A 144179-nucleotide genomic window follows, 5' to 3' on the forward strand; every position below is an offset into this window, starting at 1 on the left:
AAGCTATATAAGCACCTTGTAACCTAAGTTATATAGGCATCAGTTACAAACACTGTCCTATGCTCTAACATCTGTGAAGTTTCCAGGTTCTTTCAGGTGTTTACAACACTTGGGCCAAAGAAAAGAGGGATCACACATTAAAGGGCTAAATTACATTCATCTCACTGTACAACTGGTTCTGTGCAAAGTGTGAGGGTTTCAAGTGTTTATGACTCTCCTGCACAGGAACAAAAAGCAACGGCCTGTCAAACTGTGAGGAGGGCAACACTTAGAGCTGAAGTACTACAAACAGTTAAACTCAAGAGGTCAGGAGATACCAGTAAAATGAACTTTATTTCAAAGCTCTTTAAAAAGCTTCACAATAACACTAACAGAATTAGCATTTCCTTCATATTATGTACCCCACATGAAAAATGTATTGTTTAGCAAGAGATGAAACGTAAGCGTTTCTGCATGCTACTAACACATTTCACCATCTCATTACCTGATAAGTACTTTGGACTGCAACAATCAAAAAACCTCAGACAGAAGGATTTCTTCTGCAAAGTCCTTATGAAGGGGACAGACACTGGCTCTTTCTGACATACCCAATTAGATGTCCAGACAAAAGAAAACTACCTTGGCATCTACAAATGCCTACGAGTGATTCGATTATGACCTTTTAAAGGAGCAGTACATTTCAAAACAAGGGCTTCTTTTCATCTTTAGTGATGCAACTGGTTAAATACTGCACAGAAGCTTAGTATGAACTCACAATTCCACAGGAATCTGAAAGTTACCAAGGCAATTTTCCTTTTAGGATAGTCATGACCAACACTTTTACTATTCTTCCTCCCACAACATAACATATTCCCAGACAAGTCTTAAGAAAAAAAATATAAATAGTTTCCAAAACAATGCATTCCCACCCCCATCACATATGACAGCCAAAACATCTTCTGTCATGGGATGAAATAATTTGCTGCAAGTGCAGTGGCTTAGTCCAGGTCCATGTTAATGGTGTTTTGATCACTTGGATGACATTCGCCGTTTTGCTGAGGCATTTCAGAATTTTTTTCATCTCCCATGTCTTCAGTTTTATACTCACTCTGCTCACTTAATGGGTTTTCCTCCTTAGGAGAGTCAACCTTTGGTTTTGGTTGTGTCACAACAGGCTCACAGACATTGTTTAACTCCTAGAAAAGATGGAAAAGATGTGGGCAGAATGTGTATTAAGAAGCCACCAGCTTCACTAGTGTGAAAAATCCTGTGTCCAAAAGACTGCTTGAAATTGGCTTCTGCATTTGTTCTCCTGAGTCCAGACTGACAAGTACTTACTGTACTCTGAAACAAATTAATTGGTGTACTTTCTGATGTTAAGTGGGCAAAGTTCAACTAAGTATTTTGGATTTCACATTGGTTTTTTCCAATACTATTTTGTCTCTCAGTAAAACACTGAAAAACAACCTGAGTTTTTAAGGTGACTGAAAGACAAAATATCAATGAGCTCCACAGAATTGTATACAGTACACTAGAGGTCCTCTGCTTGCTGCTGATCTCCTCCTTTCCATATTTTCTACCTTTCAAGAACACTAGAGCACCAAGATGAAACTGGGGAAGACAAAAGGCACAGATACCAGTCTACTTTTAGCACCAACCCCTAAAGATAGTTTTTTATGGTACTTACCTGTAGCTTTGCCTTAATTTCACTTGAATGCACAGCTGGATCCTGATCTAAGCTCTTCTTAGCCTGGGCACTCACAGCATTATTCATCCACTCTACCACTTCACTAACACACTTCTCTACTTTCATCATTTCCATCTCATCGATATGGATGTATTTCTCATCCTGTCCAAATACAAACATTTTGTATCACTTAATAATGTAGTGAAGTTATGCCAACAGGTCTACCTCAATTATTTATAACTTCCAGTGGTACAAACAAATAGAAGTTAGCCACATGGGAGATCCATTACAGCAAGAGGCAACAGGAAATACAGATGTCAACATAAAGCTTCCTTTACCCAAATGAACAAGAAATCTGGTTCAAAGAGGGCATAGAAGCTTCACAAAAAGGTCATGCAATAAAATATAACATTCTTAACAAAGCTGATTAAAAAAATATTGCCTCCTGTTCTGGAGGAGCTACCTGCACTCCAGACAGTTCAGACACTGAGATTCTGATGTACAGGGAAAGGACCAGTTTTCAACTTTAGCATTCCCTACACCGCCACAGTTACACAATTAACTACTATCAAGAGAAGGACCTACCCAGCAACACAACCAATGAATCCATATTTAGAATTCTTAAATAAAACCAAGTATTTAAATATACTATTTATAATGATGCTAGTTATTTCACAAATAACATTATTAATGATATCACTTAATTTTGTAATCTGTAGCTGTGAAGACATAATTATTTCTGATATTAAGTCTCAGATTGACTTAATCTGAGTGTTGTGAGCCATCCTGTTAAAATTCTTTAAGCTGAAATTCAAGGAGCAAATTTTCAGACTGGAAAGCTTATCAAGAACATAATCTACAAATACCAATGAAAAAAAACCAAACACAAAAACCCCACAAAAAAACCAAGCCCCAAATACCCACATATAACAAAAACATGTTTTTTACTTTATCTTCAACTAGGTTTTACACTAATGCTTCTCACCACACAATAATTCTTGTCCCTGAAAGAGGAGCACATTTCTAAAAAACAGCCAGATCAGTTTTTTAAAGGTCAAGAATCAGACCACAAGTCTAAACTCTTTATAAGAACACCCTCTTCAGCCTGAAAACATCCAGATGTATCAAGCAACTGAAGATATGACACACTGCATGAGATTTTTTGAGTACTGGGAAACATTTGTGGTGTTAAATTTGTGACCTATATAGCAGTAGTTCACAGCTCATCTGAAAGTGCATTTGAAGCCCTCCAGCCAGTGAGCCTCACCGAAGCACTGCGGTTAAAAAAAGGCCACTTACTTTATTCCTGAATTCCCCAGCTATTGTAGCATAGTACTGGAGCCTGTGTCCCAATTCTTGTAATAGCCTTGGTCGTTCCTCTGCTTCCTGAAAGCGCATTTCAATTGGAGTACCTAATTTCTAGAAAAAGCAATTCCTACATGTTTATGTGATTCATTAACATTCATTAATGTTGTTTACCACAGTCTTTTGAAAATTTTGCTTTTTGGGCATATTAAAAGGCCTACCTTTAAATTCTCTAATTTTTCTACATACACTTGCTTTGCTTCATCCTCACCCTCTTCATACAGCCAGCCTTCAGTCTCTGCTAGGAGGGCAGAGAATCCCTGCAGATCCTGTGTGTCAATATAATTCAACACATCAAACATCAAAATACACACCAATCAACCATGTTTGTCTTGAAGTAACACAACAGAGGTAAATATACACATTAATCCTTAGCCTCCTGTATAAAAATTTAATTTCTACTGCAGCTTTTGCCTAATTTACTTACTTAAACCATGCCAGCTTCTGGACTAAGAAATATATCTACAACAAAGGTAGTGTTTATAGACTTTTGTATTTGATTAGGCCAATGCTTGGGGTGTAACTCTAATTCATGGTTTTGGCTACACATAAAGCAACACAGCTTCCCCTTCCAGTCACTAGCTCCAATTGGAAACAAAACTGTACTTCATTTGTGACAAAGCTTTCTTTCAGAGATATGTATTTGTTACGCCTAAGCTTAATTCTGGGTTAGTTGCTGCCATCATTCAAATGAAGTTCTGGTTTTGCAGCTGTGTCCAGGGTGGCTTTGAGCAAGTTTAACCATGATATACAAAACAGATACTTGGTATCAGTATTTTCAGAGAAGTTACTGAAACCATAACCTACCTTTTCACAAACAAATTTTTCATATGGTCCAGACAACTTGTCCCTGAACTCATATACATATTCCTCCACTGCATTCTTTGCATCATTTCTTTCTTTCTCCAGTTTATCTTGCATAATCATCTTTCCCTGTATACCACAGAAAATATTTTAATTAAAAAATAACAATGTTCAAACAGCATTCTAGGAAGCACAGCTCCCGTAAAATCTCCCAGAGGCCTCGGTTCACCTAACTGTTGAAATTCTCATTATTATGCAGTAGACTCATCTGAAGAAATGGGTTGCACTTCTCTGGATTACAACAGTTTAAATGAATCTGTGATGTCATTCCACGGATCAGTGCTCTGATACTAATTGCTATAAAGGACACTTCAATCTTTCAGACAAACATTTGTCAGTTATGTGTTAGAAGGCAGACAGTATGTTAGCTCATTGTTAATTGAGCCCACACTCCAGGGTGACAGTACAAGAGCAGAGGCTGCCTTGAAAAGCAGGTGAATGGTTAATAACTGCACACAAGAAAGCAGTCTAAACCACACTAACTCACCTCTGTTTCAATATACATATTGAGGAGATCTTTTCCTAACTGCCAAACCAAGTTAGCTTCAATGGGTAGTTCCACATTCTTCACTTTTATCTTGGGTTTTTTAGCTTCTGGGGGCTGATCACCTTTCTTCTCATTTGTCTGAGTTAGAAAGAAGAAAAATAAGATAATTTTCCTGACTTCTTTCTGATGAAGTACTACTATGATGAAAGACACATTAAGAGGAAGAACACACAAAGGTTTTCCCATGTTCTTTTAAAATCTTCAAAATATGCTCAGGAGGCACTTTCTTTTTGGGGATTCCACTTCCTATCCTAGTCTCCTTACAATCTGTTTCCAGCCAGTAAGCACTGAGCTGCAGCAAGGACATTCCTCAGATATATGCTGTGTTTGCAGGTTTTCCAGAAGTGTCCATATGTAATGTAGCAGTTCACTAATGATGCTGACAGGGCTTAAGATTTTTAACTCAAAGCATTTTTCATCTCGTACAGATGAAAAAATGAAATCACTAGCAATAACATGCAGACAAATGTTTCACACTGATTGTCTCCTTTTCAGTTTATGAATTCCTGATCCCAGCTTCCCTCAGCAGGTCTAATAAGCTTGGCCTCTAACTGCTGCTTAAATTGAAATGTCTGCAACCCAAATAAACGAGTTGTACAACACTGCAAGAAGATATGGAAGTGGTAGAGAAAGGCTTCTTACAGGAATTCTTTTGCAAACTCTGTACAGAAATCATCACAAGATATAGATATTATTTTTCACTATAGTAAAGATGTGAAAATGAAAAAGGTTCCAACATCAAGTTCCTTACTTTTCCTGAAATATATTACCATTTTAAAGCCATTATATAGGATAACATTTTCAACAGAGTTAAAGGGTCACTCACTTTCTTGACATCTGGGATTTTGTTTTCTTCAGAGGGAGGTTCTGATGAAGGGGGAGACTGTGACGTTTGCTGACCATCAGTTTGTACCTGGGACTGTGTTCCAGCCTCACTGTTCTCTTGCTGGATATTTTTCTGAAATGAAAGCCCAGGCACAAAGGATGTAGAAGGCATGTGCACTTGCATTTAAGTATAGGGCACTTCACTTCTGACGCACATACGGTACAAAGTGCCCTACAAAGCATTCTGTGCACACGCAGAAACACACACGCTTCAGCTATGGAGATACAGACTAGGTGCAAGTTTAGAAGGAGTTCATGAAAATGTCACCAGTGCCAGGCTTGCTGCACTGTACTTGTGTGCGTGTGTGCACATACTACCACTTTCTCTTACAAAAAGGGGCTTTTAATTTATTGAGTCAATGTTTACTTTTTCCCCCTCAAAACTATTAAAAGATCAAGTAGACTATAGCAATGTGCATTATTCCCCAGTGCTCCCCTCTCCTTCAATGCTGTAGAAAACAATTTAGTTTTCCCTTTCACAAAAAGTTTCAAAAAACTTTACTGATACAAAGGATTACATACAAATTCTTTCAACACAAAGTGTATAGATGATTAACTATCCAAATCCAGTTTTCCTCCTTGGAACGGCTGGATAACTATGGCAGCTGTAAGCAACCCCACCCTAAAACAACCCGCCACTATTTGGCACTTCACACAATAACTGACTTTGAAGTCCACACACTTTCAAGACAGCAAAAATTGTCTCCTGTTCTTGTAAAGACAATTTCCTGACAGCTACACACATCTTAAAATTAATCTCCTTTTGCTTCCCCAGAGGAAGGTATTTTTCTTCCAGAGTATATAAGAGCAGAACACACTTTCATCAATCAGTAAGGACATTCACACACAAGAAAGGTCAACTTACATCACTGAAGTTTTCAATAGGCCTCTGGTCCTGAGCTTCCACTTCAGTCTCAACACTGACATCTTCACACTCTTCACTTTTAACTGGTTCTACCATAGATGCAGTGGACACACTGAAAATGCCATGAGTATTGACACGGACTTTCACTTTGACTTTAGACTTCTCTCCATCTTTCTGGGCTGCCACATTCTGGATAACATACCTACCTAAAACCAAAAGAATCAAAACTCACACAGTGGAATTAAGTAGGTAATATTACAGAGCCAGGAAAACATCTCCCTTTTTCATAGACAAACTGTTTTCTAAATATTTGATGAAGCCTCCATGCTAACCTCATGGACCCTCAAATTAAATCAGTACTACCAGAAGAAAAAAGCCCAGCAAAACCGAAGTACACTGCTTTTCAGCCAACTTCATCTTATAAATCAAAGAGTAGGTTCTCCTGACACCATCAATAAATACAAAACTGGCGCTCTCTGTGTTACTAGTGGGCTGAAAGAAACCTACTGAAGGGCTTAGTCTAATGCCAATATTAAGTGGTGCCTTTCTAATACAAGTTAGTGCCCAACATAGAAACAATATTCCTAGAGCTTTCCTTACAGCTTCTAACACCCATGCAAGTCTGCCATTACCTTTTATTCTAGGGCAGAACCTAATTGTTCTGTAACTACTGTAATATTTGAAACAAGAATTGTGAAACTAATAGGCAGACAATTAGTTCAACAGTAAATGAAGAATCAGATGTCCTTGACATTAACCGCAGACATTTTTCCTTATGCATGGATTACCAAAAGAGTGACCTGGAGACTAGAATGCTCACTTAGCCACAGAGCACAAGTTCCCCAATTTCACAGGCCAAATATACTCATTTGCACACACCACTCCTTCAGTAGCAGATCTAGATCACAAATGCACAAGCTTTTACCTGCCTGCCTCACAGGATATGGAATGTAATCCTCTGTCTTGTAAATCCAATAATAGTGGAGTTGTGTGACCTGTTCTCTCTTTGGCCAATCTCATTAGAACTACTACTTCACTCATTAGTCATACCAATAATTCTGTTCTGAGCAAAGAATTAATTGGCAACTGACTTGAAACAATTCTGATCTTCAGTTGTGTTCTTACCAGTTTTCATCACAGCAGATAAACAGTTTCTCATTGGTCAAAGTCAAATTAATTGAACACTGACAAACCACACCATCAGTCTTTATGGTAAGAGTTAACCATAAAAGAAGTCTGATGTTTCTGTAACTACAGAATACAGTCAGAGAATCACAGAATGGCCTGGGTTGGAAGCAACCTTAAAGACTGCGTTCCAAACCCCCTGCCTTTCATTAGACCAGGTTGCTCAGGACCTCATCCAACCTGGTCTTGAATACATCCAAGGATGGGACATCCACAGCTTCTCTAGGAAACCTATTCCAGTGCCCCACCACCCTCACAGCAAAGAATTTGCTTCTAATATCTAATCTAAACCAGCTTTCTTGCAGTTTTTAAAGCTATTCCCCTTTGTACTGTCACTACTTGTGCTTGTAGTAAGTCCCTTTCCATTGTGCTGGTTTTTCAAAATACATGGCATGCAAACAAACAACATTTAATTGCATGTTTAGAACTCAAGAACAATTATTTAATTGGCCTGTCTTTACCATCAGTCTTTTTCTAACTAACCATGTTGTAAGCTCTGTGTAACTATCAGCATTGTCAAGCGCTGCAATTTGCCAAAAAGTATGAAAGAACTGCTTAGAAATGTTACATAAACAAATCTATACTGTAGTCTTGCAGCTGCCACCATTTCAGACTGCTTTGACTACAAGTTACTCAGCATTATGTCAATCCCAGAAGGTATAGGTAAAAACAACAACTAGTTACTCAAGACATGCTTTTTTATGTATAGGAGATATTATTCAATTATTCCTAGCTTGCTTCAGTGATAAGCATAAAAGAAGATTTAAAAAGCTATCTTTAGTAGTGATAACCACATTTCAGTTGTAGGCATTGATTTGTTTCCCCTTATTTCTTTGTTTAGCCACAGCAACATCATAAGCAAGAAAAATAAAAAATACCAATTCAGTTGCCTCAGGAATGGGAAAATTCTGAGTCCTTCAGAGACAAAAACCTGAATCATAACCATACTGCACAACAACAATTACTCTTTCATTTCAAATTGTTCTATTGGAGACAACACTATTTCCAGGACAATTACTTACCAATTTTTGATTCAGGATATGGGACTCCATTGGGATCAGAATAAAAAGCTTCTAGCTCAAATGGACCTTTCCTATAGAATGTAAGTACCTTAGAAAAGGGTGCTGCATGATTTCTGCTGAAGACCTCATGAACTCTGTAATTAAGGGAAAAGTATCACTTTTAGTAATGTATTTGAGCTGGAAGGTTTTGATATAGGGTCAGAACTCTATTTAGAGGAACATCATGTTTTGAAATATTTACCCTTCTGAACAATTCCAATAAAGACACTTGACTACTGTACTGCAAAGGAAAAGGATTTACTGTTCTCTACTGTAATGAGAACTTGTCCTATTCCACTATTTGAGCTTGGAATAGTGTATTTTGAATCATAATTTGCACCTCTCCTTAGTCTCAAAGGGATAATTATAGCCCTGTTAATTCCTTGCTCATTTATGTTCCATGGCTCAGCTGAGAACCCTGACACCAGATTATTATTCATTCCTCAACATGACAGAAAAACAATCAGCTTTACTTCGTGTTCTGCGGCATGTCCGCTATTATGCCAGCCTGATCCTAATTTCCACGTTTTGTCTCCTAACTGTGGAAGATCTCATCCAATAACCTAGATGTGAGAAAGTGAGAGCTTTACCTAGAACATGAACCCACAGGCTGCTCTCCTAAGTGACAGAACAATTAGGCCCTGCACCTCCACAGAAAACAGGAAGAAAAAAAGGCTGAACTACAAAGAATATGAAAAAAGTATCAACAGATCCCTCTTAAACTATGATTTTTCCACAGGTTGAACTTGGAGCTCTTTACATCCTAAAAAGCAATTGCATTTCCCGCAGGCATGGCACAATTAGTAACAGATGTCAGTCATAAGAGACTGCAGCAAGAAATTACTCTTACAAATGTTCAATTTTTCCTAGGTGTTAAATTCCTCCTGCAGTCAGATAAATAGCATCCATATAAGTTCACAATATTTCCATAGTACCTAACATTACTAATAAATCAAGAATCTTAGGTGTTGGGAACACCTTGCATAAAAAAAAACAAGAAGCCAGAAGGCAAAGTGCAATCAGGACCCAAGCACTGATCTAATTTTATATTCCTAATCCTGACAACCAGATAAAGGCAAGACAAGATACTAGTTGGTAGCTCTTTCACTTACTTTTAAAAAAAATCTTTATACTTTTACAAATGAGGAATTACAGTTCAAATTTCAACCTTTGTCTTTACAATCTTCCCTGTCAACCATCCCTAGTACATGGCCTATGGGTTTTCTGCATGAGAACGCCAAAATCCTAGTTTAAATGCAAGCAAGAACATGACTCCTGAACTATGAAGGTCAAAAGCTTAATGGAATGGTAGTCTGAGCTACCTACCCTTCAGTGTCCTCTGCTTCTGTGTTCCACAGCAGAGATATTGGAAAAGGTGTAGCATCTGTCACAGAAAATTCTCTCACTTTAAAAGCTGGAGAAAGAATGGCACACTGAAAAAATAATAAAAAAACAAACAAAAAAGCTTGCATTAAAGCTGGTTAACTCCTCTACTCCACTAGTCAAGACAGCAAAAAATTTTCAAACAAGTAGAACTGTATAGATTTTATTAGGCAGAACTATTTCAATACTCAATTTCAATGCAGTATGAGAAGAGAAATCTCACACACAAATGTTTACGTGCTGTGTTAGCAGGCCTTTTGCAGCTTGTGAGTAAAGGTAACACTAAGGAAATAGCAGGACTATAAAAAAAGGAAATGCTGTAGTGCTTAGTCCTAAAAGAAGTGTTTATCTAAAGGGCCCTGCTTCTTTCCCTGAACACAACTGACTGCTGGCAATGGGAAGCTGTCAGTGTGATGGAGTAAAGAAACAAGTCAAAGAGAAGAGGGTGAAATAAGACAAGAAGTTAAAGGAGAAAAGGAGGAACACAGAATGAGTGGCTTGCTTGTAAAACCTAGCTGGAAACAATAAAAATGGGAGGGAGACAGAATAAAGCCTGTTTCACATTGATGGCAAGCTGGAGACCAGGAAAGTCCAACTTGCAGTAGTTTGGGCTCTCCACAGATACTCCTTATACCTTGTTGAGTAAAAGTATCTTTCACCTTGAAAACAAATTTCTGGCATTAAAGAGCCCTAGATCGTGTTCTTCTGAAGAGCAGAGTAGGCTGCTTACAGAATGCACCCTGCAATAAAATACTGCAATAGAGTACTGCACCAGGGAGGAGTACTCTGGACTTTTTAAACAGTACAGTCCCATAAAAAGACCTAATGAAGACGTATGTTCCCTTGAGTACTTCAAAATGGACCACTTCTACAATTTTCCATAACTGCTTGACTAATTCTTCATAGAAGAAATACATCTTTTAATTTCATCAAGTGTTGCCAGTACTGTACCTGCAGAGCACAGCCCCTAGCAATGGCTTCATCTGCATTCAGTGTTGTACTGACATCCTTGCCAAAGAATTTAGCAATTCTCTCTTTGACAGCAGGAATACGGGTTGCTCCTCCCACAATCTCTACAGCATTTACATCTTCCACTTTCAGCTGTGTTTGTTCCATTAATGAAAGTAGAGGCATCTCTATCCTTTGCAGCAGGTCAGCACACAATTCTTCAAATTGTGACCTAAGAAAAAAAATTGAATTAACTAAAGAATGACTACCCTACAAGAACCTTGCCTGGTATTTGTTTCCAAACTGATGCTGACCAGGTTGGTTAACTACATTGCAAAGAGACCTAAAGCTAAACTCCTGTGAGTAGGCCAAAGTGGCAACCATAGACAAGGTAGTACACAAACAGCTGCTTTCAAATTTTCCTAAGCCTATCAATCTAGTTAAATAAGATAAAGGTTTTGTTTGGGCAGCTGTTAATGTATTTGTCTCAGAGCAGAGGTTACAGATAAGAAATCAGAAAACACTGACACTTCCTTCATAATGAAAAACTGCTGCCTACATACTGGAAGAAAAAGAACCCACCACTCTTAGCAGTAGCTACAGAACTAACAAATGAAGCCATGCCTGTGAACATGTGCAAGAGAGAGATTTCATTTACACTTGGACCATAATCAAGTCATCACCCATAAGCACTGCTTCTGCCCTCCATTTCTCTACCAATAACCACAGTACACTAAGAACAGAAAAAAAGAAATAAAGCTTAAATTGTTGCATCTTAAGAGAGTATGGGATTTAGGTTACCTAAAACATGCAGAAGGTCAAAATATGCAACAAACCCTCTGGTTTGCAAGCATCAATGCATGGTTTTAAGAACATATTCTACAAAAAGAATCTAAACTACTTATGCATGCTTTACTGCACTGAAACATTACTCAAGTAGCTGAACATCACGTTTCCCACTCTTAGCTACTCTAGCATTACAAAATGCCACAGCTATTCATCACTTACACTTAATTTCAGCACATTAAGTTTCTTTCAAACACTGAAAGAAACACTTGTTTAAAAAAATGGCCACTAAAGCAAATGCCTGTCTTGTACAGAACTCACCTGTTCATTTTTCCAGATACATCAGTATCATTCATGAAACACTCAATATTTAGGGGAATGTCTGTGCTATTTGAACTCATTAGTTTCTTCAGTTTCTCACATTCCTGATACAGACGAAGAAGAGCTCGAACTTTGGTTTTTGGATCTAGTTTGTACTTTGACTTTATTTCTGCACAAAAGTAATCTACCAGCTTTCCATCAAAGTTTCTCCCACCAAGGAAAGGGTCAAATGCTGTCCCAAGTACCTGGTTTGAAAGAACACAATTACTAGGTTTGACATTAATAAAATCAAAGGGAATAGCAGTCTTCCAATATCAGCAAGTCCTTGCTTCAAAATAATGTTGGTGACAGGTCAGCCTACCTTCCAATGCACAACCACATTAGCTAAAAATTGATCTTCAGTTTTACAGAGGAAATAAGACTAAATAGCTAAGTGACAATCCTAAATATTCTAAATTTTCATCCATACACATATTCATTTAGATAAAGCAAAATAAGTTATAGCACTTGTATTATATACCTTACATTTGTGTATGGCAAGAAATTTACTTGATTGAAACAACTCTAATGAAATTAAGGACACTGATGAAAACCTTCACCTTTGACTAGTTGGCACTTTCCATGCATTAAATTATTTCAGAATTAAAAAAATAATGCAGATTGGCAGGCTATTTAATTCTGATTGCTTATAGACCCTTTTACTTCCATTTAATCTTACTACCTTCAGTTTACTCTTGTTGAATGCACAGGCTGATACTTGAAATGCAGAATGTCCCATATCAACAAACACAACTATCCGTGGCTTCTCCTCAGGAGCTGGAAGGTCTTGTTTATAAATTCCGTAATTCAGCGCCACTGCAAAAGAAGTGTCAGGTATTATCCACACAATCTCTAGTTTCCAGCGGCATACCCCAACATCCCTGTGAACATTAAGCTATAAGATCAAAAGCATAAAGACAAATCCAGACATACACTTGTGCAAGATATACTATCTTCATGGAAGCTTTATTCCAGTAATCTAATCCTGTAGGACCTGAAAAGCAGAACATACTCCCTTAGTCATGCATATGCTCCCGAAACTTTTGTTTGGTTTTTTAGGCTTGGTTTTTTTTTTTTTTGCCTTGAAGAGTAATCAAAAACATAGAACATCTTAACAACAAAACCCAAACCGAGTTTTGTATTTACAGTGAGTATCTTCCAAGCTGGGAAGTTTTGTCTGAGAGTCGTATAAATGGTCAGCAGAGCCATGTGTCTGTTTAAAACCCTGACTATACTGAAAAAAAAGCCTTGGAAGTCATGAGGTGTTGATGTTTAATCAAGGAACTTCCTTTAGGACTGTCTAACTCCTGCAACTGTGCATCTGGGCAGTACACCAAATGAACAAGTAGTCCAGGCATACGTAGTGACTCCTAAATAAGTGCTCAGGGAGATAATCATCAATGGAGCTTGATCTCATCTACCCCTTCACACAGAAGACATTAAACCAAGAAAAGAACAGCAAGTTCTTCAAATATTTATCTTATAATTGCCTTTTCAAGTCAGTCCTTTTTCCAAAGTACTTAAATGCACCCTCTATCCCACCTGTCAATTGCAGAAACTGCTATTTTATCCTATTTACCTGCTGTCATGTCATTCATTAATCTAAGACAATTTAGACCAACAATCTGAGCTGCATCCAGAAGAGATCTCCTTTCAGCATCTGTGAAAAATGATGGAACCTGAAGAAAGTAGGTGAGAACACAAAGTTATTTCCAGAAAATGAGACATTGCACCACTTATTTGAAAGTATTAATTTAAAAATTGTATCTATTCCTCCTCTTTGAAGAGGATACTTAGTGCAAGCTTCTAAAGTGCAATTACCGTACTGAATTGACACTTTAGATATTCTATTCAGAGATGGAATTAAACCAGCATCAGCTAGTTTACATGAGCACACACTAGCAAGAAACAAATGAGTAATTTGTATACAAATGCTAATAACAGTAAGTGCTGGCCCAAAATACGAAACTGGGTATTATGAAGACAGTGACATGGAATACCTTAATCAGAACTAGCAGGTAGACTCCCGTCCACACAAGGAAAGAGGGAAGTAAAAACATACAGCAATACTACAGATGTCAGAGATGCAAAGAAATAAGGGATAACAAATGAAGAGAATCTATTTTGGCAGAAATTACTTTGGGCAAGAAATGCTAAGAAATTCTGAAGGAACATGCTGCTGAAAATTTTCTACAGATCTCTCGCACTGGCATTGGACACTGCCTTCAGATGTCCCCCTTCAGGGACACATGAAGAACTAGCTTTCCAGGTTCAACTGGAGAATCAACATTTCTAATAATAACAGAGCTAAATATTCCTAGATGCAACATGAGACAGACTTGTTCAGAGTCATTGAGAACAGAGAGGCAGGTGTTATTTTATACTTGGAGCTTTGCAATGGAATGACTGATCTTGATCTGAAGTCATTTTCTGTGCAGTCATAACAGTGAAAGACACAAAAAAGTTTGCTGAAAGGATGAAGATAAACAGGACAGAAACAAAAATATTCAGCTGAAAAAGGGCAAATCTTCATAAACAAAGGAAATTGTTCAAAGCTGTTATCAAATTGTTTTAAATCCAAAAAAACCCCACAAATGTATATATTTACTTCAATGAGTAATTATTATGCTTGTCATGAAAGCAAGCTGTTCCAGAAGGATATATACCTGGAACAGCTATATATCCAGAAACATTTTGGCTCCAAAGGTCCAGACATTTCCAAGAGAATGAGTTCATGAAGTCAGGGTCTGGAATATGGCAGCAGCCCTGGGATTTCTTTAAGTCAAAAGCTCTATAGCTAGTTTGGATTAATCCCTTTGTAAGTGCTTAGCAGAGTTCTTTTTCACTCTGCATGAATAGAAACAAAATGCCCTCAATAGCTGAAGTTAAAAGACATAATGTTCCTGTACACTACAATTACTTACAGAAATAACACAGTCTGTTACTGGCTTTTTCAGGTTACTCTCTGCAGTCTCCTTCAATTTAGTCAGCAGCATAGCTGAAATCTGTTCCACACTGAAGATGTGCTCCTCATCCATGTACATGACCTGGATAGAATAGGTAAAATAATTCCATTAGTTCAACTGAAGAAAATTACATACATTTAATGTTCTTTGATACACTGCTGGCTAATACTCTATGAATCATGACATGCTTCATTATTTCATTATAGAACTTCAGTTTACAATTTAATTTCCCAGCTGACTGTTTATAGAAGCAATAATTCCATTCTGTCTTAAAACATCAAGAACTGTATCAACTCCATAGATTAAGGAAATGGCCAAAAGTGACACAAGTTTAAAATGTGGCATGCCATTAAGTAAAAATAGCCATCATTTTTCAAACTGATGCCGAATGCAAAAAAATGTACAGAAGTACTTGCTGTGAATTTTTCCTCAGCATTTTTATCCTTCTGCTCAAGTATGTGAGACGTCTCTGAAAGGAAGAACTGTGCAACAACAATTCACCTAGGCCCATGAAAAAACTAAAAGCTTAAGATAAAGCTTAGCAAAAAGGTTTTTTTATTGCTCTCTTAGCAAAAATCATTCTTGAAGCACCATTTTTATCATGCAATAGAATATATGTCAATGATGAAGTGAAGTAACATGTTACAGCTGATGCTTGAAAGTAACACTTCACTTTTATTCACTGAGTATGATTTGGGGAAAAATTAGGCATTTTGATTTTAACAGAAAAAATGTTTTCTGAACCTCCCAGTCTTATTGAATTTTACTGAATCAATTATTAAAACTTATTAACCATACTTAAATAGAAATAAATACTAATTTGTTCTACAAGCAGCCTAAGAAAAACAAAAGCAAAAATACCAAGTAGTAGTGCTCCCCCAACACTAGACTCTCATATAGTACAAGACTCCTACACACACATTAAAGGAAACCGATAATTTCTGTCTGAATTTATCTGTTAACCTCACAAATCACAAACAGCAAAAGAAAAATCATCTTCCCTTTTTTTCCGTGATCTATGCACTACTTAGGACTGGTCTATACTGAAGTTATGAGGAATCAGTTCATGCTTAAGTCTTCAACAGTGAAGCAACACTGATTGTTATGCCAGCAAGGCTTCATTATCAGTAATTGCACATATTTCTGTAAATGGACACAATGTTATTAACAGCACCTAGTCTATGAAAAGCTGACATTGTATCAGTGAAGTCCTTGAAATGTAAGCAAGAGCCACACCTGTAACATTGTAGGAGCTGGTTTTGAACACCTCTTTACAAGTAAATGACTCCAGACAGTCCACTAAAGACACACTTGCCACTCATTTAAGGCAATCACTCCAAAGAAGAGTTCTGAGTATTTTCTAAAGCGTTTGTAAAACACCTAATAAGTCTGCTGCAATGCATTCCACACTAGTGACAGAAAGTCATACTTTGAAGTGAAACCATACGACCTTGTAATTATCTTAGCAGTTTTTCTGCCAGTGTGTTTGAGCTAAATGTGCAATTTGCCAACAGGGAAACTTGCATTTCAGCAATTATTTGTAAATGAACCTTAATTTGAAGGTTAACATCCACTATTTAAAGATAAAGCTGTCTATTTATAGAAGAGCTCTTCTTTAACAGAAAGATTAAAACAACCTACCTTTAGGGTAATTAAAAGAAACCCATATTTTCATTACTAGGTGCTGAAACGCAAGACTTCAGATTTAGCTATACAACCCAGAAAGATATACTGCAGATTTACCTTCACTCCAACTCCACCATTCTTCATGGGAACCAAATCATAGCTCAACTTTTCTTTTTCCTTCTGAACAAAAGGATCATTAAATGCACGGCCATGGAATCTCTTGAAGTTTGATACAGTGTTGTGGGCATGAGTAATTTGCTGTAAAGAAATACAGGATAGTTAGAAATCCACTCTTAAATCAGGCTGAAATGTTCAGTGCTGTTCTGAATGGCCCCAAGCACAGGTCAAGTTTTCAGACAACCACTCACTCCCTTGTCACAGCTTTATTTAACACTGGTAATTACTGTCTGGTACTTTTTATCAGCTCATTAATAAGTTAAGACACAGACTTCCAGACCATTACTTAAGGATTATAAAACTATCTATCTCTGAAACCTTGAGACAACTGGGTGAACAATAACATGATCAACAAAGTCTATTACTTTAGTCAACTAATTTAGAATCATATAACTGTTTAAGTTGGAAAAGGGCTTTCAGATCAAGTCCAGTTATTTACCTAACACAGCCAAGTCCACCAATGTTCCCAAAAGCCACATCCACACACCTTTTACATACCTCCCAGAACAGCGACTCCACCACTTCCCTGGGCAGCCAGTTCAGATGTTTGCAAACCATTCCATGAAAAAATCTTTTCCTAACAGCCAATCTAAACTTACCCTGGTGCAACTTTGTGCTCCTTTTAGGTTATTATAGATAGTGATAAGGGCACACCTGAGCTTCCTCTTCTCGAGGCTAAACACCCTCCAGCTCCCTCAGCTGCTCCTCCTCAGACTTGCACTCCAGACCCTTCCCCAGCTCCATTGTCCTTTTCTGGATTCACTCCAGCACCTCAGCATCCTTCTTGTAGTGAGGAGCCCAGAACTGAACCCAGGATCTGAGGCGTGGCCACACCAGTGCGAAGTACAGGGGCACAATCCCTGCCCTGGTCCTGCCAGCCACACTACTGCTGATAAAGGCAAAGACACCATTGGCCCTCTTGGACACACACTGGCTCATGTTCAACCACTGTCAAACAGCACTCCCAGGTCTTTTTCCACCAGGCAGCTTCCCAGCCACTCTGCCCCCACCCTCCAGTGTTACATGAGGTTGCTGCAATTCAAGTGCAGGACACTGCACTCATTGAACCTCATACAGTGGCCCTCAACCCCACAATCCAGCCTGTCTACATCCTTTTGTAGAGCCATCCTGCCCTCCAGCAGATCAACACTCCAGCCCAACATGGCTTCACCTCCAAACCAACTGAAGGTGCACTCGATCCCCTTTTCCAGATCACTGATTAAAATACCAGATAGGGCTGGCCCCCAGTACTGAGCCTTGGGGAACATCATTGGTGATAGGCTGCCAGCTAGATTTAACTCCATTCATCATAACACTCTGGGCCTGGCTATCCAGCCAGTTTTTAACCAGTTAGGAGTAACACCCCAGTTGTGCCAGTCATCCCCCCATGTTGCCACAATGGCAACTGTGTCAGAGTTTTACTGTTGTACAGTGGTGTCCAGCTCCTCCTCTTTACTGCCTGTGTTGCAGGCATTGATGCCTGCAGGCATGCACTTCAGCTGGGCTATTGATCCTGCCCTTTTTTGCAGAGGAGAAGCCCTAGTTCCTATGTGACCATTCTCAGGAGCTTCCACAGTTTTTAAACACATCAATAATAACCCTTGTGTCACTGCTGCTGCATGGATCTCCATCCCATCTCCACCAAGGCAGCAGAGTGAATGACCTCACCAGAGCACTCTATCTCAAACAGTGCGGTGGAACGCCCCAGGCTTATCTCTAGCAAATTTGGTTGTACGTCTTCCCCCTCCAATTCTGGCTTAAAGTTATCAGTGATCCCTGCTAGCTCCTGCGCAAAGATCCTTTGCCCTCTCTGAGACAGGTGTACCCTGCCTGTTGCTAGCAGTCCTGCTGTCATGTAACTAACCCATGATCAAAACCCCCAAACTCTGCCAGTGGCACCAGGTTCAGGTATTGGTCTGCTGGCTCTTCCTGTTTCCTCCTTCATTTCCTGCAACTGGAAGGATAGAGAACACATGATAGCACTTTTTGTGCTCCTGATCTCTTAAGCAGTCATTCCAAGGCCCTGAAATCTCTCCTGATTGCCCTTGGACTTCCTAGTGCAACCTCATCACTGCCAACCTGAGAAACCAATAATGGGTAATTATCTGACAGCCATACATGGGTAGGAACTTGGACCTCAGAGAAAAAGCAGACTTTCCTAAGAAGTGGTTCCTGTCAGCATATTGGCCCTTCTGCTCCCTTCCAAAGGCAATCTCCTATGGCAATTTCCTGTCTCTTTTCTTCAGGGAAGCAGTCTTGGCATAGGCCAACCTAATCTTGGTGACAGATTCCTCCCTATCACTTCAAGTCACTGTTTTTCAGCAGGTGGAGGAGAGAGAAAGGAATCCTCTGTCTGTCCTGTGTGCCTCCCAGGCATGCCCCAGGGAAGGCAGGGTGCAATTCCACTATATCATCTCTCTCTCACACTCCCTGATAGTCCTCAACCTACTCACCTCCCGCCAGAGTTCTGTCACTACGTGGAAGAGTACCTGGGCACATTCCCACATCTGTGCTCACAGGTGCCACCCACTACTGGTATTGAGAGCACTCACCCTGCAGGTGCCACCCAGTACTGGCAGCGTGCTCCCACCAGAGCTGTCTGGGCAGCTGTGCCAGCCGTGCCGGGTGTGGAGCTGAGCGAGGCCGTGGCTTTCTGCCAGGTGGATAGCACTGCTCCCTGGCTGGGCTGGCACTGCCTCAGCACCCTTCCTGCACACTGCTGTGCCACACCCTGCTCACCAGTGCTCCCTAAGGGCTTCTTTTATATTTGGGGGAAACTGCTGTTGTTGCTCCTTGCCCCACCTAGGTCCCATCAGCCACTGCCACTCAAGCTGCGGTTTCTGGCAGCTCTTGTCTGCCTGTGACACTCCCCCAGTTCAGGAAATCCCCCTGTGCACTGCACTGGAGCACTCTGACTGTGCTGGCAACCAGAGCCACTCACCTTTCACCTCTTGCATCGCATTTCTGTCACCATCGCATTTCTTGGGTGACAGAACTTAGACTAAATTCAAATGTTTAAAGATTGCAACTACACGTGAAGCTGCCTTCTCTGTTTGTAAGCTGGCCCTCCGACCCAAGCCACACCACCTCCACCTCAAACATCATTACATTAAGCACAAGCAAGGGCTTTCCTGGTTACTAAGTATCAAGCTTAAGTGTCCCCATACATTTCAATACTTACTTTTTCCTCCTTGAGCTACTTTGAAATCACATCATTTCCTTGTTCACACTCACCTAGCAGCAGCTCAAATTCCTGCACTAGACCAAAGAAGAATACAGTGCATAGACAACTTGGAACTTTTTTTCTAACATCAGCTTGAACTATGTGCTAAACTACAATACAAGCTCCCCAGAGCAAGCAAGTGACATAAAGAAGCATTCATTATCAGAAATGCAAAGCACAACAGAAACCAGACAACTAGAGGAGCCTAAGAGATAACTCAAGTATTTCAGAATAGACTTAATTCTATTTTATTAGACAAAAATTATATTAGTGTGTTATTATCTACGGGATAGATTTCTGCAGGCACCAACAGACTGCATGATAGCAACTCAAAAGCTGAGCATACAAAGGAATATTTCTAGCATTCATTACCCTCAAAGAAAAGCATCAATTCCTGGTTGCATAAAAAATTTTCCACCATGAAAGAGAAGAATTTGAGCTGCATCTTGTACTAAAAAACTACTCAACTAGGACAGCTCTCCTACAGAAAAGCTCCCTGACAAAAAAAAGGAGGCCATACTCCTACTAACAAACAGTAACTTTCAGACAGCTGCGTCTGTGGAAAGATATCACACTTGGACTGCCTGCTGAGAATCATCCTTGGTTTATTCTAATCACCAAACAGTGCTCAGCAATTAATAGCACAAGCACAAGTTAACACAGGCCAAAAATCATGCCAGGAACTATTCCAGTACTTAAATGTGATGGAGTAGTTAGGTTCCTGTGTTGAAGATTGTTGCCCAGCATGGTTTTATTTATTTGTATAGCCACAACTTCAGAGTGCTTGAATGCTACGTATTTCAGAGCTGTATGGCTGAAGACCGTAGCAGCAGGAATTATTACCATGTAGTGGGTAGAGAAGCACAAACACTCTGGCAGCTTTTATAGCCTAATTTAGAATTAACCTCAAAGCCTTTTCTAAGAGAACAATCTTAAGATATTTTTAGAGTAATTGTATGCCATTAGGTCTGTAGCATGTTTTAATATCTTCCTGCTTAGTCACAATTAAGAAAGCTGAGAATTATGATCTGTTAACTAACGTACTGTTCTCATCTCCAGTGCTGCCACTCTTACCTAAAGGTTACAGAAATTCGCTGAAAATTTGCTCCAGCAGCAATTTCTCAATTATTAAAGAGAGCACCTTTGAGTATTTTGAGGTCTCTCACAAAATCACACTGTAGAAATCACCAGTCAAAAAGCTCTTTTTATTTTGTGGGATTTTTTTGGGGTTTTTTTTGCTTCTTATTTTTCAAATGAAAACAATCATTGTACTCCTTAATTTAAGTAGCTACTACACCCTAAGACACCAAAAATGTAACTCTCAGTAGTCCATGTCAGGAAGTTTTCACATTTCCATGTCAGGAAGCACAATTCACATCTTAGGCCATCAGCCAAACTGGACCATTTACAACTACAGAAATAAATGATCTGTCATCTTTTATCATTTTAGGTATCACGTTCTTTTTTCCTGGCAAAAATATTTAGCTTCAGCTTCTAGGAGAGCCAAGCATGAAACACTCAATCAGTAACATCATACAGGTTAGTCTGAAGGTAACTAAAGTCACAGGTGTTCATCACTGCCAATACACACTTGTAAATGCAACCTAAGAGAGAACCGGCCCCACTTTCAGCTTACTTCATGTTTTCCACAGCACATCCACTGGAACAATCTAACAATACTGAAACATGCTTGAGAAAACATTGGGTTTAGATCGTTTCCCACTTTGAGTAACAATTCATTTTTGCACACTAATGAATCATACTAGTTTCTGACTTGTAACAATGCCAGCAGTCAAGTCAGCAATGCTGAAATGAAATTTAGGAAAAAAAAAACCACAAACACATGTATTTACTTTATTACCCCAAATGCTAACCCGTAACTGAATGTGTATGTGCTTGTTAACATGTGAAGTATTCGTACTGCCTCGGCTATTCAAAATTAAGAGTGCAATGCCAGTGGAATAAAGTCTCCTTTAGTGCTCTCTCCATGGAAACCCACTGCAGTCCTTTTGCTACATGAGAGAGATGCACAGGCCAGCGGAGGCTGCATGCTTGATCTTCCAGCAGCAGTTATGTAACAAGGTACAATACCTAAGGATTTATTTAATCATTACAGTTTGTCATTCTGAGACTTGTTGGAATTCAGTTCTCCTTCTAAACCGAAAATACTACTTTAACAAAGAAAACACTCAATCTTTCAAAGCACCTCTATCAAAAAAAAACCCAAACAAACAAAGAATCACAAAAATACCCAAAATAAGGACTTGCACCTTCAAAACCAGAGGCATTTAATTTACAGCAAATCCAAAGGTAGTAAAAAGTACCCTAAATAGCTTTAAGAATCTGAGCCAAACCTCTCCCCTTACATCTAATTTTAAGAAACTATATACAGAATTTAAAATGTTTTCCTTCAAGTATAAGGAAAATCCTGTATACAATAATTAGGAAAAGGAACCCAGAATTCTTAACTTGTCAGAATATGAACATATTCAACTGGAAAGTATTACATTAATGAAAGAGAGAGCAGAAGCATTCTAGCAAAAACATCCCACATTTCTCCAAAGAAAGCATGGCAGCATAGTGCAGCATTTCTAAAATAAAAGGCTCAACAAGAAACTGAGGCTGTTTGGCTTTAAATACACACAGCCAACTCTTTTTACACACACCGGTACTTCAACAGTTTGCAGCAGGAAATGACCTACCTGGTTTTTAGCCGCAACACCAATAGCTCTGCTTTTGGATCCAAATGAAACCACCGACCTGGAAAGAACAACAGGCTAATTAACTCAGTCTTGACAACAAACACGACTGAGAAATGTCATGGATTCCTTTTCTCTTACTGCAGATAAAACACCTAAGCCTTTCCGTCAAAGTGCCCTTCTTTGAGTTTACAGTAAAAAAAACTACAAGAAGACTTTTATCCGTCTTAAAGCCCTGGCTCGAATCCAGGACTTTTCACAATGGCTTATCCAAACGGTAAAACAGGATGATCGCAATTCAGAGCTCACAGCCGGACTACACCCTACCCGTCTGTGCATGGCCGCTCCTAACTTGTCAACTAACTCCCGCTTGGAGCCAGAGGCTTTCTATATCTAACCTCTGACTAAAGGCGAGCTGCCCTGGAGCAGCTGGCGGAGCCCATCCCACGCAGCAGGAGCGGGAGCGTGCTCGCCCGTGTCCCAGTTAACCCGGGCCGCCCCCACGGGGATCCTCCTGGCCGCCCCCGCGCTCCCAGCCCGCCGCACCTCCACCCGAGCGGGCTCCGCGCAGCCCGGCAGCCCCCAGCACTGCTCGCGGGACGCGCTCCGGCTCCGGGGCAGGGAAAGGGTCCGGACTGGGGCAACAGAAAGGGTCGGGACCCGGGAGCGGGACACCGGGGAGCAAAGCGGGTGGAGAGCGGGGCACAGAGCGGGTCAGGGTCGGGGGCAAAGGATGGCGGTGGGTACAGCGGGACCCAGCGGCTGAGGGAACCGGGGCGGGAAGGGGAGCACGGGGGCACACAGCGGGTCGGAGGGACACACAGCGGGCTGCCGCCTGACCCTACCACCCTGTACCCACCCCCGGCAGCCCACGGAGGCGGCGAGTGCCGGGGAATGCGCTGGCCCCGCACAGCGGGGACCCCCCCCCCCCCCCACACGCCCCGCCGCGAAACTTCCAGCAGCTTCCCCACGGCGGGCGCTCCGCCGGGCACAGACCGGCCCCCGCCCGCTCGCCCCCCCCTCCACCCCATCCACTCACGGCGTGCACCGGTCGCTGAACTCGTTGGCGACGGTCTCGATGCCGCCGGCCCGCGCCACAGCGATGTAGCAGCTCTGGAAGCCCAAATCAAAGCCCACCACGGCCATGGCTCCGGCGCCAGAGGGAGGCCCCCGCTCTGCCCGGCTCGCTCCCGGTGCTGCTGCGGCCGCCGGTCCCCGTAGCGCGCGCGGGCGGGCGGGCGGGGAGGGGACGCAGCGGCGCCGCCGCCGCTTTAAATATGACAATGAGGCGAAGTTTCCAGAAACTGCGGCAGCCACTCTCCGGCTCCACGTGCGGCTTCCGCTTCCGCCCTCGGCCGCCTTCTCGAACAATTCCCGCCAATCGGCGGGGCCGGGCGCCGTGACGTATGCCGTTCCCACGGCGACCGCGGACGCCGCCGGCCCCGCGAGGGGCGGGGTCAGGCGCGCGGGGCGGGGCCAGGGCGCGGAGGAGGCGGCGGGGGCCGGGAAAGGGCGGGGGCCGGGAAAGGGCGGGGGCTCGGCGGCCTGGAGTGTGCGGGAGAGGGGCGGAGGAGCCGCTCTCCGTGTGCATGCCCCCGCTTTAATGCCCCGGGCAGCCTCTCTAGCGCTCTTTGTCGCCTTGTTGTAGGTATCTCCCTCCTGCGCTGGCAATCCTACGCACCGCCGGCTCTCTGCAGAGGGCTTTTGTCTCGGTGTGCCACAATCCACTGGAACATAAATGTTCTGTTGCCTCCTAGCAGTCCAGCTCTAGCTTTTTGTACAAGACGCCATCCCTCCTAGAAGAAGCCTTAACCTTCTGCATTCCGTATGGGGGTGTGGTGGTTGCACAGCCCCTGATTTCGGTTGTCAGCAGTACATCCATCCCGGAACCAATTCGGTTGGAAAAGACCTCTGCGATCATCGAGTCCAGCCTGTGACTGAACCATAACAACCAGACCTTGGTACTGAGTATCTCATTCAGTCTTTTCTTAAAAAACCTCCAGGCCAGTGACTCCACCACCTCCCTGGGCAGCCCATTCCAGTATCTAATTGCCCTTTCTGTGAAGAAATTCCTCCTAATATCCAGACTCATACTCCCCCAGGCCCAGCTTAAAACTATGTACTCTCTGCATGTTAGGTGCTGCTTTTCAGGTCCTAGCTGTTACAAAGGGCAGGGAGAGGTGATAGCATTCATTGTCCTGAGTGTCTCTGCATGGAAGAGGCAAGATATTTCCACCCCCACCCCCAGCACCCCTTTCTAGGAACTGTGATTCAGCAATTTCTGATAAAGCTTTGCTTCAGTTTTGAGTAACATTCAGCTCTGCTGGATTTTGACCCCTCTTGGGGGTGTATGGGGAGGATTTGGTCTCCTAAAATAGTGTTTGCCTGTTTTAGAGGAGACACAGGGCTGAAAAATCCATGAGACCAGCGTGACTAGCTAAAGATGCAGCTTCCAACTTCAGAATGAGCTGATAGGTTGGCCTGATAGATGTGTGTGTGTGAGCTGATGAAGTTTCATGTCCTTACTTGACATGGTAAATATTCATGGTAATGTATTTCCAGCTTTGAATGAGGAGACAGACTTCATCAAAGTATTTAGCTGCTTAAATATCCTGATACAGAAATGCTTAAAGTACTTAAGCGGCCTTCATGAACATCCAAAGTCCTTGTATCCTGGATAACACTTCTGTAGAACTTGAATGTTAAAAACCAGTCTTTTAATTTATCAGCTCACCTGTATGTCAGCTGTCACCCTGCCTGACAAGAACTGGTGTACCTAGCATTTTCAGTGATTATTTAGGAAGTCCTGTTCTGGCAAATTATGCACATGCAGCATATCTGGTGGTTTAAGTGTTGCCATAGATGATAAAAGTAGATACCAAACATTCTTTCTGCTTTTTCTCTTTTGTTACAAACTGTTTATCCTTGAATAGAAAAAGAAGAAAACTTGACTATTTGCCCAGATTTGCAGCTGCTCTCCAAAGGGAGGAAAAGATCAGCAGCGAATTTGGAAGTTACTCTGCTGGCACCATCTCTGATGGTGCAGTGCAGTGGCTGAATTATGGCTTCAATGAACTGGATTCCCAGTATAGGAATAAAGTTTATTTTTACTCAGCCTAGAGCAGAAGCACATATTGGTAGTGACTCGCTATGCGTTCCCACTATGGAACTGTAAGTGGTGTTGAGGAGGAGTGCAGGGGAGATGAGAACTGTCGAGGGAGGTAAAATTGGTAAGGTGCTGCTAGAGACGGTTCCTACATCTGGGCCTGGGGCAGCTGAGGCCATGGTGAGGGCCATTCTGAAAGGATAGGCCAGTGCTGCGTGCTGCCAGCAAATCTGTAGGCTGGAAACCCTGTGGCTATGGGCACAGCCCGCTGCCAGCAGGAAGTGCTTTGTGCAGGGATAAGTTTGAATGTTATGATGTGAATAAGAACCCCCTGTTTTTCATCACCAATGAGAGCCAAGAAACACAAGATCAAAGAGGCATCAAGAAATGACACGACATTGGCTGGCTGAGGTTAACACACTGGTGGGGCCTGGCAGTGAGAACACTGTCTGTCTGTCTAGACTGATGCTCTGGGTAAAGCCAGCAGGATGGAAATCCTTAAAACCCTGATTTACCAAGGGCTGTAGAAATGAGATTATAAACTTTATTTCAAAAGTCTAAGGAAAGATTCTGAAAAGTCTGGGTTCTTTCTTCCAGCAATGTGGAGACTGTGTGTGTCTTCCTTCTAAACTAGAGACAGGAAAGGTTACATATAGACAGGCCATCCTCTTGTAGGGGTGGGTGGGGAAACACTGTAACCTCTGCTGGTGTTTGTTAGTGTTGGAAAGCTGGCGAGCTCCAGAATTCAGGATAACCAGCAGGCTGCCCTTCTTTTTGGGTGTCACATCAGCCTTTACTGGATGTCCATGTGGACAGTAATGCTGGCCTGATGTGAAGGTTCTGTTCATGTCCTCCTTGGTCATGTAGTCTGTGATCTTAATGCTGTTGGGAAGGGGAGAGGAGAGTTCTGCTACTCCTGCTTTCTCATTGTTCAGTGGGGCATTTGGCTCTTTGGTGGGTGCTCTGTTTTACCCTTTGTGGTTTTGGAATGCATCAACTATTGTAGTTTGTTACCAGAATATAATGACTGAGCCGTGTTTTTCAAAATTTTAAGGTTGCCTTGCACATTTAGGATGAGTGTTGCTAAGTTTACCCAAATATCCTCTCTGCTTTGGTGTTTAACTTATGATAAATAAAGAGAGAGTTTGGTGACAAAAAGGTGCCTCTGGTGGATTTTTCTACTCCCCTCAGTATGTGCAGGGAGTTTAGTTCTCTAACTGCTCTTACTGTGGCAGTTAATGGCTTCTGTAAACATGCCCACATTCTGACCTGGAGAAAAGATCAATCTGACCTTCTTCAGTGCTAGCAATGCTTTAAAATGGTTGCTGATCAGGCCTTTAAAATTATTTTCATATTTGATACTGTGGCCTCTACCAGAGCATTGATAAGGGTGTTCAGAAACTGAATTTAACTTGGGAACAGGAGTTATCTCATCTGTTAAACCAGTCCTAATGTTGGTAAGCTGCCATGGGGAGCAGAGATAGAATGACATTAGTGTCTATACAGGGAATGTTACCATTATAAAATATGACCTCAGTCAGCTAGAGGATGGGCTAATGTCCCTGGGGAAGGCCAAGCATAGGCACTTATTCCAAATTAACATAGGAATCAATTGAGTACTTGAAATTTCTGCTGTGTTGCCAGAGGTCCAAACAGAGATCTACAGGACCTCTGCTGGGACAGTAGAGGTGGCATTCTTTGTACATAATCTTCATATTTTAATAGAAACAGAGAACAGGAAAGCCCATCCCAGTACAGGCAAGCAACATGGAAATGTTGCACTCCAAGTAAACAGGTCTCTGTCATTTATCTGGGGACTTCATATATGTTCTCACTTTCCATTTGGGGATTGAGCTGCATTCCAGCCCATGCTATTGTTCTAATCTGTTTGGAAGTTGCCTGTGCCAGCTTTACTGCAGCTGCCTCTCTGCAAATGTGAGCAGTTGGCTCTTGTGATAGCACATGCTGGTCAATCAAAGCTTCTGCTCTGTTTCTGTCTCTCATCATTTGAGAAGGTCTTTAATGCAACCTAATGAGATTAGGGTTCATTTGTTCTTGGGTTCCCAGCTAAGTTTTAAAAGGGTAAAGAGCATTTCAGGTCATTGCTTATTCTGAAGAAGGACTGCCATTGCTACCAAGCTGTGGTTCTCTGGAAATATGAATTAGTTAACTAGACACCTCCAGTAGTCTCACCCTTGCGGTACAATCTGGTACTTCAGCTCTTGCTTTACACTGATTTTCATACCGCTGTGTTACCACTGTATGGTATTTATTTTCATGTATATAAACACTTTGTAAATCAAGTGAAAAAGAGGATTGTGTCAAGGAAAATTATATGAGTTGCCAAAAGTCTATCCAACTATGTGAGACTAACACATGATGCCTGTATTTTCACTTACATTTTTTTGTCTGTTCTGTATAGGAAGTGGTAATGATAATTTCTACAGTATTATCTTTGCTAATACCTCCATTCACATTCTTATCCTGGTGAAAGAGAGGAAGATTGAAGAGGATATGTCACCAATGTGGTAGTGTAGGTAGCCTGTAGCATAGCAATCTATGAGCACTGCTTTCTGAGTGTTTGAAATCTAAGCTGAGCTGTTCAGAGCATCCCTACTGAGGGGAATATCCCCTTTGAACAAAATGCACAGGCTCTTGGGTAAGGCAGATAAACTTAACTTGATAGAATTTTGCATGCTTCCTGATAAGAGCTTCAGCACTTGGCAAATTCTGATGAGGCTCTTTGTGGCTCTGGCCACATGTCAGCACTTGTACACACAGCACAGCATGGATGCAAATCCCAGAGTAACCAACAGGGTGATGGCTTTAGCTTCCTCACACTCTGAATAAGACTCTTAACCCAAAGAAACCTTCTTAATCTGAATGCAAGGATGTCCTTTTCTTGTGACTTTTTTCATTTTCATGCCTATTAATAGATCTGTGTTCTTATAAAATGTGAGTTAAAGTGGAGCACACTTTATTTTCGAGGTTGACATTAATTCCTCAAAACCTGTAACTGTGAATGTTTGCTTTGATGGCTGGGAAACTGCTGTTACTCTCTGATGTTGATTAAGCATTATTTGTATTTAGAAAAGCACAAATGAAGACTGAAATTAATGCAAAGATGGAGAAGGTAAGTTAAATCTTACAGTGCCAAAGTTATTGTGAAATTCTTAGTTTTATTCCCTTGGATGTACAGATATTTTCATCCTTTCGCCTAAACAACTGGATTGTCCCACTGGAAAATGTTACGATTTTAGGAAAAAGAACATTTACTCTTTATTTACTTTATTTACCTTGTATTTAATAAAATTAACACAGCAAGGTAGGTATACCATAAATGCTTTAAGATCCAAAATTATGGAGATTGGGCACATTCAAATAGTACTCAACCTGGAGTGGTCATGAATCTCAAATACTCTGAGTGATTATATGTTTATAATTCCCTCATACACTTTTCTCCTGTTGCTTAGACACAAGACGTGTTTTAAATAAGAAAGTCAGACAATATGATTATGGTTGAAAACAAAATTAATACAGGTGACCAGCTGAACATCTCTGATTGGAAGAAGGAGAGAGATGGACGTTTTTAAAGTAAATATGGAACTAGACTGTATAAACTCTCTGAGGCCTAAGTGCAATTAATAAAATAAATGTACTTGTAAAAGCTGAAAGATTGCAAATCCTCTTTAGAGAGTCTGGATTAAAAAAAAAGTCAGTGGGGTTTTGACTGGTTTTTGTATATGAAATGAAAGGAACTGAATGTTATTTTTAAGTAGGGAAATGCAAAGGGATGAAAATGAAAATAAGGGATGAGGGGAATGGAGATAAATAAGCTAAGTTATTATTACTTGATCTGATAGCAAACCATCTGGCAATATGCTGCCAAATCATTATGTATCATTTTTATGACTCAGTGCTAATTAGATGTGCACGGATTATGCAGACTTCTTGTGCTTTCAACATTGATAGAATGTTTTAAAAATATCACTTACATTATTAGTTTGACATGTACTTGTTATGAATTTCTGACAGTAATCCAAGCCATTTTTTTCACTAGAAAGTATCCAAAGCACTTCAAAGACTGTTCAGATTTTGACTTATTTAAAAAATAGAAACAAAACAAAAAAGCCCAATATAATATCAGGATCTTCTGTCCAGACACTAAGAAATTAATTTCTTTTGCTTTTCCAGTAACTTCAGAAAATCTACTGACTGAGTGGTTAGGCCTGGACAGCATGAAAAGTTAACTAAGTACATAAATATATATACACTACAGGTTAGAGTGAACATGCTTAGAAAGATCGAGTAATAAAGCGTCTTTTGGAAGGGTGTGTGCATTGCACCATGTCTATACGTACACAAATCAAACACTTTTTTTCCTAAAAAGAAATGTAGGTATGCAATTTCCCCACTTTCATTCTCATAAAGTCAACAACTGCCACAAATTGAGGACTATAAAATTTTCCTTTGAGTGTGTACAGTACCTCTATTGCTATACTTAGAACCTATTAGCTATTAAAAGTATATGTCTATCTTAAATATGTTGCAACATAAACCTGTTAATAAAATGTATTCTGAGAATTGAAAACTTTACACTGTTTTCATTTGAAAGCTATAAAAATCTATAGAATGGAAGATGAAAAACTGAGAGTTAAAAATGAACAGGCTGAGTGATTAATAGATAAAATTGTTTTCTTTTCAAGGAATGTGTCAAAGGTGGTGCATCTAAAACTACAGAATTTTTTAAGGAAAAAAATCAATATGCTTGACAAAGAAATATTACATGCATTTTGAAAAGTAAAGGCCTCTGAAGGGAGCTTGTTTATTTGTCATGAACATAAGACTTGGTTATGAATATAGTGAAAATAAGGCAGAACAAACCCATACTTGCATAATGAACTAGCAAGTGCAGAGAAAGAAGTAATATTTGAAAAAATATCAGAACATTCTAGAATAGGGAAATAGTTAACACAATAATACTTTTTTTGATGTGAAATATGCATGAGTTGGCACGTGTAGTTTGGTATTTACATTTATAGATGATTTGGAAGAGTTGAAGATAGTCCAAAGAGCTGGCAGAATGCTTTATAGCATAGAACACATGATCTGCAAAGTGGTATAAATAAACATTTATTGACTTAGAATTACACAAGAAAGAGGTATATGCTCATTAAAGCATTTTTCTTAATTTTAGAAGAGGTCACATAATGTTCCTCTAGTAGAGGGATGAGGGCAAAATTCCAAACAGAACTGGGATGTACAATTTTAACAGTAACTGTCATTAATGATTTCCTGCTGAAGTTTTCCAATACTATAAACTCTTTATATATAGTTACAGGTGCCTTTCTAAAAAGTTACTATCCTGTGAACACAGGCTAGATACATCCATTTATTAAAACTGCATTATTATGCAAGAATTTTCATTTTAGTCGTGTAATGGTAAAGTCCTTGCACTGCTTGAAACATGCTGAAACTGTTCTCTGTGAGAGGCCCCAGCTGAGAGGGCTCAAAAAGTAAGAAAATGAAATAATGCGGACCTTAGGAAAATGTTGGTAGAAGTGTTTTGACAGCTTGAATGGATTTACCTGGGCTATGCTAATATTCATTTTACAGAGAATTCAAGCTGAAATGAAAAAAATATTTGCCTGCTTGGAAATTTACCACATCTGTTAATCGTACACCTGAGCCAAGCCTTCACATACAGTTATGATTACTAATAACATTACACACAGCTTGTTGAGTTTGGGTTTTTTTTGTTCTTGGATCAATAAAGAAAACCCAATTTATGTATAACTTCTGGACATTGGGTGGCACCATTGCCTCATGTAAGCCTTTACAGTGTTGGCTCTGCTCCTTCTTTCCTTTGGCATAACTATATAAGGCAAGTCAGAAGGCAGAACTGGTTGCCTTCTTTCTTCTCTCTCTCTTTTTTTTTTTTCCTTTTTAGTTTGATTTTAAGTAATCATCTTGCTTTAAATAGTAACGGATTTTTAACCCAGAACTGATGTGATGCAGTTTAGGGAAGTGGTGTTTTGATTTCAATTGCTGAAATGGAAAGATATTCTGTACAGCCAAGCTGCTTTCGTATGCACATGCACCAGCCAGCCTGTGATGAAGCTGTACACTAATGCAAAAAGCAGAAATAGCACCTGTGTGGTTTATTGTCTTTCATAAAATTCAGTTTAAAACAATTTTTAAATTCAGAGCTGATTTGTGTCTGTAGCAGGGCCGATATATCAGAAACCACTATGTGCTTCTTAAGGTCAAGAATCCTCTAGGTTTACTTTTAAGTTGTATTTTAGGCCTTTTTAATTGGACCTTGATCTCCTTCCTGGCAGGGACAAAAGCTTTGCTCCCAATAAGGAGACTGTTATAAAAATTTACAACAAATACACTTTTACTTAAACTGGTATGAATTTTTTTTCCCAGGGTTCATTAAATGTATTGTACAAAGTACTCAGTAGATAGATAACTAACAGAATTTTGGCTGCACATTAATTAAACCATCAGAGACTGTATTTTGAAAATTTTCTGACCAGTTACACAGCAGTGACTACTGTGGAAGTAGTTCAGTAATGAGCCAGTAGAAAGAAATGCGGTTTTTCCATTAATTTTTACTTTGTGCATGTCATGGTCATTTTCTTCGGCTTAGTTGTGTTTTCTGTAGAGCCGTGTAAAAACTTGGTACTGCTGTCATAACCAGTGCGCCATACTGCTCGGTCACAAAGCACCTTTTCCAGACTCTTAACTGAGTGGTTTTGATTTAGGACTGTGTATTTTGAGGGTTTGGACAATGTTTTCCTAGATGATGTTGCCATCAAACTCTGAAACCTCTTTTGACTTTCGTAGTTTCCCTGTGTCATGTTGACTTGATGTTGTTGTACTTGAATGGTTCTGTAGCAGATGTGTCATCCTGTGCTTTTTTTGATCCAGTTGTCTTTGACTTCCTGTATCAAAAGCAGAATGAAGGAGTCCTAAGGGAGCCATTGTGGGTGGACATAATCTAAAACTGCTTTCAGGCTAAGACAGGCTGTGATGAGTGCAGTTGCTCTGAAGTGACACCAGGCTGCAATGGCTCCTAAGGGCCACTCCATAACTGAAAACTTCTGAGTGAGAAGTGCTCTGGTTCCTACTGTCAGTTTTGATCACTCATCTGGTTAACTAGCCCTTGTTTCCCCTTATGTCACTGAAAAGGACAAGGTAGATGTCCACCTTTGAGTGAAGACAATCAGAATGCAGAAGTCCTTTTCAGACAATTAAATCTATTTTTATTGCATAGAAGATATTTCATGTGGCTTTGTTCATATCGAGGGATGGTTGTTAGGTGACTTATGAATAAGCAAGGACGGTTGGCAAGCTCAGACTTGAATCATTTTACTTTTAATAATGACTGATATAATGACTTTAAACTGCTGTTTTGCCTTGCAGGCGGCCTCAACAGGCAGCAAATACCAACTTCTGTTGTTGGTAGTGAGAGTGAGTTTACATATCCAAAGTTAACTGTTTTTGTCTGCAGATGAGTGTCAGGTAGGTGCTGTCTTTTTCTGTTCTTCTCCCTACCACCTCAGAAGAAGAGAATAATTAAGCTGGGAAAGAAGATTTGAGGCCATCTGGTCCAACACCCAGCTCAAAGCTACTTCTAAAGTGGCACAATTTTCCAACTCTGCTTGTTCAGTGGCATGATTCCTGTGCCCATCTGAGCTGGTTCAAAAGAAAGAAAAGCTGAAGAAACCAGCTGTTATGCACCTACCACTGTTTAGAGCGTTCACCTCTAAATATACAGCCCCTTTGCTTCTTGAGATTACGGGCATTAAAAGCTGTAAGACAAGACATACCCCAAAATCTTTGTGTCACCATCTTATTGGACGGATTTTTCCAGTGTCTAAAGCCTCATTAAGATGTTTCATGCTGGCTGAACATCTCTGGATATTACTGTGAGTGCTTGTCTCTTCCCTTCTCAGGGATTCTTTTTCTTGTATTTTTTTTTGGCTGCCAAATTGGGATGTCATAACAAGGTTTGAGATGGTTTCTGAACTGTCAGGGTTTACAGGTCAGCCATAACAAGGCAAAACAAAGTATATGGAAGTTATTTGTGAGGCATGGGACATCTTGAGGCACAAATCCCAGGAGATGATGCAGGTTAATCAATGCTTGAGGGATCATGATATTTACAGCTCAACAAACCAGCAGAAATGCTAAAGACAAATACATAGGACATTATTTAACTACCCACTTCAGTGTTTCTTGAACAGTTTGCCTCATTCTTTTTCCCTGCCACTATGATGTAGTACATGGCTGAGAAAAGTGGGTGATCCTTTACACCACTGTTTCTTTTTCTTGTAAGAATTAAAAGCTGGGGAAAGAAGCTAATGTAGCCAATAAGCTGTTTAAAACTTACGGAAGTATTTTGTTCATGTGTTCTTTTGCTCAGTTAAATCCCTTATTATTCATCTATATTTTGACTTTCAGTTGACAAGGTAATATTTCCCCTAATTTATTGAGAGATAGTATCAGGTAGTTTAGGACGGATGTTTTGTATTTTTAAATTTCAGCAGGGAAAATATGAAGAGCTCAGATGTGCTTGGTAGAGGCAGTTATGTGTCAGATGGAAGCAGCAGGAGACCAAACAGGAGAGAGCAGCAAGTCTGACAGTTCTCTAGGCAAGCTGTTCATTTGACCAAGGGAGTGGGCAACATGCCCTTGGCTTACAATCAAGACTGAAAAGCTTCAGTCCTCTACACTTGCCTATAGAATTTTCTCCTTGACTTGTGTGCAGTATGGTAGACAGGAGCATCTGATAATCTCATCACCTGAACTCCAGGGACCTGTGTTAAGTTCCACGGCTTGATAGATCTTTTTCTTATCTGTAGCTTGGTCTGTAATAGTTCAAAGATGTTGAAATTCCTGTGTCCTGCCCCCTCCCTTTAGTGCATATATTCTGCCTCTTGGACAATCCTAAATGAGCACCAGAAGATATGCTGCAGATGGTATTTTTTCTCTTTCTCTGCCAGAAGACAGAGGAGCTGGCTGGCAGAGACAGTGAAGCAATCATTACCACCCCATAGGAAAGGAATTTGATCCATCTTTACAAACTTGTAAGAATCTGTGACTGATTGCTTCACAGCCAGTGTTTTTCCAAATCCTTTCTAGAGAGTGTGTGATCTAATAACAGCAGTCTCTATCATGAAAAACTGCTTGGTTGAACTCTGTTCCCAGGATTCTTCGCTGCAGCCGCACACCAGTTCTCTATAAAGCTTTGATTGAACGCTCCATGACTTAGCTCAAATGGAGTCCTCCAATTTTAATTAAAAACAAGCATTTCCCAGGTTAACCCAGGAAGAAGAGAGACTAAACTCAGACTACACTGTGGACTAAACTCAGACTACACCACAGGGGTTGACTGGAGGGCTGAGTTCCTTCAGTGATTTGGTTGTCAGGTTTACAGCATGCACGTGCCCGTGCTGCAATGTTATCGGTTCTCCCAAGCAAGATGGGGCAAGTCCCAAGACTTGAGTCATGTTTGGAGTGGAGGGGGCTTTCCCTGCTGCTGCAGGTTTCTCCCAAGGAGAGCTGTATAGAGTGGTCCAAAGAGGACAAGTGTGTGTAGTTCAGATCTGAGTGCTGCAGAATATCAGAGCTCCCCTGCTCAAGCCCACTGCCTAGTGTTTGACACTGTAGGTGTATTCCCAGGGTGTCCTTTTTACAGGGTACATAATAATGGATTGGAACTGGCATTGAGTAACTGCCTTGAGTAGCTGAAAGCTGAGAATCTCTGTTTCCAAATGCATGTTGTAATTTAAGAAGTAACTGTGCGGTTCCGAACTCATTTGGATTGGTTTTGCTCATTTCTACAGGATTAGACACCACTGAAAGTTATGCCCCTCCTTATGTAACTTCCTGGGTAGGACAGAGGGGAGGGGTCCAATTGCAGAAGGCTGAGGAAGAGCTGGAACAGAACTTGTGATTTGCAGGGCTGCCTCTGACAGAGAGGTTTTCTGCCCAACCTATTGAAAGAAACTACAGGAACTCTCATTCCTGGATGAAACCTTTGTCAGATGGCTAAAAGAACAAAGTAGTTGCAGTCAAGTTCCCTAACTCAGTAACTGCTGTTGTGTCTGGTTCATAATTTCTCTGTTTCCCCGTATTATAGTCCTTCTATAGACAGAGATGACAGAGTCTGGAGGCACTGCTGCAGTGCCTGCACAAAGATCAAGCTACCTTTGAGCCACATGCCATCCTTTGCATTTGATATGCATCTATCTATCTATCTATCTATCTATCTATCTATCTATCTATCTAATCTGGCAGCATTTATTTGTATTTGCAGCCTCCCCTTTCTAATCTCAGAGGTGGGACAGCAACGGTGCTACATTTGTATTATTTAGGAATCTAAAATATATGTAATGCTATAAAGAAAGGAGGCTTGCTGGTGTTCTAAACGTCTGTGTTCCTTAAAAGAAAGTTAATTATTTTCAACTTTCCTGGGATGGCAGTTCTCAGTGGGGTAGTTAGAATAACAAACAAACACAATCTGAGTGTGTAAGCAGAGTAGAATGCAAGAAAAAGCTTTGTTTCATACTTCCTCCTCACACACCTAAATATAAGATTTAAAACACTTAAGTGCTATTTTTCTTGACAGTTGGAGAACACCATGTTTCATGGTAGAGTTCCATATTTCTTGGGGGTTGTTACAATGAAATTTTTCTTATATTTGTGACAAGCCAAAACACTTATTACATCAAAGCAAAAGGCTGTTGTTTTGTTTTTTTTTTTCCTTACAGACTCGCTGCATGGGGAAACATTGGAGCATGGGTATATCTTAAACATTTTGAAAGTGAAAAGTCTTGTAATTATCCCAGATGTTGTGGGCATGATCCTTGTGATGCAAGTTCTTAAAGAAAGCAGCACAAAACAGAGAAATGGAAGAAAGGGTGGAAAATGCTGCTGAAACTTTTAAGGAAAACCAAGCAAATGCAGATATACATGTAAAGCAAAAGGTTTCACATATTTTGTATTGTTGTAGTTCTAGAAATGGAAGTATAACATCATGCTTATTTCTTATTTTTTTCCTGCTAATGATGAGTATGCCCATAAAATCAGTAATAGTATGCAAATTTCTACTTAGTTGGCATCAGAATTATTATTCTTGAGGCCAGTAACTTATTTAGTGAGACAGAATGTCAGCAACAAGCTGACAAGGCAAATAACAAGTTGTTGTTCATGCCTGTGCCTCATTTTCCTTTCTCTTGTGATATCAGGGGGTGTGTGTTTAGAAAATACATAAAGCAGGCTGAGTACTCCAAAGAAGTCTGGCTGACATGTTCCTATTGCGATAGTTTTAAAGAAAAGTGTGAGGTCTGCTACCAAGTTACTGTGATATAGATGTGCTTGCCTGAGCTTGCAGTGGGAGTGAGCGTTTATCACTGTGAAAAGGTTTGCATTCATCTTCACTATCACTTCCCTGGCATATTTAGGTATTCTGTTGTAACCACTTGACCTTGAGGAAAAGAATGCCATAGATCTAAAAGTTGCAGTGTTTTGAAGAAAGATCCAAGTTGGGTCCCGAGCTGTTTGGCCTTGCTGGATTAAAAATACTTCATAGCTGACTTGGACTCTGCACCATTTTTCTCCAGTGAGGTCAGTGCATATTGAATGGTTGGGTTGCTAGGAGGGATCTGTGTGAAAAGTATTTGATGGGAAAATGTGTAGAAATAGATCTGGCTGGAACTCATGTTTATATGTAGCCAGCATGAAAGGAATTGTTATATATGGGCACCAGGTATTACACTTAAAATCATGTTTAAGAGCAAAGAGGAAGCACACCTTATATGTTATATGCCAAGAATTTTTTGTTTCTTGCTACTATAGTTGAAATGTGAAATTCTAATAATTATTAATAAAGATCTAATTGTTACAGAAAAAAAAAAAGAATACCATTGCACTGAAAATTTTCTACACACTGCTGAGTTTCTAGCCCTATCACTGCTTGCCTTTCTGAGGCTTCTCTGGGTCTGAAGGACAGCAGTTTAATTCTGGGGTGTATGGGGGGACTTATAGTAAGTTGTTAACATGTGGAGGGCTTCACTGGACAAATCTGACATTCCTGTTGATGGTTTCCTCTTCCTTGAGCCAGGATTCATGGTGGGTCATTTTTTGTTTGCTAACAAGGTTTCACACTCTTGTTCTTCATTGATGTGTGGTTCTGTTATATCCAAATTTACTGTCTGTATTGTGACATATAAGCATGTTAGAATCCACTTTGTCCTCTGTGTTACCCCTAAACCCAGTTTTGTGCAGCTCCAGGTCTGCATTTTTTTAGTCTAATAGGGTGAGTCATTTTAGCTGTGGAGTCTCCAGTGCCAAGGCTGTGCTCCAGGTCACATGCCTGGAGCATGCGTTCGCACTCCTGGTCACACAGGTAGTTTAGGAAAGGCTAAATGCAGGTGCCACATGCTCTCCTGGGTAAGGGTTTCTGAGGGTTGGTCTAGAGATTAATTACGTCCCTTGCTTTGGTGGATCAGGCTGCTGTTGGAGCGCTGGGTAACATTTCATAGAATAACAGAACCAATGAGGTTGGAAAAGACCTCTGAGATCATCGAGTCCAACCCACGACTGAACGCCACCGTGCCAACCCCACCAGGGCACTGAGTGCCACATGCAGTCTTTCCTTAAGCACCTCCAAAGTCGGTGACTCCACCACCTCCCTGGCAGCCCGCTCCAACGGCTGGTTAGGAAGAGTTAATGGCTGATGACAGCTGTGCTTACTGGGATTACTTCGGGCAGGATGCTCGCTCCCGGTCCCCGGGGGCGGCGGGTGTCCCGTGACGAGCGCCCCGGGAGCGCGGGGAGCCGCGGGAGCGCTGCCTCTCCCGCTGCTGCCGCCAGAGGGCGCCGCGGCCGCCGAGCGCCTCCCCCCGCTGCCGGCGCTGGCGGCCGGTCCTGCCGGGAGGAGGGAAGGGGAAGGCAGCAGCAGGAGGAGGAGGAGGAGGAGAAGGGCGGGCAGGCAGGCAGGCGGCGAACGCGGCACCGCCACCAGCCGGAGGCCGCTCGCCCGCGCTCCTGCGGCAGAGGCGGGCAGCCGGGCGCACCGTGCCCTTCGCCTCCTCCCCGCGCCGTGCGGCTCAGCGGCCCCCGCCAAGATGTCTCGGGAGCCCGGCTGCAGCCGCTGGCTCCTCTTCGCTGCCTGCGCCCACCTCGTCTTCCTTCTCCCGCCGCTCCGCGCCCGGGGTGAGTGGCGGGGGCCGGGCCGGGACGCCATGGCGAGGTGAAGGGAGGAGACCCGGGACGCTCGGCCCCTCCGAGGAGGTGATGACAGGGAGGAGGGCACGGAGAGCCGGAGAGCGGCGCCGGAGCCGCCGCCGCTTCCCGGCCGCTGTGTCCCGCCTCGCACGGGAGGCGGGCGGGGGAGCCCAGGTGCCCCTGTTCCCGAAGTTTGTTGGCCATCCGGGCTGGAGCGCGGCCGGGCGGCGGGGGCAGCGCCGGGAGCGCCTCCCACTCCCGGGGCGGGCTGCGGGGCCAGGGGTGCGGGCAGGGACGGTCCGCACCGGGGAAACCGCCCCGGGGATCCGGAACGGCTTCGTGGAGCAGCGAGCCCAGCGCGGAGCACTCGTGCTTGAGTCAGGGCAGCGCCGCACTGACGGAGTGTTCTGCTCGGGGCAGGGGGAAAGGTAAAACCGCCCGCCCAAAATGCCAGCCGAGAGGAAGAAAATATATTACTGTGGTTTAGAGATGTTTTTCGTGTGTCTAGTCAGCTGGGAGAAGATGAAAGGAGAAGGATTATTAGAATGTCAGCGACTGGGTTGCTACAGGCTCCTGGAGTTGGGCAGAGGCAGAAGTAAATGTTTACATCTGTTCTCTTTCTCATAATTTCTATTCCTGAATATTTCCATCTCTTTCAGCATAGGCTTGTCGGTTTGTTTTGAGCCTTTGGATTTGATTCTCTTCCACTGCTATGGCATGTGCATCAAAATCGTGCAGGGGGAAACTGGTACTAAGAAGTCACGTTTCCAGCAAAGCAAAACTGTGCTATTTTGGTTTTCCTTCTGCTAAACACTATTCCTTTCACAGACACAGCTTAGTTTTTGGAAGAGTCCTAATACTCTACAGCTCTTCCTAAAGCTGCATTTCATTCTTTCCAGGATGAGTAGTTTTGCTCCAGTAAGATACTATAGCACTTCTAACGGCAAACAGATTGTAATCACAGTGAGAGAATAGCAGATTCAGTTTTTCCCATATCTGTATTTATTGTACATGCATAGATACCTACCTACATGCAGGTAGAAAGCAGAAATGGAAACACTTGTGTTCTTGTTTAGTAGGTCTTGATTAATCCTTGTATGGGATTTATTCACCAGAAGCTTTCTCAGTATCATGGTTTTCTTTTGTTTTTTGATACCTGTTTATGTTACAGAGTCTGTTCTTTCCCAAATAACCCATGCTTTTGGGATGGCCTGGGTAGTAAATTTGTTCTTCGAAAACAGAAATAATTTGAATTGCCTTCCACAGAGGCAGACAGCTTGTCTGTCAGTAGTTAGGTAATTTCATAAATTCCAGCTTGCAAGTGGCAGCTTACAGAATGGGAAAATGTGTTCAGATGGTTTTGTATGGTGTAACTTCTAGGCAATCAGAAGGGATCATGATGATGCTTTTTCTTCTACTGTTTTTCTTTGCTTGCCTTTTATAAAGATAGTGGTGTACACAGCACTTATTTAGCCATTCCAGTGGTTCAAAGTGGTGATTTCAGCTGCCTTCTTCCCATATGTGCCGTTTGTGTAAAGAAATATAAGTAGTTGCTTTTATTTTATGAAAAGCTTCAGATGCTTTAAATTTGCTTGCGTCAGCCTCTCCTCTTCCTCCTCCCCCTGCTCTCTCCCCATTTTGTGCTGATGGATCTGTAATACATTCTTATCTGGCTAGACCAGAGTCTTTGATGCTGATAGGGTGGCAACAGTGAAGAAATATTATAAAAGCTTGCATATATATACACAAAACTCATTTATAGTGCTCACAGGCTGTCTCATAATGGAAGATCCCATCTCTTTGACTGACAATATCAGTGCAGATTTTCTCTGGAATCATGTCAATCCATAGAATCTTATGTTCTTTGAAAACTTGTAAGGGGGAAGAAACCCAACCAAAACAAAAATAGGCCTTTCATTAAATTATTATTAGAAGTGTAAAGAAATTATGTTTTAAGTGTTTTTTTCTACTGCATACAACATAATCACTGGCTGTCATTATTTGAAGTGGTTATTATCAATCACAGTTTTGCCATTCATTAAGTCATAGAATTGTTACTTTTTTGTAGCTCGTTGAAATTGACCCACAGCTCAGTGAGGTGGTTGGTATGACACTGGGGTCAGTCAACCTTGAATCAGACTGTGGAAGAGGAATATAACAGAAGTATTGCTTTTCTGTCTCAGGTGGATTAGTCTGTGAAAACAAAGAGTTAACTCCTCAGTTTTAACATCCTTGGCACTTCAAGGACAATAATTTCAAACATTTGGAAGTTGTTTATGCATGAAAGAGTATTACCAAAGAAAGGATTGCTTCTACATTAAAAATGTGAAATTAAATAATCCTATATATTTATACAGTGTATTGTGTTTTAATGCTGCAATGTTTACATCCATTTTTCTATCCTGCACATATTCTTGCAGTTCAGTTGCTGAACAATGAAAGTAATTGCTGAGTTTTACTTTCTAGTGTTATAAGCAAGTCTACTTACTTATCAAAATTTTAATGGAAATAATAGAACACTTGACAAAAATAAATAGGAATTGAAGGACTTGAACTGAATAGGAATTTTTATATAACATGTCCAACTTTTGAATGGATCCAAAAATGTTGTCTAGCTTTTCCAGTGGATTTTAGTCATGCTCTCAAAAGACATAAAGATAAGATTGGTGATAATATAGAATTTTATAAAGTATTTCTAAAATTTCTTTCCTTTTGTTATCCTCATTTAGCAAAAGGAGGGGAGGACTGGTGATGGACACATTCTGCTTTTGTCTGCTTGTGCCAGATGACGTGATGTTAATGCACACCGTGTGTTAGCAACCTTCAGAGTTGTTAACACAATGCATTAAATAATGAAGTGACAAATACAGGATTACAGTTGCATTTAAGATGGTGCCTTGCTGGTTTTTTTCTGCTTTGGGTAGCTTTGTTTGTGAGAAACTGTACAGTTAATCGCCCTGGTGTTTTGGTTACTGTGGTATTATCTACAGGGCTTGATCTCCAGCTAGTAAGTTTCTTCTTGCAATGTATTTTCTCTGTGCTCTGTGGCAAGTCCAACTGAGCTATGCTTACCTTGTATTAGAAAACACAAAAAGGACTAGGGGAAATTCTGGATTTTTCAAAGGTACCTCTAGCTCTAGAGATTGATATGTGCTTTAGGAAGTTATACTGAAAGAAATCCATTACAATTGTCTGAATTAATAATGATGTTTGGGCATGAAAAGTTACTGTTTTGTTATAATAGCATCTGATAGCTCCTAGACATAGGTCATTCTTCTTTGTGCATGTCTGCCTTGCACACAACAAAAATATATCCTTCACACAGAGAATTTATAGTTTCTGCCAGTGTTGTACAAGTGACCTGGCCATGAGCTGCATCTGGAGTTAGAATTTTTCTATCAGTGGTCTGCTCCTGGGAACATCTTTTTCAGAAACCTCCTGGAAGTGAATTGCATGTGAATGAATTAATCTTGGAGTTGTCCATTTGTGCCAAGGCACTGTATTTTCTACCTACCCTGTGGCCCCTTTGTTGATATGTTGTAGGCCAGATAAATTTACCATGTTCTTTTCCTGCTGGCCTTTTCCCAGTAAATCCTTAGAAGAAGATATTTCCGTGCTGAGAGATCCAGTTGTTTAGCCAGAAGAGTCTTGGCCACAGCTGATTGCTGAAGACTGCTTTATCAAATTAGATGTGCATAACAGATTTGCTAATCAGGTGGAAGAGTGTTGCTAAGAGAAATTCATACAGTCTCTGTGCGTGAAAAACTTCACTACTGTTGGGTGAAGACTCTTGAGGCTTTTTTGGTGGTGTCTTCAGGGGTCTGTTAGTCTGTTTTGTGAACAGTTCTTCAGTAGTTTAAAAATAGTCTGAACTGTTCTTGTCTTATTAAAATGTATTAGCTGGAAAAAGTCTTCCTGATATATTTAATGTGAAAGATACCAAGTCATTTTAATGTGTTTAATTGTTGAAAAAGGAGGGGAAGCTGCCTTAGTGAAATCACAGGCAGTAAGAATAATGATATAGCAAGAGACTTTAGCATTCATTGCATGTATTGGTTTGTTCTATAAATTATATGTGTGAGTGTTGAAATTGCACTGTGTGCAATTCACACCCCTGTGAATTCACATCCCTGTGTGACAGGGTCAGAGCTGGTTGATTTTCAAGGCTCTTCTCCTACAATAATGGTCCATCCCCACATGCAGGAAGGCAGGCAAAGGTGGCAGGAGGCCCACATGCACAAACAGGAGCTCCTGACAAAGCTCAAACATAAAAAAGGAAGCACACAAGAGATGGAAATACAGTCAGGTAACATGGAGACGCTGTCTGAGAGTGCAGGTATGCCGCTAGGAAAGCAAGGGCCCACCTGGAGTTCAATCTGGTGAGAGATTCAACGTGTGAAAGGTAAGAAAAAGGGCTCCTGCGGGTGTATCAGCAAAAGGGAGACTAGGGAAAATAATAATAGGCCTTCTTATGAATGGAGGACAGGATTAAAAGGACATGAAAGAGGGCAAGGAACTTGGAACCTTCTTTGCCTTGATCGATATTATTAGGACTCAGCTTCCGAAAAGCCAGGCTCCTGAAACTCATGAGAAAGTCTGGAGCAAAGAAGAGTTACTCTCCCTGGAGGAGGACTGGTTTAGGGAACATTTAAACAAACTGAAGTCCACAGGACCTGATGGCTGGCACATACAAGCACTGGCAGAGTTTGATGTCAGTGCAAGACTTGATAATTGTTGAAAGGTGATGGTGACTGGGGGAGATTCCTCAAGACTAGAAGAATATCACCCAGGTCTTCTAGGAGGGCAAGGATAAGTTGGCTAGTGGTACCTCAGTCCCTGGGAAGATGCTGGAGCAAATAACCCTCAGTTATCACTTCCAAACAAGGAAGGACAAGACAAACGTGGGAAGGACAAGAGGGTGATTGGAAGAAGTCACCATGTTTTTATGAATGGGCACTCATGGGCACAACCCAAAGGACTTCCGTGATGGAGTGACTGCCTTCATGAATGTGGGGAAAGCAGTGGATGTTCATCTCAACTTCAGCAAGGAGTTTGAATTCAATCCAGTCTCCTGTAATGTCATAACTGCTGGAAGTATGGACTATGTCTGTGGACAGTGAAGTGGGTAGAAAGCTGTCTGACTTGGTGGGATCTGATGAGCGGCATGGTGGCTCCAGTAGTGTTTAACCTTTCATTAACAACAATGGGATGTGCACCTTCAGGGAATTTGCAGAGGATACAAAATGAGCAGGGGGAGTTGATGCACCAGCTGGTTGTGCTGCCATTCAGAGGGAGCTCAGCAGGCTGGAGAAGTGGGCAGACAGAAAACTTGGGAAACTGAGTTCAGTGGAGGGAAATACGAAGTCCAGCCCCTGACAAGGAGGCACCCCATGGGGTCTGGGAAACAGCTTTGCAGAGAGGGACTGGTGAGTCGTGGCGTGCAGCAAACTGATCACGCGCCAGCAGTGTGCCATTGTGGCAAAGATGGCCAGCAGCCCCCTGAGCTGCAGGGGGAAGAGTGTGGGCAGCAGGCAAGGGAGGTGACCCCTCCTGTCTGCTCAGCACTGGTGTGACATACCTGGGGTGCTGCATCCGAGTCTGGGCTCTCCAGTACAAGAGAGACATACTGAAGTGAGTCCAGCAAAGGACCATGAGCATCATTAATAGATTGGAACCCCTGACAGACAAGCAGAGGCTGAAGGAGCTGGGGCTGTTTAGCTTGGAGAAAAGAAGGTTCAGGGAGAAGCTCCAACATGTAAATACCTGATGGGATGCAATAAAGAAGACAGAGCCAGACTCTGGCACTTAACAGGACACGAGTCAGTTTACACAAATTGAAATACAGGAAATTCTGTTTGAACATAATTACTTCTTTCTTTGGTTTTTGTTTATTTTGTTGTTTGGTTTTTTTTTTTAATCTAAGAATGAACACTGGAAGAGGTTGCTCAGAGATTTTATGGAGTCTGTTCTAGGAAATAATCAAAACCTAACTAGACAAGGTCCTGAGGATCCAGTTCTGGGGGGTTGAACTAAATGACCATTAGGGATCTTTCCAACTTCAACAAATCTGTGGTTCTGTAATACCAGGATGAGTAGGTTGTTTAATTAATTCCCTGAAGAGCTTTATCTGTGCTCTCAAAGATGTGGTGTGAAATAGGTGATCTGATTGTTGTTTGATTTGTTTCAAGGATCATGTGTGTTAATATTTTATAAAGCTTAGGAGCAGTGTGGCATGGGTTATTGAATGAACTGTGGTGACAGAGGCAGCATCTCTTGCCAGTCACAGTTGTCTTAGGTTTCCTGTGTCGTTCCTCAGTTGCATAATAAAAACTGAAAATTATGCTTGGGAATAAGCTGAATTTATGAGGTGACACTTCTTCAGGTTAGTACTACATAATTAATACATTTCCTGGAATAAGGATGTTACGTGTTGATCTTGCAATTAGGATTGTGTCAAGAAGAAGGTGTGGATCTGGTTTCTGTAGGGGAAGCTATTCCTTGTCTGAATCTGTAAATACTGCTATATTGGGAGAAAAGGAGGGAAATGACCTTAAGATTTGCTCAATTGGTTAGAGTCTGGTGCTTATAACATGGATTCAATCCCTGTACTGACCACTCATTTAAGAGTTGTGGGTCCCTTCCAACTCAAAATATTCTGTGATTCTGATTTATGACCACCGTGACTCTGCTGTGTTAGAATGATTGTTGGGATGTCTGGATCTAGCCGTGTGATTTGAGATGCAGGTTAATCAGCACCTGAGATGTCGCTGTGAACCTCAGCTCCTGGACACTTGATGAAATTTGATCTCCAGCTGGAAAAGCGTAAGGATGTAGGTGTTCAGGGATGGGGCACACTAGACCCAGGACAATCTTGTCTTGCCATCTTATATTGTTGTAGTGCATCAGAGGAATGATAAAGGCTAACAATCCTCTCCTAAGTCAATTTCAAGCAATAAATAATTTAAATATGTCATGAGACAATCCACTTGAATCTGTTTTCCGCTCCAGTTTTTAAGAAAACCGTCGATTTGACCATGAAGAATAGTATCTTGAATTCCTTCCAAATTGTAACAATTTGCTTTCATTTGCATCTCTTTAGTGCTTTTAAGAAAAGGATTTCTTAAGAAGAATCTTAGCAAGGCTTGCTTATGTTAAATGGAACTACTTTTACAAATGAGCAGGCTGATACAAATTAATTGACTACATCAACAGCAAAAAAAGTAGCACAAGAACCCATTTTATAATTATTTTTTCTAATACAAACCAGAAGTGTATGCAGAGGGTGGTGTCACTATAAATAGTTTAAGATAATGCTATTTCTGTGCAGATTAGTTCTGTGGGGTCTCTGTTCTTTTTGTAAACATTTATTTGGGTCTCATACATTTACAAGTTTGATTGTTGTTTAAAGGTGGCATTCAAAGCCTGTGATGGGCATCTTCACTTTTGATAGAAATTTCTGTCAGCCACTGTAAGTTTCTGTGGTTCCAAGACAAGCTTTGGTAATCCAAACTTTAACCTAAAAACAGTGCACTGCAGGTCTCCAGTGTGGTAGCACATTGGGCTGTTACCAAGTGAGCTACTGGACTGAAGAGATTTTCTTTTTTAAGGAATTTATTTGCCTTGAAGCCAAGAAAAATTGGCTTCATATCAGAGTGATTTTTTTCAGTGATGGTGAGGGACTTGTCAGGCAGCAAATGTATAAATTCTATAAGAGCAGACTCTCATGTTCACAAAGATTATTACAAATACAGTATCAGTTAATGTGAAAAATCTTCCTAAATGATAGGGGGAAGGGGGGGGGGGCGGGTTTGAGGTTTTTTCGCTGCAGAACTTCTTCAGTTGTGAAAGTGAGCTCCTGTAATATGAAAGAAGTCTGTTTTTTCTTTCAGCGTTTGCTGTAAGTGTAGTTTCTGAAGGTGCAGAAGATGAGACTGAACTACCAGTGCTGCAGGTAATAAATTTTAGTTGCTAGAGCAGGGACATTTTACAGACATTATGAAATAAACTGGAATAGACCTGAGCAAAAAGCCTAATATCTGTGGCATTTATTATTTTAATTATTGACTTCAGTAGTACCAAATTTCATGTGATGTCTTTCTGTTCTGTGTCATATAAGTCATTAGTGCTATTGCTGTTGAGAAAAGTTTTTGAGTATATAACCTTTATTAATTCATAGTTTTTGAGTATATAAACTTTATTAATTCAAACTATTTCATTTTCCTTTCTTCTTGGTTTTGTTAAATATAGACTACATTGAGAGGGAAATGGCTGCGTCTCTGCCAAATTAGCATTACTACATATTACCACTCAGGTCACGGCTCAAGCAAAGCTCATGTATGAAATTTCAGATTAACCAGATGAGGAGAACTAATGGTCAGAGCTAGCCCTAGCTTTAAATAGCATCCTGAGTGTTAGGTGTGTTTGCATGCATGTCCTTTGACAGACTTCTGACTACCATTTTTGTATGAGTACATATTTGTAATAGATATTTGTGTATGTATAAAAGAAATTTAAGGGAGGAAAATAAAAGAACTGGAATGAATCAATGGTTAGAATCTATAGCTGCCATTTAGATCTAGTGATCTGACATCAAATACAATAGCAGTATAGTCAGAAGCATGTATTTCTAAATAATTTTTTGTTTTGATGGTGATTGCTCTAACTACAGTATTTTTTTAAAGTGAAAAATATCCCTATTGCAAACTGCTGGTGTGCCTCAGTGTCTGGGAGACTCGGTCATGTCATTCTGTTGTCATTACTAATAGGTTGCTGTTTGTTAAATTCCATTACTATCTCAATCCAGCTGTTACCTTCTTATATAGGATATAAGAAGGCTTTCCTATTATTTTAGAGTTTCAAAGCCTTCCCTCAGATGAGGTCAGAGGTGCTTCCTAGAACTCATCAGGCCAAAATACCTTTTTTTTCCCTTAAAAAAAAAAACATTAACAGGACTATAACAGGCAATAATTGTTTTGTGTTTCAATAAAAGTAATTTTAAATATGGCTTATTCTTCACACAGTGTACCACAATACACAGGTTTTTGTTTGCATGGAAAGTCAATCTTCCTGTGTTTTTTCTGGTACGGGTTAGCTTTGAATGTTAACTTACTGTGCTAGATAATGACAGTGTTGTGTATAGATATCAAAATAAATTAATCTTATAATACATCTTTTAAACTTTATCGACCCAGGCAGCAGGAAAAGGATCATAAGAATGGATGCAGTTGCAGTAATTTTTGGAAAGGTTTTACAGATGGCTACTAGGGAAGTTGGAGCTTATTCATTTCAGTGTAAAAGTCAGAGGAAAGATCATCTGATGCGAGTAGAGCTAAAAGGATTACATACATCTGATATTTAAAAGAAGGAAGGGTGCTAAGTATTTAGAAATAGAACTTGTCTCAAGGGTAGGAAAACTATGTATGAGCTTATTACTGAGGATATGTATGGCATTTCTATCTGAAAGTCTTAAAACACTGGAACCAAGATAAATCCTACAACGTTCTTATGCAATTAGTAAAGATGAGTTTGATTTTCATGTGGACAAACCAAAGCACTGGGGTGCTGACACCTGGGATAAATTGTGTAACAAATGAAGGCTCTGTTTTCCTTCCTACAATTTTCTAGGCAGTGCAGAGATACGTGATGTTTGTGATACCTGAGTAAATTCCAGTGGAGTCATGTTATGTGCAACAACCTTTTGATATTTGTCTTGACATAAATTACATTGGAGTCTTCCTTTAAGAATTGTGTTTTCATAGAAATTTGATAGTAGATTAAATTAATAGAGTGTGTTGAGGTTTTTTTTCCACACAGGTGCATTTTTATTGTAGAGCTCCATATTCCAAACCTAGTACTCAGGAGATACATAATAAAGAAAAAAGATGCTGTTAGTAATAATTTAAAGAGCTCTGGTATAAATTGAGTCATGGAAAAGCATTTTCTCTTTTCTTACTCTTACTGTATTTTCTGAGTAATAGCATGCAAGCATATAGGATATTTCTTGCAATTCTTGATGATGAATAACATTTTACTTTATTTTTCATATTAGTTTTTGAGTTAAAACCTCTATGTATACATTTATAATCTGATGAGTGCTTTGACTCCCAGTGTATTTCTGTAGAAAAATTTGAGGCTTTGTGTATATTCTTACTTGTTTTTTTCTTTCTTTCTTCTAGAACTCTGAAAAAAGCAGAACAATTAATAAAATAGGCAGAGGTAAGTAGAGTATCAAGCTGTTTCACAAATACTTTTTTTTTCTTTTTCTTTTCTTGGTTCATGTAGTCTTATCAAACAGAAAATTCTAAATATTTGGTTGTACTTGCAGTTCTTGTGGTTTAGTTTTCTGTGAACGTGTGCACTTGCACTGTGAAAAGGATGAATTGCTTTTTGTAGTGCACTGTAATTTAAAATAAAATTTTATGATACTTAGCTGTTCTTGTAACAATTTAAGATGAAACTGAATTTTACCATTCTGCTAGGCTCTAACTGTAGTTGTAATAACTAGGGTTATTATAAATTGCTTGTAACAAATTATAATAACTTTGTAATATCTAGAAGCAAGTATTTAGGAAGCACGTCAAACATTAATAGGTAAAATAGTGGTAAAACAACTTCTTGCTGCTGGACAGGTGATAAATAATGAAAATAAAATTCTGCAAGGTTCTGCCTTCTCTGAAGACCAGTCTGATGTCCTTCAGGCAAAAAGTTAACAGACCTGACTTGCGTTCTCTGCACTGTAACTGTGGGCTTTTCCCTCTGCTAAACCCTCAGGGCTTGGCTCTGCTTGTTCTAAAAGGACTCAGCTTAATTATGTCTGTCTTCTGGCATTTCCTAATGTAATATTTGTCAATGCTGTGAGGGTGTGAGGAGCACTGGAGGAAGTGAAGGTTTTGTGGTGTCTTTCCTATTACTACTGTTAAAAAAATGTAGTGGCTTAGATGGACTGCTGGTCTGATGCAATACATAATTTTTTTTGCCTCTTCCTAATGAACTTATTTTGGTTTGGGGTTTGGTTTTTTTTGTTTTGATTTTTGATTTTTTTTTTGGTTTTTTTTGTTGTTGTTGTTTTAGGTCTTTAAACCCATTTGTATAGGTGAAATGTAAGGGTTTGAAACAGAATGTAGTTCTTGATGGTTCTTAGTTCCTGTGATATTTCATTCTTCTCTTTTGAACTATTATATACAGATCAGTAGCACCTTTGGAAATTAATTTTATAAGAGAGTGTTCTTTCTCTTGCTTCATTGGGTGTTTCTCAGCTTGAGAAACAATTGAAGTGTTCAATATTGTAACTATTTTCTGTTGACATTTTCATACACTGAATATATCTTTTATTAACGACTTTAAACTACCTATAGCAAAGGAAACGATTTCCATTTGATTTAATCATCAAAGTAGATGTTATCTCACTCCTAGGAAGTAAGCTATTCTGGAATATCCCAGGTGTTGTTAAATGTACCATAAGTGAAACTAAGTGTAGTTCAAATGCTTCCATATCTGTAAATGTACTGGTACTAAAACAGCAATTACTAAAAACAAGGTAGTGTTTGCTTTTTGTCTCTGTCGGTGTTTTTGGTGTTGTGCACGTAGATTTAGCCCTTTGACTCTATTAGCATCAACAAAGTGTAGTTTCAGTTTTCACACTGATTTTAATTTTTGCACAGGAAATCTAGAAAAGATCTGGCTAGGTAGCAATCAGCTGCTATTCAGGAGTTTTTATTATGCATGGGATTTTAAACAGTTTGTGTGGTGATTCAGAGCATGAACACTGTTGATTCCTACACTGTGTGGGAAAAATATGAAATGAATACTGATATCCAGACCAATGCTTATTCCATCTCGGTAATATATCTCCAGAAACCTCACACAATTTGACAATTGTTTTGATGAATAAGCTAATAAATTGAGGGAAAATAATATTGAGGGGAAAGTAGAAAAACATCTAACTGCAGCTTTGAGCTGTCACAGGTCTAAATTAACAAATAACTTTTTAGAGCAACAAAGCAATGTAATCAATAACAGTCTTCTCATAACCTTAGTGCAGATATTTGTGGTTAATGCTCTTTCTGTTCACAATGTTTTCCTTGTGATCCTTCTTCATGGGCTCAGTTTTACTCTTCCTCCTTGCAATTACTTCTTTCCTTCTTTGGACTTTCTTTCCTTCTTCCTTTTTTTCTTTTTTTTCTTTTTTTTTTTTGTGTGAACTTTGTTCCTTCTCCACAATTTTCAACATTCTGTACAGATCTCATGGACATTAGTTTCTTTCCTTGTGGCAGTGTCTCAAATTATTATATTCTGAGTTTCCTGGTACACTTTCTACATAGTATCTGTGAAGTTCAGCCTTTTGTGGCCAAACAGTCCTCCTCATTGATTGATGCTTAGTTAATGGTCTTGAGTGGGTTAAACAGCATAGATCAAACTTGCTAAGAGTTCTGGAAAAGGCATCTGTCCTCTTCCTTTTGTCATCTCATCCTCTGTTGTTGTGCACTGTGCTCTGCTTCTGAATGGGATCATATCTTCCTGTTGTCTAAAATTTCCAAGTATTGAGGGATTATTCTATCTCCTATTATCAAGAAAATTTGGCTACTTGCTTCATCATCTACTTGTATTTCACAATAGGCACTTTTATAATCCATAAATGTTTGCAAAGCTATTTCACTATTTTCTTTTAAATTTCTCTCAGTCTTCTCTCCTGTTTAAAGTTTTTAGTTATGATGCCTTTAAACACTGTGAAGACACATGTGAGATATTGGTGCTGTCAGATAAGAGTATCAGCTCAGTGTTCTTGTGTGTGTGTCTCTCCACCTGATGTTTGGTTTTGGGTAGGGTTTTGAACTCTTTGCTTGGGAAGCAGCTTTTCTGTTTCATGTTCGTGAATTTCCTGGTGAGGGGAGATGCTGGTCTGTGACAAACACCTTTTAACCCTGGTGACAAGGAGTGCTGGTGCATTGGAGAAAAAGCAACCTCATGAATGTGGCTGCTGTTAACTGCTGCACATCTTCTAGTCATGCCATGCTCTTTTTAAATGAATCTGGTAAAGGGCTGGTTTGGATTTTCGTGTGTGTGTTAAAAAATGCCTTTTTGCTATTTTATGAAATATTTATATAATTACAGGAATAGCTTACTGTGTAATAGATTCCTACATACACCTGGGTTCTCACTAGCTTTGGAGCAAATCAGAAAATAATTTCTTTTATCTTTAAATCTTCTTATTTTCTTGTTTACAGAATTAAAAGGAATTGTATTTGTCATCCAGAGTCAAAGTAATTCTTTTCATTCCAAGAGAGCAGAAGATCTAAAAAGAGATGTTTTGAAACAGGCTGTAGATCTTGGAAAGGTATGTTGAGATAATATTGAGTGCACCTTGTTATATATCCTGTTGCTGCATTTTACTAAAAATATTGGGGTTTGTTGTGCCTTTTTTCAAATCCATTCTATTTCTTTTCTAATTGCTTTTTATGTGCTTATAAGAAAACTATTTCAGTGGTTATTTACTGATTGTACACTGCGATTTATCACTACTTTAATTTCAACTATCACCCTTTTTGTGTAATGGCTGTTATTGTTTGGATGGCATTTGATGCAAAAGTGATAAGAAAGACTTGGAAGAAGGCAGTTTTTCAATATGACTGTAGTGTGTTTGCAAAGAAAAAAAAAGATGCATTATTTATGAAGTGAAAAACATAACAATTTAATTATTAGTTAGAATAATTTTAGGTGAGTATTTTAATAGAGCTAGTGAATGTGCTGTAATACAGATTTTGTCAGAATTCCATTGCACAGTTGTGACATGGTGGCAGTAGAATGGAAATGTGCGTGGACAGTGAATTCATAAGGCAGGATTCCCCCTTCCTGCAGCAGCAGTCCTCCACACCTCTCCTGCCCCTGTGATGCAGTGATGCAGTACCTGCCCTAACTATTCCTTGTTCCTCTGCCACCCCTCTGCAGATTGAGCAGAGCCACTCCTCTGCAGACTGAGCACTGTCCCCTTGACCTGCTGGTGGATCACACTGACCTGAGAGCTGCATGTTGTACTTTACATTCTAACAGGAAATTTGATTTGTAAAGCATAAGCCTAGAGAGAAGAGGTTTTTAAGAAACTGACACTGAAAGTTCAGTGTGCATAAACAATTCTTTATTTTCTTTGTGTTTTATAAAATTAAGAAAAAATTAAGAGTGGCATACATCCCCTCATATGAAGTAGCTTGCTGTGAGGTTACTTGACCTATTTTTCATTTCCACTTTCTCTGTTGTAAAGGAAAAACAAATCTGATGTAAATTGTCTTATGTGCATTAGTCTTGTAGTGCCTAAATCAGATTGCTGCATGTTTTAGGCTTCATTTATCCAAGCTTATCAAACCTGTTGTAATTAAATCCATTCTAAATGCAATTTTTAATCCCTTAATGAAATCAGTCATGTGAACAGCCTTTGTTCTGCAGAGTTCTGCTCTATCAGAGTCCTCCTTGGAATTGAGACAAGTGCTCAGATACAATGTGTGCTGAGAGGATTATGGTGTCAGTTGTTAAACCCAAGGATTTTAGTTGAGTTCTGTAATTGATGTTGCAGAATATGAGTAATAAAAAGTTCAGTAAGTAGAAGTACAAATGGTTTCAGTGAGGCTGGAATGTAAGCATGTTCTGTGGGAAAGAGGTGAAATAATTTTGTAATCAGAGTTTTACCTGAAATTGACCTGGCTTCTAAAAACCTTTATTGCCTCTTTTACATCCTGAAATGGTGATGCTTTTCCAGTATTAATAGTTACCTCTTGAACAGCGGTCATGGTGTCTTAAGAGAAGCAGTGATGGAAATCCCACCAATAATCTCATATCTGAAATTTGGGAAAAGGGGAAAGCCATCAGTGTATAGGAAAGAAATAACAGGCATAATCAGCAGGCTCTTAGTACATCTTGATTGTTTTGGTCAACTCACAATGCCACTGTGAGACACTCCCCAGAAATGCTGATTATGGACATGGGGCAGATCATCTTTGCAATCAATCCTGCATATCAACATTTGAAGTTGGCATTTTTCACTGCAAAGAATACATATGAAATTATTAGTTTCAGGCAAGAAAAGTGAAATCCTTGTGTTTTCAAAGAGAACTGCTGTATAAAAAGAAAAGACTGAATCATCAGGTTCACTCCTCTGTTGTTACAGGCCCAAGCAACAGATGTTTAGTCCTTAAGGTTTCATTAGTTATTTTCTGCTAGTCTAAAATGGGAAATGGAATCCAACTGCTAGATTTGTGTTACTTCATTAAACTAACACATATGTCTCGCTTCAAAATGGATTAAGTAACTGACATTAATCTTAACAAGTGATTTGTCCATTTATTTTCTTTTATGGAGTACTTAAAACACTTTCTTTAAAGTGAAACCAATCTGTAATTCCGGTCACCAGTAGATGTCAGTATTTTGTTCTTGGTTAAAAACATTTTCCATAGTGATTTACTGAATATTAGTCAAAACTCTTCAGTTAGAATTTGGCAATGGCAAAAATTCCCTACAGTTTCTACCAATCTTCTTAATTTTCTGAGATTATGGAACATTTAACCTAATTTAACCTTTAAATTAGACCTTCGTAAGAAGCACCAAATAAGAATAAAGAAGCTGTTGGGAGTGTAAAATAGTAATATTTGGGACTATGCCGTTTCTGTCTGAAAAAGTCAAAATCAGGATTACTTTTTGGCTATTACTTTCAAAATGAGAAAACAGGTAAAATAAAGTCTTTGAAAAATTACCAGTTTAGGTACTGCAGTCAGTGTTTTTTAATTACCTGTGATTGTGTTTAGAAGACAAAAGTCTAGATATTTCCCTATGAAAACTGGTCTAGTAGAGTAGGAGATTTTTTTTGCTTTGGGTCCTTGAGGGTTCTTGCATTGAAAACACCCTTGGCCAATTCAAAAAACTGTAATTTTTCCTTAGAAGTCTAAAGATCAAATTGGGTCCTATTAATAATGTCGTGGTTATAGGATCTAGTGGAAGAACTTTTTTTTAAAGACAACTGAGTTATTTTTTAAATGATTTGTATATTGGATAAAATAGACATAATTTGCTTGAGACTTTTCAAAATTAATGTCATCAGTTCAATGCAATCAGTAATATACCTCTTGCTTCAATTTTCAGTTATTTGCTCAAATTCAGGATTCTAGTATGAAAGGCCTGTTTACTTCTCTCCCTCCTGTAATAGCTTCCTGCTTCATGGAAGCCACTTTCCAGCTGAGACTGATCAGGCAATTCATTTTTTGATCCTGCAGTTTTAACAAGGTTTAACAGATTATATTTAAGTGAAATGCTGAGCTACATTCTGACCTGCCCCTCCATCTCTGTGTCTACAGTAGTTTGTCTTTAGGGCAAGGTTTTTCACCATACCAAGATCAACCCTATTTTTTAAATTAAAACAGGTATGTTTTAATATCAAAATTTCTCAGTATTACTAAATTGATTCCCTTTGGTTTTTTGTGTGATATAATAGCGTGCCCTTTATTTCCTTCCTAGCAACAACTTTCTTTTTTTTTATTTTCTACAAGGATTTATTCATTCTTGTGTTTGCAACATCATCCACAACTTTACTATTTACATTTATTTTCCAAATCTGTCCATAAAACTACACTTTCATTATGTGGGGAGAGATTGCAGTATAAAACCCTAATAAGAGTGTGCATTTAAGTGGTCAATGTATGAAGTTCCTATTTCTATTTTTTATCCACATTAGCGCCTGTGTTTGTTTTATGTTGTGTTACTTATTCTACTTGCATACCTTGCCTCTATCAGTGTGCTCTTGGTCACTTGTCCTTGTTTTTCTTTGTAATGCTTCATTCCTTTTAGGATTTGCATTTTAAAGTGCAGCTGTTCATTCTGGGGCTTCAGTATTTGGGTGCTCCTATTGTGAAATGCTTCTAAACTGTGGAAAGGTGAGGTGCTTTCAAAATAAAACGTTTTGAAAGTGGTCCAGGAAAAGTGTACAAAAGATACTGCTTAGTGTGGAAAATCTATTTCAGAGCTGTCTTAAATCTCTTCAAGGTCAGCTTGCAGGGCTTTACACATTTGAGTGACTTTTGTTTTATCTTTGCTTTCCTCCAGCTATTCTCCTAGCTTTTTGTTTTAATTGTTTGATCTTTGACTTTCTAATATGCCCTTGCTTCTCATTCTGCAGAGGTACTGGCATCCTTTTGACAATCGCTAGGCTTTGTTATCAGCAGAATTGATGCCTTGCTCATTAGCTGTTGAAACTGTAAAAGTTACCTACACTTTGTGCTGGAAGGTGAACAGGATCGTTTTCCTCTAATGGATGCTCCGCAGATTTGAAGGAATTTGTAGCAGTTGGATAATTCTGCACTAATGAGATCGTTTAAATGTTTTAGTAGTGATGAGTGGGCTGCCCTCAGCCCTGCCTTGCACATCATAGATCATTTTTGTATCACTGCTTTTACCAATCAAATGTGTGGTAACTTCCTTCGCTTTCTTAATGCAGAAAATAGGACCTGTCACCTCACAGAGATGTCTTGACATGTCAGGGCAAAATATAAACAAGAAATTCAGAAGTTTAAAGTGCTTTAGGCTAAGTGTCTCTCTCAGCCTCTTCAGCAGCAATTCCTGCATACTTCATAGGATTTGAGCAAACCCATTTTACTAAGGTATTTCTTTTCTTAGTAAAGGATAAGAGATTGCTATAAAGAATAAGAGATTGCTTCCATCTGCACTGCTGTTGGCTATATTAAAATTGCTCAGTCATCTTTGAATAGAAATGCTCAAGTATACATGAGACTAGAATTACAAAATCATCAGATTAAAATCATTACCTGGTGGCAGTTGTTTTGTTCTTGTAAATTCTGAGCATCTATACTGGTACTTGAAATACATTCACCAAATTTCTTGCCTTGTGGAAGCTTTTTTCTCCTCTACTGTTCCTTCTCTTCATCCCTAGTTAAAACAGGTACATTAGATTTACTTAGCCAGAGCCTGTTGTGGGGCTCCCCCCTGTATCACACTGATTTAGCTTGGGAGATAATGGTCTCAATCTTGCTGTCAGTGAAAGATGCTTCAGGCTTTCCATGAATATAAATCTACTTGTACTGCTAATCTTGCTGATATTTAAAGAAGCATCTGAACCCCATAAATTGCTTAATTTCATTGCTTGAATCATAGAATCGTCAAGGTTGAAAAATATATCCAAATCATCAAGTCTTTGACTGAATCCCACCACACGCACTAAACCGTATTAGGAAGGGCCACATCTGCTCAATTTTTGGAGCGCTTCCAGGGATAGTGACTCCACCACTGCCCTGGGAGGCTTGTTCCAATGCTTAATCACTCTTTCAGTGAAGAAATCTGGCCCAATATCCAACCTGGAGTGGTTTTATGCACTAGTTGCAATTGACAAAGATTTTGCTTTTAAGTAAAAACTCACTTTACACATTAATGTTATTAACTACAATACTAAAATCCTATCTTAAATCCATTCTAAACAAAGACCTTACTCAGACCAGGCAACATAATTATAGTGGTTCATCTTTAATATTGGCTTTCATGAATAATAGCTATGTAGTGTTTAATACATGTCTCTCTTTTGTATGATTGCATTTATTTAGAATTCTTGTAAACTGTGAGCTGTGGAGAAAGTATTCCTTGCTGCTTTTTATTCGCTGAAATGAAGAGCAAACAAATGGCACTTTACTGCAATATATGTTGTTGTCATCCTAGGCTACCGTCTTATTATACACATCTGTGGTAGCATTTATAATAAGCACTCAAAACTTTTCCAGATTTTTTCCGCACCTTTTTATTTATCTTGTTACAAAATAAGGTCTGATTTGTCAATTTGCACACAGTACTTGCTCTTGATTTGTGAAAGCAGGGTAATGGTATGGCCTTTCACTGAACTCCCTGCAATTACACGTAATATATTATGAAAACTCAGTTCTTTTTTAAAATTATAACCAGGCATCTGAGAGTAGAACAGAAGTAGAAATTCTCTCTAATGGAAAATACTACATTATACTTTATTGCTTTGGGCTTCCTGAGGAGCAAAGATTATTGGAAACCATTATTATAATCATGGGTTTTGTTGTTGTGGGAGTTTTTTACACCTTATTGTGGCTTTTCAGTACTTAAGGGGGGCTTATAAAGAAAGAGGGGAACAGACTTTTTAGAGGGCCTGTAATAATAAGGAAAGGGTAAAATTTTTAAACTAAAGGAGAGTAGATTGAGACTCAGCATAAGGAAGAAATTTTTTACAGTGATGTCGGTGAAAAACTGACAGTTTGCCAGAGAGGTGGTTGATATCCCATCCCTGGAAACATTTAAGATCATTTTGGTTGGGGTTCTGATCAACCAGGTGTAGCTGAAGGTGTCCCCGCTCACTGGATGGGCCTGGACTGGAGCTTTAAATGTTTCTTCCAACTCAAAACTGTTCTAGGACTCTCTGAATGAAGCCTAAAGGAAGAAATTGAGCAAGAAATTAAAAGGACTGGACAACTTTTGAGAAGCTCCTAAATAACAGATGTGTTAAACAGAACCAAAGTTCTTTTACAGTGGTAATGTATAATAGTACTTTAAATCATCCGTGAGTTTTATTTGAATGGGATTATTGAAATAATATTTTGTCTTAGATTCTTGGAAATGAGGCTCTGATAAAATTGATATTTATGTCTTTAAAACATGAAAAATAATTTAAATGTGTGTTGTAATTTTCAATATTTAAGGAAATTGTTAGAATATATACAAGATGAAGTGTTTGGTATAATGTTTGAAAGTGGAAGTTCCCAGTAAATTATCTGACCTGCTGGGCTTAGAGGTGGGAGATTTGCTATTACTTTTTTTTACTATTGCTATTGGTATTACTTTCTTTTAGAAATCCTTCAGGATGTCTGCAGAATTGGCATGTTTTTGAAAATAAAGCTGTAGGGAGACTTCAGTATGTATTCCAGAGCTCTGCTTTGTCAAAGTAGTCATAACAGATGACTGTAAGAGCTTGGCTTATTTAACCTCCCAAGGGAAGGCTGAGAAGGTAGGCTAGCTCTGAATGTGTCTTAGGATTGATTACTGAAAAGAAGACAATAGAGTAGGGAAAAATGTTGTTACGTGCTTGTAGGGTAAGTAGAGATAGGAAGACATTTCTGAGTCTGGAGCTGTGCAGTTCAGCAGCAGTGCTCAGGGTTTAAGGTCCCCACTCTTGCCCTCGCCTCTGGGCTTCATGAGGCAGTTTAATGAGCTCACAAAGCACAGAGATAATAAATGCAAGACACCTACAGATATGAGCAAACTGGACTCATTAAGAGCAAATTCCTGTACACTACTTTATTTTTCTCTAGTGCATTGCAAGATGGCTTTTTGATCTGCTCAGGTGACTCAGTAATACAACAATGAGCAGATTGCCGCCGTGTTTTGCGTTTCACCGCAGTTCTGGATCTGTTTCTATGTCTTACTTGCAAAATCATGTCACACAGGACTTACAACTAATAGTGCTGAGCAAGACCTAGTGTGAGTTGTGTTCTAATAAAGCGTGTTCTCACAAAAGAATACACTTAGGGCAAGGTTTGGTTATGCTTAGATGAAATTCAGTGAGCTACTTTGTAGGAAAACAGAACAAATGCAGTTCTGCTAGAGGATCATAGAGGATGTGACCTAGCCTGGAAATCCCATTTTAGCTGGCGTGGATCTCTGCCATCCTGGGTGCATACAAAAGCCCATTTTGGCCTCATAGTCTATGAAACCGTAGCATTTTCATTTGTTTTTACCCTGTATGGTTTTGTTCTCTATAAATTGCACATTTCTCATATAGGATTTGGTAGATTGATATGAAATTCCATGTAGTGCAGAAAGAATACAGATACTTGTTTCAGTTTAACAAATCTTTTACTTAGTTCTTAATTCTTTTATTCTGAATTACCTTTTCTTTATTGGATATGCTATTCCTCCAAGTTTTTTTCATGTTAATGAAGAGAACTTTCAATATTTAGATTCAAAAATATTCAAATCATCAATCTCTTGATGATTTGGTGTGTAATTGATTGTGTCATTAGCATCTTCATACTTCAATTTGCATAAAAAATACTAGATGATTTTAAGGTACAAATGAGGCCATGTGAATCTGTGTCTTTAGAATTGGCTTGAAAATGTGGGTCACATTTTTCATTTGTGTAAAGTTTGCCATTGTCATCTGTGACAGGTATTGCTGATCTCACTGCGCTGATAGAGTAGGTGGCATTTGGAGTAAAAATGTCTCATACTGTATTTTAGACCACAAGCAATTCCATTTTTTGGTTTTGCCCTTTAGTCAGCTCAGTTGTGTAAGTGGGGAGAGTAGTTTCTCAGTCTTCAAAAAGTGATTAAAGTAGATTATTTTGATTATAAGGTACTTTTCTTGTGTCATGTAGAATGTTGGTATGTGTGAAAACACATGTTTTGTAACTGTGGAAACAAGAATAACCAGTGAATGCAGTACATGCCATGGATGCATTTGTAGGAGAGTTTTATGAGCTAGACACAGTGTGCAAGTTACATTTCATTATCTTGACTGCACGTGCCCTTCCACTCCTCAAAGCTGACACCAGATACATTTTGCAAAAAAGCAAAAGATGGAAGATGGAATAAATAAAATGAATAGGTCAGACCAGTTCCACTAGGTTCAGAGTAAAAATGAGAAAGGAAAAGCAACAGAAATCCTCCTGCACTTTTGAAAGTGGCTGTTTTAGATCTATAGAGTGTGTTTTAAGCATCTCTTTTATTAAATTAGAATTAATGCATGGTTGGAGGTGACTAGAAGGAAAAGATCTTACAGGACATGTATTTTCATGTTTTAGAGGAAGTTGGGTAGAGAAAGAGAGGAGGTTTATGAGAAAGTCAAAGAGAAACAATACCTTGTAGGAGTATTGGATTAGCTCAAGAGAGAGTGCTTTTTCTTTATCATCACTCCTTTACCCTGCACAAAGGAAATAGACTATAATGGTACAGCTACTTAGATTATGTAATTTACTTCATATCTTTTGCATGGGTAAATGCTGCTTTTATCTAAAATTAATCCAGTTTCAGCCTTCAGTGTGATAGAGACACTGAGTATATTATTATTAACTACTATTTGCTTTGTCTATTGTACATGAAATACATGGCTTCCTACAAATACTAGCAGGTTTTGTATGTGTGTAAAAATAAATGTTCTTTAAATGTTTGTAAAGACAGAGGTCTACCCTCTTATCTTCCTATCAGCAGCCCCTTAAGTAAGCATAATTTTGTAGTTTTACCATAAACTTATACTAAAAATAAAAACAAATAAATAAATCTAAGTAAATAAAACCAATAAAGATAAAACTATATCCAAGTAAATTTTACCATTTTCACATTTTTTGAAATACAAAGTGTTGAGAATACTATGACTAAGATTTGCCACTTCCACTAAAAGCTTTGAACTTTTGGGTTTTCGGTAAATTGAATATAAGCAGAAACATATTTGTTAGGTTAGTTTGAACTGGAACCATAAATCAGAAATGCTGATTTTTGAGATGCAGGTGAATATCTTATTACAAATTGCAGTTTTTATCATTGTTTCTTTTCAATTTGGGTCATTCCAACAGCATAAGTCCTTATTTTTGTATAAGGTTAATGCACTCCTGAGAGACACAGTTATTCCTTAGAGCAGTAGAAATGTTTTCTTTAGTACATGGAATTTGAAGGTTTTATGTATTTCTAGATGCTGTGCTTAACTGCCCTTAAAAAGGATTTAAAGTAAATTTGTCTGAGTCAGCAAATAGTGTAAACTTTACGTTAGAGCTTTTCTTAAAAAAGAAATTATTTTTGTGTTTACGTGTGAATTTTATGTTAATGGCATCATTCACAAAAAGGATTGATCTAGCAGGAATGTTTGGCACATGCAGGCTGTAAGTGGAAAAGGATTAGGGCCTGGAGAGAGAGGTACACCCCAACAACTCATGGTCCTCTCTCTGCTTGTGGGAACACAGACTTTTAAATACAGACGCACAAAGCCTCCTGCCCAGGAGTTAGAAATGGAATTTAAGGAGCAGACAGGACAGACTGCAGTGATCAGAGCAGGCCATGGCCAGACAAGTGTCCTGCCCAGCAAATTGTTACAAGTGACCACCTTCCTTTTTTCCCTGTACTTACTAATGATATTTTTTTTCCTTGTCCTGGTTTCAGGTAGGATAGGGGAGGAGGGGGGTTGGGTGAGCAGCTGCGTGTGCTTTATTTACAGCTGGGCTTAAACCACTCCTCAAACACCCTCTTTTGCTGACCTTGTGCTCTTTCATAAGTATCTCATGAGAAGTTTTGTGCCAACCCAAAGTGCTGTTCCCCTGATTGCTGGGGTGAGTCGCGTGCTCCCGTGGGCAGTGACCCCCTGTCAGACTGTCAGGTGAGCAGGGAGCCTCTCCCTTCTCTTTAGCTGGTGTCACACCTGCACAGAATGATGCTGCAGTGGGGGATTGGACTCGCTGATGGGGTAAGGTACTTCCTGTGTATCGAGGGATGTATCTGTATCCAGCTTCCCACATGTATTACAAATTGTGCACTTTGGTTTATCAGAAGGCTGTGTTTAAATGGTGTTTTCTTGGAAACTACCCCAGAATTCTAGCTTATCTGCTAGACACTGGGATCTGCAACATCAAAGAGGTTTCAAGTAACAAAAGAGCAAAGGAATTTTTGAGTATTTTCCTTTGTAGGAAAGTTTCTTTGATCTTTCAGGAAGAAAAAAATGCTAACTCCTCGTTTTGATTTTTCTGTAAATCCATCGGTTTTTGTCATGATGTTAGTGTGACAAGTCAAAGCTCAGCTCAAAGTAAAGAGTGTTGGAACTCTCACTTAAGCTGTGTGTTACATGTTTGTCCAATGGAAGCCTTTGTAAAACCCTTCATTATTTATGAGTATTTCTTCATGGGATTTCATAGCATGGCTAGGAGATTACTATGATCTATTGACTACATGGGTTCTTATGCCAAGCATTGAATTTGAAGTCTGTTAGCTTTATACCTAAAAGACAATTAAGAAATTATGGGTTGGAAGAAGCACTATCCTTAACTTGCAGTTCACCTTGTTTCATACCATCCTAAGTCATCGATTCTTCAGGGCTACTTGCCAGTCAAAACCTACTAACTAACTAACTGGAAAACTAACTAGTTGTTCCAGAATAATTTTTAAAGATTGATTGATGTTTAGAAAGAAAGTACAGATAATTCAAGTTTAATGGGAATATTTTTATTTTTCTTAAAGGAATTGCCTACGGTTCTGCTTATTCATCAGATTGACAGGCATGAAGGTGCATGGACAATACTGCCGTTAATGACAGAGTAAGTGTAATGAATGCCAGTTATTTTCAGAAGTTTTTGTAACCAAGAATATATATATTAGTTACTCAGATCTTTTTTTTCAGAAGCAAAATTTTTTTGATGGGAGTTGCAACTTTATATTTTAACTTTCTTACTGTACTTCTTTTTTTGTTTTATAAAACAATTTTCTGATAAACTTAATTAAATCAGAGAAGCCTATTTAAAATAAAAGAACAACAATAATAGAATTTAACTGAGCAACAATCTTCTTCAAATCATGATGCATTTTAAAATTATTAGAGAAGTAAACTAGTCTAAAGAAACAGCATTTTTAAATGTGTATTTTTCTATTTGGTCCTCACTTTTTATAGTGTAAGGTGTGAGGTATTACAGAAATTTTGATCTTTCAGATTACTTGACTGAATGAAGTGGAATAAATTTAAAAAAAAATAGATGATAATACTTGTTTGGAATTTTTTTGCTTATAGAGTTTGTAAGAGGCTGTATGTCTCTGTAGTGAGAAGTTTTAGGTTTCAGCATCTTTTTAGATGCTTATATGGCAAATTTTCATATTAGTTATGATCAGAAAAGACAGGTAGTCTCAAATATCTTTTCTTCTTAGCTTATGCAGATGGCTCCAAGGAGGACATGCTGCATTTACATGGTAGTATCTTGCAAACTGTCAGGAAATTGTTTTAGTAATCCTGAAGCTCCATGATACTGAAGACTATCTTTTGCCTGAAGCTTGCATTTGAAATCTGCAGCCTACTGAGGTCTAATTTAGTTAGTATAATTTATTAGATGTATTCAGGGTGAGGTTTTTATGTCAGAGTGGTTGCAGGACAGGGTAGTTTTCCTTCTGCTTTCCATTATTTTGTGTATAGAAAAATGTAAATAGTGCTTGTATAGCAGCTGTCTGTGAGATATTTGTAAACTGTGAAAAATAGCAGAAGAGATTTGAACTAAATTGAAAACTGGAAGATGATGTTCAAGCTATCAATCATCTTTCTTTTCTTCCCTGCTTAGCTCCTGTTTCAATGACCTTGTGGTTCTTCTGAATTATTTATGTCGTGGTGACAGGGTTTGCAGATACAGCTCTTATAAGATAGCAAAACTAACAGAAAAAATACAAATGCTCATTTGTGTGAGAAAGCAGAAGAAGATTCATTAGAAATCAGAAGAGAAATCTTAAGTAGAGGATTTCCATCTTGAGATTTTTGGAATGTGAGTTTCCTTGTATGTACAGTTTCACTTAGTACTTTTGGCAAATGAAGACATGGAGTAGTTTAGAAGTATGTTGATGTTTTGAAGCTTGTATTGCTTTGTTTTCTCAATGGACAAAAGAGGAAGAAGGGAGTTCAGCCCATTCTGCTGCAGATGAGGATGCTTTTAATTGTGATATATGATGTATCTGTAGCCGAAAATTGCTTCCAAAGGATAGATTTCTCAGTCCTGTAGCTGTCAGCATTTTTAAGGAGGTCTCTGAGCAGTTGTGAAAATTCTTAATTTTTAGTTCTTGGGCACAGGTTAAGTTGGACAAAATACTTAATTTCAGAGGATACAATCAGTGGATGTCTTATGACACAGTATCCCTACTGTTCCCAGACAACCTGCTGCATTTCATCTCAGTAACCATGTTCATTCAACAGAAAAGAAATCCATTAAAAAAAAATTATCCAAAACAGGATCTTACCTGGGTTACCTCCAAGGTCTTCTTGCACTCTGAATTCCAAAGTTTTGTGCTCTGAGGTCTCCATAAGACTCTCTTGGAGAGCTTAAGTATTTAGCCTTGGAAGTTTTTCCCAAAAGACCATACAAAGGAAACTGGCAAATAAATATAGTAGTTGTGGTTTTGTTTTTTTTTTTTCCATTAGGATGTTATTAATTAAGATGGCTCTGCTTTGATGAGTAGTGCAAGAATTAAGGCTAGAAGAACAGAGGAACAAGGAATGTCATTTTTCTGAAGGAGTCAGGAATCCTGCATTGAGATTATTGCTGTCTTTGAGGGGTCCCTTCAGTCTGTACCGTTTCACTGTAGTGGAAAAGCTAATGAAATTTTTAGGTTGGGAATGATCAGTGTCCAACAGCTATGAGAAAACCTGTCATTAGGCATTTTGATGATGGTTGCAGTGTTGTTAGATTTAAGATGGTCAATGGTGGGGCCTCTTGGAAGAAGGGGAAGGTAAATGAAACTGCTGTCTATGGACTTCTAAATTCATAGGTGGCTATTAGACCTGTACATTTCTGAATGGAAATCCTTTATGTATCTCTGTTCCCTTCTTTCTAGCATAACTGGTGCTTTATAAGTAGATACCAGCAGAGTCAGTATCTTTATCCATTCACAGTAGTCCTTTGATGTGTAATTTTAAATCATTAATAACATTTTTCAGTTCTGTGTAAACGATGAATTGATGGCAAATTATTTCTATTTGAGGAATGTGCCTTGAATTTGCCATTTTTGTTCATAAGCTATCTTATTAGTAAAATGTTTCTTTCTTTGTTTAGCTTCTCTGTTACCTATGGTAGGAACTCCTCATGGATTTTCTTCTGTGAAGAAGATACAAGAATACAGGTCATAAAACTGGTAGAAACACTCAGAAGATTTGACAAGTCTAAGGTGAAATAAAAATTTAGATATTTGACTTTCTTTTTGAATGTGATTGAGTGTGTTTTGCCAAATGTTGGAAAAGATGTGTCCAAACACCTTAAAACAGGGGCATAGATTTCTGTTGCTGAGGCTGAGAGCGAGGTATTTAACATGAAGCAGTACAAGCACCTGTATAGCTGTTAAAATTGAGCAGAGAACCATTTTTACTGTGAATAACCTGAAAATTATGTACCATAAATAAAAAGATTATTAAAAGTCTGTTTTGCAGCCCCTTCTACCCATTTTCCTGTCTGTTATCAATTCTGATTATCATCAGACTGAATGACTGATGCTACTTTGTCTCTGATGTAAAATAGTAGGGTTTTTTTTCCTTGCATTCTGTTTCTGATCTGTCTTGGTGATTAATATTCTGTAACTGTTGGAAAAAAAACAACACCAAAAGACTTGCAGAACAAAATAGAAGTACAGTCACCAAGGAGCAAAGCAAATTTGGCAATGCAACTGACATGAAAGGTGTTAATATTTAGAATTTTCAGTGTTTGGAAAAAAAACAACAAACTACCTTGGTGTCAGTCCTTTGCCTGTAGTAAAAGAAGCCAAAATCTCCTGTGTGAAACATGTTTTGCTTCTTTAGTGTAATTCTGCTTCAAGACTCACTTTAGCATACTTACTTCTTTTTCAGGCTTATGGCCATGTGTTTTCTCACAGTTCTTTTCTAAAATGGTAATAATAATAAAAAATTCAGAGGTCTTACCTTTTGAAACACTTGGTCTTCAGAATGGAGGACAGAATATATTGAGACCTTTGGAATATAATTTTTTTTTTGTTTCAGAAACATCTACTTGTAATAGATATTCTCAGAATAGAAACATGAATGTTTTTGTTCTAGTTGCTGCCCTTTTGGCAGTTTCACTCTCTCCTTTGCATTACTTACAGGTTCTAATAGAATAACAAATTATGTTCCAACCCACAACAAAAGGAAAATAAACCACTTTGCTTTTGTACGTAGTAATTGTCGTCTTAGCATAACAGTCCATCCCTGATTCCTTATGTACAGTAGTAGTCCATCAGATACAAAATTTAAGGTGATTTATATCAGAGCTCCTTCAATATTCATTTTAAAGTCTCAGAAAAATGCATAATAATAAAAATTTGGTATACAGGTTGCCCAGAGAGATTGTGGAATGTATTCAAAACATGACTGGACAGAGTCCTGGGCAGCCTGCATTGGGTGATCCTGCTTGATTCCTGGGGAATTGGACTAGAGGATCTCAAGAGGCCTCTTCCCACCTCAGCCATTCCATGACTCTGAGATTCAGTGTTCTTTGAACAGGTGGAAGCCAAGGCATGTTCTGGAGTTTGAAAGTGCAGCCTGTATTTGATTTCAGAGAACAATCTTTAGTTTAATTTCTCACCAAGAACAGTTTTTGTCCAGATTGTTAATTGTGAACAATGTGCTTCCCTTGTTTTTGTTTTCAGGTTTGCTTTATTCAGCATGAATGCAGTCGTCATCTTCACTAAAAGGATGCTGTAGATGAACAAAATTGTTTCCTATATTCCTTTACAGGAGTGGTTTTTAGGTAAAGCATTATATGACGAAGAATCTACAATAATTCACCATTATGCCTTTGCTGAAAATCCTACAGTCTTTAAATTTCCGGATTTTGCTGCTGGTTGGGCGCTTAGCATTCCACTTGTTAACAAGTAAGAATCTAATTTTGAGTTGCTTCCCATTTATTTGCCATTATTCTACACGTTCCAAGTATAATTATTATAAACACTTCAAAATTAAACAAGAGTGCAGAAATAGATTTCTGTATCATTGCTGTGCCTGTGATTTGTTTTGCTTCACTCTGCCTACGTCAAGTAGCTAATAGTTGTCCAGTACTAATTGTTTAACTAGTTCAATTCCATATTGTAATTTTAAGAATGTATTCTCCTCCCGAACAGTGGTTTTATTTTTGGGTAGGAGAGTGGCTGCATTGCCCTCTAGAAGTGTTTCTCATGCTGTACAGACAAACTGTATATTTATTTCAGCTTAGACTCTTAGATGCTTTAAAATGAGATTTGAAAAGTTCATGGATTTCAGAAGTTGAATGTGTCTTACCCATAGCAAGGATCGATGTCCTTATGAATTAAAAGTCCTTAAACACTGTGCTTTGAAATACACAGAAAGAGAATATTGTCTGTCGTTTGAGATGCTGATCAATACTGAGCTTCAAATGCACTGCTGCTTTTAATCTGTTGCAAATTTTATGCCAGACTCTCTACCTTCTCCAGATGAGAACTTTCTTCTTGTGTAGGAAGAATGTATCAAAGTGTGTGTGTTGAAAATTAATGTTAACATCATAACGCTGTCAGATTTTTTTTTAAAAAAGGATTTATATTATATTTATAAGTTGCTTCTTGAGGCAATAAATACAGAAATGTGATTTATTATTATTTTTCCCCTTATATAAGATGGTCAGTAGTACCAGCCACACTTTCCTGCATGCGCTAGTGATTGTTTTTTTTTAATATGTTTGATTAAATTTCCTCTAATTGCATAGGCTTGCAAAGAAGCTGAAGAGTGAACCACTCAAATCAGACTTTACGATAGATTTAAAGCATGAGGTAAGCAGTGGTGTGATGAAAGAAAAAATTGTCTCAAAGTTATATATTTGAATGGTGTTAAATCATAATGGAAAAAAGAGATTATTCTTAAACATTGCTAAGAAGTTTGACTGCAATGGCATGTTAGATTTCTTTTCCTTCCTTTAGAATATTGGAATACTTTAGAACTATATTTTAAGCATAGAAAAATGTATTGATAAGCTTGCATTCATAAAAGAATGCATACATAGTTGTATACATTAGGATAACTTCTAAGGATTGCTCTGTAAGGAAGGAGAGGGACTTCCAATCCATGAACCATAAGCTGAGGTGAGTAGTAGCTCAATTCTAGCCAGCCTCACTTTCTGAATCAGCCTCTCAGAGTTAAATATGGTGGGGTTTGCATTAAATACTCTGAGGAATCTACCTTTGTGTGAACAAGCAGTGCTGCAACTTGCAGCTTGGAAGTCTGGAAAGACTCCTTTTTGTCTCTGGAATGCAACACTTTCAAAAGGTTGGCAGAAGGTATTTCAGACAGTGAGTGAACTGACTGAAAGGAACATGAGAAGGAGGCTCTGAAAGACTATCTGTGCTACTTTTTTGGAGGCCTTTTTTATTTTTTCTGCATTTAAAATGTTTGTGCTGTCCAGGGTTTTGTACTGTCACCAAAGTGAACTTCTGAACTTGAGGTGGAAGAGGAGGATGTATCTAGAATAAGCTTCTGGCCTGAAATAAGAATATGAATAAGATTAGGGTAAAGAATGTGAAGAAGCAGGGAGGAAGAACAGGATTTAGATTTTGGCCTGAAATTATGAGTGACGCTGAAGTAGTTTTAATTATTTTAACACTCCTGAAAAGCATCTGTAAATTGTTGTTCTGGTCCAGAAAAAAAACCAACAAACCACCTTTACAGAAAACTACTGCTGCTTTTTCAGATCTCGTAATGGTCATAAACCTCCTCATTTACAATATAAAGCTATGGTATGTTTATAGAGTATAGATATGTAGCATATTGAAATAAATTTGGTTTTATGCAAAACCATTCATTTATACAGTTTCCCCTCACTTTCCCAAAAACAGTTGAATCCCTCTTAGCTTTCATTTTGCTGTGAGAAACAAGACAAGAAACTGGTTTTTTCGTCTTGGTAATTTTTCTCAATGCAAGACCTTGGGCTTCACAATGTCATTTTATTTTAACTTTATTTTTAAGACAAAATCATTCATATATTCCCAGTATTCCAGTCTACCTCAGCATTAAAAAATTATCTAAACCTATTGTCATAAAAAAAGATCATTAAGAGCCACTTCTTTATGTGCCACAGATTGCTTAGTAAAAAACAGTTGATCATTCAACCAACAATATTGCTTCCATCCACTTATTATTCTGTCAGCAGGCCTTTGCATATGTTTTATTTCAAATTTATTGCCATTGATAACCTACTTCAGCCCTGGAGTTATTCTTTCTGCACAGTCTCATGTCTCCCTAGAGACAGTTTCACTCCCTCTCATTTATTTAATAAATCACCATCTTCTCTGTCTTAAATAATTTTTTGTCTACGCTCTTCTTGTGTGAATTGAGATTGACAGCAAATCAAAGAATATAATCTGTTGTTTTTTATGACTGTATAATGTTTAAGTTTATAAGAAATATTTTCGTTTGAAGGACTCCTAATAACATATACCTCTAGTCTTTGGTATTTTATTGTGCTTTGCATCCTTTTTATTATTTCTTTTTTGTTTGTGTCACTTTATTACTTTCCAAGTCCCTATTCCTTATATCCATATCATTTATATCAGTTTTGTGTCTTGCAGATGTGGTAAAGTGTTTTTGTTGTGCTGCTGCTCATTTGTAGGTTGTTGCTTAGACTTTTTGTAACTGTACAATATATGGCATGTTCCCTGATGCCTATTCAGAGCTGGAATTGAATAACGGAATTTTTTTGTACATCTAGCATTAGGTCTGAACTAGGACTACTACTGTTTTTGTCTTCTTATTGTAAATATGTTTCCATTGTTTTTAGTAACCTTGTGTCACTGCTACAACCCAAAAGGGCCCTCTAACCTCACCTCTGAAATAAAATAGCTTCACACCATTCTAAGGCTTTCTATTGAAATTTCATTTGTCAGTGGGAAATTTTAGCACACTGTGAATTTTCATAAATACTTAATCATAAACTACAATTGTCAAATACTCCTTGTTTTCTAGGAGCATTGCTTCTTTATTGGTTTATGTGATAGATATTAATTCTGAATATCTGAATTGTGAACTAATACAGGGTCAATTGGTTAAAAGACCCAGGAGCATGGGTACTGTTCTCTATCCTTCCACTTGGAGGGAGTGACAGGAAGAGCCAGCAAGCAATACCTGGCTCTGAGCATGGTGCCACTGGCAGAAAACGAATTAGTTAATCAGCTCAGGGACAAATCTGCTACACCATCCCATCTCTTTCACTTTTCTTGTTAATATGATTTCTTTGTATGCTCTGAAAAATTTTATTTAGTTTAATTACTGATATAGATGTTTCCAATTTTGATAGATTGCCCTGTACATTTGGCAGAAAGGGGAAGGACCACATCTTACTCCAGTGCCTGAGTTCTGCACAGATGATGTAAATTCATATAAGGTTGATCACTGTGCAACAACTTTCAGTAATTTTCTGCCACTTTGTGTAAGTACAATATTTTAAATACCATTTGGTCAGTAAAAGTAAAACTCTTACTAAAACATATAATATTTGAGTTCAAAAATCTCAAAACTTGAGAAAACATTTTTAAGTAAGCTAAAAAAGAACCCAACAAAATAGTTTGTTCTGACATTTATCTAGGATGTATTTTGGATATGCTTTCAGGCTTCTGTGGCACAGAGTATTTCCTGGCAGCTAATACTGTGTATGCTTTAATGAGTCTTTATACCACAATGTTTAGTTGGCACATGATTTATAAATTATTTATCCTTACACTCCTTACACAGTGAGATACTGAAGTATAGATGATCTTTTTTTTTGTTTTTTTCCACACAGATGGGAATCTAAAATTTGTCGAGGCTAAAGATTAAATGTAATATAGTATTTGGTGCCTTAAAGTCTCTTTCACCTCTAGGAGAATACATTTATTGTATTATGAGTTAAGTGTAGCTAGTGGCCCAAAACGTGTTCCATGCTTCCAGGAGAGCAAAATTTTAGGTGCCAAATAGACTAACAAATCAAAGTGGTCACATGGTTTATTACAGTTGAGGAATCTTTGAAGTCAAAGATTTCTAGTGTGTAGCATTTAAGCTGGTTTTTCCAAGTGTGATACAATTTGTGTTCTCATAGTGACTGATTTCACAGAAATTAAGAAAACATTATTTTTCAGATTAATCATTCTTAGTTCAACAAGTTTTTGTACTCATGGTCTTTTCCTAATGATAGGTGGTTTAGTTCTTGTTAGAGTACTACATCAGTGGAAAAAAATTTCCAATAATGTTATTTCAGGAATTTTAAACAACCAATGCCTTTTTTTTTCAAGAGATAAAAATTTACTTCCTGGTGTGTCACAAGAACACTATTCTGATTGATAGGCTATACAATGAAAAGCTATTTACTGTTTTATTATATGTATGGACAAACATATCCTATGAAATACTACAGGCATAGCCTGCACTTAAAAGAGTATTTTTTGTTTCGTTCATATAGGGAGAGCCAGTGAATAAGGAAGATGTTTTTGTTGCTGTAAAAACATGTCGAAAATTTCATGGTGACAGAAGTAAGTTGTTGGCTGGTCAAGGTAGTAGTTCAATGCTATATAGTTAATAAAATGAATGTTTAGAAAGCAAGCTGATATATGCTGTCTCTGCAGCTCTTGGGACTAAATGTATGCAAAATTGACTCAGAAACAGGAAAGTTCTGGAATTTTAAACAGCTTATCCTTCAGGTGGAATCTTTTTGCTGTTCAGAGTCCTCAGGAGTGCTGTTAAACATTTAAGATTAAAAATTGTTTCATCATTAGTCACTGTTGGCAAAAAACCTGGAATTGAATACCTAAATTAAAACATGCATAGGATTCGCTCATATTGTTGTAAATTGGAACTATTGGAATATGAATTAATACAGCAGCTATTAATATCCTTCAGTGAGTTTCCCCAGATAATTGCTGCACTTCTTTGTGCCAGCTGTGACAATTGTGCAGCTCTTTGGTGGCTGACTTAGAAATTTGAACAAGCTGAAAGGTCCCTCATCTCCTCCTTCCTTTTGTCCTGCCCTTCTCTCCAGTAAAAGATTGAGCAGCTTATGCTGTCATGTTGCTTCTAGCTGTTCCATGTGCATGTGTACTTTATAATGCTTGGAGTGGGAAAATCTGTCCCTTCCAGAAATCTGGTCATATGTAGTACTTTGTCCAACCACTGGCCCAGATCAAGAGTGTGTGAAACACTAATAGCATGTTTCATCTGGAAGTTCATCTGAAAATTGTAGAGTTACACAAGTAGCAATAGTCACCGTGCTAGAAACAGCAAACAAAAAAACCCTAGCGCAGCCCAACAAGGTACTCACAGTGAGCATTAACTTCCTCCTCAGAGGCACAGAAAACAGACACAGAGACTCTCAGCTTCTGCTAACACATAGTAATGCTCAGCTAAGTTGAGGGAGATCAAGTCTCAACAAAGCTTGGAAGGAAAAATTCCAAATCCAGCTATTGAACAGAAGACATTCCACCTACTTGATGCCACCTACCAGTCTGCTTTTAGATAGTTTGCTTTTAGACATTTTGTTACTAAGGAAGAGATTAGTTTCCAGGAATTTGCTTGAATTTTGTGTGCTCGTTAATACTCCAGGTGCATAATACTCTCTCCATTAGGCTTAGATAGTTTATAAGCATAATTTAAAGGGATTATAATTGGCAAACAAATTGAAAATCAAGTAATTGGTTAGTAGTTGTACCAAATTTTGAGAGGTTTTTGCCATACTTCTTGTCAGAGGACAGGATGAAAGTAAGAGCTCTTTTCTTAACTAAGTCTAGTTAAAAACAGGTGGGAATTCTTCATAATAAGATTTATGGAATTATTTTCTTAATGCTACTGCACCTGATGAAAGCACATTTGTAGTGTTTTAGTCATGTAGTTGTTAGGTTATCTTTAAAGTAGCTTTTGACAGAACAAAATTGACTGTCCTGTAATTGGAGTTCACTGAAGAGTTCTCCTTCCTGGATCCATGTTTATTTTTTAACATCAAAATTTTAAAAAAGAAAAAAAAAAACCAACCTAGAAAGTCAGAAAGAAACATAAGGCCTCAAAAAGATAGCATAAACATCCTTCAAGAAACACCTGTTGAAGACTGAGGAAAATTCTTGAACTTTCCTCACAGCTTCCAGTGTTATGCAATAGAGGATAATCTTACTCCAGATTTTGAAAGATTAATGGATGCCAGCTTCAGAGAGCTCTTTTTACCTGGTAAGTCATTCTTTATTGTATGCCAAAAACTACATTATTGCAGCACTAAGGCTTGGAAATTGATGTGCTTTTAAAAGCAGCTAAATTTTACCTCTGAATTTACTTCAGATACAACTCTTCTTCTTGCACTTACCATCTCTAGTTATAAAGGAAATTTTCAAGACTGCAAACATGCATCAGGGTTCTAGAAATGGCAGAAATGAAATGTCATTAAGAGCTTAGAGCTGACCTTTAAATATCTCTAGTTGTATTCAAACTTTGTTCTGATCAGTGGTATTAATACAGATTGATAAATATTTGCATCATCATCTAGTCAAAAATTTCAAGTAGTTTTCTTTGGAAGATAAAATTTGCCAGAAATGACAAAGTATTGGGGGATTAAATTTACGATTGACGTTAATCTGCATGGTGGCACTTCCATCAAGACAAACAAGGGAAAGAGAAGGACAATTTAGCCAACAGCCCCCTTGCTAGAGCTCTTAACAGACGAGACTCAAGTCCTTGCTTCAGTAAACTTCATTTATAGAAAGAAGGGGGGACTCCACCAAAGGCATTGAGAAACTCAGTCTGTTGTTGCAAATATATCTGTGTGTTAAAGGACCCTGCTGAGTTTCAGGTCCTTGTTTGGAGAAAGATAAAACAACCTTCACAGGTGCATCTGTTCTGCCAGGGGAAATTCAGATGTTCTTGTGTATCTGTGATTCTTCTGTTCTGAAGCCTTAATTTCTGAAACCTTCCTGGTTTTGTTCTGCTGAGAAACATTTTTAATAAAACTTTTCAATAAAATAAGAAAATAATTTCCCACCTATACATTTTTTGTACATAATTCCTTTTGGATTTTTTTATGAAAAAATGAGAACACTTTTACATTTCTTTAAAAACTTCTGAAAGTAGTATGGACTCTTGCAAAATGCAACAAAGGGGTTTTTTCTTCTCAAAATATTAAAGCCTTTCCATTAGTGCATTGAGTTCTTATTACCCTGTCTTAACACTAAAATGAACTAGAAGGTAACTGTTATCAAACTGAGTGTTGATCAATCAAGAGTAATAAATTCTGTGTGTTCAGAGCTGAGGGAATTGAGCACTAGGTAGGCAACGAACATAAAATTAGATGATGGATGATTCTAGCAAGTTGTTCACAAGCATCAGGGTTGTATAGCAGCAAAGGGAAGTTAGGGAAATATTTCCTCCATTTAAAGCACTACCTGCTACTGGTGAGACCTCCTGGATGGTGTCAGAGAGCATAAAGTAAAGAAGCAATAACAGCAGAATGCAGAGCACTTGCTCATCCCAGGCCTGACCACCTCATTTTTAACATGGAAGGGAGATCATTATTTCAATCTGATTTTTTTTTCTGAACGCCCTGCAGATGTTGGATTTTTTTTGTGTTACCCATAATTTATTCACCTCTCGATGTAATGTAAACACTTATGGCATCATTATTAGAATTTTGTGTGATCAGTTTTAAATGCTGATGTGAAATGGCAAACCAGTAAGAAAAAGGGTTTTTTTTAGAGAAGCATTATGCAATCCTCCTTTAAATAGAATCTCCATGGGATTAAAATTGATTGTGTGATATTTATAAACTATATTATAAACCAAATACTTCTTATTTATAAATGAAACAATAAATATTTATATGTTTATAATAGGAATACTTATAAAATATCCTTTGAGTGTGTCTCCAGAGACAGGTGCTTTGGAGCATTAATATGATGTTGCTGTCAGATAGGATGTGTATAATACCAGTAAAGTATTTCAAAAGGTACATTTGGTCTGTTTCTGATTCAGAATGTGTTACAGAGTTTACAGTTGGGTTAAAATGTGCCATTTCAATTCTGGAAGAAGGACTAATCTCTGATAGTGTTTGTGCTGATGTGTGCTATGAATCGTACAATAGCAAGTGTAAAAGCAGAATTCCATACTTTGGTTATGCTTTGGTTGGAAAAATGTAAACATCACAGTTTTCCAATTATTATGAATAATACTATCATGAAATATAGTAATATTTTAATAATGTTTTATTGTTTAACTAAAACTATTCTGACTGGCTTTCATAAAATTTTAAATTTTTTTTCTCCCTAAATATTATAGGAAAGAAAATAGAATGGACATTTAGAATCATGATGCTGTATTTGAAGCAGCATTTTTATTACCATATGAAGAAATGTGGCTAACAAAATGTGGTTAACATGAATATTTGGATCAAGTATCTATTTTAATCAAGTTCCTTGTGTTTGAATGCCTATCATTGTTTTGCAGTACCCGTTGTAAAGCAGACCTGGGAAAGAGAAGCTGCCCTTATTGAGTACTACAGTGATTATGCAGACATCTCCATTCCTACTATAGACTTAGGCATACCTAACACTGACAGAGGTGAGCTTTTGTCAGTTTTGCCCAAATGACTGACTGAAGAAGTGAAGTTTTATGGATGATACGTGTCTTCCATGTCAAGCGTGTCATGTGGAAATTCTGGTATTCTCTAGCACATTTGTGCAGCCTAAACTAAAAGAATGCCCTTCACACAGGAAATGGATGGAGAGTACATTCAGAGTCCCCCTGTGTAGATGGCATGTTCTTTTAAGCAGAAACCTAAATACTGAGATTATGAAAACATGGTATACTGATATACTCCAAGAGAAAAAAAGTGGTTTTATTACTTGGGGTAAGAGTAATAACTCTACAGTTATTTATGATTTTTCAGTAGGATCATTAACAGTGAAGAAGACATAAATTTATTTCAAAAGACCTCAGGCAGTGCCAAGTGGTTACTAAGCATAAACTGCTTGCCATATGGTATTCAGATATTATATCCATGTGCCTTGCATGTCTTGATTTAAGCACAAAAATTGAATGTTAGGCTTGAAACGTCTTTCTATAGCAAATAACAGGCATTTAAATTTAAATTTGCTTTGTGTTTGAATATAAAAAAAGGCTATGGGTATGATGACTTTCTTGAGTTTATTAATTTTGATTTTTTCTTTCATTTGATATATTGTTCTTAGGCTGATATTTTATTTCTATAATAGTAGAAATACTATTTCTAGTATTTCTGAAATAGTATTTTTATTATTATAGAAATTACAGGTGTCCAGGCAGTGGCCTGTTAGCCTTATTTGGCCCACTAGGTCAGTTGTTCTGACCTCTGGGTTATTTCTGCCCCTTTGTTTTGCCTGTTAGAGGCAGAGGGAGCGCAGGCAGGGATTTCTGTGTGCACAGGTGGAGCGGGACATGAGCAAGCAGTGAGAGTTTTCAAGGGGCAGCAAGCCTGCTGGGCACACGTGGATCAGTGCTAGAAGCCATGCCCAGTAGTTCTAGTCGTGCCAGAAATCTTCCATGGGTTTTTTTTATAGAGTATAATATAGAAATCTTGGGTTTAATTATGGAAATGTTCAGATATCAGTCTGCATTAAATTCACAGTCTCACAAAATCACCAGAGCAAGGACTTCCTTCATGTCTTTAGCATAGAATTACTGCATTTTCTCAAAGAATATTTTAACTGAAAGTGTCTTCAAATATAATATTGTTATTTTGAGTGATTGTTTACTAAATGCAATATTGATAGCAGTAATTACTTTAGACAATCAGGTGTGATGAATAAAGACTGACTGAAATGACGTTTATTCAAGATCTAGAAAAGACTCAATAGAAATCTGAAACTTCTTGTTTCTCACTCAGCTCCTGCTTATTCTGAACAAGGGTGTTTCACTTCTGCACTCCTAGCAAAGGGTGTCTTACCTCCTGAACTTCCTTATAATCTTGTGATAAATGTTCAGACCTCTCCTTGGAGGCAGTGATCAGGACCTGAGTTGCCAGTGAGGAGTACAGTAGATTAAAATATATTTAAATACTTCTGTAAAAGCAATTGATCTGCCTGATGCATCTTGAAATGCTATGACAGTGTCTTGGAGTATTTTGCAAAACATTTGCTTCTATCATAGTCTCCTCATTTTTACAGCTCATTAAATTAAGAGTAGCAGTTAGTCCAGTATTGTTCAACAGCTTTACAGATAGCTGGAATAAAGCTTGTTTTTAATTTGTTATTTTATTCAAGTTTACATTCTGTTAATATATCTTCTTTTTAGGTCACTGTGGGAAAACTTTTGCCATTTTGGAAAGGTTTTTGAATCATACTTCTCGCAGAATCCCTTGGTTAGTTGTAGTGGATGATGACACACTGATAAGGTATATATTGCATTACTTCAGGAGCTGCCACTGTTTATGTCAATAAGAGATTTAGCAATATTCACCTATCCTTTATTTAAGAGATAATTTTATTAGTCATATGGCTTTATACTACTTGAAGAAAAAACAATTGTCACTACCCATCAGTATTCTTTTGACAGATATTAAAAACAATGTTGTGACCTGGTTAAAACTGTGCACATCAGTGTAATTGTGTGACCATATGGTCTGAATACACCACATTTTGTGACTCCTCAGTGTAGGTATGTTTGAGCTAATAGGGTTTAGTCATTTGCTAATAACCTTTTTAAGATGTGTTCCTCAGACAAATGTGTCAGAAGAAAGGTTCCATAAGCTCTGGTCAGTTGTCCAAGCTGCCCAGAATGGTGTTTTGGAATTTGCATTTGTTGGAAAATTAAATCCCATTCTCGTAAAATCTGACACTACAGCATAAACAAAAAAAGACACAGTGAGCAATGTGCAGGATCATGAAGAGTGGTTCAAGACTTTACATTGAATCATGACAGAAGAAGAAATAGTGAGAGGATGTGACTGTGGATAATGCAACATTCATAAAACTACATCTACCGTTTCAGTTTTCAATTTGTAAATGTCCATAGATAATTTGCAAAGATCATATCATTGCTTGGAAAGTGTCATTTCATGTTTTCTCTGAGATGACATGTAGTTTTGCTGACAAACTGCCTGCTTAAAAAAATACTTCAAGCTAATTTGTTCATCATTTGACCAAATTGTGCAGTCATATCTCATTGTAAATTATCCATCATAAATTTCTCTTTAGCAGTTCGTATCTCTGGGGGAGGTTTTTTTGGGTAGAATTCCTCCCATCATCTTTGTGCCATTTAATTGCTGTTGAGGCTAGCAATGTCTATTCCAAAAAGAATGTTTACAATATTTTTTTTAATGGCTTTTCATATTATAGTATATTCAGACTCCGAAAATTGCTCAGCTGCTATGACCCAAATGAAGCAGTATTCCTTGGAGAGCGTTACGGCTACGGCTTGGGAACAGGAGGATACAGTTATATCACTGGTGGAGGAGGGTAATTTATTTAAGTTCCTACTGAGATCTATATTAGTTCCTGTTTTGAGTGGAAATGTTTTAAATTACAACACAAATCAGTTTCAACAGAAACGGCGATGTTTTCCCCAAATGTGTGCAATTGACCTCACACCTTCTGTGTAGTGACACGTGCTGGTCTCAAGTCCTCAACTCTTCCCACTTACATTGGGTAAGATTGAGGAGAACACCCCTTTTGAGTCCAGGCCAAATTTAGGAGGAATTGTCAGCTGTGGTAAAAATGGTGGCTAGCTAACTTACTGTTGGAATAACAACAATGGGCATAATTGGTGTAATTAGTTTTCAGTATAAAAAGTACTTATCTTTTAGAAAATGCTTCTTGCACTATTTTTCAGTTCTGACCCCTTGAATTTTGAATTTCAAATGTATTCTATCAGAGGGCTGCATTCAGTCTTGCAGTTTTAAATATTTTAGCAATATTTACAGATAATAATAATTACAGATATTTGGTGTCTTTAGAAGTTATTATACATTTCATGTGGCTTTTTTTCTTATTCAGGATGGTTTTCAGCAGAACAGCTGTTCAGAAACTACTTGCTAGCAAGTGTCGGTGTTACAGCATGGATGCACCCGATGATATGGTCCTTGGGATGTGTTTCAGTGGCTTAGGAATCCCTGTAACACACAGTCCGCTCTTTCATCAGGTCTGAGAGTTATTTTTGAGTATTAAAAATGTATTTCACTTTTTAAGTATACACATAAAGCAGTCATAAATATTCAAATTCCATCAATATGTAATAAAACTAACCAAGATGCTGCTGCTGCTGCTTTACCTTGATTCTCAGCAGAAGAAGACTGATCAAATAAGAACATTCTCATACCATGGATTACCACAATGCTTTGCTAGTTTATGTGATATTTTAGCTAACCTATAACTACATTTTATTAGAATTGCAGTCAGAGGTGAGGATTTTGAAAAAGAAAGCATTAGGAGCCACATGCTTTGAATAGCTGTCATATGTCCTCTAGGGGAAAAAACCTACAACACAATGCTTTTGTCTTCAGGTAATGGAGAACTGAGTCTAAAATTATTTCAATAAATCCACCTGCTCTGCTTACCTGATTTTTGTATTAATTCAGTATTTACTATTCTGAAATACCTCATTAGTGAAGATATCAAATATGAATTATTGCTTTTATGGTGGATTCTGAAGAATGGTATGATAAATTGCTCTATGCTAGCACATGGGAAAGAGAACTTGCAAAGCATAATTTTCATGTGAGTTTGGGAGAAAAGAGCTGGAGTAGATTTGAATCTTGTTTCTATCTTCCACAGTATTTGACTGTAGTATCACAGTGGAAAGCATGATGCATTGAGGCCTTTAGAGATTTTCTTCCTTGTAAGCCAAGTAAACCAAATCCTTCCATGGTATGAACAAGAAGCACTAGAGATTTTTTTCCCAAACAGTGCACAACTTTTTTAAAAGTCAAGATTTAAATCAGTGTAACATTTGATGTGTTTCTGGTGCCGATCTAGTTGAAAAACTGGGAAGACCCGCATATCTGAATATGAGCAGAGAATAAGATAATAAGCTACTTGAGAATTAGTAAATTACCCTGTATTTCAAAGCAGCTATCAATGGAGGGGGGAAGTTTCTTATTTAAAATATCATCTTTTCCTATGATAAGATTCCATTTCTAATTATATTTAATATTTAGAGAAATGGGTAGCCTAAATGTTCTTCAAAGTGTTTTTCAAAAGTCATGAGGGATACAGATTTCCTTCTTGCTTTCTCCAGTAGAGTTTTTAAAAGATAAGCATTCTGTGTTTTAAAAATTCTTTTGCCTAGTTTTATGACTGTAATGTATACAGAACTGCATGAAGAATTCATAAATACCAGAAGTAGGTGAAGTGTGCAGTATTGAATCAGTTACCAGCTTAGGCATCAAATCAATTATTTGTTATCCAAATAATTTCATTTTCTTCTTGTTTGGTTTTTTTCCCCTAGATGTAAGACACAAACATGTTCCACACATTTTTCTTACAAAAACTCTAATGGCAAAATATAGTTGTTTTACCAAGGACCACGACAGGTGGGAATTTTTTATGTAATGGTGCACTTAGTGTCATTGAACTGCCAGAGAAAATGAAATACACATGGAGCATTAGGACAGCAGCTGCATCTTGTCGCTGTGTTGTAATTCTGTCTCATTTGATATAGCCTGATAAAGAATAACATCACACTTTTCTGGCACCACAATGTATCCCATGTTTGGAACCTTTACCTATCATAAACTCTATATATTTTGGCTGCTTATGGCCTTACTAGAATCCTACAATCACAGTGGCAGTGCTGACAACTCTCATTAGAGGAGGAAGAGAATATAGTTTAAAATAATTTTGCCATAATTGAGCCAAAACTGCATATTTAAAAAGATTTCATACCAGCTACACTGCTTATCACTTCTGAGATGGTGGCTATTTCATCCTGAGAAATAGGGCATATTTAGTAGCAGTGTACTTCATTCCTAGCATGATGACTGCAGTGTGAGTTGAAGATGTAATCTAATGCTTTGTCAATTGATTTAATAGAATGATGTAAAACCCCTTTGTTACCATCTCGCATATTTTGTCAGTGCCACATTGTTGTGTCACAGGGGCCATTGAGCAATGATATCTTTTTAAAATTATTGCCGATCATTAATACTGGTGCTTTTACTTTATTCTTCCATCTTAGGCAAGGCCAATGGACTACCCAAAAGACTACCTTTCTCACCAAATTCCAGTATCATTTCACAAGCATTGGAATATTGATCCAGTGAAAGTGTATTTCACATGGCTGGCACCAAACACAGAAGAGTCAAGTAATGGAAAAAAGGTTGGATATAACAGAGAGGATTTATAAGCAGTAGAAGAATGTAAGTGTTAATTACTATTCTACAGCTGAGAGACAGTCACTACTGTGATTTTTGTTTTGTTTTCACATTGTTTATTTGTTCATGACATAGGAAGACAGTGTTTTGTTCCTGTTGGTTGCATCCCTTCAGAACAATGGAAGAAGGCACTTAAATAACTTTTGCGTTCTTTTCCTTCACTTGCTTTCTTTTTAGAATGATTTTGGGCTTTGTTATACCAATGAACTTGACTCACATTTAAGAGTCTTGTACAACTTTACCTGTGTTCTCCTTTGGACTTGGTTCAGACAGCATTAATTTACATTTTCTTCCTTTGCTTTCTCAAAAGCTGAATTTATGTATATAGGAGCCTAATATTGAATAAGAGTTGAACATCTATTCAACATCATCTCTCTCTGACTTACAGAAAACAGTTCTCTAAAAGGTTCTGGGACAGTTTTTTGATAAATCATAGAGGATACTTGACTTTTTTTCTGTGACCAGGAACTAGATTGTGTGAAGGCTGTAGTCCTTATGCTCATTTCTGATAGAAATACTGTCCTTTGCTGGAGTAGCTGCACCAGGCATGAAACCACTGTGGTACCTTTTAAGTTTATTGGCATTTGTGGGGAATGTCATGTACAAAACGGAAAAAAAGGTTAAGGACAGGGATCTCTTAGGTGGCCACGGGAGGTCACTGTGGCTCCTTTAGAAACCGAAGTCACCCTGCATCAATTTGGCAAACATAAAAGTGACTCTTAAGGTTTTTTGCAGAACTAACATTTCAGTATTTCCAATGTGTGCATTTCAATAGCATATGAATGCCAGCTTTAAAAATTTTGTAGTTTCCCTAATTTATATCATCAAGATAAGTAATTTTATGCATACAACATGTAAAGTGTGATTCATATTTAAAACATTATTGAATTTGTTTTTAGTAATTCAGTTTTGTAAAAATGTTTGTACAAAAACTGGCTTTAGTATGTTCTAAACTATTTTTTATATTGTAAAACTGCTTCTTCTAAAATGACAGTATATGGCACTTGTATGCTGTTATTTAACTTGGCTTGCTATATTATTACCAAATACAGAGTCCTAAAGCCATCCTGCTGAAGTAATTTGTGTTTTGGTTCCTTTTAGTAGGTTAAAATTTTATTCCATTCCAAAGAAAAGCAATACTTTCTCTAGAGTCGAAGTAGGGGAGCCACGGATTCCCATCTTGGTGATCACCAAACTTGTATAAACATTTGTTTGTGAATGTAGCTTGTGGGTTTCTAAGCATTGAATAGCAAGCAAATATTCATAATAGATTCAAGTTATGATTAAGAAAGAGCAATCCGTGTTATGTCTTTTTTTTCCTTCCCACTACCAGTGCCTTAAACAGTAGACATTTTACTGATACCAGGACTATGTTCTCTGATACCATTGGTGAATTGTTAATTATGTTTACTGTTTAGAACTGTGAAAGCTGAAAGCTGAATAAAAACATTCTTTAACCTTTTGTGCCTTCTTCTTCTTTGCAAGCCAAGTACAGGATTCTTTAAACACCAGTGAAATAAGTTCATAACCTTAATTGTAATTACTGTCAGTTTTATTAAAAGACAATGTAATCTTTGAGGTTTTTTCATGTTCTGTCCTGACCTCCATGTTAGGTCAGTTTTCAGCCTCTACTTTTGTGCAAATGGAAAATGCTGTTTCAATGAACGCCTTGTGATTGGGAGCCTTGATGCTGTCACAAAACATATTTCACTATCAAATTCTCCAAAGGTCTTGCAACTCAGTCCAGTCAGGTCCAGCTTCCAGCTGGTGGTATTTAATCTCTCCTTGGGCCCTGTGGAGGCAGACTAGATCAACAAAAGATGATTAGATTTGGGCCCAGGCTGTGTTGTACCTGTAGACTGCTTATTTAGATGTGCGAAGTCATTGACTCGTTGATTGATTGCTTACTTGACTTTTATTTCTGGTTTGACAAATGTAGTAGTAGCTGAAGTTCGTAGCTGAAGTTCGAAGTAGTAGCTGAAGTAGTCCTGAAGTTCATCTTTTCCCTTGCTGTTAGCTGTGGGTTTTACTGCAAGGTTTCTGGAGGTATTAGTAAGCATCAGACTTCTGATTTTAGTCTCCATAATTTTGAAGGCAACAAAGCCATAATTTGCTTGAGTATTTTGCCCCCAAAATTCTGACTTTTGGGATCCTGAAGCAGTATGACACAAATGACCTTTTAGTCCACCACCTAAAGAAGATTTTTTCAAGCAAAAGATCACAAAGAGTTTGTATAAACAAGACATGAAGCCTTCTATGTGAACTTGAGTTTTAGAAGACTCAGGATGACTGTTACTAGCTGAAACCTAAAGACAAAAGTGTGTGTTAATGAGCCTGAACAGTACTAATGTTTCTATTGAAAATCAAGTGGATTATAAATGGTGTAATGTTAAAGAAAATTAATAGAAGAGGTATTCACAACTCACTTGGAAACAGGCAGATTTAAACAGGTCTCCAAATTTGATTGACTGGTTGAAGTTTCATTTTCTGGGACATTGCAAGGTTGTGGCATGAAAAAGAAAATCTGGAAGTCATTACTGACTATTTGGTTTTAATGTTTATAGCATGAATTTTTTCCATGTACCAAGATCTTTCTTTCATAAAATTGTTTTGATCATTTGTTTGGTTGGTTCATCTACCAGGAGCCATAAAACCCCTTGTGCCTTCAATAGAGCAGATATGTAAATGAAGAGTGATGAAATATTTGAGGCCCACATTTGATCATGAGCAAGAAGGACGGCTGTGAATCTATTTTGATTTCCCTACATCTGCATATGGCCCAGAGATGGAGAGACCTGAAAGGATCTGACTTTTGTCTCTTCCTCTGCGATTTGGAAAATGGGCAGGAGTTTTGGGGCAGCTTGCAGGCTGGGTAACTTTGTGTTTGTGCAGGAGCACTTTGCCCTGACGCCAGCTATGATGGCTGCTGACTGGAGGGAGGAGTCCAAGTTACCTTATTTTCAATTCTTTAATTTCTCATGGATTTTATTATCAGGGCTGGAACTAGAATGTCTCAGCTGGAGGCCTGAGACACCATTCAGTGAGATTCTTGGAGAGTGAGATCAACACTCTGTAAGACTGCCATAATTATTTACTGTGAGCACCTCCAAAGCCAACGGTGTCAGTGTGTTACCAAGAAACATGGAGAAGTAGTAAGAGATTGGCTTTTCACAACACTGTAAAACTCTGAATGCTTTTGTGTTACCAGGATATTTTCATTTTATGAAAATCCCTTTGCCAGGATTTTTTCTCCTGAGAAGCCTCAGAGGAAAAGAAAAACAATAATAATCTGCTGCTGTGGAATGCAGCAGGTGCATCTTTGATTGGTCCATGTGAGTTGTTTCTACTTGATGACCAATCGTTGGTCCAGCTGTGTCGAGGCTCTGGTCAGTCACAAGCTTTTATTATTCATTCCATTCTATTCCTTTCCAGCCTTCTGATTAATCCTTTCTCTCTATTCTTTTAATATAGTTTTAGTACAGCATTTTTAATATAATATATATCATAAAATAATAAATCAGCCTCTGAAACATGGATTCTCATTTCTTCCCTCGTCCTGGGACCCCTCAAACACAACTACACTTCTGTGCAATGGACATCATGATAATAAATATATTTGAGTTTGCTTCGATGCAATTGCTTCTTCTTGTTGTTGATATGAAACTAAAGGAAAAATTTAGAATTCTGAGCAAAATGCTCCCTGAGGGTGTCATCACACATTGGCTGAGGAATCTAAGAGCACTTGACTCTGCTCCATTAGTGCTGCCTGGTGTAGCTCTGGCTCTGAGGTCCCAGCTTTCATCAGCATGGTGGCTTCACCGTCTGTACCCACATCTGCTGTGTCAGTACAGAACAAATTCACCTTCCCAGTCACAATGAGGGTTTTTTCTTTAATTAATTGTTTCATTCAGCAAAGAAATAGATTTAATATTGATTTGTAGGCAACTAATTTATCTGTTTCAGTTTGTGACGCACAGTGTGCACGTATAAAGAATAGCTTTTTTAATACACAGCTCATAGTGGTAGCCATTGTGTAACTACTTGATTTAAATTCTGTCCTGAGAAGAAAAGTCCTCATGCTTTTCAGATCTCAGCTTGTTGTTTACAGGACTAGAGGAAGTAGAGACTAGAGGAAGTAGAGAAAGGTGAACAATGTGTTTTTATCTACCACCTGCTTTTGCAGATTCCCTTGACTTGTTTATTTGTGCCCTTGTCAGCCAGGAAGCAGAAGTCAGTCAATGAAATTTCTTCAGCTAGGACCTGCATTTGCATGGCAAGAATGAAACAGCTTTGGTGGAGTGTGTGTGCACTGGTTAGTCCTGAACACAAGGGTAAAAGACACAGTAGAAATAATTTATTTAAAGATGAAAAGGTAAGTAGGCATTATGCAAATGCATACTGAGGCCTAAAGGACTGTCAAAGAAAGGAAGAACTGGTTTGGAAAACAGGCCATGGAGAGGAGTGATAGGAAATTACATCAGTGGAGTTTAATGAAACATTCTTTATGGAAAATCTATAGGCATGCTGCTCTTATAAGCTAAAAAAAACAATGCTAAGCTATTCCTGTGAGAAATAAAATTTTAAAGCAATGCTTTTGTAAGTCTGAAGGCTTAAGAATCTGACTGTTAAACAGAGCAACTCCAAAAAAGTTGAAAGCACTAGGCTGTTAATATTTTACAGACTCAACTTACCAATAAGAAAACAAAAACAGTGTAAGCAGATTGTTGATGAATAAGAAGCCATTAAAGAAAATTATCTACTGGGAAGATTATTGTGCATCATCAACTGATTTGTGCCCACTTCTCATGTATTTCTAGCTGGGACATCCTCCAGATGAAGGTCTAATCAGACAGTTTGTAATGTACCCCATCAAGGTCCTCATAGCAGGAGCTCACGTGTTGCCCTAGTTCTACAGGCACTGCACCCCGTCGTCACAAGGGTGCTGTGTGACACCTGCTCCCCAAAAGCCTGGGAGAATGGCAAGAAATACAGCACATATTCCTCAGGCAGGAGGGAAACTGTAGGACTGAAGACCTGTGAGTTCCTTGGTTGTCTTAAGGAGAGCTCTCACTGCTCCTCCTTCAAAGTAGCCATTCCCTGGCCAGCAAGGCAGCAGAAATGATGTGGGGTGTAACCCTGAGTAAAGACAAATATGCAGTAATAGCCTGGAACAGGTCAAGCTTGTTTGTAGCTCTGGAGGCATTGGTAGCTAGCTCTAAGCACAGTCAGAAGTGCTGATGGGTGATGTTGGCCAATTCACAGCTTTTTTTTCCAGAGACTTCTTAAGACTTCTTATGTTGCTAAGATTCTGTTTGCAAGCTCCTTGAGGGAGCCCTTTACACAGAGCAAAGTGCTCCAGGTGCAGTGTTTTGATGCAGCCTATGCTGTGGTCCCATGGCCTCATTCTGCCCAGTCATGAAGCTCTGCTGAAAAGTTGTCAGTATATCTCTCATCCTGACAAACCAAGTTACTAATTGGTTGTTCCTCTTTCTGTTGCTGTTTCTTCAGGCTAAAATTTTCCTGTTGATGGATTTGATGTTAACTAAAACATCTCATCCTACAAATGCAAGTTCTGGAATGACTTTACACTTAATAAATGGTGAAATACATTTTAAACAAAATAAAATATGGATAATTGTCTATAGTTACCAGGTTATTATATTCATGTGAGAAACTCCGTCTAGTGCTGTTTGAATGTCTGAAAAAGATACAGTTTTGTTTCATAACAGCTAGCTTACCTCTACCATGGTTTGCCCTTGTTCATTTAAGTGATATGATTAAGATGTAAACAGTCCTTGCTTTAAAAGCTCATATTTGTCCTGCCACCATTGTCCAAACCCTGCTCTTGGGGACTTGATGCTTGAAAACTGAAGCTCCAAGCAGGGAAGTGTCTTTCTTGTCTACAATTTTCTCTTGTGCTTTGTACATCTGCAAAATCTGTTTAATGCTGGACCTGTGAACTGAGCCATACCATTATGGCTTGAGAAAAGGAAGATGGAGCCTTGCTCTGGCTAGGCTGAAATACCTACTCCGGGTGAGTATTTAATTGACTCTCATCAGCATTAATCACAGTCATTCCCTGAGAAGACTGGCATCAGTGCTGTACCAGCTTCTTCTGGGTGAGCAGATCCCTTGTATTTCATGGCCCTCAGGCAGTGCCTCTCAGAGCTGTTTCTCAGCAGGAACAGCATATTTGCAACACAGGAACTCAGAACTGCAAAACAGCCCAGGCTCCTCTGGAGGTCACCTGGTCGAGCCCGCCTGCTCAAGCAGGAGCACCTACAGCTGACATTTCAAGACATGTCCAAATGGCTTTTGAGTATCACCAACAATGCAGATCCCACCACTTCTCTAGGCAACCTGTGATTGTGTTTGACCACCCCCACAGCATAGAAGGATTTCCTTATGTTCAATTGAAATTCCCTGTATTTCAGTTTTTCTCGCTGCCTCTTGTCCTGTCATTGGGCTCCACTTGGAAGACTTCAGCTCGATCTAATCTACACCTTCCCATCATGTACTTACTGGTAAGATTCTACCTGAGCCTCTGCCTCTGAGAAGTCTCTGAAGCTGCCTAAGTGGGGTACAGATTCAATTTGGTTTTGTTTATCTGACAGTTTCTCTTTAAAATGGTGAGGTGACTCCAGGCACTTGCCACCAGAGCCTGTTTACAGGTTTTTAATAACTGTCACCGTGCCAGGCGTTTGCTGCATGGTGAGAAGCTGCTGGGAATAATTAGCACTGAGAGGAAAATGTCAAAGAGATTCAAATGTAACATTTATACAAAATGCTGCTGCTTTTTAAAATTCTGATCAGCAGCAGCACAAAACCTCTGTGATTCCCTGTACCCTGAGGTTCATGCCACCCACACAGCTATGCAAAGCAACTTCCCCACTTAGAGTCCCATTTCTCTTTCCTGCAGGACTGATGCCACCTGCAGGACTGGTGCCAGCAGCACTGGGAGGTGGAGAGACCCATGAGCTCCTCAGTGCCACTGTGTGTGGCACCTTTCTGCCAGCCGTGTTATCCACGGATCATGGCCCTGTAGGAAGCTGCCCAATCTGTCTGCATCACTTACATCACTGCTCAGGCCTTCTCTCCTGTTGCCTCCCTTCCCTGCTTGGTTTTGCCTTCAGCCACCCTGTCACTGTGCCAAGCTTTCCCGTTCTCCACGTCAACCCCCCAGTACCAGCTATGAGTTATGTGACATGTTCCTCCTGCTGCCCTCATCCCACTAAAAATCAATGGGCACTTACTGTAATCTGCAGGTTTTGAATCATTTGCATGTGAAGGAGAGTCAGTTTTCCATTAACCCTTTGCCCCCTTGCTGGGTTCATTACCAGTATCCAGCATAAGGTGTTATTGCATCCTCCCTAAGGATTGCACTGCTTCAGCTGAAGGCGCCGGGGAAGAGATTTCCTCCAAAATCCGCTTGCTTTGTGCCTTCCCTGATACTCCGATGTGGAAGTGCCCTCATCTTGCCAGCACAAATGTGACCCGCTCTTAAAAGTTCATGCTTTGCTGAGTTGGTAATTTGGGGGTCAGATTGAGGCTTCTCCTGCCAGAGCTTCTCTCTCAGTGCAAAGAATGGAGGAAAAGTGTTTGCTGCTGAGGCTGAGTGGAGGGCTTAATCCCTCCACATTTGAGGGATTTTTGCTGGCATCTATTTCCCTAAATGTTCACATGGAATTGCTTCCGTGGTGAGAAAAAAATTAATACATTTCTTCAGAGATGACCCAGTAGGGCTGAAGTGCCAGTTTATGTCTTCAAAGCAGGTTTATTTCTTCAGGAGCAGACATTTAGCCCCACAGCAGCCCCAGCACAGAGTGCAGAGCAATATAACTACTTTTAGTCAGCTCTTGGGGATCTGACCTATGGGTGGTAACTTGGAAATATAAGGTGTTTAAATTGGTAAGATACAAATACTGTTTTCTGTAACATCCCCAGGCATCTAAAATGCCTGGGGAATTCTTTCCCTCATTAAGTCCTCCTGATTAGTGAAAAAGCAGTTATTATTGCAGATTTCCAGATAATCATTATATATTCTTCTCCCATCCACAAATAATGAAAAAAATCAGCAGCAATCTCTTTGGACTGTATTCCTAAAGAGAATTTATAGGTATGTGTTCTACAATATTGATGTACATTTATAGGACCTCTTTCAAAGACCCATGATTCTGTTAAACCTCAATGTTAATAGCTCCAAGGAACTGATTTTATACAGTCACCACCATTAAAATCCTGTGTTTACATTTCATTATCCCTGGGCTGGGCAATAATGACACAATACAGGGGAGCATACAGGTTATGATTTTTACTGTCCTGTGTAATTTTCTCGGGTGCTCCTCATGCCTTGGTTGGCCAAATCCTGTCTGAAGTGCCATTTTCACTTGTGCTGAGAGGGAGTGCCCATCTCTAAGTTTTAAGCAGAAACACTCCATGCTCCCTGGAGCCACTGGACTTCTGGAGCAGCAGTGGTGGGCAGGTTGCTGTTGCAGATGTTTCATTTGAGGTGGAGTACATGCACACCCAGAGGAGCAGTCCACAGATTTCAGGTCTTGCCCTGCACTGGCTGAGTGGCTGCAGGATCTGTTGAGATAAAGAAAGGTAAAGGGTCCCTATTCAGGTGACAAGGCTGCAGTTACCTATTTATACTGAGAAATATTTAGTAAAGTTGTGTTTGTATTGCTGTGGATGCAGAGCACCTCTCTGCAGTTGAGGGTAATTTATCACCTCTCAGTAACTGTGAGCCAGAAATAAAAAAATACATGTGGTGTACACTAGTGAATACTGGGCTTTTACCTCTCAGGCACTGTGAGGAATGTAGCAAGGCTTTCTTAATTCTGCGTTTTTAGAATTTATTTTAAAATGGAGTCTTTCTAATTTATCTCATTCAATGACTATTGTACAGATGGAAATACCCCACATTTGACAAAAACCAAATCATGTTCGAGTTGACCAAATCATCCCTTTCAGTGTGAAATTAATTACTGAGGAAGTACACATCCAAATGTTACGTAAGAGCTCCCTTCCATCTGAAATTTCCAAATATAATTAAAATTGTATAAAGGAGGAGACGAGTAGCTTCAAATAAATTTGTGAACTTCTAATTATTTTCAAAATAGGTTCAAAGCCAGCATAAGACTTCCATGTTTAACCCGCGTGCCTCTGACGTCTGTGTGCCACCACTCTGCCCAGGCAGCACCAATCCACAGCTCATCTAAAACCCTGGTCTGATTACAAACCAAATCAGGACAAAGCCTTACATTTAAATCACTCGCTAAAAGAGAGCTAAAAGAGATTATTGAATAGAAAATTGTGAGAGTTTGTTTTTCCTAGCAGCAGGAAACAGGAATTTTCAACAATAAGCTATTGAATAACAAACACCATCTTTGCTGGGCAAGTGTTTCAATTTTATTTATGAATAAGGGAGATCAAAAAAAAAAAGGAGATTTACACACAGGTTGAAAAACATAACAATCTTTCCTTTCTCTAGTTATTTCTCAGGTGTTGTGGATCAGCCCTGTCAGACAGGCAAGGGGAAATGCTCTGTAAAAGCAACAGAGGCAGATTAACCTGGTGGGGCTTCTTGGCAGGCGTGCTGCAAAGCTCCACACACTTCATCAGTCCTACAGGGATAATTACAAGTCTGTCAGTTCCTCCTGAAACACTTTAAACTTTCACACCCCTCAGCTCTCAGACTCAGTATTGCTTAACAAATCCCCAGGCCTGTAAGACTCTGAGAAACTTCCTGCAGTCTTATATTTTACATACCTGCTCTTCTCTAGTTCTTCTTTTCTTTAGCTCTGTTTTCTCCTTCTGATCCCCAGCTTGCTTGATTTTTTTTCTTTTGCCTAATGAACCTACCATTCAAACATATTTGATAGGGAGGCTGAGGGGACTTTAGACACCCACCCCAGCCCAGCTAGTCTGGCGTGCCCTTGACATGAACACAGCCATCTTGTTTAAACCGAGGCTACCTGTGAAGTAGAAAATGCCCAGAGCACCTCAGATTTATTTTCCTGCTTGCCATTTTTGCCAGTCTTTGCCCTCACATAGAAGCAAATTTTACTACATTTTGTTCCCACAGAGAAGACAGAGGTGCCATTGGTTGACAGAGTCAATGCAGAGAAGCACCCCAGGACTATTGTGTGTCAGTGCTCCCATCGGTGCCAGCTGCAAGCAATACTCTGAAAAAACAAATTGTGCTATTTTCCAGCTTGCCAGTGCTCAGCCACCTTGGGCCCTTGGCAGCACCTTCATAAATCTGCCTCCTGTATTTTGAATAACCCATCCCATACCTGAGGTTAATGTCCCTCCATGTAAATGCTGAATGCAGTTGGGAGATTTTGTCCAAGCATTACCATGAAGAAAGAATTATCAACTCATGGTGAGCACACTCAAAGCTGAAGAGCTTTACAGGAGGAGGCAGAACTCAGTGCTATACAAACCCAGAAAAAGTGGGAGTTTTGCAGGCTTTTAAAGACCAATACACAGTTGCTATTTTGTCTTTAATTAATTCCTCTGCACCCAGTACCTGTGAACACTGCAGTGGTACAATTTCCCTTCAGAACTGGAAGAAAAATTCTCATAGCCAGAGTGATTTCTTTCAACATACTTTTCCCAGGAAATGAGGCTGTTTTTCTTTCTGCTATGACTAAGTCTCCCACTCAGTGCACAGAGTGCTTGTCTTTGTTCACAAGTGCCAAAAGCACTGTACAGCTCCCTGATCATTCTGCTCAGGCTTGAGCCCGCATCAGCCTGGCTTATCCTGGTACCACAGCAGCAGCTTTGGGTATTCAAAGGCACATGAAATTCCTGTCTTCTCCCAGTGGATATCACTGTATTTGACCATAGGCTTTAAGGCTGAAAGGACTTGGTTACTGTCTGGTGCAATGTGCTGCAGAGTGAGAGCCCTGTGCCTGGCTGGAGGCTTGGCTGCACAATTTGGGGAAGGGTGAGGAGGGTGAGGTGAGACCTTGCTGGAAGGAGACATGGCAGAGTCCTTGGGAAGGGGTGAATGGCACACATGGACTTTGTGGGGCTGTGTGGTCATGGATAGCAGGGAACAGAAAGGATATGTGCATTAGGGGCAGGAGGAGCTCTCACATTTGCAGTGAAAAGGAAAGGAGATCCAGGCAAATTGTGTGAGACCAGCTTCTCTGTTGCTATATAGCCCTCTTGTGGGCTAACTAGAAAAAAAAAAAAAAGCAACAGCAGAGGGACCAATTTGCTGAATTTTTAAGAAGTAAAACCAATAAAACCAATTCTCTTCATGTCTTGAATTGCATGGCTTTCCTTGACATTTATAAATCATAATGTTACTTTATAGATAAATATGGATCATTACTCTAAATCATACTTGAATATTATTAAAATTTTACATAAGCTCAAGTATTCAAGGACTAATGTGCAACTGACTCAGTTGTATTTCATCATGTCCACTGAAATCCCTTTTTTGTGATGATTTAGTTTTGACTCTCAGCAAAATTTCATTCAAAACCAGGCCTTGGTTTTGGGGGTTTATCATTGGTCAAGATTTGGTTTATCATTGGTCAAGCTTTCTAAATGTGGTCACCCATAAAAATTTCTTCTCCTCTCCACTTTCAGATTTCTAGACAGTGTCTATACCCTTCTTGGCTCATCCCACAAAATGCCTTCTCTGATGATTTTCAAGGCCTGTAGCAAATTTTCCCGTTTGTGCCTATTGCTCAGGGGTATTTAATCTCCTTCTTCCAGAGCACTGCTCCATGCTGCACTCCTGGCAAAGGAGATGAAAATCCACAGAGACTGAGAAAACGTGAATCACATAAGTTTTGGGGTTTTTTTGGAAAACCCTGCATGACCTCAGGCAAGTTACTTTGTGTCTGGTGAGATGGGATAGCTGTAGATGTCAATTGGTACTACAGTTTCATGTCTGTAAGTCCATGGAAAGTCCTGGATTGCAGTACCTTTGAAAGCAAAGCCAAAGGCACCTAAATCTAGACACATAAAACCAAATAATCTTCAGTGAAATGTGGGTCTCCATGTTATTTTACCTTATTTTTCTGGGCACTGGAATAATCTGTAGCTTCAGAAAACTATACATTTGGTTGGATTAAATTTTATTTCTATATGATAGATGAGTTCTCAGGACTTGTTTGGTACACCTATACATTTCTCTATGTATACATGAGCTGGGTAATTGCACAACTCCTGCAAAAAAAGCTTGTTGATAACCCTTTTTGTATTAAATCCCCAGAGAGACACTTTCTATCACAGATTTCTTTTGGCTGACAAATATATTTTAAATACTGCTCTCTATATCAGCTCTGACAGCCCTTCTTAGCTAGTAAATTGTGGTTTGGGAATCGAGACAAACAGAATATACACAAATGAAAACCTCTGTGATATAAACAGTGCCAGTCACCAAGTCATACCGCTTAATGTATTATAACCCATTAGTGATAGTTCTGGCTATATCTGCCAGCTGGAAAGGACTAGATTAAAATAATTTAGAAGGCTAAGAAAAGTCACTTTTTTTTTTTTACAAATTTACAAATTTACACTCAGGATTCAAAGCTGAGGTGAATTGTTTGCCGTCAAAGCCAAGAAAGAAAGGAAGATGAATGGGAGCTGCATGCTCAGCAGTGCGTGAGGCAGCACTGCCCATGGTCTTGGCTCACACAATTCATGTAAGGCTGTTTGCCATGGCCAACACCGTGACTGCCTCATGGCCTACGGCAGAGTAAAATCAGGCTCACAGGATGATTTTCTTTGAGGATGTGCTGGGGAAGGATCCACCACAAATGTAACAAGCTCAAATCCATCCCTGGGGCTCAGATTTGGGTTCAAAGGGAAAGGTGCTGTCTGTTCAGTGCATCTCTTAGAGGCATAAGCTAAGCTTATGCATGAATGGACATTTCTGTAAATGCTGTATTTGTACGGCCACCTTCTGCCCTCACTGGGACAATGGGAATGGGCACAGGATCAGACCCCCTTGAGGAAGCCCTCTTGAAACCTCCTTTGTGCCCATGGGTGTCTTTGCAAGTGGATTAGTGAAAAATTTGGAATTATTTTGAAACAAGCTTTTTTATCAAGTATCAGAGAGCAGTGTACCTTTGGCCTGGTAGCTTTGCAGCCCTTTTTATTTTCTCTGAATGCTGTTTGAGCTCAGTGTTATGCAGTCCCTCATATGTTATGCTTTATGGGAAGAAAGTGGATCTCACAACAATTCCTCAGGTTTAATGCAAGTTTCAAGAAAAGCAAGGGATTTTTGGTGATTTTTACTGAAAAATTTCACCCAGCACTACAGAGTCCTGCAAGGTTAAATCCTTGTATAAGGTTCTGCTGGAAACTAAGTGATGCATTAGCAGCTCACAGCTCCCATTCATTTCTGTCCATTTATCTTGTCCTAGGGGGGAAGACAATGTTTCGTCAAAGGAAGCAGCAGACTCACTGTTCTTATATAAATATAAAATTAATAATTTGAAAATAGGCATACATTTACTTACATTTCTATTGTTGAAAAACTTTTCCCACCTTATTATGAAGATTTTGAAAAACTAAATTTCTTATACTTTTTTAAAATTCAGAATTAGAGTTGACCAGTAAACTTTGATTAGAAAGGCATTTTAAAGAAAAATAAATATTTGGAAACCCCCAGTGTTTTCTTGGGGAATATTTTTTTTTTTCCCCCACAGATTTGAAGCAAGTCACAATGTTCTGTGACCTGCTGTGAATTGTCTGGACTTTGCAGCATTCAGGGAGTCCTGACTTCTTTTCCCTTATTTTTTCTCTCATGGGACAGGGTTTATAGAAAACGGGTTTGTCACATTGAGTGTGTTTAGAGGTCACAGCACCCTGAATTTGTTCCATCCTTTTGCTCACAAAGATCAATAAGGTAATCATCAACTCTGAGCTGAAAATGATCAAATGAACTTGGCAACAAGATCAATTAATTGTGCCAAAGCCAGGTACTCACATTCTGCAAATGCTGAAGTGGTTCATTCTGATATTGCTCAAAATTATACATTATATAAAATTATACAGTTTTGCCCTGGAATGGGATAAGAAAATGTGGGTTTAATGGTAGCATTTGCTGCAGTCTGAATCTTTTGGACTCAGCTCAGTTTGGTTTGGCAGAACAGCCCATGAAGGAGTGTCCATGCAACATCCTCTCTCACCTTTGCAGTGTAGACTGGAGTGAATCCAAACCTCTAAAGGTCACTGAGCTTTGCTCAGTGCTCAGTTATCAAAGAACATGTAACTTCTGTGGTTTCATAGTGAGAAGTGATGCCTTGTGTCTATCAGGGTGATAAATGCCAGTCTCTCTCAAGACCCCTATAGGGATCAGCCCTTCTCCTGCTCGCTGGAGTGACGGCTCAGACTCCAATTTCCCCCTGAAAATGCAACAGAAATGGTCACTGGTTTTCAGTGAGCAATTACCCAAATAGCAGTGCCTTGGGCATGGAGAGCTGAACAGATTTTTGCTTTTCTAAAACAGCACACAAAGAGCTCCCCTTTGGAGCTTTCATCAGGATCATGTCAGTGGTACTTTTAGAGCTTTGCCTAGTGGGTTTTTTTTCAGTCTTCTGCCTCTTGGTGGTGTGTGTCTGCTGTGTATTTTGCTCTGATATGCTGCTGAGAGCCACTCAGCTTGCTGCCTCTACATTATCATTATATCTGTAGTGGGATACCCTGTGACTGAATGAATCTATATCACACATGGCCTGATTCTAGGGAGGTAGAATTCATTAGTACAAGCCATCACTGATAACATGCTTTTCCATTGTTTGGCCAAATCTGTGCAAAATTGTCATTGTCCTGTGTCTGGGACTCAGTCCATGGGGTGAGAGTTTTCTCAAGCATTGAGAAAAATTTGTTGATCCAAATATGCACCAGTCTGTCTCTCAGTGAAAAAATTCCCAGGGCTGATCCAAACAGAGGGAAGTAAGGGGGGAAACTGGGTTTCAAACTGCAAAATAATAAAACCATTGGATATTCTTAGTCCCATTAGGCTAACAGGGTCTCAGGGTTACATCCACAGAGACTTCCATGAAGATGTGGTGCTTAGGGTTTGTGGCTCTGTTATTCTTTGCACAGAGTCATTACTGCAGCAGCTGTCTCTAAATAATGCATCTCTGCATGTTTTATGGGCTTCTTTTGAAGATGTGGATCTCTCTTAAAGCAGTTAATAGAGGTATGCACAAGAGAGTTTGGCTCTGTTACTCTCGGAGGAAAATCAAGGAAAAGACCCCAAAGCTCTGCAAGATCTGCAAAGCTGGTGTTTGTTTCCTCAAGGCAAAGTGAGCCCAGCAAGGGAACACCAGGCAGAGGCAGTCCTGATGAAGAAGATGTGCTGTCCTTCATGCAAGTCTGAGTGATGTTGAACACTGCTTATGTCCCCATTGTCCTGGTACCAGCACCAGTGGCACACGTGGGTTTTCATTAGGGACCAGGTGGTAGAAATCTTTGAAAAAGTCTCTGCTCAGAAACATCACCTAAAATGGGATTGTTTTATTTTGTAGATTTCATCTTACTGTAATATTACACCTTCACATGATAAAGGAATCAATGGATAGGATGCACTAGATTCTAACTTACTTGCTATAGGATGTTTCAAATTAACTAATGTTAATTAACTAATGTTGTTTGCTTTGATTCCTGGAGTAATCCTTGGCACATGCATAAAAGAATTGATTACTCTAAGTGAAGATGATGCCAGTCTTGTTTCTGCCTCAAGGCTCGGCAAACTTGAGGGCAGCCCATCCCAGACCCACCCTATTCCTGGTGCCTCAAGAAGGATCTCCATGGGGCAGGAGGTGGCTTTCAGGGCAGAGATCAGACTCAGGGGCCAGGCAGGAGGGTAAAAGTGTGTCTTTAGTCCCAGTTGCTCCTGAGACACAGAGCAGTTTTGTCTTATGCCCTGGGCATGCAGACAATAGCAACAACTTCCAGAGCCCTGGGAAGCCTTGCCCCTCCCAAGCCATCAGCAAAACAGAGGGATCTGACAGGGAAGGGTTTCAAGGAAGAAGAGAAACCTTCAGGGGAGCACAGACTCATGTGCAAGGTGGGCACTGACTGCTGTGTGCACCCTGCCTTGGGAAGTGCATGGGGTTTCTTGACACATATGAGGCCTCCAAACCGTGCAGAACTGCCCCACTATGGGCTGGTGCTTGCTGGTGCACGCAGACACCGTGGGCCAGCAGGGCACACCAAACCCAGGACAAGTTGTACACCTTGATGGAGGTGGTCAGTACAAAGGCCAGGTGCAGAGGCCTCATTTGAGAAGAGAGAGATCACCATCACACAGTCCCAAAGAAACTGACGGCTGGTTGGAAAGGATCTATCTGGAGTCCATCCACCAACCAGCTTTGGCATCCAGCTGCTGCCCCTCTCTGCCTGTGTGTGCTCTAGCCCTTTGCCAGAGGAGCAGTAAATTACGTACAGTAAAATTACTTGTGAGAGTCCTGCAGGAGTTCATGTGCAGGAATTTCATTAGTGAGAAGCTGTAGTATTACCCAAAAAATCCTCACTAAGGGCTATAAATCAACTCAAGCAACTTCCACATCCAGGGAACCAAATGGCTGTAAACTCAAGTGTCCATGTCTGCAACAAGCTGTACTATGGCTCTTTACCCCTCGTATGGAGGGCAGGCATCCCACCCACAGGGTGAGTGGGAGGAAAAAGAAACTAGGAGAGCAACTGGATCAAAACCTTTTCTTCCATAACTAGGCAGCAAAATGAGAAAATTAGTTTTATGAATCATGTTAAAGTATTATCCCTGGAAGCCCAGGGTCTTCTTAACATGTAAAGCAGGAATAGCCTCTAGAATTTGTTTTTCTCTTTCAGAGAAGTCTAAAATTAGCTGCTAAATTATTCTCCTCTCTGCTGGCTAAAAAAAAAAACAACAAAAAACCATCCAGAGATTACTCACATTTGACTTAATTTGAATAAATATACTCTCACTGACATGATTGCTAATTATCCTTGTCCTCAGTTACTCAAATTAGCATCCTATGAATTGATCAAAATGGATAAGCTGTGTCAGGGAAAATATGTTTATTTGCCTAAACCTGCAGTCTTACACAGATAGAAGCATATAGCAGGGCTTCCTACTTTGACAAGGTGAGACCGTGCTGCTGTTTCACAGTATTTAACACTTTTCCTACCTTAGGGTGAAGGGAACAAGGCTGGCTGCCCTCCCTTTGCAGCAGATAGCTGATGGTACCCTTTTCATAGGACCTGACTGGGAAAAATGAGATGGACACACAGCTGCTCCAGCCCTGTGTTCTTCACTTTTTTCATCATGTCTTAATCCCATTATTACATTTCTTTGTGAAACAACATCACAGAGATAGAAAGGAAGTTGGGTGAAACAAAGAAACATCAGGAAAAGAGCCCTGGACATGTTTTCCTTTTGTCTGAGGAATATGGCAGAGTTTCCTCAGCAACAAGAAATACAGAAATGTGCTGAGAAAAGTCAGGAGAAGAAAAAGAGGGACAAATAATGAGTGGAAAATTTATACTGGGGCTAGGTTAATGTAAGAGGTGAAGACACAGATGGAGGTAATGTAAAAATAAAGCTGAACCTGCTTGTTGTGAGGTGGAAGTGGCTAATGAGATGGAGAAGGGGCAGAGGCAGGGAGCCAGTGTGATTTTGGAGTCTCTGGAAATGCTGTAGCCCCTCACACATCCCAGCAGCTCTATTTCCAGTGTGCCTGATTACTTGGTGGGATCACTTAGCTGTGGGACACCATTTGTTGTTTTTCTTTTTTTTCCTCCTATCCTAAATGTGTGAGATCACTTACTGCAGAGCTCTTCCAACAGGCACGAGACCTACAGGGCTTTGGCCATAGGAATACAGTCTCACAAGAGATTTATTCAAAGGTAAGTGAAATCATGAGTCACTGCTTGAAAGCAAGAATTTAAACATAAGAAAGGAAAAGGCTTCCTATTTCTTGCCAGAAAGAGCAGGCCAATGACCATGTTAAGTCTCACTGACCCCAGTGGTCCCATGGCAAAGCCATTACTTGCAGCTTTCAAGATGTTAGTGGAGCTGCAAATAGATGCTGAGCACCTCTGAAGACCATACCTTTAACAATATCAGATCAAAAACGTTCCTACAAATCTATTAAATTGGTTTTTCACTGGGTTTTTCTTTGGTTTTTATTTAACCTGCCAGAAGTGAGAATTTGGCCTGGGGTTCTTCAACTAGAGTTCAGATAAAGAATAATATTTGATATGAAGTAGGACTAAAATTAGCTCACTTTCACAGAGTATCTTGGCTATGGACTAATCGAAAGAATTAACACTTGCTCCTAATTGGCCAAAGGGGAAATGTCACTGAACATGTCGTGAAGAGCATATCCTTTTAAGTAGTCTCAGTAAAAACATTTCCAGCATCTATGTTATAAAGGCATGGTGCCAGGTAAAACAGATTCAAGAGTTATAAAAGGCATCCTATAGATCCAAGTCTTAAAAATCATCAGTTACATCCTTTTCTGCACAACTTTCCATCATATGCATTTGCCAAAATTGCTGTAAAGAATAATTTTACTTCAGAAAATTAATATATGAGCAATATTCTAAAATGATTTGATTATGTTCACCAAGTATTTCTGGCTTTGCATAAATAAGCGATTATATCCGACCTCTAACCATCTTTCCCTCCCTCCACTTTCACCTTTTCCCTTTAAAAATCACTAATTGTCCTTTGCAATATTTTCTGGTATAGATCTTAAAATATATGCCAGGCACGAACTGTACTATCCCCCAGAACTGTTCTACACCCCAACATATTCCATTAGTGAGAGAAGAAGCTGACTCATGCTCTGATGATTGATGCATCTCCTGTATCCTGCAAACAGCCAGGAAACTTGACATACAGCATTACTAAGGGATCTTTTACAATCTGTTCCCTCAATTTTTTGACTAATCCAACTGAATTTGCTGATCCTGTTGAAGTGCATAAAGCCCTTTGCCTGAGTTACCTTTAACACGAGTCTGAGTTATTCTTTGTTTTACTGTGAGCACAATAATGTCATTTAAGCCCCAGAGTGACATATTCCAGTGTCGAAGGTGAGTCCCCATTTCTACATATAAATCTAAACATACATAAACCAGGGCTCAGCTCTTAAGAATTACTTCAGGCCCCCAAATAAAATCCCTGCCATTTGCCTTTTGTATTTAATGTCCATTATTCTTCTTAATTAAAAGATTCAATTAAATTAATTCTATTAATGGTACTGTGTTTGTTACTTAATGCCATAAATAAAATACACTTTCAGGGAATTACATCAATGCTTTTTCCCATCAGAATTTTTTTTTTTTAATTCTCTAGAAAGCACCTATTCCTCAGCTGGTCTAAAGCTGCCACTTTTTCTCCATTCTCGTCTGCTTTGGTGCTACCATTGTAACTACCCTGGGGGAGCAATGGAAGAGCTTGGGGAGGGATGCACAGAATCGCCACCCTTTCCCCAGGCCCTCAGCATCAGTACTTCCAATTTAACCTTTGCCTTTCATGCTTTGCTGCATTTGGCTGGGTTTGCCAGACACAAACAGGCTCAGCACAATTCCCTTCCCTTCCCTTCCCTTCCCTTCCCTTCCCTTCCCTTCCCTTCCCTTCCCTTCCCTTCCCTTCCCTTCCCTTCCCTTCCCTTCCCTTCCCTTCCCTTCCCTCCATCCCATTAACAGGCTAGTGACAAAGGTTTGGCTCATACAGGATTTCACTGGCGGTAAAAGCTGGTTTGCATCTCTCCTCAGGAAACACAAACCTTTTCTCCCAAAGAAAGCAACTGAGCACTCATGAAAACCAACCCTTTCAGTACTATATGTCAGAGCTTTAATTGAATCTCTCTCATTTCAGCAGGGTCTTTCAACATCTTTGTGGACTCAGTGAGCTGATGAAAACTTGAGCTGGAAAAAGAGATTAGTGTGGCTACTGGCCAGGACAGCTCTCCTGCATGATATGTGCCACATCACTAGGATTCATCTAAACAACAGCTTGCTTGTACGAGTGTGGCTATTGTGTAAAAAAGCCACATGACTACATTTAAGTGCAAGGCTGTGTTTGCATCTGGTGTAATTCCGAGTCCTGGAGCAAATCCCAGCTTATATGAGGAAGGTAAAGCTAATGCCACATCTATTTTAACTCAGCAGGTAAAACTGCAAAAATCAATCCAGTTTTCAGGTAAGCTAATTCTCAAAACCACGAAGGGACAGGAAGGGCCACTTCAAAACCCAACACAGGGTCTCTGTGCTTAAAATCTTCTTACTTTTCCAATTCTCCCGATGGTCTCCTGAAGGACAGTTATCCCTACCTACAACAATTTGGTTCCCTTATGCTCCTGGGAAGTGAGGTCTACAGCAGTATTGCTGATTCATTTGTGCCTCATCCTACCATCCTTTGGTCTTTGGAGCCTTCTGTCTGGAGCTGGAGGGACAGGGCTCCAAGAAGTGGCACCATCTCCCCCAGCCTGGAGCAGATTCCTCCCTCAGGAATGTGGGTCAGTGAGCTGTCCCTTAAACCTGCTTCACAGCAGCATTGAAAAGTTATAAATCTAAATAAGGTTGAAATAAAAACCACTGACATTTATTTATTTCCTCAAACACAGAGCAGTTTCTGAAATTAAATATACTTATTACTGCAGTTGTGAACCAGATATCTAGAAATTTTTATAAGGACACGTAGTGATAGGAAGCAGGGGTGGCTTTAAGCTGAAAGAGAGAAGATTTAGATTAGATGTTGGGAAGAAATTCTTTACTGTGAGTGTGGTGCAGTCTCGGTTCAGGTTGCCTAGAGAAGTTGTGGATGCCCCATCCCTGTAAGTGTTCAAGGCCAGGTTAGGTGGGGCTTTGAGCAGCCTGGTCTAATGGAAGGTGTCCCTGCCCATGGCAGGGGCATTGGATGCAGACAATCTGTAAGATTCTTTCCAACCCAAAGTGTTCTGTGATTACAGAATCAATAACACCTGTGGAGCTGAGTCTGCTCCACAGAGTGGCTGCTTTGGTTCCTGAGTGGCCAGGTGGGACAGGGCACCCCTTTCTCTTTGTGACAGTCTAGGATTTCCCATAAACCTTACCTTAATACAGAGCAACCCATAAATTTCTTCTTTCTTCTGCATGATCAAAACCCCCTCATTTTATTTAAATCTCCACTGAAAGACCTGATTTAACTCAATTTTTAATGTTTGTTACACATTAAAAACATTTTTAATGTTTTATGCTCATACTTTCTGAATTCCAAAGAGCACTTCTTGTTCTTTGCAGGATCACTTCATATTCTATTCTCTTTGAGGTGAGTGTTCACCTCATTGTGTAGTATTCACCTACAGTCAAGAGCTGCAGCTCTGATCTCACAAGCATTTATCACCTCCTGAGACGCAGGTTCCAATGTTATTTGTATTTTTGAATACATGTTGAACAAATGTTGAGTTCTGTCCACATTCAAGACCTTGATCCCTCTGCATGCGCGGCTGATCTAAGGAGGTCCTTTCATTTCTCAGTACATTGTCTGCTGGCTGAGTCTTGAAGAATGAGAGGAATTTACAATGTCAGGTTACTAAATTTTGAGCATGAAAAAGCTCAGCATTCAGTCTGCCTCTGAATGAGTGAGTAGCAAAGGAGGAAGGTAGGAAAGAACTGGGGTGGCAGGAGTCATTCTTTGCCTCCTTTCTGCTTGATTTCCATTTATTCTGTTATTTCACCTAGAGCAGAATTTAACAATAGGGGGGAGTGAGGGAATGTCAGGAGTATATCTATGTTGATCAAGTAGATCATCAAAACTACTTAACACAATAGCTCCCCTGGGTAACAGAGCAGACACGATTGACTGGGGCTTCCAGGACAGCTGGAAACTCAGAGACTCAGGAGATCTGTAGTTGAGGCTGCTATAGGGGAAATTGCCCAGAACTTTATGAATGAGCTGAAAAAGTTTCTCGTCCTCCATCCACAGAAAGGTGGGATGAGGGGCACTGCTCATCTTGAAAGAGTGGTTTCCCCACTGCCTTCAGTGCTGTTACTCTCCTGCCACCCCCTTGGTCTGTCGGTTGCCTCCCTCAGTGTCCCTTGGAGATTCAACCCTCTTTGAAGGCTGGCAGCCACTTCTCTCAGCACGGCTGCTCCAAGGAACCTCATTAGGAACACAACTTCCATGACTGTGTCATTACTTTCCGCCACAGTTAAATGCATTTTCCAGGTGCTTGTTGAAAATAAGGCTCTGGTCTTCCTTTCAGGCACCACTCTCAGCAGTTCAGTGCTGAGCTCAGGCTCTTCTCTGCCTTCTCTCAGCATCTTCAGATAAGAGCCCAATCTTGATTTTTTTCTCAGGTTGAAACTGGGTGTACACCCGCGGTGCTGTCCTGCAGTGCTCTAGCTCAGACTTTGACAAATTTGTTTTGCCATTTTCATAGCCACAAAGAATGCTGATGTTAAAAATAATTTCTAAGCACGTCATTTCAACAATGCTAAGTCTTTCTGAACATCTGATTACTAGGTAATTTTTGTCTATTACATCCAGTGTCTTCAAACCTCTTTAGGATTTACCTTTACAGACACTGTAGCATTGTGAAAGTAAACGCTCAGTGACAGAGCTCAAATTCTGTTCACATGAGCATAAAAGGAGAAAATATCAAATTGAAATGACTCATACCTGTTGAAAATGTGGAGAAATACCTGCAAAAACCATGCTGATTTTAACATTTTCTGAACTACAGGCTGAGCTTTTGAGTGCAGAATGCACTAGTAATCCCAGAAAGTAATAAGAAAAAAAATGCAGGACAATTTTTTTTTTTGCAGAAGGCCATGTCAGGATGTGATGTCAAATGCCCCTAAAATAACACATGCAATATCCATTTTCCTTCTGAGCTGGGAACTACCTGCTCCTGGAGGGGAGAGGAAGGACTGTGCAGGGGGACCTCTTGCTGGAGATTGATGAAACAGTTGCTTAACTACTGAATTGAGGAAAACCACCACAGACCCCCCTTGGCAGAAAGAAGAAAAGGAAAAAAAGAACATTTTTGGCATGTATAAAGATACCTAAATATACAAAATGATGCTGTAAAAATTAGTAAGTGAAGGCATTACAATGCCAAGGTACCCTGTATTTATCAGAAAAACATGGGAAGCCCCTGCTGCAATTGTGCAAATGAAAGGTTTAATTTTTCTTGTTTTGTCCTTCCTGATGCCTAACAAATCTTGAAAATCAGCCATTTACAGTGATTCACAAGCTGGGGAGGAATACTGCAACTGGAACCCCATATACACAGAAGACTTGGCTGAAGAAGCACTAGAAAGAAACACAGATAAGAGACCTTTTGTTTGAGAGAATATTTTCTTACAGATATTTTTCTAGATGCAGTTGCTAGAGATGCTCTTTATTACATGAACATGCCTAAAAATCTGCTAGAAATGTTAGACAGCTGTCACAGTGTTCAGATTTGGGATGTGAGAGAGTAGCATGGGTTTTATTTTCATCTGAGCAAAATGGCTGAATAACATTCTGCAGTAGTACAACATATAAATAATTCAGCTGCTCAGAGGGTTTTATAAATAAAAATAGAAATTATTTAACATCACTTTTTAAATTGTAATTAGACCAGCTAGCCACTCTTAAAGTCCTATATTTTTTCCTTGTATCTCTGTTTTTCATCAATGATAAATGCAGGATTTTTCCTTCAGGCATTAGTGTGTTTGTTTTGACATTGATAAAACCAAACTATTTTGTTAATTTTTAATTAAATTAGCAGAATATGCACTTCTGTCTTCTTTGTTGCTGCAGCTTCCTCCAGCATTCACTGTATGACAATAGAGGAAGAAAAATAACTCTGTGTCAGAAATGCAGATAATGTGTATTTACCAATGTCACCAGATAGTTTGAGTTCTAATTTTCTTTGCTTAAATGTTTAGACTCTTAGAGAGTGGGCACTATATTTAGATAAACTACTGCTTCCCATATATTTTTGTGGGGTGCCAGCTTAAAGTTACCGCTCTGATTTACTAAGTTGTTAAACACCAGCTGGTGTTAACAGTCATGTTCACACAGCTCTACCAGAAGTGGCTCAAATGGCTATTGTCACCTGGAAGCTTTTTCCTCCAGAGCTGAAAACATTAAATTTGTGTGAACACTCCAGGCTGCTTCACAGCAAAGTAACCATAAATTAATTTAAATCATCTTCAGTGTCAGAGGTCAGGGAGCATTGGCATAAGGCAAGAACTGCCAAAAGGCAAGATAAATTACAGCCTGCAATTACCCTACTTTTTTTTTTTTTTTTTTTAAGTTACATTGAATAGAAAATGCTTTTTGAGTCATAGCAATCAAAAGAGGAAAACAAAAGATATAGGGTCACCAGTATGGGAAGAAAGGGGCAGCTTGAAAACATTCTCGGCATGGTCCTCGCCTAAATGCTTAAGAATCCTTTTTAGTGGAATACTTCTGGAGTATGCTGATAAAGGCAGGGTGAATTGTCAGAAGCAGGCTATGGAAAGAGAAATATGAGGACAGACTAAAAATCAGCTTCATGAGGAAGGGCGTAAGTCCAGTTTGTGCAAGCAACTGGCTTCAGAAATGGTGGATGTGATAGCAAGAATCTCAAGTAAATTTCTTGTGCTGGGAGAGGTGATTGGGTAGGTGAGCCAGGCAATTGAAAGTGCAGCTTAATATTTCTGTAAAAGTGGCTGTGGACATTATTTATTAGCACACAGCCAGTCTGCATTGCTCTGCTGTGCTAAAGGTGACCCAGCTGCGTCCCTGCCTTTGCACAGGCTCAGCAAAAGGCTGCTGGGGGCATGGGGTATCCTGAGTCCATGGGCCCCTTGTGGGCATCCTGCTGTTGTCTCAAAGGATGCACTGGCATGAAATGATAGGCCAGGAGCATATGACAACTATGGTGCTGCAAAACAGATTGAATTTGCCACTAGGAAAAAAAGGCAATGAGGAGGAAATGAGGATAGCTGCCAAATCTACTGACTAGACTGAGCACAGGAAAACACCCCAACAAATGTCCTTTATGTGGTTAGTAATGCCCCACTAGATAAGCTTTTACAGTTCTATTGCAAAAATGTCAAATATCTATTTTTTTGTATAATGCACTCATCGAGGTACCTCATGTATTTCCTGAGAAGCTGAGAGGTTCACTGTGCTGCAGCCTGCAGCGTGACATTTTGGGGTTGTCATGGACCATTCCTGTGTTTTCAGTTTATGACCATATATCATAAACCAGAGAGACCAACATTAACCTGGCAATGTCTTGGATAACTGACAATATTATGACATGTTGGAAAATAAGAATAACAGTATTTGACCATAAGGTATTAGTTACAAGAGCAAGATGCAGAGCACACAAACTACTCCTGATCTCCTTTCTCTTTCTTTGTTCTGCTCAGTTTTTCATGCACAACAAGCATGCCTGCAGCCCAGCCTCAGCTGTCATGGGACTTCTGTGCTATTTGTAGGAGTAACTATTGATTTTAGGATCGTAGAAGATTGATCACTGCTGAGTCTGTGTGTGGGACTGAGGCAACAAAATCTAATTTAGGGATGCTCCAGGCAACCTGTGATGGGATCCTGTAGTTATTAGTGAAAAGAAGTATTTAGTTTCCATTTTTCAGATAATTGCTTTTATTTATCAGAAAGTTTGTTTTCATTTATCCCACTCCCAGAATTATGTTTTCTCTCTTATGCTGGCTGATAAACATGCACACACACACACACACACACACACACACACACACACACACACACACATTATGTATATGTCTGTATACATGTATATTTATACATACATGTATTGCTTTTTTTTCCCATTAACTCAAAGAAATTTAAAACTGTGTTTTGTAGCTGGAACAAGAGGTTGAGGAAATTCCTAGAGCAGTTTTCCTTTAAAATTTCCTTTTACATAAACTGTTTTTACTATTTTTCAACATGCATTTCAATAATATTTTAAAAATCAGAATGTACCATCTTAAATTTTTTAATGAGAAAATATCAAATTTTGACCTTGTTTTTGATTTAGATAAGTTACATTCAAATATAAATTTCAAAATACTTTTTCCCACACTGTTTACAATTTTTTAATGCAAACCTTATACTTACAGAATAATCCACATTATGTCCAAAATTAGGAAAATAATCAAGAAATGCTGAATCATAGAACAGTTTTGGTTGGAAAAGACCTCTAAGACCATCGAGTCCAACCATTAACCCAGCACTGCCAAGTCCACCATCAAACCATGTCCCCAATGCTACATCTACACATCTTTTAACTACCTCCAGAGATGATGACTCCACCACTTCCCTGGGCAGCCTCTTCCAATGCCTGCCCACCCCTTCAGTGAAGAAACCTTTCTTCATCCAGTATAAACCTCTCCTGGCACCACATGAAAGCATTTCTGCTGAAGCAACATAAAGTAAACAGAAGAAAAAGTTGGAACATAATATTTTGAATGCCTTCCTTTGTTTCAAACTACAGTGAGAAATTTTTGTGCGCTGTTAGTGTTAATTTATCTGTATATAACATGTAATATCTTTATATATTATTTTAAGTACATTGTGATTAATTTACTATGAGTGTAAGATATTATTTTGCTCCAACTTTCTGAAGGTTGAAAGCTTCCTGTTAAAACAAGTGCTAGGTCGAAGAATATATTTTAATTATCTCCATGGAAATGTAGAAATTTCAGCTTGGCATCCAGAGGTGGAAGAAAATCTGTTAGAACAACCAAGAAGAAAACTTGATTTTTATGTACAAGAGGATACCTGATTTATTATTTGTTCTAGTAAGCTTGTGCAAGATGATGGAGGCTGAAAAAGTCTGCCTTTATTGGCTGTGCTACAGGAGAAAGGCTTTGCCCTTGGTCACAGTAGTTTTGCCCTTGGTGACAGTAGATTCAAGAAGTATCAACTCTATATAGATGAACATTGTACAAAGTACAGCTGATGAGCAGGTATAATCCAATTGATTTTATTCTGTTTTTCATCACGAAGTCAGTGCAAGACATTTTTGCATCAGAAATTTAGGCAATTCAGACAGTGGATTAAACATCAACCTTAAACCTTCATTCATGAACAAAGCCTTTAGGACCAGAATATTGAAAAGATCTTCTGAACATAAAAGCCCGAGACACAATGGGCATGTATGCTGCCTAACTACATGCATTTCTGAAGAGAAGAAAATTTCATGAGCTGCTCATGAAACTGTTTCCACAAAGAAGCTCTTCTTAGGGGATCATGGGTAGAATTGGCTAAAGATAGCTACCTTTTCTAATGCATTTCCTTTGAGTTAGAGATTCTCACTCTATACTAGAAAAAGCAATTGGTGTCAACCAAGATGAATAATATAAACCTTTGATCCCAGGTTCAAATTACACCAGTAAAATCACAGTCAGCTTGTAGTGTTAGTGTCATGACAGTGAATCCTATTTTTGTTTCAATAATGTATTAATTTGGGATATTCCTTGCAAAGCAAGAAATTTTGTTTAAAATGAAAATAGTTGGCTGTATCCACTGTTCAACTTACCTCTTTCTAAAATTCTCTAGCTAAAGGGATTGTTATTTCTGGAGGCAGATGTTGGAGGAAACCATGGGAGTCTTCAGAACATAATATGGATTACTGGCTGGCAGAAAGCCTTCAAGCTATGAGATTCTTCCACTGAAGAATTTTTATATTAGATTCTCCAAACATTGTCAAAATCTTGTGATAAATACATCTGAGAAACAGAGGATATGAAGGGTAGAGCCGAGGAAAAACTATATTCTTTTTTAAAACCACTGGTTTAAAATTAATAGATCTAAAAGATTGTCCATTGAATCTTGGAAGGTTCTCCATTCCATTTTCAGGTCTCTTCCTGAGAATGTCATATAACACATTTTTTAATAATGGACTGAATTATCGCAGCATGTTATTTAAGGGCCATACACCCTGCTTCCAATTACAACAGCCATTGCAGATAAAAGAATAATTCTGCCAGTGGTACACTCTGTAATGAGGATATGAGATCTGAAGGTGGGGGGGAAATGTCTGTCTTCTCAGAATTTTTATTATGGAATAAGAAGATCTCCTTTGAAGAGCCTACTTCTGGGAATTGCCCCTGAGGAAGACTAAACATCAAGTGTGGGACAAGCAGTGTACATAAAATTTATTAAGAACCCAATGTTCTTGTCCTTAAAATGACTTGTTTTACCCATTCCTGAATTTAGAGATGTCTAGGAATGATCTATGTGGTGAAGGGAATGGTTGTTTACTCATCCTCACAATCAGATTGCTTTGATATATGAGTGATCTTGGACAGAAAGTGGTAAGCACAGACATTAATCAAAACCACCTAGAGTTGCAGGAAGCCTGATGGAAGCAGGAATTACTGCTACTGCCACCTGTCACTTCCATTCCTTCAAACTGGGCATGTGTAGAAACAGCTGTCCAATTGAGGTTTAAGCACCTATGGCAAATCTTAAACTGAGTGCAGTAAATAAAATAGCTTATTCTGTTTATTATTGAAGTTGCCAGCTGGAAAATTTGCTATAATAGTTTGGAATGGCTACAAATTGATTTCAAATTTGTGGAGTGGAGTGGAAGGTAACTGAAGTGCTCGCTTGGCTGGAGAAAAAAGTGAGTAGCACATCTGGGTCAGTCTGTGCTAGAGTCACCTATGCATGGACTGGCTGCCATGGGGGGATCCAGCTTAATGTTAGCTTTGGTGGAAGCAGCTGGGAGTGGGTATTTTCTCATACCTGCAGCTCTAAAATGTGTTTTCCCACTGTGATAAGCTCGACCATCATTTTTGCAGTAATGTCTCTAAATTGATATTTCTACCTTCACTCTGGATTTGCAAAGTTTAGAGCCACTTTCCCTGATGCACAATATGCCTTTGGGTGCCTGTCTATGTGCAGACTTGTATTTGAAGTGGGCAATTTATCTCCCCCTTCCCCAGCATGATTTAGGCTTTCAGGGACTTTGTGAACAATGAATACCCAGTGGTGGCAGAGTCTTGACAGCAACAAGAACCAGATCCACACCTTGCAAGTCCTGCTGGTCAACCAGACTTCTTGGTTGACCTTGGTTAGGTCACCAACTTAATCCTTACTCAGCCTGACTTTTCATTTCAAGTCCTTTCTGTGGACTGTTTGAACTGATTTTCAAGTGACTCAGAAAGAGTTTTGCCATTAAATTTTGGTATAGGTATACCTACAGAAAGAGAACATAAAATGACTATGAACTTAATAAAACCATATTTATTTAATAAAGAACTTAATAAAACCATATTTATTTAATAAAACCATTTCCTGAACAGATTCTGTGGTATTCATGCATTAAATATTTCTGAAACTTGAAAGGAGATGTAATGGAAAGAGTAACATCAAAGACATTAACAGTCCCCATAAAGAGAGACTGGAAAATTATATGCTTGGGAAAAAAAGACTATTCATATTTTATTCCTTTTCTGAAAGACTATTATATCATGTCATGATGTGATGAGGTTGAGGATCTGATTGATAATGATTTTTGTCCTGTTTGGTTGCTGTTTGATGAACATGAATATCTGCAATCAGGAAAGTGGTGTTCATAGCAGTAAAGTGTGTGCGATAACAACTAAACTTTTCTTTTATTTCCATTGTCTAATTTTTATCCCTCCATTTACCTATACTTTCCAACTTCCAATTATTTTTAAAGCTTTCACTGCTCACTTTCATTGCTGGTCGAAGAAGAAGCTGACGTGGCTGAGTGTTGCCAGGAGCAGCTGTGGAAGATTCAAGCTGCCCTAAGGAGCCCTGTGACCAGGAACAGTAGGATCAGCCAGGAACAACAAATAATGAGGCTTCCCTTAATATGAATTGATGTTTCCACAGTTGTTTCCCTTTCCTTCTCCCTCTGAAAAAAAAAAAAATTAAAAAAATCTTATTATAATGCTATCAGATTACAGCAGCTCTGAAAATTGTGTGCATTGGGAGGCAAAGAAAAATAGCAGATTTTCTATTTCTTATGTTCTGTGTGATTAATTTGCAAGCTGAATTGAAAAGCAACAAGTGAAAAAGCAATGCAATGAAAAATTAATCAAAATTTTGCTTCCAGTGCAACATAATAATTATAATAAATGAAATAATAAAAGTGGGCTGGAAGCAGTAGATGGAAAGATAGGAGCAACTGTTGTCTTTTACAGAAAGAAGCATTTCATAATCAGATGTATAGTTTTGCAGATTGCACCTCCCTGACCTCACATGTCTGGATGGCAGGTAGAGCTGAAACCTGGGCCTTCCTTTGCACCCTGAGACCTACTCCATTGCCTGGAGTCCACAAGGGATTTACACCTAAGAGAGACATTGCATCCAAGGAGTTCAGCTTTCCTAGGACTCTGATAGATCTCTCCAGAATGTTCACGTATGGAGCTACATTTCTTGTTCTAGAGCCTTAAGTTGGTGAAAACAGGTTTAGAAGGAGTCAGAATTATTTTTTTTTTTAATTTGTGACCTGATTAATGGCTAAATGCTGTTATCCCAAAGGCCCAGTGAGAATGAGAGGATGACTGGCAAGTGGAAACTCCCACAACCTGCTCAGGTCACTACTGGCCATAGCTGGGGAGGCAGAGCTGCAGAAATGCCCAGAGCCAGCTGGCAGTGATTGAAAGCCTCTGGGTCCTCAGGTCCACAGGGTCCTGCAGCCTCTAGCAAAATCAAAAAGCCAGAATCCATGTATATTTATGAATGTTTAACATGCATTACAATTTTTCTTCAATTTGACATTAAAGTAACAAACATAAATTCAAAAAGCCCCGGCAATCAAAGGCAGTGTTGGAGGACAACTTACTTCATTTGAACCTATGATATGTCACTCTACAGCAGTTCCTGTGCTAAAAATATATTTAAGTATATCATACTGAGATCGGTTTTTAAATAGTAATTTAGTTACTCTTTTGAATATAACACCTTGATGTCTGTCTATATACAATTTCATTTTGGAGACTACAGAAGAAATAAAATAAATTTTTCATTATTGTTTCATGTAGATTTCAACATGAAAGTTGGAAGTTGACTAAATGGCTATATATATATATATATATATATATATATATATATATATATATATATATATATATATATAATTATGTATTCTGTTAGTACCTCACTTTCAGAATTGAATGCTTTGCAGTCCTCAGGAACACCAAAACCATTTTCCTGTTATTTTTAAAGTAACTTTTAATGTGAAAAGTCTTTCTAAATCTGAAACGTATTCAGCTGCCTGATGTGCCAGATAGAGACAAGAATTAATTTTTTGTTCTTGATTTTTTGAAATAAACTGCATGAATTCACCAAGGCAGCAGACATACACTGCATAAAAAACCAGGGCACTGACTTTATTAAATGGTTGCTGTTCTTCCTACTGATAATTTACTGTTATTATCTCTATCTGCCAGGATATTTTTGCCATTTTGAGATAAACCTTGCTTTCAGTTTTCTGACAGACATAAATACCTCCCTTTTACTATCTTAATTTCTAAGGCTTTCAACAGCTTTTCAACACTTTTAGACTGTGAAATTTCATCTGAAATTTTCACTATGAGGGGAGCAGCTATTTGCATCATAACTCTTGTAATTACCTTATCACTCAAGAATGTGATTACTCCAATTTGTGTGTGTGTGTGTGTGAATACTATTAATATTTTTGAGACTTAGAAGTAAAAACTGAAGACCTGGATTGTTTTCAATTTGACTGGCATTACTTTGAAACACCATTTAGGCAACATCGTTTTGCTCAGAAATAATTACCAGCCCTTCCCCAAGCACAGTGTATTCTAGGGTACTGGCAGAAGACAAAATTCACTGCTTTGCCTTGTTTTAACATTCGTGAAATCACAAACTTTGTTAAAATGGCAAAATCCCCTGCTGTTAGGATATCAACTACTATATGAAAGAGATAAGAAATGCAGATATGTGTTGCAAACAACTGTGTACTCAAAAATTATGATATTTGGCAGGTCCCTGAAAAAACAATGAGAACAATATTGCTTTCTAATATGCTCCAAGCTTCCAACTGTTTTCAGCTCCAGAGACCTCCTTAGGCTGATGTGGTTTCTGTGTAGTTAGGAAACCACTAGCTCACCCTTCCATGAAATTATTATCTCCTTGAACCAGTATGAATGGGTGCTATCTTCAATAAGCTGAAGCTGAAGGAACTCAGAGGTTTACCATGTTTTCAATTAAGAACTCCTTAACTCGCCTAATCATGCCTGAGCAACATGCAGCTTTTCCAGCTGCTGTCACCCAGAGCAGCAAAAGAGCCGTAAGTGGAGCGTCATATGCAATTTCTGAACTGCCACTCCACTGATAATTGCACACTAAAAATCGTGCAGTTCCTGAAAGTCCTTGCAAATTTTCTGTTTCACCAAAAGTTCAAGAAACCTGAGGCCTTTACAAACAGTTTATTATTTCTTTTTTAATAATGCTTTGTATTCTAATGGTTTGGAAGGTATCCTGTCATCAGCTTTGCCTCTCAGATAGGGGAATGCATAAAATACAGTTTAATTTGAAAAAGCGAAAACAGATAAAACATCCAGACCAAGCATGCTGCCATTTTGGTTTGTAATTTTTTTTTTTATTTTGTGTTTTTGCAGCAGCCTTTAGTTTGATGTGACACGCAGAATTTTTGCTAGATCTGAATTTGCTTTACCAATCATAGAAATATTGCAGTATTTCTGCCTTAAAATTCATCCTTCACACAATATATTTCTTCTGTTGTTTTTTTTTTTTTTCACAGTGCAAATTCCCTACATGTTGCTCATGCCTTTTTTGCATTTTAACCTTGTGATTGGCTGAGTGGCCTGTAAAAGAGGGGAAGGGAGGAGCGGAGCAGAGCGGAGAGGAGAGGAGTTGAGTTGGTTCCAGGGTCATGCTTGGTCCAAGTCTATCAGATGGTGGGTGCACACTCAGTTCCTCTGAGTTATTTATACTGGTCCCCATGGATGTGAATTTTGTAATTTCCAAACTTTTTAGAAAGAGGCCAGAGAGTCTCTGGTGGTTTTGGCACACCTCTGTGAGAGACTCTGGTACAACTCTGCCCCAAAATTGTTGTTTGTTTAGGTAGGTACCCAAGATAAGGAAGATGGAAAAGTGCTATTTTGCATCCAGTCATCTTGTTGGCATTGTTAAGTTCTTTCACTCTTCTGCCAAGTGTTGAGACATTAACTTTTTCAGGTTTTCAGTCTCTCACAACAAGTTTGCAAGAAAACCAAGACTTCAGAAAATAAATGTTCACAGAAAGAAGAAAAACTCTATCTTCCTGCGTCCACATGTCAAACTTGTCAGGACCGTGTAGGAATGTGCCCCCTATGGACAGAGTGACAGAACCTTCCTCTGTCCCGCCAAAAGGAAAGAGCCCAGAACTTTCTCCCAGTGATCAGGTAGAAAAATCACTGATAAGACCTTGGGGATTTCACCTCAAGTTCGGGGACAGCTAATTTGCCATAAGCCAAAAGGTCCCGCCTAAGCCATTTAGTAGAAAAAGACAGAACAAAGAAGCCAAATCGCTTTTGTGAGGTGTCTTACCAGGATGACAAACCTGTTGCACCTGGGTCGGCTTTGTGTTTGTTATTTTGCCTTTTATTAAACCTTTTTTGTTCCTGACGCTGCACATAAGCCTCCTGCTCCTTTTATGCCTCCCAATGAATGCTGAGCTATTCTGGGGTATAACGTTTGGGTGTTGAGAGCTTATCAGATCAGCTCAAAACCCCAGACAAAAACGTTATAGGACTGGTCCTCTGTTTCCATGAAAATCCTGTCCTAGACTGTCCTAGGAAGCGAGAGACCTTCTAAATTACTGGTCATATTGTCAAAATTTGGACAAACCAGAAATCTGATTTTTCTGGACACCTGGAAGCTTCATGTTCCTCAGCTAGTCAACGTCAGCCCCATGCAATCACATGAGAAAGACATGGTTGGAAATCCTAGCTTGGCTCATTTATTTATTTATTGCCACTCGGTAGAAGAAGCAATATGACTAAAATGAACAAAGAAGTAAAAATTTATTAGTGTTCCCAGAAGACATTGCAAACATAGTTAAAAGAACTATAAGTTGCTATTTTCAGGAGGCATTGCACCACCTCAGCTCTTCCAAAAATTTTCTTTTATGTTTCTTTTGGGAAAAGATGCTGAAGATTAGTCACAAGTTGGGAGATGACTACAAAAACATTTGGAAACTATTGGTAAGCTACAGAATTAGGGAGTTTTCCCTGGCCAGCTCTGATGTCTGTGTAATTTCAGTGTGAGGAATGTTATCATGTATGAAATGGCATCTAAGTCTGCCACAGTCTGTTTATTTGGGGAGTAATGCTAAGTTTGTTTGGAGAATATCCAGAAAAATATTTCCTTTGCATCTCCCCAGCAGCTTGCTCCTTTCTCATCTGAGTTACCACAAAGCTGTAGAAGACCCTTTGTGGAACAACAAACAATAAATACCAGGTAAAAGAGAAGAGCAAGGAGCAGCAATGAGGATGAAGCACACAAGATGTGCCACTGATTCAAAACGTGCAGGGTGACTGGTGCTAAGCAGGGCAGGTGTGTGTGACCAGCAGGGAGGCTGAGAGACCTTTCTGGCTAACAAAATAGTTCCCTCCCTTCTCAAGCTGTTCTCTACTACCCCTCAATTACTACCACTCCACTCAGAGGAGCTGCCCAATCTTCATAAGCTTACTCTACAACACTTGCTGCCAGCATCCCACAGTGATGGGACTCCAGACAACTTCAGAGAGATCAATTTTCTCTGTTCCTAAGACATGCAACAGACAGTGACCAAGACATGGTGCAATGGATTCACATTACTAAAGTGACAGGGACACTAAGATGATTTACTGGCTGGAAAAGTACCTAACTGGTTGCAAAATGTATCAATTTGACATCAATAGTTCTTACACATGCATTTTAAATTAGGTGATTTTGAAACTGAAGTTCTTTTGAGTCACAGTACAAGTTAAATAGCCTTAAAAGAAATGCTTAAAAGGCTTATAAATCAGTGTTTAACCATAAGAATTTTCATTTAATTTATATGTGGGCTTGAACCAAAACCTCAATATCATATTTTGCATATCCTTAAACTTAATCCCTTTTTATTTGAATTTCAGTGGCCTTCTGACTGTTTGTATAATTTATGAGCCTGCCCTGAAAAAAAGTTGTGTTGGCAAAATTGCAGTGAGGTATTTCTTTTTAATAAATCTTAAGATTATTAAAATTATATTTTTAAAAGTATAATCAAATACTGCTAAGGAGATATGAATTGTGCCTGTCTGTATTTTGGGTATACGACTTGGAATGCAAAAATTGCCATAATATCATGTCATGCTGCAATATGAAATAACATCAAAGAGTTAGTAAAAGTTTTACATAAGACAATTTGCTGTAGGAAAGTGGGAGCTAATTGAAGTTTTCCATCAGAAAGAATAGTCTTTCTGTAGATATTTCTGTCAGGAAAATCCATGTGACCTACTGCATGTGTAAATTTTCATGCCTGCTTCAGGTATTTCAAAATTCTGTGCTCATAATCCCATTTCTGCATTGATTCAGCTTTCCATTACATGCCCATGAAATAATTATAATAAATACATAAATATTTAATTAATTATATAAATAATTAATTATAAAATTTCATCCTACTTGGCATATGCACTGTTTCTCAATAAGCTTAACCACACAGGAAATATATATTCATCTGTGCTATTCCATTACTTAGCTCGTTTGGGGTAGGAATCGAGTCTGACAGAGATGCTAAATTTCTGAGAGGGTTCAGTTTCCATTAATTTTAATTTCTAAACTATCTAGCAGATTGGATTGTAAAATCTCAGTAATTCATTCAGCTCTCAAAAGAGTATTTGTACTGTAAGGGGAGATTATGGTATATTTCTGATACACAAAAGAGAGAATGAATCTCTGCTTCAAACAAAAAATTATTATCCTGTTATAAATCTGTATTACCTTTCAATGCATTCATGGTTTTACTTCCACAATTACCTAAGGCTGATTGTAAATAGCCAAGATTTACTCTCAGAAGACTTAGAACTGAAAGCTCCAGCCAGACAAGTCACAGCCATCTTTCTTTGGACTTTATGATCTACACACTGGAAATCTGACTTTATTATGCCTTCTTTTTTTCCATTTTGTACTCTCACTTGCACTTTGTAGTCATATTATCTAATAAAACCACAGGAATTCTGCAATCCCCGCAAGTCTGGGTGTAGGATTGTTACTTGCCACCATTTCATCCTCTTCACTGCAAGGCACCGTGACAGGTATACATCTTTACTAGGAAGATTGTTAGGAGTGAAGTCTTAATTTTTTTCTGAATCTCAGATGAAGAATAAAATATTACATAGAATCGCAGGCTTATAGGAGGACTCAGGTTGGAAGGAACCTTAAAGATTATCTAGTTCCAGCACTCCTCCAAAGGAGCAACATCTTCCACTAGACCTGGCTGCTCAATGCCCCATCCAATCTGACCTTGAACCCTTCTATGGATGGGGCATCCACAACTTCTCCTGGCAACCTGTTCCAGTATCTCACCATACTGATAATAAAGTATTTCCTCCTAATATCTAATCTAAACCTGCCCTCTTTCAGTTTTAATTCCCCTTCACCCTATCACAACTCACCCTTGAACAAAGGTCCTCTCCAGCTCTCTTGTAGGTCCCCTCTCTCCTGATGTGATACATCTTCCCTTTTCAGCCTGCAAGGCAGTGAGGTGGTTCTGAAAGGACATGTCAGGCTTTGGGGGAACCCCCTTCCTCTTGTAGGTCCTTGCTGTTGCAATCTTCCATTCTCCTGTGTTACTGACCCCCTCCTTCCCTTCTGTGTGTGCTGTTGAGGGAGTTTTGGGCTGTTTGACCGAGGCTGTGCTTGTGCCCAGATATCCAACTCTTTCTCAGTCTCCCTGCCATTATGCAGCCCTCTCACCCTGTCCTGCAGCTCAGCCACCTGCAGCAGGAGGTCCTCCATGGGGCACACCCTTCACAGGCAGGTCTGCTGACTGTCCCTGCCCCAGGGAACAGATCTTGGCACCTCTGCAGCCTGAGGTCTGCACAGCAGTCTCTCCCTTCAGCAGCTCCCTCTGGGTAGCGGCATCAGCCACCACCAGCATAGGTGGTTCAGATCCCCCAGCCATTGCTGCAGCCGGTGCTTCCAGACAAGAGAAAACCAGTGGAAGTTTGGGAGATGTGGTGTTGTTTGTTAAATTAATCTGCAATCATTCATATTTGTCTCATTAAAGAGAGAGTGTAAAGTCCCCTAAACTAGCAAAAGATTTGTTAATGATGTAATTGTCATCAGGATGTGGTCCATAGCACACAGCAAATGCTTCACAAAGCAATGAAACAACAGGGGCAATATGGGACCTTTCGTGCAATGAATCAGAATGGTATTGATCACTACAGTAATTTATCATACTTGCCTTGCTCCTGGCATTTTCTCATTGATGGATTCTGTTGGCAGAAACAAAATACTGATTACTTGTTATCATGGAAATTTGCAGAAAATCTAATTGGTAGAAAATACAGCACATTCTTCTGTTCAAAGCCATGCAAAACAGAAAGACCACAAATAGAATAAAGTAATTTGTTTCATGGATATCCAGGAGAGGAAGTATCCCAGCAGTTTACTCATAGCCATTTAAACAATATAAATTGCTAACAATATACACAAACTGCAAAATAACTAAGAAGAGAGAAAAAAAATTAGCTCCTTATATAAAAAAGGTACAGTTAATGATTTACTTCCTGTGAATTGATTTTAAAATGACCATATTTCTTCTCTTTTCTATCTCCTGACAGAGTTACTTTCATAAGGATTTTTCACATGGGCTTAAATTTCAGGTTTGATAGATCCCAAAGAGGATATGTGTACAGGGGGGTACTGTATGAATTTATAAAGAAGAGTAAAGCAAGACCTAAAATATATCAAAACACAAACAAGTAAACCATGGACTAGGTTTTAAAGAAGAGGTTAGTAGCTGAAAAAATTTAAGAAATTGTATCATTGCTTTGTGTATTTTATAATAAAACAATTCCATCTTCCAGAATTTTAAGAACTAATACAATAGAAATATGGGGTTGTTACCAACAGAGAATACAGTGGCTGCAGCAGTCAGTGTGCCATTGTGCCTGTGACATAAAACAGGATCTTTGACGGGTGTCTATTCAAGAAGCATGTTCCTGTTCATTTTTCAGTAGAATGGTAAATTTTTATCAATTTGAATGCTAGAAATAATTGCTACCTAAACTATTTGCCATAACCTTGTTGTAGAGCTATGCACTTCAGGGGAAAAAAAAATCTTGTCATGGTTTACCTCCATTTCCTTTGAGTACTGAACTATGTTGAGAATAGTAGGGCTTAGGAGCAACATAGTCTGTTGCTCCTTTAATAGACTTTGATAAAAACAGGTTTTCTTAATATTTAATGAACACTTACTTTCTTGCTACTTTTTTCTTTAAGTAAAATTACATGTCTCATGTACTGTTTGTATCTTTCCTGCTCTTTTGACTCAGCTTCTTCTCAGTTATTTGTGATTTGTGGCTTCTGATCTTGCCTGTGGATCTGCAGCTTTTATTTTGTAGGGCAGCAACAAACATCACTAGCAGAAAATACCAGTAGTTTTCCACACCTTGAGCTTACAAAAGAAAAAGATTTTAAAAACCCCAAAAAGCAACCAATCAACCCTCAATGAAAAAAATCCTGAATGCTTGTAAAAGATGGATTTGGAGTTCACAAACACTATCCAATATAACTGTTGGCTAAGTACTGATGATACAACTGAGAAGTTCATTGGCACATTCTCACAGTACATCCAGGTAGTTGCAGTAGTTAACATTGTACTAAAAATAACCCTCAGACTTTGTTAGAACAGTGCTGACATGATTTACTCAGACAGCTCTGGCATTCTGTATGGGGTAAGTGCAGGCATATCCTTGAACTGTGGTCACAGCCTCGTAGGAAAGCCTACCAGAGTACTTTTTTGCTTTTCTTATGTCAGCTTTTCTAAGAGAAGCAAGAAATCCATAGCCTGATTCTGTTGTGCCTCCTAAGCTTACCTTCCTCTTTACTTTTTAATTGCCTCTTGTAACTATTGCCTTTTATGATACTGTCTACCTTCTCATCTTTGAGAATAGTGAGAAAGGAAGGCAAACTCTTCTATCCAAAGTGGCAGGCTGTTAACTCATTCTTCCTGCAGTGGGAGAGGCTGTTTGCAGCAAGTGTTTTTGCAGGGCTCATGCTGTGCCCTGAAGGTGTGGGTATATTCCCAGCTCATCTTGCCCTTCCTTTCTCCCAGCCTTGCTTGCACATGATGCTCCCCTGGTGCCTTGCCACACAGACAGGTGGGGAAACACCTTGAGGGAAGTGTTTCCGTCTGTCTTGCTTTATGAAATGCACAGGACATTTCTGGATGCTTTTTGTAAGCAACAAGAATTATTATTTCTGTGTAACTAGGACACAGACTCTGATCATTTACTATTCACTTTCAGTACATTTATTATTTAGCTGATAGATGAACAGGGTTTCCACAGGAATCTATCAAACCATGAAGATTTGGTCTTACTCTTATCAAAATAAGGCTTTCTGCTGGCCTCAAATGGTACAGGATCAGGCAATACAGGCTTGGAAACATTCTCTACCACTGTATTTGAGCTGAGTGAAATACATAGATTTATAAAACCCAACAAGCAAATACTCTATAAAACCAAAAAGCACAAAGGCTCAGTTCTGCAAGGATTTGAGAGCTGTGGGTTTGATCCAACAAAGCATAGAAGTATGTGTTTAGCTTTAAGATATTAATGCTCCAGGGCATTCCTATGCACTTTGAGTTAAATACCTGTTTGAGTGCTTTACTGGCCAGAGCATTTTTGGCATCTTTTGAGGCTGAGTTCTTACGTAAGACTTCCCTCTGAGACCTCAAAGCATTTCACAAAACCCACTAAAGACAATTCTTCAAAATAATGAGGTAAAATGATGTTGTAGTGCAGAATATTGTATTATTCCCCTGAGTAGGTACAAGATTGCCATCCATAACTACTTCTCCTAGTTTTCTAAATTTGTGATACAAAAATATTGTCTACTTTTTCTCCATTTACTAAAAGATATCCTTCTCCAGAAAACACTGAAATGAATGAGTCATGTAGGAAAGGCAGGTTCTAAAATAGCTATAATGATGAAAATCCCTAGCTACAGGGGTTTTGGGGTGTGTTTCATTTTCTCATGAGAGGATGCAGAGTGTTGGGGTCTATTTCTTTAGCTGGGAAGAATTGAAAAGCAACAATATAAACTAAATAATAATATAAACTAACTAATAAAGTAATAATATAAACTAAAGACCATTTATAACAGAGGCAGTAAAGTGCCTTAAGAGAAATGACAAGGAACTGAATAAAATGTCCTCAGGTGCATCAGGCAGAGCATCTCCACCAAATCAAGGGAGGGGATTCTCCCACTCTGGTCTGCCATGGTGCAGCCTCACAGTAGTACATGTTAATACTGCACATAAATATCACTTTAGATAAGTATATTATAACAACATTAAAAGACCCCATCTAATTTCTTTGTGCAAGCAGTTCAAACACATATGGAGAGTTAAAATATATTTTTAAAAACTGCAGCACATATGCCCAAGAAAGACAAGAGAAAAAAAAATTGTAATTTTTCCTCCTTTCCTAGAAGTCATCCCTCCCTACTAGTAGGAGTCCCTGCTAGACTAGTTGTTTGCTTGAAAAGCTCAGTTCACCTCAGGACACAGAACTTAAATTTCTGAGTTGTCACCTCTGAATGACACCAAGACAACCACTTGACCTCTCATATACACAACACAAATTTCCATCCCGACCCAAACTCCAAGAGCCGTGATAGAAGAATCTTGTCCTGTTCAGTTCAGTAGACTTTGAAATCACTGGGAATTCTCAAGGCCACCTAATGTTCCCTAGTTCTTCTGTCCCCTTCCCTCAGGACTCTGTGTAGCCTCAGGGCAGAGAAGAGAGGGAGAAGTCCTCGCCCTTCATTCCTGTGGCCCTCAGCTGAAATCACCACCCAGAGCTGGATGAGAAGGGGCAGGTTGAGGATAGGAAAAGCAGCAATGGGGAATCATTGCCTCTGTCCACCTCCAGCCTCCCTGATCCTGCCACTGCAACACTCCAATATTGAAAGGTAGGCCAGCTCTGCAATACACCATTCTGGCTGTTATAGGGGGTCTTCACTGACTGTGGGGAAATCTCTCAAAGGCGAGTCAGGCAGCTACAGAAGGATTTTTTTTCGTATAGGTTGCAGTAATAAAGGAGTATTGTGGCTGTTCTCCATGTCTACTAAAGCTAGAAGAAAAAATAATTAGCTTAATTTTCAGAAATGGAGATATCGAGCAGATATGAGAGAAAACTTTCTTTTTTTTAAGGCTAACATAGAAGAAAGCACTAAAAGGCTTTAACATGCTTTAAGAAAGATAGTAAAATCCCCAGCCCTGGATGATTGTGATTCAGCCAAGTATCTCTCAGAAGAGATGTAATCTTACTTGATTACTGGAGCATATAAAAGATTCATTTTAGGTCCCTTTCACTACACATTTCTGTGATTTTTATGATTTGACAAAGCAATGGTAATTAAAACACTAGCTTTTTGCTATGATCTGCCAGATGGATCTAGTGATAAATCACATTCCCTTTGGCATCCTTTTCTCAGCAATAGAGAATTTAAATGAGAGAGCTGACCTAGTTTACATATTCAGCATGAAAATACTTTTGCCTATTTAAAAGGTGAATCTATTTCTAATAATGTGCCATTCAATTCAGGCAACATAATTCCAATGGCTCAGTTTAAACACGGAGAATATTTTTATTAGCATGTTTATCATCTCTGTCATTAATTTCCAAAGCCAGAGCATTTTCACAATACCTCTGGCATTAGTAGAATGAGGTCTTAGTTGATCCTAAAGGCTACAAGCACATGTTACTGTTTTACAATGATTGCTGTAGTTTCTCTCCTCCCTCTCTCTTTCTTCTTGCCATCCCCAGTCACTCGTCTCTGCTATGAAAGATCCATGCCTCCTCGACTGCTGGGTGTTTTATAACCATATTTTGTTAAAATTTTATAATTGTGGATTAAGATTTACATTTACATTTCACTGGATGGGTGCAATGCACACAAAGTGCATACATGCAGTGCTCTGAGTCATGCGCAAACAACTGGTGTAGTGAGTTGTGTGGTGGTGGCCTTCTCTTCTGCATTTAAACTTAGGTACATTTCAGAAAACAATTCTATTACTTGTCTTATTTTATGAGCATGCCATATTCCTCCAGCACAACACCACTTTGGATGGAAGATAACTTTATGCTGGGAAATGAGTCAATTTTTCTTTCAGGATTCTTGAAATGTAGAGATCATGCTAAAGGCATTGGGGACAGCTTGATAGAGTGTCTAGTCTGACATTATATCCACAAAATGTGCTATATTTTGATGTCCCTGATAAATCACAGTGTACTCTTTTTTTCTCTCTCTTTTTTATGAGAATACTCATTGAACAATGCAGCTTTGGGATTTGAGGGTGAACTGCAATGAACTGAATTGAGAGTCATCCTAAGTATATGAGCTGACTGAACAAGCATGTAACAGTTTAGAATGTATTTTCATGGAAAAGGTATGAACCTTTGTTCATACCATGGTTCTGGACCACGCACATTCACACTGGATCTAAAAGTGTTATAGTCTCAAATATTAACTTGCATATTGTCTTTAAGTATCTCCTGTTTTACACTAAGTCATTAGATTCCTCTAACATGCTTTTCATAATTTCTCCTAACAGGTTTCAAAATCTTTCCAGTAATTTGTACCATATGTTAGGGGAGAAAGATGAAATAAAACTTAACTAAGATGGCAATTACATCTATTCATGTTTCTCATTCTCTTAAGTTTGGCTATGGAGTCACAGAACCACACAGTCACCCACATGTCTGTAACCATCAAAGACTCCAAACATATGTCTTGATATTTCTAGTGCAACTGACACATCCAAGTAACAGAAACTTCCAGAATTTTATGGAAGTACAGCCAGGAATTCAGTCTGAGGCACTGTGAGGAAAAACCGAGGGTGGAGGTTGAGCTAAGCATGATGCCTCCAGGAGCCCTGGAGGCCTCTTGCAGTCTGCTCCCACACAAGCTCCATGAGACCTGACACAACTGGGCTGGCAGGAAACAGACACTGATTGCTCACTGATTGGTGAGCATCTACTAATTGAAGCAGAAATTTTAAAGTAGACGGTTCCCTGTTTCTGCTGCATGACCCCAAATCCTGAACAGGAAACTGGATTTGATCTTTGACTTCTTTTGGAAAGGTAATACATTATCATCCTAGAAGATCAGTGTGCTTTCAGCTCAGTGTGCTTTCAGCATTTAAGTGATTCAGTGTGTTATTAAAAGTCTGTGTTCTTTTTTCTCTAGGCCAGCTAGTTCTTGAACTGAGTGAGTGAACCTCTTCATCAAACAAAAGCAGGAGACCAGAAGGAAGTACAGCTGACAGCTTTACCACCACAGACCAAGGCAAATAAGTGTTTAAGCAGAAAAAAACCCACAATGGCCTAGCTTTTTTTTATTTAAACAAAGAGTTCTTTTTTGTCTAGCAGCAGAAGGCAGATTTTGCTCCACCAAGGAGCAAGGGTGGGGCAAGAAGTAAAATAGAGATACTAGAAAAGCGGTAAGCTCGTTGACCTCCAGACTTTGCTGTCATAAATAAATACACTTTGGGGCTTCACTTTTATTTGCCAAAGATAATATTTTTCCTTTTCAGTTATTACTTTTCCTTATCCTTTTCTGACTACAAGAAGTATGACCCGCAGAGTCTATACTGAAAAGGCTTGCATGTGTACATTGTCCTACTGCACCATGAGAAAGCTCCCATAAAAGTGCTGCGAGTCATTGTAGTGGCAATTTCCTTTCAGCAATTTCTGAAGGACAAAACTGTTAATGTTGCATCACTGTGGCTGCCTTTCTTTATCTATTTGGGTTGTTACTTGGAAGGTTTTGAGACCATCTTTTAACTAGTTTAATATATTTTGAGATGTGCAATGAGGGATTTCTTTGTAAAAGCTGACTGAGATTAGATGAAAAAGAAAATGAGTAGCCTTGTTCACTTTAATGAGTACGATGTGACATTCTTAAGCCAACAAGGACAGCACTACAAAGTGCCGCCAGACTTTTAGCAGTTAATCAAATTACTACACTAGTTCAGAATGGAGGAGAAAGAAATCATGAAACTTTTGAGATTTTTAATGTAAGCAAAAAGTGCAATATTTGCTTTACATGAGCACACATGAAGATACAAAGAGAAGTTAGGCTGGCAAACTGACCCATTCAAAGGAATTTAAGTGTCCATCAATGGTCAATTTTTAACTGCCATCAAATCCAGTCTTAAAAGAAAAGTCATGTTTAATTATTTGCTTGCTAGGTAAATATTTGTCAAAAACTTGTGCAGTTAGGAAAACAAAATGATACATGCATAGAGAAACTGTTTTCCTGAAAGGACTGACAAGCAGAGGATTTTAGATATAGTGATTTTAATTACCACTTTTCTGATGTTCAACAACTTTGAAAATCGTGAAAGACTTGCTGGGAGTGAGAGAATTGTGACATCCTTCCCTGCAAAACCACCTAACAAACCCCTGCTGATAACCTTTTCACTGGAACACACATCTTGCTTCTGTCAAAACAGAGCAGCTAAAAATTACCTTCAGGGCTCATTTCCTAAGCTGTAAAGAAAAAATTAACAGAAGGACCAGAGGATAATTTACATGTGAGGGGTTCAGGACTGAGCTTTATTAGCTGTTTCTAAAAGTCAGACCAAAGGTCTGACACAGGATATTCTTGATGAACTGCCCAGCTTGACAGACTTGGTTCTTAGGTCCTCCAAAGGACTGAAAGATCTCACCTATGAATTTATTTATTTTCAAGTCTGACACACAGTCTCAAGGTACTTCATGTCAAAACAAATAACTATTCCCTACATTCATTGTAACTCAGCTGGTACTGAGAAAAGGGAACATAAAAATAAAAGCAATATTAGAAGAATGCAGTGTGCAATGAACCCACTTACCCAGTAAGCAACTGCCCACCCTGCAAGGGCAGTGCCTACCTTCTCACTTCCCACTTCCCAGTCTCCTTTGTGTCTTGCAGTAGATTTTTTGCTAGTTTTTTTGGTAGAAGGGACACAAATCTTGAAGCACAGGTGATTTGAGTGCTCATTTGAACATTTGAAAGCAAATGACCTTTTTTTTTTTTTTTTTTTTTTGCTTTTAGGACTGTTTATATGCTTTATCCAATGCCTCTTGTAGCACAAACTTAGGAGGACCATGATGACAACATCACTGATAGTCCCAAGCATTAGATACATGTCCCTGACACTTCTCTCTCCTTCCTTTCCTTTCACTGCCAAGCAGACTATGATTTTCTACAGGCAGAGAAGCAAAACTTACTATCATGCATCTGAAATAAGGCACCCACACACTGGAAGGCTCAGGAGTTGAAATCTTCTCTTCTCAGCCTATCTTTTTAGAAGCCTTGTGCTAATCACATTGATTTTGAGTTCTAATTGGAGAGCTCAATGTATTAGAAGCTGCGAATTGTCATCTGAAGGAGTCCAGATTTCCATAAAACTCATGTAAAGCATTAATTATAGGTGCATCTCACTCTGAAAGGACATGACTTACATATTAAGTCCTGTACTATATAATTTCTGGCATGAGTGTTAAAGCATTACCATTTAAGGCCCTCATAAATCTGTGCTTCCTTGAAAAGAACCAGAAAAATTCCCTAGACAAATACCTAAGACCACTACCAAAGTTCAACAGGTACCAATGTCCTTCTTCTGGGATTTAAATACAATATATCAGCTAGAGTTCTGGGTAGGCATGTAGGTAGAAGAAGTTGAAATCCAAGAGCAAAATAATACAACCCTCACCTGAGTCAACCCCAAAGTTTGTCTTGATTACCTGTCTTTTTAATTTGGTAATTAATCTAGTCTATTTATTAAATTTTAATTGTTAATTCAGTCTTCTTCTTGCAGTGTTTCATCTTTAATTCATCTTTTTCAGGAATTTATTCATTTTCTCACTCTTCTTATTAAAATTACAGAAAAACTATGTGAACCCAGCTGACGCTGCTGCAGTCAAATCCCAAAATAAATTTTAAACTCCAAAGACAGGGGTAACCTCTAATTAAAGAAATCCTGCCTACCAGGTGCTGCTACCAAAGAAAATTCCTGTTCCCAGGAGTTTCTTTCTAATTCTTAAAAATAAACTACTCTCATCACCACAGAATATAAAATATTTTATACCAATAGCTTAATTTAATTTTGAAGTGTCTGGTGTCTTTGTGAGCTATGAATTTTTCTCAGCAATTTGGGCTGTTTCCAGATGAAGATATTTTTAAAACATTTAAATGTGTTAAATTTGTGGACGATTCCATTTTACATCTAAGCATATGGTTCTATTGTTTTAAACCCTTCAATAATTCTTTGAAAAACTCTTATATTTCAGTTAATGTCACAAATGTTTTCACTTATTACCATATTCCATAAAAATATTCCCCCATGTGTCATTCTGATTGTATTTTATTTCCTGTTCTAACTCACAAAATCTATAAATAATTTTTCATGTATCTTCTTATTTCAACAAATGTCAGCAATAATGTATGCAGAGAGGATTTTTTTAAAATAATCACTCTATTTTTAATTTTCATTACATGCCTTCTTGGCAATAAACCAAATAGCTTACTCAATATTTGGAAAAGCATTACTGTGGTTCATATTGCATGTTTTTAATCTCAACACAGCAATTGTAAGAAAAAAACCAGCAACTTTTGTCAAAGCAGTTGAGTCAAAGGATATAAGTTCATTTTCCCCCATGCAGTGAACACTATTTTCCTCTTATTTGTGTTGGAATTCACTGTAACTAATATTAGCTCAGTAGTTTTTGATTTTCTGTAAGTAGTGCAGCACTGGGTTCATGCTATTCTCTGATTCTTTGTGGGTTTCTTCTGACTTCTTGCATGCCTTTTGCGCAGAATAATGCACCAAAAAAGGCACAGACCATGATCTCCACAGCAGAGAGAGACCTTACAGTGACTTCTGACGAGAACAGTCCTGTCAACCCCTACCTGTTCCTGGCTTCATGTTCCCACCACCTCTCCTGCTTCTCTGGTGCCTGGCACATGAGCAGTGAGCTCATGAAATAAGCTAAACCAGCAGAAAGCTGCTCTTGTAGAGTAACTCTTTGGCCTTAAGGAAAATCTCACCTTCACTTAGCAGCCTGGCAACACAGCACCCAATTAAAAAATTAAACATCTACTGGGTGCCTCTGAGTATTTCAAATTAATTAACAGTTTTGCTCCCTACCTTAGGGTCTCTTGGCAAAACAGGCTAGCAGTATGATCTTGAACATGATGAAGGCCTCTGTCACCTCCAACATCAGCCCAGACCTCTCATGTGCTGCATGAGCAGGCACAGGAAATCAGCTTGAGCAGGACTCGTGCAAGGCAGCAGCTCTGCAGCCTGACTGGAGAGGGCGAGGAGAGGCTGCCAACAGGCACAGGAATCATTCACCACAAAAAGCTTTCATTCCTCCTTTCAGGCTAGGTGATGACAGCTCTAATTCCTCAAGCTCTATTGTCCTGCAATTCTGATGAATTTTTATGGATATGACTGTCACAAACATTGTTGCAAAGGTCTGTATTTAATATTGGAAATCCAGGTTGGGAGCATCACAAAGCCTTTGTATGTCTGCCTCTCATTTTCGATGGCATTTTGTGCATTTTCAGACACACAGATGCATTAAAGCCAGACAATTAAAAGGCCAATGTTCAAATGTAGTTTGATTGGATTAATTAACCAGAAGTTTAAAAGGAGTTTGCCTGGGATTTGTGTTTCACTCCCAACAACAAGCTGTCTCCTCCAGCTGGTGCCTGCAACCCACTGAGGGCGCAACTGTTGGACCTCCTACTTGAGACCCAGGAACCCATCCAAGGAGATGCCTTGCCATGAAGGAAGGGGAGGGAAAGGTCAGGCATCCACTAGCAGCCGAGCAGCTCTGGCTGCCCACATCCCACAGCCCTGAAAGCCTCAGCCCAGACAGGGAGCACCGATCCATGCACAGCCATGTACGTGAATTCCAGAGAATTGCCTTTGTAATGAGTGCAGGGAAGGAAGGAAGGAAGGAAGGAAGGAAGGAAGGAAGGAAGGAAGGAAGGAAGGAAGGAAGGAAGGAAGGAAGGAAGGAAGGAAGGAAGGAAGGAAGGAAGGAAGGAAGGAAGGAAGGAAGGAAGGAAGGAAGGAAGGAAGGAAGGAAGGAAGGAAGGAAGGAAGGAAGGAAGGGAATCAGCAACTGCAGAAGACAGGAGGAACAGGTCTCCAGTATTATTCTGAAACAGGGATACACTAAAATGCAACTTCAAACACTGATGCTGGTATTTGGAATTGCAGGAGTTGTAGTCACAGGGTCCATTGCACATGGGAATTCTAGTTAAGGGGTCAAGCAGCAGTTGAGGCTGGAATATTTGTATTGAGATTAAATGCAGCATGTAAATCAGCAACAATCTCATCAGAGACTTCGGTTTTCTATGACAATGTCTCTTCATGTCTCTTACAGCTTGCTTGGATATACCAAAAATGAACATGCATCTTGACCAAGCAACAAACTTGCTTTTATAACCTGCTGCTTTCATTTTTATTTGAAGGCAAAAACAGCCTGGTTTTTCCTTATTATTTTCATTAAATACCTGGTTTGAAACGGAGGTTTCAAAACCCTAAAAGACCAAAACAATAAAAGAAGTTACCTACTTCAGCATTCAGGGAGTCAGGGAGTTTACCTTTTCCCTTGCCTGATGTCACAAAGGCTTCCTCTAGAATTTTTTATTAGCTACAATGGAAATATATGCTTGGTAATCTGTCCTTCTGTGGCTGGTAGGAAGTTCTTTGAGTGTATCCTCAACACCTCAGAAAAAAAGAAGTGTTCCCCACACAAAGGTCCTGAAAACAATGAATAAAAATTAAATTTTTTTCCTCACAAAGCACCCATATATGTATCATTTTCAGCACAGTTTTTATTCTACTTTGCCTTCTACTTAAAGTAGTGCTATATTTTGTGTTTCAAACAATATGTACTATATAAATGCAGCTTCAGTTGAATGGAGCAAACAAACCATTTTTAAGGGGAAATTACACAGGTTATAGTGAAGCATGAAAACAAGTCACTCTTCCCTGCACATGGAAAGAATTATAAAAAAGGTAAACCAAGACACTGAAGAATCATAATGTCAGAGAATCCCTCAGGCCAGTCTTGTACTGTCTGAGCAAGACAAGTACCTGATGACAGCACTCTGGAATGTCTTTTGCAAGGAGTGCTGACCTGACAGTGCCCTCATTGACTCAAAAAACTCCATTGTGTGAATGGTAAGAGATAGGATTTTAAATACAGGTAAAACATGTTTCCTTCTGAGAGGTTAGAGTTGTCTGGGAAAAAAAATCATGAGGCACTGCCTGCAAGTCTGCTAGCTTGTTGAAAGTGTTGGAGGGAGTTAAGTTGAATTAATGTGTAGCTGATACAAATTTGAGAACAAAAGTCACCAGTTGCAAAGCATCATTTTTGATACTTTCTCTTTTAGACCTTGAACCAGTTCTAGTCATATCTAAAGAACACCACAAACAATATTATGTGAGAAAACACAATGAGAAAACAGACTAAGGGAGCAAAAAGTGGAACAAAATTAACTGTCTCTGGTAACCTTGAAACCCTGCACAAGAAAATCTCCTGTCCACATCTACACTATTGTAGGCTCTACAGCTCTGCCTATATCACAGATGCTTTTCTTGTTCAGAGCTACTTGACAGTAGACAATGAAAGGAACATCTGTTTTCTGTTTTTAAAAGATTGAAGCAGAAATAGAAAAAATTTCTCCCATTGAGAGTTCTGTTACTTTCCTGATGACAGTTTTAATCAGGCAACAAACAGAATTAGAAACATATTCTTCATAGCCTGATGAGAAACAGCAGTGACCCCAATCCAGAAACATTTAAAAAATCACAAGATGGATGGCAATATGTTAGGGGGCTGACTGAAAGTTCTAAGTTTCCATTTCATTTTTAAAAAAAATCTCATATTGGAGGTTTATTTTCTCAAAAGGAATCTCATGTTTGCTCCATGAATTCAGTATGAAATGTTTGACACCCACAGCAGACATCCTACCTTCCTATTTACCAAGGGTCTTCCTCAGCATCTGCTGGCATCCTCCTGAGTGCTGTCCTGAGCACTCTCCTGCACTTTTTTATACATCACAGCCTATGGTCCACAAAGAGTTTGCTGCCTTCTGCTCATCAACCAGCTCCTGACTGAGCAACACACTGCCTTTGGGCCAGTGTCCTCCCTGCACCTTGCTTTTGCTCATTCTCTCTTGCAGGTGAGCTCACTTCTGTCACACTGTGCCTGGTCCCCTGGCCAGAGCACTATCTTTGTTGGCACCCTAAGTGAAGGATAGGATTCCTGTTCTTCACAGCCTGAGCTGAGCCCTTAATTCCTTCAATTTTTACATCTGCTTTTCTAGTTCAGGGCATTGCAGATGAAGATCTTGGTGTAGCTAAAGGTCTTCTGAATGTCTTTGTTATCCTCTTTTTTGGGGAAAAAAGCATTTTATTAAGGGAGGGACATATATAAGACTGCCATAGCATGAGGGAGAAAAATACTAACTTTCCAAAATAATAATTAGGACAAAGGAGTAATGATTTTTCTTTGGAAACAGTCATTTCAGAAATCACTCTGGGACGCAATTGAGCAACCTGACTTCAGCAGGCCAACTCCATGCAGTGTTTGATTGCCTATTTAGACATTTGGATTTTTATACTTAGATGGCATTGAATCTGAAAAATCAAACTGACATCTTTGTAATCCCAATTACAATACACAGAGTGCAAACTTGAAATTTTCATCACCATTCCAAAGCAATTTACTATTTTCATAAAAGAAATCTCTCCAAAATTACCTTGTCAGAAATCACTCATAGATCCAGTAAAGTTAAATCTTACACTCTTTCTCAGGTGAGAGCAGTAGTAATCCCAAGGCCAGACAGCACTGTTCAAATGCTTTAAACACTTGCCAACAACCTAAAGGGTGACAGATTTCTCCTTTAGAAGTGGGAAGCAGCAGACTGTGAACATGCTCAATGCCACACCAACCTGAACTGGAGATTTTTTATGAGAGCAGCTACAAAGTTGACCAGACCCTGAGCACTGCTCAGTGGCCATAAACATAATATTGCCTTCTAATCTTACTGACTTCAGACTGTCAGCAATGCTATTTCTGCTCCATTTTATTCCTTTGTTAGAAATCCAAAGTAAGACTGCTTCTTTCTTAATTCTTTATAAACCTTTTGGGACACAGTCAGCAACTTTCCTTCCAATAAAGAATTACCAAGGTATTTCATCTAAAGTATGGAATCAGTAAGGAATTTTCATTTACAATATTTTAAAACACATAAGTTTATGGAAAAAAAAAATGTTCACAGCATATGAGGAAATTTGATATCATAAAATGACAGAATTGTCCGACAAGGTCAGTGTAAATTTGGATGATATTAACTTCATCCAAAGTACATATACAGAATAAACTGATGCTTTTAGTAAAAGTACTTATAATAAATCATTGTTGTAAACAGCAAGCTTCACACCAGTGCCATAACACATTTCCTACATTTCATATTAAAAGGTAGGTATTTAGCTTAACAGTTGAGTTTTCACAAGTACTTCCCTATCAGAACACAAATAGTGGTATTTTGGTGAGGAAAATCCTTTCAATATAAGCACATTAGAGTTAAACATTTGATAGAGAGCTTTGAATCTCAGAAAATATTGCCTAAAATATTACTTCTATGAGAAAAGTTTTTCCCACTGAAACACTGTGTGTAATCATTTACAAGTAGAAGTCACAGTTTTTCATTTACACAAAATTTCTAGAATTAAACCTTTCCAATTCCCGCACAATTTATTTTTCAATATTAAACATTTTCCTTATTCTTAGTAATTCCTGAAGCATTACAAAGGCATGTATAAATAGTTCTCACTGTAATTAGCTCATGAATGGTAATTTCTCATCTTCTGTAAAATTCCCTTTTTTTCCTAACAATGCACAAAGGACAGGTTATAATATAATCCAAATAAGACACTGAAATAAAAAACATTTTGCTATCAGGAATATTTCAAAATTGCCAGCTTATTAGAGACAGAAGATAAGCAATAGAGAATGTATTCATTTTTTTCTATAGACACCCTGTTACAAACTAGTGAAATATGCCATGGTTTAATATACTGAATTTCACTTAAAAATATCTATGGTAAACTCATTGTGTTTTTTAATTGAAACTTTACCCATGAAAAGTTTTTGGTTTAACATAAACTTTATTTAATTATGTTTTCAACATTTGGATTAAGACAATGCAGTTAATAAAAACCATATAATGACTTACTTTTTCATTAGATAAATTAACTTATTGCTTTCATTACTACAGTTTTGACTAGAAGAAACAAAAGTTGGAAATAATTTATTAGCAAAGCATATATTACTTAGTTACCTATTTATACACTGTTAAATGTATCTTTATTTATTTTCAACTGTTAGGAAAAAATATTCACTTTACAATTCTTCCAAATTTCTTTTTCCATATACTTCTTTATCAATAATTGACAGTAAGGCTTGAACCAATTTTGTCATTTATTATCTTGGTTTAACTATAAGATCTCTGTTCCCTTTAGCCAAACAACACCAGTTCAGACTGCTCCAGAGGCATTCTGAATTCGAGATGACATTTGGGCATTCCAAGGCAGCGCAGAATGCGTTCCTGCTCAAAAGCCTTGAATAACCACAGGTACAAAGTAAAACCATGGGGAAGGAGATATGAAAAATCAGAGGGATTTTTCCCGCGTGGATGAGTCCCACAGCCCTCACACAACCGCGTTCCAAGTGGTACAGAAATATGAAGAGAAAGGGAATGCTTCATCAATTCCTGACTTGCTTCCTACTCTTAAATGTGTCTACAAATGACCATGTTCAGTACAGCAGCTTTGGGAATGTCATAGGACACAGTTATGTCTGGGAAACCCGCACGTGCAGCGTGTTTCTGCCGAGAACACCTGTAGCGTAAATTGGGTTCTGATAACAGGCTGGTTAGGCTTCACTAGGTGTGTACTCTACAATTCCTAGAACAGATACGTGAATCCACGTGAATCCAAAAGAGTGGAAAGCATCACTCGGTTGTAAATCCGGCTGGTAAATCCGAAGGGCTGGTTAACCTTCATGAAGTGCCCTTCGTGTGAATGAGCAGCGCCTGGATGTAAAGATGGTGTTTCGCTGCCCTCTAATGGCTGGCCACAGCCAGCGCCCTTCTTCTGCACTTATTCCCCAAAAAGCTCTCCCCAGCAGGCCGCTGAGACACGAAGACTTCTAGCCAGAGTGAACCTCACATACTTCTCCCCAACATGCCAAGACCTGTGAAAAGCAACTACAGAGCATCCTGGGCGTGCTGGAGAAACAAAACCGGAACCCTCCTGAGCGGAAAGAAGGTTCTTCAATCAGAGATGTAACTTTGTAGTTGATGGTAGTTGGACAAACTGTGTCTGAAACATCAGTGACTGAAACTTCAACATCTGGACAAGTCTTATCAGTCTGACTTGATAAGCCCTGAAGGACCTTCTGTTGTAGCTGAGAGAAAAGGTATCTTTAACAGCAGTTTCAGACTTTTTGTGTCACTGCCTAGAAATTCTCTTAGTAAGAAATTTACAGATAAATATTCAAATCCACACTTCTAAGCCTTTTCTTTTTATGGCAAACCACTGCTCACAGGAGCCATAGGACCTCTTCAGAGTTGCTGCTTCTCAGTGTCAGGAAGGGATTTACAGTCCAGTCCTTAATAAGAGTACCAATGACAATAAAAATCCCCCAGCTATTAAAAATGACACAATCAATCCTATTTAATTGTCGTACAACTACTGAGCATGAATTATAGTGCGAGTCATTTTTTAACCAGGGAAAAGAATAAGCTGGTAAACCACCCCTTTATTGCAAAAAGAGCATTCAGGGATGGTGTTTTCCTGTGGAACACTGAGGATGAAGAGTCTGTCATCATAGTAAATGCAGGAGCCCTAAAGCAAGTACATTTCATAGTTACGCAAAAGCCCTATGACAGCACCATTTTTGGGTAGATTTTATAAATTTCAAAAATGGATATATCTAAATTGCACTGTTGCTTAAATCCTGCTCCACTCCTCAGGCATGGATGTTTCATGTTGATAATACACAAAATTTTCAAAATTTTATGACAATAATTCTTGCAGTTCACCAAATATCTCTTCATCCTGTAGTTGGAATCTATTCAGTTTGAAGGTTTTCCATGGAAAATCTGGTATAAGACCAAGTCTTTCTTTTCACAGCTAGAAAAGACATGAGAAGGATAAAATGGTTAGGAAAGGATCTGTAAATAATTTTGTGTACATTTTAGTGTGTGTCTTTATTGAAACAGGATCCAGAAATGAAAATATTTCTTTACCATTTTCCAATTTTTTTTTACTAATTATAAGTGCTTATGATTAATTTGACTTGTTTTGGTGTCTTCTTTCTTTTTATCTCTTCCTTCTTACGTAATAAGTGAACAGCAGCTGTGGCTCCACTGAGCTCTCAGTCAGTATTATTTGAGTCATTTTGAAGCTAAGTAAAGCAAACTGTCTCACAGTGACCTGGGAGCAGTAATAATAGGATTAAAAGATATTCTGTTATCATATGAAATGTGCCACAATTATGTGTTACAAGTGCTTCAAGCAGTATTGATTCAACTGGAGGCTTTCAATAAACCAATTTTAACCAGTGCTGAAATCTCTGTACCTGTCTTATTGCAATGGAGAGCTTTTCCACAAATTGGATATTTGCAGAGAATCTTTCAGTTTTTCTGCTTTAAACAAAACTGTTCTTACAACCACAGTCACTAAAGGAGCCAACGTTCCTTGTTTGCACTACCACATTTGCAATCAATTTATAGACTTATTTCAGTAAAGCACTGAAAAACCATTACATGCTTGAGAGCTGTGCACATGTTGTATGAATTTAATTCATGCCATGGTTTGGTAGATTTTTGCCCTTCAGAAATTTATTATGGGAAACAGGGGAAATGTAGTAGTAAGTAGAGAAGGCACAACTTCATGATAGGCAGAAATCTGAAGACTGAATTTTATCACATGGTGAAGAAAGGACTGCCTTTAGGGCATTATTGCTTTGAAAGGGAAGCTTTTGCTTTATCTGTATCTATTCATCAGCCAAAGTGCTGCTCATGGAGTAGTAAATCATGAGTCTTGTGGACCTGCACCACATAATACCGCAGGCATTGATGAGAATGGATGTGGATACCGAGCAGATGACACTGCTGTTTGTGTGTCAGCATTACTGGAAAGTGTGTCAGGGTTACTGGAAAGTATGTCAGGAACAGGTGCAGCCTTCAGAGCAGTAAATGCACTATGCTTGAGAAAAAAAAAAAAAAGCAAATTAAGACAAGTTAAAATGAATTTAGAGACTCAAAAAGAAAAGCTAAAAGAGCAAGCCCTTTCTGTTTGAATAATAGCTGGTTTCTTGTCTGCCAGGGCAATTAACTGAATACTGAGAGGGAAGAGAGATTCAGGGTTCATTTTGAGCTATGCAACACCACATGCATTCTGCTGCAGCTTTGCTTCTCTCAAGAGGTCATGGACACACTCAGCTCTTTAAAAGGGACTGTCAGGCTATACTGAACATCTACTTTAAAGAAAGGCTTGTTCTGTACTTGAACAAATTCAGAAAGAATTTTTCTAGCCCAACCTTTGTGCTAGATTCAATACATGAAAAAATGCATTAGAACTGAAAATAGCAGCACTACCATAAGGACTTCAATGAGAACAGCAAACTATCAGAGTCTAATTGTTAAAATACTGATATACCAAGCTCTATAGTTTAACCAGTCTAAACTACCTCTTTCCGTCCACTTAGTGGATCCTGACAAAAGCCTTCAGAACAGCCAGTCTTAATTCCCTCATCCATCTTCAAGTTTTCTAGCAAGAGATTGTTAGAAAAAAATCTCACAAAAGTATCTTGAAGTATCTAAAACTAACTGAATGTGGAACTCGAGCCTGGGCTAGGAATCAGCTACGTTTCTCAAATACAATTCTTTGCATTGAGGAGTGTTATGAGGACATATTTAGATAAAACTAAAACTTACTTTTCAAAGATCACCATTTAGCTGAATTTTTTGTTCTTCCCATCCTTGTTGATTCTGCCCATTGACCTTATAGGAACCGGATTACTTCACTTTGTTTCTGTCATTCCTTTCCATAATTTTATCCCATATATTTCATTTTAATCTTGTATGCATTCCATTGGAATCTCAAGTGTCTACAGTCAAAATGTCTCTTTGCAAGCTGAGTTCATAGACATTTCTACCTCTTCAACTAAGATTATAATAAAATTTACTTTTTCACATTAGAACTTCTCTTTTGAAAGATGTGGCTAACGAGTAAAAATAGAATCAGCTATGTATGATACAAAGAACTCTCCTGTTTTGCCTGGTTTGCTTTTTATTCAACTTTTAGCATTCTTTCATTGGTTTTTCTTGGTTCCTGTAATCTTTTTGAAAGGGAAGAAGTGTTTTACAAGTGAACATGTGCTCCATACATGTAATGAGACAATAGAGCAGATTTCCTGCAAATGTTCTGCAGAAAGCCAGCAATTTATGATGTGCACCAAAAGAGGAAATAAAAGCTATTTTCTGGCTTTGAACATCTTGTTTAAATTAGTGATTTACAAGACTGTAAATATAATTTCACAATTGAAAAAAAAGGAAAGCCATGAAACTGAGTCCAACTCCACAGATTTGTACTATGATTTCACTTGCCAATCGTTCAAATATTTTACTGTAATTGTGTTCAGTAAGTGTTCTGTGTAGTTGTGCGTCTCTGATGTGTAAGTGAACACGTCTCTGTTGCCCAGCTGCCTTCAGTGCTGGAAATTGCTTTCCACATGCTTCAGCTGGAATTTCTCCCTTCACATGAGACTTACATTTCATTTCCCCCAGCCATGAGACTTACATTCTCCCCAGGTACCAGATCCCTGTCCATCCCCAGCCATGCCACAGGGTTCTGCTGCTTAATGCTTGCACCTCCAAAGAGTCAAACTACCAGGAAAGTGCACTGATATTCTGGTCAGCACAGTGCTCTGCAGATGATGGGAAAGAGAGGGCAAAAAAAATCAAAAAGAAATTTTAAGCTGTCTCTTCTTAAATTTCAGTGGTGGTAAGCCATTTGTGGCTGAAACTGTAATGCACGAGGCTGAATTATAATGACACACAATGCATTTTAAAGTAAAAAATTAGTAATTTTAAATAAAGTATTCAAATGTGGTATTTTAGTACTTTTTAATAAAGTATTCAAATGTGGTACTTGTAGTTTTATCAGGCCTTTCTAATTTGAAACTTAATCAGCTATAGAGGAAATGTCTTCCCATGTTTTCTCAGAATCCCAGCTGATGGAAAACATTTCAGTTGGAAGTGTCTGCCAAAAGGGTTATTTTCCATACAACATGCCTCCCATGGGCATTTCACTGTGATAGCATAAATGACTGTGGGAATGGGGCAGACAAAGAGAACTGTGGTGAGCATTCCAAGATCTGTTAAGTGCAAGAAACAAAATGTGGTTGTGAGATGTGCTCTCCAGCTAATACACACCTTATCTCTAATAGTCAGCAGATGACGCACAAGCCCGACAAGTCTGGGGGTTTCAACATAATTTAATATTTTCTTTATTTTAAGAATGAGGAAATTACACCCTGCAAAGAAAATGGACAGGGTGTCTAAAAGCATGCCTCAGATAAACTCCAGCTGTGAGATCCCTACAGAATCCCTGTTATATTATCCTCTGCTGTGAAGAGTGGGTAATCACTGCATATCAGTGTGCCGAATCCTTTAGAGTGGATGCATGAACTCCTACACACAAGTAGGGGTACTTATGCTCAGTGGGGCTTCCTACCAGTAGAGATTCATATTCTATAATGATTTCAATAATTTGAAGTGTCTTAGATGTACACAGAGGTTGGTACGTGTGCACGCACACATGTACTTGGTATCTCATTGATCTCCATGCCGACTCTCAGTCCAAACAGCAATGAGGAAGTCAGATCAATGAGAGCAGTGCTGGCTGGTAAAGGACCCCTGTTTTGGAGTATGATGCCCTCTACATCACATTTGACATCTGTGACTCTGAAGTGTGTTGGGTCAGAAGAGAACCTGTCAACTCCACTGCCATCTCCTGCTTTTTTATCTTTTCTCCCTGTCTGCCTTCTGGTGAAGTCCTTACATCTCTTTCACTTCCTTTCTTGGGCTGGGTATTTAAAATCATTCTTCTGTGCCTCTTTCCTGTCTCTTTACCATCACCCCTCAGCTTCTATCTTCGGATGCGCTCATTTGTATTTATGACTCTCCACACTGCACCTTCCCTGTTTATAGTCACCCAAGTGAATTATAAATTTCAAGAACCACACTGCACTGTGGTGTCCTAGCAGAGATTCCTCAAAGACTGATTCTGTCCATATGTAAGACAGATTCCTACCTTCTACCAATCCATTAAAAAAATTCTCTTACTTTCTGTCAAATCTCAACTTGTACAATTGGTTCTACATTTATCTGGTCCAGTCATGATCTGTTCTCATCATCTTTTATGGTTTTGCCTGAAATTTGAGATCACCAAACATATTCATTTACTGAAAATGATGCAAACTTTCCAGTTTTCACTGTCACTTTTTGATTTGTAGTCTTGTCCTAGAACGCTTCCATTATCATGCAGAGATTTTCACCATAAACAATTTGTAACTCTCCGTAATATACTATGTACCACAGTATGAGATTCTTGACTACATGAATCATTCTATCATTCAGTTCTTTTTATAAACTCATCTTCTAATAATATTTTGCATCAACATTAAATTTCTCTATTTTTCTATCTCACTGTCCTGCTAATAGTCTAGGAGACTTCTGATAGTCAATTTCTGTGAGATTTCTTAATTTTGCTACTGACAATCAGCAGAAAAGACAATAAAAATTTGCATCCTGTATAAGAAAACACAGGTATTTCACAGACAAATCAGCATCCATATTCTGGTTTTCATTAAAATCTGATAGATGATTTACCACTGAAAATAATTACTACATTTTATAGGAAATAAAGAGGATGGGGCATGTATCTTTGATATGGTTCAGGGAAAGCCTAATTATCTTGATTTATCAGAACTCCAACTTAATCCTCATGTCCTTATTAGAACCCTTAAACTGTTTTACACTTCTAAGGATCTTCACTGGGTACATATTTTTACTAAAATTATAGAGATATCTGGAATTTTAAATGCGCTCAGGGAACTTCTTCACTTTCCCACAGCTTTCTGCATGCATATCAGAGGGCAACAGCATAGTGCAGTAGAGAAATCAGTTATTAGTACCAGGTTGCAGCTTTATAAACTTGCAGGAAAATGGTAATTACATTCTTGGAAACTTTTGGAATGTCGGTGTTGTTTTTGTAGCACCTTGGAGCAAAAGAAAAAAGAAAGAATTCTCTATGAAACGTTTTTTAAAAATCCTTTAATGTTTCATGTTGATCCTTTCTAAAATATTTCTTCCTGCCTATTTATTAGGATTCATAAACCCAAAACCCTTAGCTTGGTAAAGTTATTACAGCACTGGGACAGCTCTTCAGATGGGCTGCCAGGCTGGGCCCCTGCAAAAGCCCTTCCCTTAAATCCAAGAAAGCAAGAAAAGTGTCTTGGCAAGAAAGAGGCAAGTTTAGATGCTGTTTTCCCTCTGGTCTGCACTAATTTCTCAGAGGAGTGACTTAAACATGCCTGCACTCTCTAGTAGAAATTGTTTTGTTGGCAGCTTCTCCGATGTCATGAGCTCAGTAGCTCAGAGCACAGGGCTAAGAGTGCCAAGGCTGCAGGTTCAACACTTGTGTGGGCTATTTGCTTAGGAGTTGGACTTGATCCTTATCCCTCTCTGCAAGTCCCTTCCAACTCAGGATATTCTATGGTCCTGTGATTTGTACACATATATAAATTTATATGTATGTCAAATACCTGTTTTGTTTCAGTTACCCTTATTGTAGCACATGGACAGTAGGATATTAAACTAGATTTAAGTGTTACTAACATTTGTTTTCAAAGAATGTAAATCACTGTAGTCCTAGGAAGTGCAGCATCAGTGTTTTATAGCCTTCCTGATGAAAGAACCTTACCAAGATAATTTCGTAAGGGGGGTGTTGCATCTAGGTGTCCAATCCCTTTCTAAAAAGAGGTCCCAGAATGACTTTCCATGTGCTCAGACAAACTTGGTGAGTCATGTGTAAGACATTCCCTGAAGAATTCCTTTTTCCAGGTCTCCACTAATACCCAGAAAGTTGGAGCTGCATGGAAGCAGAACTGTTTGTTCAGTTCCACTTGCTTCAAGTACCTGTGAGTAGAGCTCCCTTTGGTCTCCAGCCTAAAGCTGTTTTACAAGCCAAGAGATGCCTAAACACACTCTGCATTGCATGACTACAGAAAAGGTTGAGCTACTATAGATATTTATTAGGTGATTTACTAGTACGTAGTGAATGCTGTGAACATTTTGCTGCAAGGCTCACTTCAGTGTGGAGCTCATCTGACAAAATATATGTGTCAGCAGGGTAAACCAGCCAACTAACACAGATCATAAGGATTCCACACAGAATATGTTCATGTCTCTCCTCCAAAGAGAGCTTGGGGTGTGAGCTAGATGTGCCTTTTGAAGTGTAGATGTTTGCCTTGAGGTGAGCTGGATGCTCCTGGGGTTTGTCATTCCTACTGCTTAAAGCCTGACAGCCCCAGGCCACTCACTGAAGATCACAGGTTGTGCAGCCAGCAGTGGGGTAAAGAGCACCCAGCAAATATTGCTGAAGTTAACAAATCAGGAGTTTCAGGATTATTGATTCTTAACAACGACTGACAGGTCCCTATTTAATTTTGTCAGTTAAGTCCTAAAAGTTGTCCAAATTTATGTATGGCTGAGCACTTGTTAATATGACAAATTCTTGAAGACCTGTCTGTCTCACCAAAGAAGAACAGTTAAAACTCATCAATGAAGCTCCCTGGCCTTCAGCTAGTTTGTTCAAAATAGTTGAGTACATTTACTTCCCAAACAGATGCCTGTCATTTCCAAGCATCTCCAGTTGCAGGAGGCCACTCAAACTTCATCTCAGAAGTTAAACGATAAGGACAGATGACAAAGAAGCTGAGGTTACCCAGGCTTCACAGGCAAGGTGAGTCACCCAAGGTACTACACCTGGCATAATGTAAACCAAATGTGCCTAAAGCCCTTTCCTGTCTCTGACTCTGTGTCAGCTCACTCAGCTGTAAAGTCTGATTTTTGACTTTTGCAACACTGACTAGTTAAGACCTAATTTTAACATAGGTAGCAACTACCTTCAGGTCACTCACACACAAGCAGATCCAATTTTTCCCAGATAAAGTTATTAGCAAGCGTACAAAGGTAAAGAACGTGTGAGTGTCTTGGAAGTTTCTTTACTTGTTATATGAGTTTCTTACATTATTACATGAGTCCTGGAATACATACATTGAACAAAATCAATATACAGTCACCTTTTTAACAATATAGAGCAGCATTTGCCTTTGAAATTCATGTTATGATCATGTTGGTCAGATGTGCCAGATGTGCACAGGTGCAGGCAGTTTTATAGGTAATACACAGAGATCTAGTCTTGCTCCATGCCACAGAAAAATAACTAGACAGAAAATAAGTCTATCTAGTAAGAAACACCTCATTTTGTCATGAAACCCAGCTGTGAAACTGTCATGAATTTTTTTTTTTTCTGATAAGTACTCGGGTCCCACCACTGGCACTTGGAAACATGACTTCTTGGAGTGTAAGAAGCTCTTCCTTTATATTGTTTTGAACATTGCGTTCCCTTTCCAGGATTGTCCTGTGGAAGATGATGCAACCTTTGAGGAAGATGAAAGCCAGGACTAGTAACTGCTGTCAGTGACAGAGAATAAGGCCTCAAACACTCTGTGTTCAAACCCCATCTCCAGAGGTGAGACACAAATGAACAGGACTTTGCAGTAAGAAAGGGGA

General features: G+C 39.0%; 2 protein-coding genes across 4 annotated transcripts; one reads left to right on the forward strand and one right to left on the reverse strand.

Moving 5' to 3' along the window:
- Positions 1–314: 314 nt before the first annotated feature.
- Positions 315–23950, reverse strand: HSPH1 (heat shock protein family H (Hsp110) member 1). Of its 3 annotated transcripts, none has more exons than XM_038144960.1 (18): positions 23646–23950; positions 22610–22667; positions 16625–16765; positions 14840–14962; positions 13495–13594; positions 12598–12731; positions 11877–12121; positions 10773–11001; positions 9765–9871; positions 8400–8533; positions 6193–6398; positions 5269–5400; positions 4383–4520; positions 3839–3964; positions 3193–3300; positions 2966–3085; positions 1667–1828; positions 315–1175 (listed from the first exon to the last, which is right to left on the reverse strand). In XM_038144960.1, the coding sequence occupies exons 1-18, from the start codon at positions 23750–23752 to the stop codon at positions 978–980; spliced, it is 2568 nt and encodes an 855-aa protein (XP_038000888.1). In that variant the 5' UTR covers positions 23753–23950; the 3' UTR covers positions 315–977. The 3 variants fall into 3 exon arrangements, with proteins under 3 accessions (XP_038000888.1, XP_038000904.1, XP_038000896.1); XM_038144976.1 differs by lacking the exon at positions 23646–23950 and adding an exon at positions 22815–22960; XM_038144968.1 differs by lacking the exon at positions 5269–5400.
- Positions 23951–38645: 14695 nt separating this feature from the next.
- Positions 38646–83466, forward strand: B3GLCT (beta 3-glucosyltransferase). The gene is made up of 15 exons (XM_038144315.1): positions 38646–38942; positions 46844–46905; positions 49130–49169; positions 52178–52287; positions 63171–63247; positions 65732–65843; positions 67402–67538; positions 68384–68447; positions 70964–71095; positions 72101–72170; positions 76114–76227; positions 77938–78037; positions 78981–79100; positions 79638–79782; positions 81817–83466. The coding sequence occupies exons 1-15, from the start codon at positions 38855–38857 to the stop codon at positions 81982–81984; spliced, it is 1539 nt and encodes a 512-aa protein (XP_038000243.1). The 5' UTR covers positions 38646–38854; the 3' UTR covers positions 81985–83466.
- Positions 83467–144179: the final 60713 nt, after the last annotated feature.

The sequence above is a fragment of the Motacilla alba genome, chromosome 1 (assembly GCF_015832195.1).
Source record: "Motacilla alba alba isolate MOTALB_02 chromosome 1, Motacilla_alba_V1.0_pri, whole genome shotgun sequence".
In the NCBI taxonomy this organism is placed as follows: Eukaryota; Metazoa; Chordata; class Aves; order Passeriformes; family Motacillidae; genus Motacilla; species Motacilla alba.

Coding starts and splice junctions, on each gene's coding strand:
- B3GLCT (XM_038144315.1), top strand. CDS start 38,855: ATGTCTCGGGAGCCCGGCTGCAGCCGCTGGCTCCTCTTCGCTGCCTGC. Junction 68,448..70,963: donor CGATAGATTTAAAGCATGAG/GTAAGCAGTGGT, acceptor CAATTTTGATAG/ATTGCCCTGTACATTTGGCA. Junction 76,228..77,937: donor CATACCTAACACTGACAGAG/GTGAGCTTTTGT, acceptor TCTTCTTTTTAG/GTCACTGTGGGAAAACTTTT.
- HSPH1 (XM_038144976.1), bottom strand. CDS start 22,945: ATGCACAGACGGGTAGGGTGTAGTCCGGCTGTGAGCTCTGAATTGCGA. Junction 14,963..16,624: donor ATGGTGGAGTTGGAGTGAAG/GTAAATCTGCAG, acceptor TATTCTATCCAG/GTCATGTACATGGATGAGGA. Junction 13,595..14,839: donor TAACAGACTGTGTTATTTCT/GTAAGTAATTGT, acceptor TACTTTCTTCAG/GTTCCATCATTTTTCACAGA.